The 121,896-nt window shown below is 48.5% G+C and overlaps 2 protein-coding genes across 4 annotated transcripts; both read left to right on the top strand.

Annotated features, from left to right (window-relative positions):
* Positions 1 to 9,239: 9,239 nt before the first annotated feature.
* Positions 9,240 to 82,837, top strand: ASB18 (ankyrin repeat and SOCS box containing 18). 3 transcript variants are annotated; one of them, XM_044945333.1, is made up of 6 exons: positions 9,240 to 9,750; positions 32,106 to 32,228; positions 35,841 to 36,108; positions 56,606 to 57,110; positions 80,507 to 80,620; positions 82,509 to 82,837. In XM_044945333.1, the coding sequence occupies exons 1-6, from the start codon at positions 9,546 to 9,548 to the stop codon at positions 82,692 to 82,694; spliced, it is 1,401 nt and encodes a 466-aa protein (XP_044801268.1). In that variant the 5' UTR covers positions 9,240 to 9,545; the 3' UTR covers positions 82,695 to 82,837. The 3 variants fall into 3 exon arrangements, with proteins under 3 accessions (XP_044801268.1, XP_044801267.1, XP_044801266.1); XM_044945331.1 differs by having other exon boundaries at positions 9,623 to 9,750; positions 31,401 to 32,228; XM_044945332.1 differs by lacking the exon at positions 32,106 to 32,228.
* Positions 82,838 to 101,306: 18,469 nt separating this feature from the next.
* On the top strand, positions 101,307 to 104,564 carry GBX2 (gastrulation brain homeobox 2). Its single transcript, XM_025287376.2, has 2 exons — positions 101,307 to 102,361; positions 103,408 to 104,564. The coding sequence occupies exons 1-2, from the start codon at positions 101,836 to 101,838 to the stop codon at positions 103,929 to 103,931; spliced, it is 1,050 nt and encodes a 349-aa protein (XP_025143161.1). The 5' UTR covers positions 101,307 to 101,835; the 3' UTR covers positions 103,932 to 104,564.
* The last annotated feature ends 17,332 nt before the right edge of the window (positions 104,565 to 121,896 follow it).

Raw genomic sequence — 121,896 nt, 5'->3', positions numbered from 1 at the left:
ATCGGAATATGTTAGGCATATTTCTAAATATCTTTTCAAAAATTCTCTTGAAGGCTACTTTAAAGACAATTAAATCTTTTATTTTTAAAGATGCTTAAAGAGAATTTTAATTTGGAGAAAAGATATTCTTCAGCTCAGGAAACTTATCATAGCCAATTTTTTTTTGTTATGGTCTACCATAATATTGAGTTGGCCAAAAGATTCATTCTGGTTTTTAAAAAAATTGTATGCAAATATCAAACGAACTTTTTGGTAAACCCAATAAACCAGAACAGATGGGGGGCTTAAAAAACAAACTTATTTCTCACAGTTCTGGAGGCTGGGAAGTCCAGGATCAAGATGCTGACAAATTAGGTGTCATTCTGAAGCCTCTGCTCTTGTTCATAGGTGGCCACCACCTCACCATATGCTTACATGGCCTTCCCTCTGTGTGCCCAGGGAGAGGGGTCCTTAGCGGTTCTTCTATAAGGACACCAGTTTTATCAGATCAGCCCTGCCCCACACTCAGCACCTCATGGAATCTAAGCCACCTGTTTAAAAGCCCTGTCCCCACCAGAGTCACATAGGAGATTAGGGCTTCAACATATGGGTTTGGCTGGGGACACAATTCAGTCCACAGCATAACTTACTTTGCATTATTTCCTTGTTTACATGTTATATTCTTTCTGCCCCTATTTCTCCTAAGATATAATGAAATTCCTGAATTTGTCTTCAATGTTACTTCTCTTTATATGCTCTTTTTGTCCCCTTTATAGTCTGAGCATGAGAAATTTTCTCTGTCTGGTCTTTTAAATCACTGATCTGATTTTCTGCAATCTCCAATCACTGTGTCCATTTCATTTTAAGACTTAAAGTAATGGTTTTCATCTCAGAGCAATCTTCCCTCATCTCCTTTTCCGTATACACAATGTTCATCTAGATTCTCAGTGGCACCATGAATCAGAGATTTTCTCAAATTTTCTCTATGCAGCAACTGTTTCATAAAGAGACATTTGCTCTGATGATTCAAAATAACCTATCCTTTTGCTCTTCTGAATCAGAGTTCGTGTTGGTTTATCCTTGGGTAGGGAAGGAGAGAGGGAAGAATGAGATTAGTGGCTTTCTAAAAACAGTGGTTCAGGTGGAGGAATAATTATGTATTATTTCATAGAAAATTACCCCCAAAACCTAACCACATAAAGCAACAAGCACTTATGATTTTTCAGTTTCTGTGGATCAGGCATGACTCATTGGAGGAGGCTCAGCTCAAAGCTTTTCATGAGGTTGTTGTCATGTCAAGATCCAACTAGGCTGATGACTCCCATGCCAGGCCCCCTCAATGACAATTGGCAGCCTCAGAATATCCACTTTCAAGTTCACTCACCTGGGACCCTCCACGATGCTGCCTCAACACATGGAAGCCGGCTTCCTCCAGCACCAGCAGTTTGAGAGGGAGAGAAAGAGCATCCAGAACAGAAGCTGCAGTCCCTCTGTGACCTAACCTCCAAAGCGAAGCCATCCCTTCTGCTGTGCCATGTCAATTAGGACCAGGTCACCGAGTCCACACTCGAGGGGAGGGGATGATGCAGCATGCGGAGATCTGAGATGGGTCAGCAGGGCCATCTCCCAAGTTGCCCACTACAGTTGGGTAGATCATGGACTGTGTGTGTCCCTGAGGTCAAAGATTTTCAGACCCAGACTAGAAAACTGAGTATGTGCTAAGTCGCTTCAGTCATGTCCAGCCCTTTGCAACCCCTTGGACTGCAGCCCGCCAGGCTCCTCTGTCCATGGGATTCTCCAGGCAAGAATACTGGAGTGGGCAACCATGCCCTCCTCCAGGGGATCGTCCTGATCCAAGGCTTGAACTTCCATCTCCCGCATTGCCGGCAGAGCCTTTACCACCGGAGCCGCCAGGGAAGCCGCTTTTAGCATATAACCCTCTGGAATGGCTGGCGCGATGCTCCCTTCTGAAACATGCATGACTGAAACTGGAAGGTCTTCAGGAGCAGAATGCAACTGAGATGCTGATGTTCTTGGGGCACCCGGAGGGGCTCAGGGCCCTTCCCCAACCTGCGGAAGAGGCAAGACCCACCCCAGGGCTCCTCTCCCACTCACGCCTGTGGTGAGCTGGCCCAGCCTTCCTCAGTCTTGCCTGTCCTGTTTCTCACAGAGATTCCTCAACACTTTTGTCATAGCGAGGCAGTTCGCCCTTAACTTCAACCGGATACACATCTTCTGCCCTTTTCTCCCCTTTCTTTGTTTCCAAGACTATCTTAGATGGGAGGGCTTCACACCTGAAAGCAGATTACAAACTTTGCCTCTGCATCCTTGAATTGGTCAAGGTCAGACCAGGGTACACAGACTGCTTTGCTCCATCAGGTTGATTTGCTATTTCTTTCTTTTTGGCTGCGTCAGTTCTTAAGTTGCAGAACTCAGGATCTTCGCTGCATCATGCAGGATCTTTCACTGTGGTGCACGGACTCTCTAGATGTGGCTCACGGGCTCCAGGGCACGTGGGTTCAGCAGTTGTGGCATGTGGGGTCTCGGTTCCTGACCAGGAATTGAACCTGCCACCTTTGCATTGCAAGGCGGATTTTCAACCCCTGGACCACCAGGGAAGTCCCTATCAGATTGATTTTACCTTTTAACCCTCAGAAGTCAAGCTTTCCACCTTACAATATTGTGGCTCAATAGGTGATGCCCTGTCTCCCCAACCGACGTCAGTGACACCCACAATTAGTTGGATCACTCTTGGAAAGCCATGACCCTGGTGGTCTTGGCTCAGCAAGGTTTCTCTTGATCAGGAGAACACCCTCTATCCACTCGAGATTATTTCAAAGCACTTGCCGTTCTTTATTTATCCAGTTCCTACCTACGTCACAGCCACTCCTGGGCCTTTGCTTGCTAAGTCCTTTTAATGTTCCTGGTCCGTGCCTCAGTCCTTGGTCCTCTTTACTTCCCTCCCATCCCTTCCCCATCTTTTTTCACAAGACCACATCTCAAAAGAAAGAGCAAAATAGAAAAGAAGGAAAAGGAAGAAACTCAGAGAGGGCAGATTTGGGCGTAGTGTGGGTCTGAATGCAAAGAACGGCCACACAGTTCTGAAAAGCATGGTGAACTCTGAGTAAATTCTATGGATTGTATCAAAGTCAAAACATAAAGAGCACATCCCAAAGATGCATTTGCATCTTAGCTCTGCCGCTTAGCTGTGTGACCCCCAGGAAGTTGCTTCACCGCTCCGTGATGATGAGAGCTCCTGCCTCGCAGGATGGTTGAGAGAAGAGGTGTTCATATATGTCGCATCTTTAGAAGACTGCCTGGCGTACAACAGGACTGTATAAGAAGTACACAGTATATAGTATATTATATACATACGCTACAGTTTTAGTACATTCTATACCATATACCACAGTATATAGTATATTACATACTGCAGTATATAGTGGGTATATTATATACCACATACCACAGTATATAGCATATTCTATACCACATACCACAGTATATAGCATATTCTATACCACATACTACAGTACTTAGTGGGCTTCCCTGAGAGCTCAGTTGGTAAAGAATCTGCCTGCAATGCAGGATACCTGGTTTAATTCCTGGGTCGGGAAGATCCACTGGAGAAGGGACAGGCTACCCACTCCTGTATTCTTGGGCTTCCCTTGTGACTCAGCTGGTAAAGAATCTGCCTGCAATGTGGGAGACCTGGGTTCGATTCTATTAACTAGTTGTGTCAATAGAAATAGAAATTAATATTTCTTGAAAGTTAGGTAGAACTCATCAGAGGAACTATCTGGAGCTGGGTTCGGGGGAGAGGCTCAGATGGTAAAGAATCTGCCTGCATTGCAGGAGACCTGGGTTCAATCCCTGGGTCGGGAAGATTTCCTGGCGAAGGGAAAGGCTACCCACTCCAGTACTCTGGCCTGGCGAATTCCATGGACCAAACAGACACGGACTATACAAGAGTCGGACATGACTGAGTGACCTTCACTTCACAGTATATAGTATACTATATTCTCAGCATATCAAGAAATGCCTGGCATATATGAGAGGTCAAAAAGTGTTTATTGATGGGGGGAATAAATTAGGAATTTGGAATAAACAAATATACTATACATAAAATAGATAAACAACACTCCAGGGAATCTTCCTAACCCAGGGATCCAACCCAGGTCTCCCGCATTGTAGACAGATGCTTTACCATCTGAGCCACCAGGGAAGTCCAGATAAACAACAAGGACCTACTCTATAGCATAGGGAACTATATTCAACATCTTGTAATAACTTAGAATGGAAAAGAATCTGAAAAAGAGTAGGTATAGATATTTTGTTGCTATTGTTCAACACTAAGTTGTGTCCAGTTGCTTGCAACCCCATGGACTGCAGCACACCAGGCTCCTCTGTCCTTCATTATCTCCCAGAGTTTGCTCAAACTCACGTTCATTGAATCAGTGATGCTATCTAACCATCTCATCTTCTGCCGCTGTCCCCTTCTCCTTCTGCCCTCAATTTTTCCCAGCATCAGGGTCTTTTCCAATGAGTTGGCCCTTTGCATCAGGCGGTCAAAGTATTGGAGTTTCAGCTTCAGCATCAGTCCTTCCAAAGAATACTGAGGGTTGATTTCCTTTACGATTGACTGGTTTGATCTCCTTGCAGTCCAAGGAACTCTCAAGAGTCTCCTCCAGCACCACAGTTTGAAAGCATCAGTTCTTTAGCACTCAGCCTTCTTTACGGTCCAGGTCAGCCCCAGGCTGGTGAGTCCACTGGGTTAGACAGTGAGAAGGAGTTCTCCAGGACCTAAGAGTTTAACAAGGGCCTTTCAAGCTCAAAGGAGCACTCAGTCTCAGAAGTGGACCCATTTCGCAGCGGAATTATGCCACGGTCACCTTGAGTTAACCTGGATATGCCTGGCGCTTGTTCCTGACCTGAGGTCACAATGGAGTTTGCATATATGTGACTGACCATTTTTCCAAACCATGACCCTCCACTGGCAACCAACTTATTGATTCTCCTCCTAAGCGGGGCTGAGGCTAAATTAGACCCACACTGTTTCCATTTATTCATCAGGCATTGTTGTCTTGCTGCACAATGTCTTGCTATTCAAGACCAGGAGTATTGATAGAGAAAAACTCCAAGGCTGGTGGTCTCCAAGGCATGCTATTCATCTCTCTGCACAGTTATACCGAGCTCATCAGATGCAAAATGCGTGATGCAAAAAATTTTAGATAGCGTTTATGTTCTTCTATGAGGATCTGTGTTATTAGTCTTCATTTAACCAGACTTGTACACATAACTTGATGTAAGTCGCATACAATATATCACTGAAACCCATGAATCATGGTTGTTCAGTTCCTCAGTCGTGTTCGACTCTTTGCAACCCCATGGACTGCAGCACACCAGGCTTTCCTGTCCTTCATCATCTCCTGGACTTTGCTCAAACTCATGTCCATTGAGATGGTGATGCCATCCAACCATCTCATCCTCTGTCATCCCCTTCTCCTCCAGCCTTCAATCTTTCCCAGCAGCAGGGTCTTTTCTTGATACTGGGAAAGATCATGAATCATGGTACCCTCTGATGATTATTTAAACCTCCAAATGGAACAATGAAGCGACCTTTATCTGATCCAGAGAAAGCCAGGATCTCTCTACCATTGATTGCTTAAATATATTCTGTACCTTTCAAGGACAGTTGGTGAAGGAAAAAGTCAAATACAAGATTTCCAAGAAGTTCAAGGAGAAATATTGTTACCTGGTCCCTTCCTCCTCAAATGATGGCTCGACTTGTAGGGGACTGAGGCATGGTGGGCAGTTGGGGATCCCATGAACAAATCAAAAAAAGGAAAGACAAAGAAACAGAAATCAAAAGATTTCACAATGAAATAAGGAAATTCATGTTGCCTTAAATATAATTTGTGTTAGTTACATTTCAATTCCTAATTTATACATAGCAGGGTTGATAAAGAATTACATTATAACAAAATTAGCCAGAATAATTAGCATAGTATATGTGCTACTGATTAAACACCCAGCAGATAGCTTGATAATTAAGATCAGTGAGTGCCATATTTTGAGGCTTTGTCATCTTATTATCTGCCTAACAAGTGCTTCATCTTTACCTCCCTTCTGATTTGAAGTTTGATAGCAATCTCTAATAATCTTCATTTTATTTCTTTAAGTCAACTTACCCAAATTCCGATCATTTTCCTGTGATCACTACACTTCGTCTCTTTGTGTTGACACAAATGAGCTGGTGTTAAATTTTTTGCAAATGTAAGGCATCTGATGCTACAAGGCATTTGTGTTTGGAAACTCAGAGTTAAAATCTCTTTCAAAACCCATCATTCTTTGGTTGGAGAAAGAACCAGAGGCCAACCACAGACTCTGCAAGTTAGTCAGATGTCTGCATACAGATTCCCAGAGTTCATTTCTCCTTTCTAGGCGGAGCCCCATTGCCAGAGATTCCAGCAATGTCAGGGTCCATTAGCAGCCCCTCAAGTGGTCCTGGCTGGCTTCTCTGATGACCCTAACCCGTGATGCCACTGTTCCTCTACTCGAGGAGGCTGGGGTCAGCTGTTTTCCTTTTAACATTCAGGGAGATTTTCTCATAGAAAGCCAGAGTTCAATTACAGAAGAATGGAAGGCTTAGAGAGTTGACTCAAATTCTTTGTCATGTGTCTGCTGCATCTCTTTAAACCAAAACCAGGATGTGTTCATGATTTTAAAGGCAGAGTGAACACACTACCTACATCAACCAGGAATACTTTCAGCTGCAAGTCACAGAAGACACATGAAGAGTCCTTAAGGAATAAAGACAAGAAGTCTGGCAATTGGCAGCCTGAAGCTGGGACAAAGGTTCAGAAATGTCATCAAGGGACCATCTGTCCCGCCCCCTCTTTCTGTTCCACCCACCTGAGTATGTTGAGACTTCATCTCATGTCTGTTTCCTCATGGCTGTAAAATGGCTGCCACAGCTCCACACATCATGTCCATGTTCAAGGAGAGAAGAAAGAGAAATGAAAGAAGTGCCAGCCACTACCTCCCCTTTCAATCAAGAAGGCAAAAAACTTCCCAGATGCACCAGAGCAGATCATGCCTGCTCTCACTGGCCACAACTGTGTTACAAGGGAGGCTAAGAAGTCTGGTAACTAGCAAAGGAGACTAGGGCAGATATTGCTGACCAAGATCAACATAATTCATCACCAGGGGCCAGGCACATTGTCACAACAAAGAAAACCCAGGCTCTGTTAAGTAGGAGGAAGGAGAACAAATATTAGATAGGAAGTCCAGGGCTGGACTTTCAGCTGCAAGTCACAGAAAACACATGAAGAGTCCTTAAGGAATAAAGACAAGAAGTCTGGCAATTGTCTACATCAAATGCAGATGTAGACGTGTCAGGGAAAAGCATTAGCATATGGAAGAGAAGCTGCAAAGTCATGCAGAGAAGCTGAGAGGAGAAGAGTGTTTTATTCAAGGTTCTCCAGAGAAACAGAACCAAGAGGATGGGGGTGTGTGTGTGTGTGTGTGTGTGTATAGTCTTAAAATAAAGACACATATGATTTATTTTTTAAGAAATCAATGCACATAACTGTAGCAACCAGTGAGTCCAAACCCTGAAGTGTAGGTCAGCAGGCTGGAGACCCAGGAGGAGCTGCAGGTCTAGTCCAAACTGTATCTGCTAGCAGAATACCTTCTTGCTTGGGGGCATCAGTGTTTATTCTTTGAAGGTCTGTGACTGATTGGATGAAGCCCACTCAGATTACGAAGGGTCATATGCTTTACTCAAAGTCCGCCAACTTAAGCATTAATCTCGTCAAAAAACCTCACAGGAACATCCAGAATATGTTTGACCAAGTATCTGGGGTAGCATGGCCCAGCCAGGTTCACACATAAGATTAACCATCACATGGGGAGACAGTGAGGAAAGGAAGAGGTGGCAAGACTGAGACACAAGTTGAAGGGGACTCTATAAAAGCCATATGAATACATACATATATATTGGGTTGGCCAAAAATTTGTTCAGATTTTTCTGCAAAATTTTATGTATGGGCTTCCCAGGTGGCGCAGTGGTAAAAAAACCCGCCTGCCAATGCAGGAGACACAGGAGATGCGGGTTCAATCCCTGGGTCAGGAAGAGCCCCTGGAGGAGGAAATGGCAACCCACTCCAGTATTCTTGCCTGGAGAATCCCATGGACAGAGGAGCCCAGCGGGCTGCAGCCCATGGGGTCAGCACAGAGTTGGACACGACTGATCACAACACCAACATGTGTATAACTGAATCACTCTGTGTGCACCAGAATCTACCACCACATTATAAACCAACTATGCTTCAATTGAAAAACTATGCTTAATTGTTTAAATTTTAAATATAGAAAAAAAAAAAAAAAAAAAACTAGGTGAGGGCAGTGAAGAAACAGCACAGAAGGGCACAAACTTGCAACCTCTGGATAAGTAAGTCCTGGAGATCCAGCGCACAGGAAGGTGACGATAGACAACAGTGCTGTTGAAGACAACGTCAAACTAAGAGACTCAAAAACTGAAGTATCCATACCACAAGAAAAGAAAAAAACTTGCAATTCTGTAACATGATAGAGGTGTCAGCTAACACTGCGATGACAATCATGTCACAATAGGTAAATGCATCAAATCAACGTGACCTACACCTTGAACTTGCACAGTGTTATATATTTCAATTTTTAATGTATCCAAAAACTAACTTTTAAGCTAAATGGCCCAGCCTGGGCCCCTCAAATTGTCAGAGCACCCAGGTGCCACTGGACCCACTGCGTTTTGTGCCCAGGTTGATGGAGGAGATACAGGACCACTAGAGACAGAGGTTATGGGGGGGAAAGCCGCCTACCCCCAAGGAATGCACAGAAACCAGCATCAGGGCCTTGCACGTCCATCGGGCATGGAATTGGATGCTTTACGCCGAGGTTCGCATCCTTAAGAAATACAGAGGCTGCCGCTCACACTTAGGATGCTTGTCTGTGTTCACTTACGTGATGATCTTGTCTTCTCGGGACCAGCCAGTCCATCTCTGAATTTAGAAACCAAAGATGTTCCTGCACTCTCCTCGGTTTCAAGTCAGGTCCAACTTGTAGTCAACCAGACTCTCTATTTAGATGAAGCGAAGAGGTACAGTGGTGTATTAATAGAACGTTACAAAATGTTCCTTTCAACAGCACAGAGATTTGCAAGCCCAATCTTGGGGAAAAGGATCTTAGACATTCAGGACAGAGTCTCACTTTGACAAAAGAAGACGTTGGTCAGCAGTGCCAAGGACAGCCTGACTTTTTACAACCCCGTGCTCTTTGCTTCTCCCACTCACAGACGCGTTTACTGGCCCCCTCTCTAGGATCCTAACGGAGGCCTTGGAGATTAATTCCCATCTCCGTGAGGAAGGGAGCGGGGAGGGCTGCTGGCAGGGGGCCCGTCCCCGGGGCTGTAACTGACCACGTTTCTTCTATTTATAGGCTTGCCGCAGCCCTGTCCACACAGCTGCTGACTCTGGACTCAGCTGAGAAGAGCGATTTGGTTTTAACACACAGGCGACAGCACAATGTCCGTCTCTGATCGCCTTCCCGATTACCCGGTCAACTCAGATTTTGTAAAGAAATTAAAGTCAGCCCTGGAAGGCAAGGATGAGGCGAGACTGAAGGACTTGATCTGCGCTGACGTTCGGCACGTGGACGCCGTGATAGAACTGGCCAACGACGACTGGATGAAGGACCCCTCTGCCCAGCTGCCCCCCGGGGTGCTCGTAGGTAACCGCCACGAACCTGCTGGGTTCCCCACTGTGCACACGCGAGGGGTGGGCTCTTGAGTGTGGAGGGCAGATGGTTGAAACAGGAGAATGATACATGCCCAGCTCTGCGATTATTATTTATAAGCATACATACGTGCTGCCTATATTGTGTATATGTATATGTACATAGCATATACCTGTGTGTATATACAGTATGTATCATAGTATATATCTGTATGTCTTAGTATGTATACACATATTTACTACATATATACACAGTATTCATATACATATACTACATTGGCCAAAAAGTTCCTTCAAGTTTCTCCATAGCATCTTAGGGAATACATAATATACATAGGTGCCATGTATATAAATATATATAGTATACATATAGATAGATATACATATAGTGTGTAGTATATGTACACACTATAAGTATACATATGTATATAATATGTATATTGATATATGCTATGTATACTTATGCATGTGTGTGTTAGCCACTCAGTAGAGTCCAACTCTTTTCAACCCCAAGGACTGCAGCCCACCAGGCTCCTCTGTCCTTGGAATTCTCTAGGCAAGAATACTGGAGCCAGTTGCCATTCCCTTCTCTAGCAGATCTTCCCAACCCAGTGTTCAAACCCAGGTCTCTCACATTGCAGACAAATTCATTAACATCTGAGCCACCAGGGAAGTCCTTATACATATGCACACACACACAGTATATATCTGTGTGTTACACAGGCAGTAATTAAAGCAATACCAAAAATTTAAAAAGAGAAAAATTAAACAGTGGCATCCGCATCCCAGCACAGCGTCTCCTTTCATTTCTCCACTCTTTCTCCGAGCTGGCCTGTTTGCATGTGTGAGTTTCCTCGACTTACAATCATGGGGGAGATATAATTTTGTGCTCTGCTCTATTGAGTTAATATACCTAAAGTGTTTTCCATGTTGCTACCTGGTCTTCTTAATTTCAATCACCTATTGAGGTGATTAACCACGAAATACTTACACCAAATTCCTACAAGAAGGGACTGTGCGTTTACATTTTTACCATCAATAATGCTGCAATTACTGTCTTTATTAGCATTCATATGCTTTTTTTCTTATTCAGGGTTGTGTCCTTAGGATAAATCCTTAGGAGCAGTATTCCTGGGACAAGAATAAATTTTCCACATTGTTCTCTGAAAGGATTTCTATTCCATCAGTGAGTGTGTGTGTCACGTCCCACCCTGAACATTACGGGTGATTAATACTCACATTTAAATCTCCAATTTAGTCAGCGTGCCCTGGCCCTTCTCTAATGCCTGCTCACCCGCCCTCTCTTTACTGCTCAGGACCAAGTCTTATGCACAGGATTGGGTTTTCCTTGCAGACCTGTTCCCATGTGACTTGTCTAGTCAGGTCCTTGGGCAATATCTCCTTATGTCTTTATATCTTTTTTTGACATCTTGTAGGTCTGCTTCACATAACATAGATACAACACCATTGTCACACTTGCTGAAAATATTTTCCCTGACCTGAGATTAACTTTTAATTGTACCAGGCTGCTTCCCAGTTCGTCAAATGTGCCCTCCGCAAGCCTGTCTTGACTCCTAAGGGATATGCATGGCTCCCCTCCCCATGCAAGGCAGATTCGTTCCCAACATACATGTGTGAGTACACACACATGTGTACTATCGCACATATGTATACCATCGCACACACATGTACCTTCACACACACACACAAACATGTGCTCAGTCATGTAGGCAGGTCACCAAAAAGGAACACACTGGGCCCTTGGAGTTGGCGAGTAGAGATGTAATGTGATGAAGGGCAAGATGAGAGCCCCTGGTACTTCCAGGCAAGATCAGAACCAGGCATTTCCGGGCAAGACTGGAGCTTGGCACTTCCGAGGGAGTGGTTATCCCTCTGCTCCTCCCTCCCCTAGCCCTCCTCACCCCTCCACCACCTCCGTGTTCCTTGTGCTGCCTTTCACTGGGGGTGTAAGCAACCTGCAGAAGGCTTTAGGGAGAAACCAGCTCCTGCTTCTTCTTTTCCTTGGTGTTTCTGATACCTGGGCCCCAGTCAGAGTAAGGGCCCAGCAACCATGCGCCCAGAGAGCACGCTGCATCTGTTCGGACCTAGCTCTGCCTGGATGGGCCGGGTCCTCACTGAGAACACACACTGTACAGGTATCAACCCAGGAGCCTGCACAGGGGCATGGAGGGGACTCTGAACTCCTCCCCTGCGCCTCCCCCAGGAGTGCTGAGCTCTAGGTTCTGTATATGCCCTCCTGAGCCAGCCTGCCCACTGCCCAATGACCGCTCCTGGGGTGACTTGGTGAATCGCGTCCTCCTGGCCCCGTGCTCTCTGGGTGCAGCTAAGGCTGGGCACTGCGAGGAGTGGGGAGGGCAGAGTATTTGCTCCAGGGACCCGTTCCTGCCAGACGGCCCCTGTGATCTGGCTTCAACGTTGGGCTGAAGGCTCAGCTGTAGGGTGTCAGCTCTTACCTCCCTGCTTGCCTCTTGAGACACAGGGAGTGGGGCTCTCCCAGTGCCTCCGGAGACCCCATCGCTTCCCTGAGCCCTGCGTGCCTACTAGATACCCTGGATCCCCGGCACCTGCTTTCTGCCGGGATTCTGGCTGGAGCGAGTACCCGCTCCTCTTTCACAAACCTATCCCAGTGGGTTAGGGCTTTGTATATTTGAAGTCCCTGAGTTAAAATATCATTTCTTATTCTTTAACAACAGCTCTGTGTGTGTGTGTGTGAGTCACTCAGTCGTGTCCAACTATTGGCGGCCCCATGGACCCCACCAGGCTCCTCTGTCCATAGAATTCTCCAGGCAAGAACACTGCAGTGGGTAGCCATTCCCTTCTCCAGGGGATCTTCCCAACTCAAGGATCGAACCCAGGTCTCCTACCTGACAGGCAGATTCTTTTTGCCATCTGCGTTACCAGGGAAGCCCAACAGCAACCTTGATTTGTTCTTTCTTTATTCACTTTATTCTGGGGTGCGCTGGGTCTTCATTGCTGACTGCTGGGTTTCTCCAGTCTCGGCACACAGGCTTCTCACCGCGGTGGCTCCTGTGGTTGTACAGGGCGGGCTCGAGGGCTCTGGCTTCAGGAGTTGCTCTAGGACGGCTCTGGAGCGCAGGCTCAGCAGCTGTGGTGGACGGGCTTCTTTGCCCCTTGGCCTCTTGTCATTCCCTTGGAATCTCCCCTGACCAGGGATCAAACCTGTGTCCCCTGTATTGGCAGGCAGATTTGTAACCACTAGACCATCAGGGAAGTCCAGTCTGTTCCTTTGATTCATTTATTAAATAGCATAACTGTTTTCACAATAGGACACACGGTCAGTGCCACACGTTAATATAAATTACAGGTAACATCGTACTATTTTAAATAGCTAAATCTCTCAGTATTAATAACATGTTTTTATTAATCCAAGATAAAAATCTAGCCTCTCCAACAAAAAGTAAAATATCATTTATTTTCACATTGCTGATTTCCTGCGCCATCTTTATTGTCCCCACCTTTTTACTGCACACTTGAAACCAGTGAACTTTGTGTGGAGGGGGTCCTGTTCCGTCCCACGATGGGCCTTTAGGTTCTAAATCGCATCCATACATACCTGTCCCCACCCGACGGCACAATTCAAAAGGGCAGGGACAGGTCAGTGCTGCTGCCAGGCTGTCAGGACCTGGGCTTGCTCCGGGCTGTTTTCGGTTCAGGATGCTGGTAACTGAATGATTAAGCGTGTGGCCTCAGGGCACATCTTGTTACCCGTGATTTTATTGCAGGGGAAGCAGGCTGGGTTTGAACCGGGGGTGGAGATGCACGAGGCGGCTGCTGCTCCAGCTGACGTGTGAGAGTGGGGTTTGAAGGGAACGTGACAGGTCAGGAAACAAGATCTGGTTAGGAGGTGATGGAAGGCGGGTGCCCAGGGAAGAGATGGCAGGGTCTAAATCCAGGCAGTGGGCTAGATGAGTGACTGACAGAGATAAGTGACACGCTGAGAAACACTGGGAAGTTAGGGGGGAGCAGAGGACAGGGACACCAAGCCAGACAGAAATCAGAGGGATCTGGGATTGCGACGAGGTTTGAGCTTTTGCTGTGAGCCTAGGAGAACGAGGGGAGACTAGAAACGAGAATAGCACGCAGGGCGGCCCCAGGAGTGCAGAGCCCAGCCGCTGTCATCACAGATAGCCTGTCAGGCGCCTCAAGGAGCCCTGGAGTGAAACGCTCCAGCGGGAAACTTGCGTTCGGCCACCGATGAGCTGTGTGGCCCCAGAGAAGTCACATTCCCTCTCTGAGTCAATGCCTTTACTTGTAACTAGTGCGTGAGGTTTGATTAGCGCTTCCCCAGCAGAGGCCCCTGAGCCAAACTCCATGGAGGAGCGCACCTGGGATGCGGTCCCTGGAGACCCACGCTGATGCTGGAGGGCAGGGTAAAGGCTTGCGTGGCTTCACCGCCGGCAGGGGGTGGGGGTGGGAGTCGGCAGGTGTGGGGGAGGGATTGGAGGTTTGCAGACACTCTTTGGGAAGTATAGTTTGGATCACTGTTGAGGCCCCATCCAGTCCCATGCTTCTCTCAAGCCATGATCCCCAAATATCACTGTCTCCGTCTAAAATTGAATGAGGTTGCCTGTTTCCTGAGTGTGGGAGTAAACAGGCTCTTTCCCGGGGGAGGGGTGATTGTGAGTCCTCAGGCAACACACCTCAGAGGAACAAGAGCCGTCTGCATTAAGACGTACCCGTGGGGGCTTTAGAATGTGTAGGTGAGTGGTCGGAACTTGGGGCGACACCTTGAAATGCCACACGCATTGGGAATGGATACAGGAAAGAATTTCAGTTCTCCCAAGGAGGAAGGTGAAAATGAAGGGATGATGAGCGAGAAGACGGGCAAGGACCCAGCAAGGGGCGGGCTCTGAAGACGCCCCCAGACCAGGAGACACAGGGCCAAAGATCAGGCTGAAAGGCGTTTCAGGGAAAGCAGAGGCTCAATCATCCATCCCAAGGACAGCCCTGGTTGAAAGAACTCCGAGTACTGTTTACAGGACGATAATTTGCAGCAGTAAGATAAGTAGCCGTTCTTTCTGCTTGTCAACATAAATATCCAGGGACCATGTTTTGCTCAGTGAGATCCCCATGCTCGTGTGTGAGCTTATTACTCTTGCAAAATAGAGCAGAAAAAAATAATTATTATTTATTTCTGCAGATCCATGTCAGCATCCCAGTAAAAGCATAGGGAAAAGAGGAACCAGCTGGGAAAATGGTGGGAATGACGTGTTCTGGACAACCCTTCAGGTGTACCTGGGGCCCCTTACAGAGGGCAGAGGGCAAAGGAACTTCAGAATTCAGCCTCGGCAGATAACAGGGCCAAGTGCCGAACGTACCTGCCCTGCCTGGCCATGGGGCAGAAGAGGGGTCCTCAGTCAGGTTTTCCCTTAAAGATGCAACTCACCTGTGCCCAGCAACCCACCTGCTGTCCTGCAAAGATGTACCTGGGATGCCCCGTAGGGTGCTGGGAAGTGCATGGAGGTCTCTAGTGGACATTCAACCCCAGTCAGACCCAGACTGGTCTGCTATGAGGAACCAAGGAGGCTGTCCTGGAGCTGGGCTGTGTGTGTGTGTGTGTGTGTGTGTGTGTGTGTGTGATGAGGGGAACAAGCCTGAGCTCCAGTTCATCCACAATCTGCTCCCTCATCTTTCCCACCTACCCCGTCCCAACAAAAACATCCCCACCAGGACAAAACCCAGGCTCACCTAGACCTCCCCTTCTTCTAGATCCTGTAGAAGTCCACTTCTCCAGAAAGCCCACCCCGCCCACCCAACACACAGACCCACCTCCCCCCGCCACGAGAGCACAAAGCCCTCAGTCTCCATCTGTTACTGAAACACAAAACCTTGCTGAGCTAATCTTTATACCCACTGAATGTTTCATTCTCAAATATGACCTCCTTAAGATCAAGACCTTTGCCTGGTATCCAGAGCCTGGCAGAAGGCCTTAGCCCTGTGTGCGTGCTCAGTCATTCAGGCGTGTCCAACTCTTTGAGACCCCGTGGACTGTAGCCCGCCAGGCTCCTCTGTCCATGAGATTCTCCAGGCAAGAATACTGGAGTGGGTTGCCATTTCCTTCTCCAGGTAATCTTCCTGACCCAAGGATCGAACTTGCATCTCCTACAGCTTCTGCATTGGCAGGCAGATTCTTTACCACTAAGCTATCTGGGAAACCTATGAAAGTGAAAGTGAAATCGCTCAGTCGTGTCTGACTCTTTGTGACCCCATGGACTGTAGCCCACCAGGCTCCTCCATTCATGGGATTCTCCAGGCAAGAATACTGGAGTGGGTTGCCATTTCCTTCTCCAGGGGATCTTCCTGACCCAGGGATCAAACCCAGGTCTCCCGCATTGCAGGCAGACGCTTTAACCTCTGAGCCACCAGGGAAACCTATAGAAAGGCTCCAACTCTGGGTGGCCCGCCTGCATGGGCAGGCCAAATTCCTTTGCTAACATTTACCCAGGTGGATAGTCTGTGTTTTCACAGACATGCTTGGAGTGAGTCTTTCAGCAAAGAAATACTTGATTCTACTTTCTGCTAAAGTCAAGTCTGTGCTGTTCAGTATTGGCAACAGTGGAATTATTCGACCTCACCTCTTTGGAACACCTATCAGCTCACTGACTTGAGAGAGCACAGCAAGGGAGAAAGGATGGCGGGGGAGGGGCGGAGAGACCCTGCTTGCCCCCCAAAGGCATCAACTGTACAATTTGGTAACTGGCGTAATCAAACTACTTAAGAAACAACTGATTACTAATTGCTATTATTAAGGATGTCAGCATTCCATGATTTTGCTGCTGATGTATTATATACAAGTCAAGATGCTACTTGAATTCTTGATTGAAATAGAAAAACTAGAGGCATTATGTTGTGTTTGGGGTAATGGTATTTAAGCATCTGGAGGCAAGTTAAAGAAATACTAATTGGGTTTTTATTAAGAGAGCTCATGCCGCCGCACATATAGGTGCAGAATGAGTGCGGGTGAGCGTGGGATGGACAAGGGCCCAGTGGAGTCTGCCGTGGAATTCGACTGCTCACTCCATCAGCACGATGTTTAGCATGCCGTGCGGTCAGGGCTACACCCACCTCCTTCTGCATGGAGGGGAAGGTCCCCCACAGAAAGCTCAACAGTTGATTGTCAGTTAAATAAGCACAACTCCGACCTTGGAGGACTCACATTTGAACGAATGGCAAGTGCATGGGCATTGACAGTGTAATAGACACGACAAGAGACTAGCAACGACATGACCTGGCTTCAAGCCTGGCGCTCCCACTATCTGTGTGGTCCTTAACCTGTATGGTCTCTTCTATCTGAATCCTAATTTCCTCATTTGAAACTATTGGACTGTTGAGAATTCCCATGCAGTCCAGTGGTTAGGACTCAGCGATTTCACTGCTGAGGCCCAGGATTCAATTTCTGGTCAAGGAATTAATCCCACAAACCACACAGTACAGCCAAAAAGAAAAAGAAAAAAAAAATGGGATTAGCGGGGTCATCTCTCAGGGTGCTTCCAAATGGGACGAACTGGAGCTCCAAGACCAACATGTAGTGTTTTTGGAGATGGATGAAAACCCTGTTGCCTTCATGGGTGTGTAGAACGGGCCCCACTTTCATTGGAACCGTCGGCTCCAGGTCAGATGGGCAGGGAAAGTGTCTCCTGGTGAGAGGTGGGTTTATCAGCTTGACTCACCAAAGAGCAGCAGCCTTGCCCAGAGATGGCCTTGTTCTGATCGTTAGGAGAACAAGTCTGCAGACCAGAGCCTGTCTGTGCTATAACGAGCCCCAAGTGGAGACAATGACAGAGGAATCATGTGCAGTGAGGACTGTAGTTGGTCTGTGTTTTCCAAGGACTCCCACTTCCCCAGCAGAGAAAAATGAGGCTCAGAGAGGTTGAGTTCCACATCTCAGGTTCCACAGCTGCAGGAAGGGGAAACCCAGAGCTCTTCCCGCTACCCTGTCATGTCTATAATTGTCCTATGGCTGCATTTACAGACCGGGACACCAGGGTTCTCATGTATTCCCTTACTGGGCAACAGTCAGTTAGGAGCAGCACACAAACCAGGTATGTTCCCTGACTTACAGTCGAGGGCTCTTGACACAGACCCACCCCAAGACATGTAGCCGGAAGATCCATGGAACACGTCCCCATGGAGGCCGTGACAGTTCTGAGAATTTACATCACATACAAGCATGCAGACACGACATCAAGAACACGGAGTCCATCACTTCAAATAACTCAGAGTATAAGAAACACTTTTCAAATAGTATTAAGAAATACTCTAAAAATAATAAGAATATTAAGAAAAAAAAACCTGGGTGAATGAGCGGGGTGTCTCAGCTGCAGAACAAAAACAAAAATGGGCAGCAGGAGATCAGTGATGGCGGCGAAGGATGGGGAGACACGGGCTCTGCTGTCTTGGCTGAAGCCCTGATCAGAGTGTGTGGGGGCAGGGAGACCCTGCTCGAAGCAAAATGAAATTAAACCTTTCTAAGTACTTATAAATCAGCACCTAATGACACTATCCCACCACCAGCCGGAGCATTGCTCTTATTACTTTGATTCACAAGCCAGGAAAAGATCCGGAATTATGCACAAATTATTGTCCCATCTTCTTAATTAACGCTGATTGCAAAATTCTTGCTAAAGTCCTTGCTAACAGACTCAATTATGCGCTGCCTGAATTGATTCACCCAGATCAAGTGGAATTTATTAGAAATACACTTTCCTACAATAACATCAGATTATCTTTGAATATAGTTAAATTATTTAGGAATAAAATAGTTCCAGCAGCAGCCCTTGCTTTAGCTTCAGAAAAATATCTCCCACCACCTAGAATGAAGATATTCCTTTGCTTTCTGCCACACACACACCCTAAGCTCTTTTTTTCCCCAGAAGCAGGTTGAATCGCTGTGATGAGATGAGATGTATGCCTTCGAGCTAATGGTCCAGCTTCAAAGCATATGGGCAGGAAGAAAAATCCTGCAGGGTCACGTCTCAGCTTCCCCCAGTATGAACCGTCACTGCCTGTGGAACACGGCGAAATTGCAATTAGACTAAATCAAGATATTTTCAGAATCAAAATTGGGAAACAGACTAATAAAGACATAATGTATGCTGATGATGCACTTCTATCACCATCGTTCCGCAGCACACTGGAGGGGTTTGAAAGAACAAAAAGAAAGGAAGCTACGAGGGAAGGTGCTTTTCTGCCTTTCCAGGAGGGCAATGGTTCCTGCAGTGGTACACCCTGTTCAAGAGAAACATTCCAGAGAAACCAATTGGAAATAGCAAATGCATTACCTGAAGCCTGGTACCAAATACTAAGCCCAGCAGCTGGGCATTGAACAGGGTCTGGGCTTGTCCTAGAGGCCATATCTGGGCACAGAGTAGGTGCGTAATAAATATTAACAGACAAAACAACATATGGAAGACAGTAAAAATCTGTTGGACTGTCCCTTGAAAGATGAATGTGGGTTTTGATGGGCTGTGATGGAAAGGAAGGGATGGAGACAGAGGGAACGGAGTGAGCAGATGTGGAGCGCACAGCCCACCTCACGCAGGGAAATGGGGCCCGGCTGGAAACAAGGAGCGTAAGTCAGAGGAGAAGGAGGAATATCCGGGCGAGCAAGTTGGGATTGTATTGTGTGAGGCCACAAATTCTAGACATAGGCGTTTACATGTATTCGGAAACACAGTGAGGAGCCATTCAGCAATGGAATGAGATCATCTAATCTGGAAAAAGTTAACTCTTGCATAGGTAGGAAGGATAGAGGTGGAGAGACTGGTGCCCTGAGACCAGCTGCAGACACCCACTTCCCTCCTCCTTTACCAACAGAGTCCCTGTGGCAACACAAGGTGTCCGGCTGGAGAAAGAACACCACCACTCCTCCCTTGAAGCCAGGGGTGGCCTCGTTCTCATCAATAAGGGGCCAAACGGAAGATTCAAGATGACAGAAGAAAGAGTCAGTGAATTTGAAAACAGATTAAAAGAAAGTATCCAGTCTGAAGATCAGAAAGGAAAATAATTGAAAATAAAATTAACAGGGGTTGTGGGACAACACAGATCTGACACATTCGAGCAGAATCCAAGAAAGAGACGAGAAAGAGAATGGAGCAGAAAAAGGATTTATAGAAATAATTGCCAAACATTTCCCAAGTTGGATGAAAGATATAAATTTACAGATTCAAGAAGGTTAGCAAGGGCTCCCCTGGTGGCCGTAAAGACCCTGCTTGCCAATGCAAGAGACACAAGTTCCATCTCTGACCTGGGAGGATCCCACACACTGTGGAGCAACTAACTCCATGGGCCACAGCTGTTGAGCCTGTGCTCTAGAGCCAGGGAACCACAACCACAGAGTCCATGTGTTGTAGCTACTGAAGCCCTCGTGCCCTAGAGACCGTGCTCCACAACAAGGGGAGCCACCGCAATGAGAAGCCCTCAGCTCAGTTCAGTTCAGTCGATCAGTCGTGTGTGACTCTTTGCAACCCCGTGGACTGCACCAAGCCAGGCCTCCCTGTCCATCACCACGTCCTGGAGTTCACTCAAACTCATGTCCATCGAGTCGGTGATGCCATCCAGCCATCTCATCCTCTGTCGTCCCCTTCTCCTCCTGCCCTCAATCTTTCCCAGCATCAGGGTCTTTTCAAATGAGTCAGTTCTTCGCATCAGGTGGCCAAAGTATTAGAGTTTCAGCTTCAACGTCAGTCCTTCCAATGAACACCCAGGGCTGATCTCCTTTAGGATGGACTGGTTGGAGCTCCTTGCAGTCCAAGGGACTCTCAAGAGTCTTCTCCAACACCACAGTTCAAAAGCATCAATTCTTCAGCACTCAGCTTTCTTTACAGTCCAACTCTCACATCCATACATGACCACTGGAAAAACCATAGCTTTGACTAGATGGACCTTTGTTGGCAAAGTAATGTCTCTGCTTTTTAATATGCTGTCTAGATTGGTCATAGCTTTTCTTCCAAGGAGCAAGCGTCTTTGAGTTTCATGGCTGAAGTTACCATCTTCATTGATTCAGGAGAAGCCCTCACACTGCAACAAAGAGTAGCCCCCAGTTACCAAAACTAGAGAGAAGCCCATACAGCAGTGAAGACCCAGCACAGCCAAAAATGAATAAATAATTTTTTAAATAAAGAAGTTTAGCAAACCCAAAGCAGGATAGACATAAAAGAAAGAGACAGGTGTGTGCCTGGTACCCAGATGCTCCACTGACTGTTGTTGAGTCAAATTTGCCATGAGAATTAAGAGCACATTTCACTGAGGTGAAGGGTCGAAAAGGTATGCAGAGAAAGAGATGCAATAACTTTCCTATTTGAGGTGCCTGTGACTCTCCTGCCTATAAGCCTGCGATTGTTCCTTACTGAGTACAGCAAAGGCATGCAAACTGTCACCTGAGGGCCAGCTACCTGTTTTTATAAATAAAGTTTTATTAGAACACGGCCCTGCCCGTTTATTTACATATTGCCCATGCTGGCTCTCATGCTACAATGGCAGAGCTGAGTAGTTGCCACAGAGACTATAAGAGGCACAAAACCTAAAATATTTATTATCTTACACTTTACAAAAAAGGTCCAGCAACCCCTGTCCAACATGAACAGTCCCAATTTCATAGCCTGTGTCCAAGGACTTAAAATACATGCTGTGAACTAACCCACCCCACCATCTCTCCCAGCATCTCTTCACCCACCCTGTACTCCAGTAACTAGTCAATAAAGGTGCTACTCACAGCCCACTGCAGGTAGGGGGTGCTCCATAAAGGGCTTGCTGTGAAAATTGTCAGTAAACATTTAGAAACGTCTACAGCAACTTGACAATTAACATAACACCCACATGTGTGATTACTGGACTTGGAATTCTGCCTTTTCTCCATTTGGGTGTTTTTTTTTTTTTTTTGGTAATAAATTTTAATTGTATTCTGAAAAAGAATCACTCTATGACAAATTGGGACCAAAAAAAAAAATCCTTGGACTTCCCTGGTGGTCCAGTGGTTAAAATTCCAAGCTCCCAATGTCCAGGGTGGGAGTTTGAGCATCTCTGGTCAGGGAAGATCCTGTATGCCACATGGCCAAAAAATTTAAAAATCATTAAAAATTTTTACATCCCTAGTCCTTCAGCTGAGGTGGTTGAGAAACTCTGGTCTGCACCAGCCTCAGTGACACCGCCCAACCCCTCTCACCCCTCCTGGCCTTGGGACAGGCCGTCTCTGCTCTCCGTCTTCACCTGCTCTGACCACACGCCCACCCGTCCTTCCAGGTGGCCCAGTTCACAGTCAGGTGCTGTGGCCTTGCAGGGTGTTTGCTGGGCATCCACACCTGTGACAGGGAGGGGAGAGGGCAGGATGGGCAGAGGGGAGGTTGACCTGCGACCCAGGCCCCCCCCCACATCTCAGCCAGACCCCAGGGGAGCGTTAGAGCTGACCCATGTCATGGTTGCCCCACATGAAGTCACCATGGCAACACCAGTCTCCCAGCTCCCTCGGTCTCTAGATCTGCCCCCACTGGGGGCCGTCCCTTCTAGAAGGAGGTGGCTCTCTCCCCAGAAGGAGCTCTCAGCAGAGAAACAAGTTCTCCCTAACAGCAGCATCTGGGCAGCACACCTCTGTGTCCACCAAGGTCTAAGCCCTCAACTCTGATCCCCAGATCTGCTGCCAGTGGCTCGCTTTCTCCCAGGTCTCCGCTCTGCCTGCCTAGTCTCCTAAGCGCCCACCCTCCAGACTGCACCTTGGGCCCCAGCAACACAGCGCTGAGGCCAAGGATGCTTGCCTCTTGCTCAGCCCAAGATAACAGGACCAGGTCCCCCAGCACAGGCCAAGAGAGGGAAACAGACACCCTCGGGGATCATAAGTCATCTTCTCCTTCAATTCCCTCTGTGCTTTGCTCTGATGCCACCTTCAGAAAAAGCCTGTCCCACCCCTACTTCCTGTCATTCTCATAACTTCCCTGATCCGTTCTCATCTTCACACCTGGACCCCTATCCATCAGTGATCTCACTCCACTTGCCAGCTAACGGCTGTCTAGTCTTTCTCTCTCTTGCTAAGTGTAACCCTCCTTAAAGGCAAGGATTTCTACTCTGAATCTCTGAAGGCCTCTGGTACCTGAAAAATGCCCCATACATGTACACTCAATATAGAATATTTCCAAATGGTGTAGAAATTCACCCTTCCACCTGCAAACTCTGAAATATCAGTTTCACTAAACTCTTCCAAAACTTGATTTTTAAAAAAACCATTCAGGAGACTTTCCTGGTGGGCCAGTGATTAAGAATCTGCCTTCCAGTGCAGGGGACTCAGGTTCGATCCCTAGTTGGGGAACTAAGATCTCACACCACAGGCAACTGAGCCCACGCACCCCAACTACTGGGCCAGCATGCTCTGCAGCAAGCTCTCCAAAGCAAGAGAAGCCTGACTCCACAGCTAAAGAAGCCCCTTTGGGCCACAACTAGAGAAGGCCCATGTGCCGCAACAAAGACCCAGCACAGCCAAAAATTTCAAAAAATTGAAAAACCTTTCACAACTGGATAGATGAAACTTACATTTCACATTGGTAAAATTGGATGTTGTGTACATGTTTAGCGGTCATTTCTATTCCTTATCATGCCTTTTATTTTTCTGTTGGAAATTCAAAGTTCTTTCTCTTTTTTTTTTTTTTTTTTTTTTTTTTTTTGCAAACAGAAAAATAAGGTCAATGAACATTCAATCCATCAGACATCACTGGGCTGGCTTTGCTCTGTGCAGAGTTGCAAAACAACCAAGAGACCACCGGGCGCACCCCCCCCCCTCCTCAACTGCAGGATCAGTAAGCTTCTCATTTCCAGGAGGGAGGTAAAGGATGATGAGGTATAACCATCAGACCAAGCCAACTTCAGGAGAGAAGCATTTTGCTCCCTGTGTGAGATTCATAAAAAACAATCAGTCTGAACAGGCAATTTGTCTCAAGAGGCAGGAGCTGCAATTTTATCATGTAATTAAATCCCCATGACAGTTGTAAAGAAACGCCATCACCTTTATCAGGGAGAGCTTCAATGGGCTGCTCTCCTGCACGGTTCCCCAGAGTCTGTAAATGTCCTTCCAGGGCTGTTTACCCGTGGTTGTGCCCGCCAAGGACCAGGCTACTCCATCCCCCCTCGGCCACCGTGGATGGCAGTGCTCAAGGGCACCTTCGCTTCTGAGCATCCAGAAGAGCCCTCCTGGACTCTGGATGAGAGCAGCTCTTGACCTTTGGATGAGACAGCATTCGTGATGAGAAGTGACAGTGTGTCTTGGCAGGATCTGCCCTGAGCTGGGTTGTGCTCTTCGGACATAAGTTAGCAAGTTGTCCCCACCCCCCACCCCCTGCCCCTGTTGTATTCTTCCACATGATGGGAATGAGGTTTCTTAATAATGTGAAATCAGTACAGACAATTTAAGTCATTATTAATAGATACACTTGATCTGAGGGAGTATGATGCTTTAATGTTTTGTTAAATGAGGTGTGCTGTGCTAACATTGTTATTTGGAGAGAAGGTTAGGCTACGTCCATGTTTTGGATTCTGATGTCTGTGTGACTGGCTTCAGTGGATGTGGATATGTCCCGGGCTCTTAAAAGCAGAGTCTTACAGGACTTCTCTGGCGGTCCAGTGGTGAAGGCTTCACGTTAAGATGCAGGGGGTGAGGGTTCAATCCCCAGGCTGAGAACTAAGATCCCACATACCTCATACCAAAAAACAAAAAAATAAAACATAAAACAGAAGCAATATTGTAACAAATTCAATAAATACTTTTTAAAAAATGGTCCACAAAAAAAGCAGAGCCTTACATACCTGCCCAGCTTATTATTTTTAAGAAATGTTTTTCATTTTTTTGTGACTTGCTTCTTTCCCTTACATATTTTTTAACTGATGTATAGTTGGTTTGCAATGGTGTGTTAGTTTCACATGTACAGCAAAGAGATTCAGTTATACACCCACATATACATTCTTTTTCAGATTCTTTTCCCTTTTAGGTTATTACAAAATATTGAGTAGATAGACTTCCCTGTGCTGTACAGTAGGTTCTTATTTATCTATTTTATAGATAGCAGTGTGTATGTTAATCCCAAATTCCTAATTTATTCTACATGGTAACCCTTGGTAACCCTAAGGGGAAATTGCTGTCATTTTAAAAAGCTTTAGGGACGGGGGATGAAGGAGGAGTGGCCTTTAGAAATTAAAAAAAGGAGAGTGAGGATCAAAAGATGTGTGAAAGTAAATCCATAGTAAGACTTGGGGTACTGTGCCCGGCAGTATGTGTGCTCAGCCACTCACTCATGTCTGCCTCGCTTTGACCTCATAAATTGTAGCCCACCAGGCTCCTCTGTCCATGGGACTCTCCAGGAAAGAACACTGGAGTGCTTGCCATTTCCTCCTCCAGGGGACCTTCCTGACCCAGGGATCGAACCTTCCTCTCCCTCAGTGGCAGGCAAATTCTTTACCTCTGTGCCACCTGGGAAGCCCAAGCCAGGTGGTACAAACGTTGGATTTAGTCCCTGGACTTTACAGAAACGATTCATGTAGGAAGCAGGAAACCGACCAGGATAACGGGATGATACATTGGCATATGTGAGAAAGTGCTCAGACTTTCATGATGTCCCCAAAGGGGAATGACTTCTTGCCCCATTGTGTCCATTTACTCGGACACTTGACCCCAGAAGGAAGCCAGACCTTGGCCTAATGGTCTAGGAAAAAATCCACACAGTAGTCCTTTTCCAAGAGCACGTGCCTTGTGGCCCAAACATATGGAGTGTCGAGGCCCCAAATAAGCAGGCTGACCCTGTAACAAACCCACTAGCTTCACATTTCAGGCTCAGCTGGGTTTTCCACAGAATGTCATCAGAGCTCATCCTCTGATGCTTCTGATGAAAAGAAAATCAATCATTTATCAATTCAATGGCAGGATGCAAAGATCCTGATATCACATGAAAATAATAATTACCATTTGAACACTAGCTTTTGTTTATCTCATTATCATTACAAGGTGGATTTTTTTTCATCTCATTTGATTGAGAAGCAAAAATCCCCTCTTGTTAGCTACCAAGCTACAGGCCTTGGTAGGGAGAACAGTTTTTGTGTCTCTCATGGACAAAACATTACACTTGTAAGTCCCTAACATATTCTTTACAAAGCCATATTCACATCCGGTGAACTACCTGGCCAGCTCCTAGAAAGATTTAGTCTGTTCGGGTTGTGGGCTTCCCGTTCGAGCAATGGCTGCATGTTAGAGGCATCTGAAAAGTTTCTTACTTCCCTGATGCTCAAGCTGTACTCTCCAACCAGTTACATCAGAATCTCTCAGGCTGGGATCCAGGCATCAGTGTTTCTAAAGCTCCAGTGATTCTGGAATTCAGCAATGCTTTACATGTACCATTATTTCTCCAGTTCGAGTTTTTTAGCAAAATTTTCCTAAAGAATGACCCATATGTTTTCCATGTTCTCTGAAAGATTTTCAACCTTATCTATGCCTACTATATCTATACCCACATCTCACTGCATTTTGAAGAGATAGCCATGTCACAAAATAAAATTCTCTGAGTCCACCCTGACCTCTTCCTAGTGACCCCAGAGCTCCAAGTGCCCCCACTTATTTTCTAAATGCTCCCAATCCAACCTTCTCGTGAGCCATTTAAGGACCTTGCCCAAGACTGATGTCAGTTCAGGCTTTGAGGAATCAAGTTCTCTTCCTCTTTGAAAACTAAAATTCTCATCTCCTGGTGCTTCTTCTGTTTTAGTCGGTTCCTCAAAGATTTTGACAGCTGCTAAGCAACTTTGTACGTAAATTCACTCTTGAAAGAAACTGAGTTTTCATATCAACTGAAGCAGGCAGAGAAGATTAGTGGTGAGTCACATCTTGAAGGCTATATGTTGCCTTTAAAGGAAGCCGAGAAGGGTGAGGATGATGAAAATGAGATACAAACAGTCCTCTGCCTATAATTTAATAGAATTACTTCTTTTTTTGATATTGAGTTGTATGAATTCCTTATATATTTTGGGTGTCTTGCCGGACATATCTTTTGCAAATATCTTCTTTCATCCAGCAGGTTGCCTTTCTGATTTGTTGATGGTTTGATGTGCAAACATTTTCTAGTTTGAATAGGTCCCATTTGTGTGTTTTTGCTTTTGTTGCCCTTGCCATAGGAGACATATCCAAAGACATATTGGTTAGACTGATGTCAAAGAAGTTACTGCCTATATTTTCTTCTAGACATTTTATGGCTTAAGCTCTTACATTTAAGAGTTAATTCATTTTGAGCTTATTTTTATACATGGTATAAGAGAGTGGTCCAGTTTCATCCTTCTCCAGGTAGCCATTCAGTTTTCCCAAAGCCATTTACTGGAGAGACGTTTTCACATCACACACGCTTGTGTCCCTCGTTGTAGATTCACTGACCACACGTGAGTGGGTTTGCTTCTGGGCTCTCTATCCTTTCCATTGATCTACATGCCTGCCACTGTGCCGGTACCATACTCTTTTAATTACTGTAGCTTTGTCGCTAAAGCTGTAGCAATTAAAGTCTGAGAGTATAATAGCTCCAGCTTTATTCTTCCTCCTCGAGATTGCTTTGACTGGGAATTCCCACATGTCCAGTGGTTAGGATTTGGTGCTGGCACTGGGGCCAGGGTTCAATCCTGCGTTGGGGAAGGAAGACCCTGTGAACCTCTAGGCACAGGCAAGAAAATAAAATTTAGAAAAATTAAAAGATTACTTTGGTTCTTTGAGGTCTTTTGTGGTTCTATACACATTTTAAGATTATTTATTCTAGTTATGTGGAAAATGCCATTGATATTTTGATAGGGATTGCATTGAGTCTGTATATTGCTTTGGGTAGTATGAACATTTTAACAATATTGATTCTTCCAATCCGTGAGCACCAAAAATCTTTCTATTTTTTTTGTGTCACCTTCAATTTCTTTCCTCAATGCCTTTCCATTTTCTGAGTACCGATCTTTTACCTCCTTAGGTAAGCTTATCCCTGGGTATTTCATTCTTTTTGACACAGTTGTAAATGGGATTGTTTTCTTCATTTCTCCTTCTGATAGTTCATTATTAGTGAATAGAGATGCAACAAGATTTCTGTATATTAATTTTGCATCCTGCAACTTTACTGAATTCATTTACTGGTTCTAGTACTTTTTGGTAAAATATTTGGAGTTTCCTATATATAATCTTATGTCATCTGCCAATAGTACCAGTTTGACTTCTTTCTTTCAATTTAAATGCCTTTTATTTCTTTTTCTTGCCTAAGTGGTGCAGCCAGGACTCTATGTGTTCCTTGAGGATAAATGTGTTATGCCTTTTTGTCTCTGAATCCCCCAAACCCAGCAACACATCCTAGAACATAATATTACACAAATGATTACTGAATGAATAGGTGAATGAATGGGTGGACTTTGGGCCATTGGTGGGAGCTTTTTTTGTTTGTTTACTTTGACTTTTTTGATGTCATAGTTACACATACAGCTCTTTTTCTTTAAACAACAACAACCCTGCTATGCTCCTGATAATCTCCATGTCCTACTTGTGAAACCAATTCCGTCTACCATGAGCTATTTTTAAAAAGCTCTCACAAAGAACAAAGTCTGTTTCTGGACTACTACTCCCTACCCACCGAAATCAAGCTTGGGTATTTAGGGCACTGTTGACAAATATAACACTTGGAAAGCTAAATTTAGCATAGAACACAGGGTAGAATGGCTCTTATCACTGGACTCACCTCCAGGCTTCCACCCCTTTTAAAAATAACCCATGACAACATGCATCAGGTACAAAAGAATGCTCCAGTTTAAAGCACAGGCTCCAGCTGGATCCTGGATTATAGTTGCACATGAAAAGTCTTTCAGAAATATATTTATTTACAAACTATCAGTCTGAGAATATAACAGGGCAAAATGGCTATGTTTAAAGAAATGAGATATTCGAAGAATTAATATCACTATTGAAATGAATAGAGCAATGACGTAATCGGGAAATGAAAAGGGAAGACTCAAAGATTTTATTTAGTGAACATTCTAGAAGGGAAATGGTTTTCAGTGATGCTGTGTACCATTCTCTGTATACTCTTGTCTCTTGTGTCCAAAGAAGCCTGTATGTTCCTTGCAAACATGATCTGTATCCTTTACCATTGCATTTTCCACAGTACGAGCAGTGTTCTCAGTCACCCCCATTCCCTACGCTGTCTGCCATCCACATGAGCTCTTCAGCCTTCAAGACACAGTCAACTCAACCTATATGCCTGCACAAAGCCAACACAGACGAGCAGCCAAACAGCCACACCTCTCCTATCCAGCACCCTGCAGTCCCCTTCTGCAGAGGAGATGTGGGTTTTACCGTTGGAAGAAGCTCTAGGCCTTGGGTCAGCCTGTGGAATACATTTATGCCTGGAAGTCAGGTCTATGATGAGGGTAAAACACATCTTTATTAAGTCATGCTGTTGTTTAGTTGCTAAGTCATGTCCAACTCTTTGTGACCCCAGGGACTGTAGACTGCCAGACCTCTCTGTCCATGTCATACTAAGATATTCTGGCCTGGCCCAGGCAAGAATATTGTAGTAGGTTGCCATTTCTTTCTCCAGTGGATCTTCCCTACCCAGGAATCAAACCTATGTCTCCTGCATTGTAGGTGGATTCTTTACCACAGAGCCATCAGGGAAGTCCCCTTATTAAATCACGAAAGTGTTAGTTGCTGAGTCATGTCCGACTCTTTGTGACCCTATGGACTGTAGCCCGCCAGGCTCCTCTGTCCATGGGATTCTCCAGGCAAGAATACTGTGGTGGGTTGCCATGCTCTCCTCCAGGGGATCTTCCTGACCCAAGGATCAAACCCGGGTCTTGCACATCGCGGGCAGATTCTTTACTATCTGAGCCACCGTAAGAGCATCCAGTTTCCCCTCCACCCTTTACTGCAAGTTCCACTAAGAAAGACCAAGGGTATTCTGCTGGGTCCCCCTTTTCATGGAAAATCTTGATGAAAGGAGCATCCCAGGGAATATAGGACCAAAATAAAGGCCCAACACAGAGATCCTGCTCAGGCTTCAGAAGGGCTTAAAGAGAGTAGGGAAGGTCAGTGGGCTGCTCTGGGGAGTGGAGGAGACTGAGAGAGAGGCACGTGAGGAAAGAGGGTGCTTAGGAAGCCCAGATGTGACTAAGGAACTGCTGCCTCTTGAGCCCTGCCCCTGATGTCAGAGCTTTCTTCCTGCTGTCTCTCTACTGGTTGCTTGTCTGCAGCACCACATAGCGACAGGTCCCTAGGCTACCACTGGTACCAAGAGGATGGCGGCTACTGATATCTCCACTCCCTCCCCCGAGTGTCTGTGCCCAACTCTCCTGGGCACCAGCTCCACGACTTCCCCTCCCAGGACCAGGCAGCGCCCTCCGACCTGCCTTCCTCCCTGCAGCCTCTGGGCACGTGCTTCGTTACAGCTCAGCTTCAGGGAGCCCCACCGCACTGGCCCTTCCCAACTTTCCAGCAGGGGAAAACCAAGAACTAGAAAAATATATGAGAACTGGGTTTTATCTATGCTACAAGAAAAAATAACCTCATTACTCTTTTTTTTAATTTTTTATTGAAGTATAGTTTATTTACAATGATTCAGAGTTACAGCAAAGAGATTCTGTTTTATTATATATATACGTGTATGTGTGTGTGTGTGTGTGTGTATATATATATATATATATTCCTTTTCGGATTCTTTTCCATTATAGGTTAATACAAGATATTGAATATAGTTTCCCATGCTTACAGATATATGTCTTATATATAGTAGTGTGTATCTGTTAATCCCCAATTCCTACATGCATACATGCCAAGTCACTTAAGTTGTGTCTGACTCTTTGCGACCCCATGAACTGTAGCCCGCCAGTCCCCTCTGTCCTTGGAATTCTCCAGGCAAGAATACTGCACTGGGTTGCCATGCCCTGCTCCAGGGGATCTTCCCGACCCCGGGATCAAACCCATGTCTTCTGTGACTCCTGCATTGCAGGTGTATTCTTTACTGCTGAGCCATTAATCCCAAATTCCTAGTTTATTCCTAATTTATCCCTGTCCCTACTTTCACCTTTGGTAACCATAAGCTTGTTTTTTTTACGTCTGTGAGTCTACTTCTTTTTTTATAAATAAGTCAATTTGTATCATTTTTTTGGATTCCACATATGGTTGATATCATATTTCGCTTTCTCTGTTTGACCACTTCACTTAGTATAATAATCTCTAGTTCTACCCATGTTGCCACAAATGGCATTCATTCCTTTTTATGGCTAATATTCTTATTATATACATATGTGTGTGTGTGTATGTGTACACACATCATCTTCTTTATCCATTCATCTGTTAATGAACATTTGGGTTGCTTCCACGTCTTGGCTATTGTATGTAAATAGTGCTGCTATGAACGCTGCAGTGCATGTATCTTTTTTAATTAAGAGCTTTCATCTTTTCTGAATAAATGCCTAGGAGTGGAATTGCTGGGTCATATGGTAACTCCATTTTAAAAGCTTATTAATGTTTAGACAATAAAATAATCCCTGAACTAGTAGCCAGTAACTAGTAAGTTACTAATAAAGAGCTGTTACCATTCATTAAAAAAAAATTGTGGCCTCTCTCATCTTCAGCAAGGGATGCACATTTTGGGATCAGTTCTCAACAGCTGGAAGAAACCCCCAGGCCCCAGATGACGATGCCTTTGGGAATCCCTGGTCTTCCTACTATGGGGCCTTCGCCCGGGACACTTGTGCAGAGCCTGGCCATTTTTAGTGTCTGTCTGGATCTCCCTGACACAGCCTGGGGGCCAACACAGCCCTCAGAACACACATCCGCTCACCACTGGCCACAGCAGCTAAGGGAGAGGATGAAATGAAAGCAGCCATCCTACACAGCAGGAAAAAGAAGCCTGCCTATTTCAGGCCGTCTGCCCGCATGGTGTGGCGAGCTGGTTGGGAGACACACAGATGGGCCTGGCTCTAGAGTTTACATGTATACAATCGCAAGGGGGTGGCCGAGCTCTTTGGCGTCTCAGTGGTCACATGATGCTGGTCATACCGAGTGACGGTTATCACATCAGAGCCCACAGGAGTTATAAATACACCACCACCCAGCCCCAGCTGGATGACAATTGAGTAATGACAATAGAAATAGCCCACACTCCAGAAGACCATCTTTCCCCTTCCTGGAGAGCCTTTCTGAGATCATCAGCATTGCGATGGACAGACGGCCAGAGCCAGTTAGAGGGAGACTTCAGATCTTTCAGAAAATGGAAAAAGAGCCTCAAGCAAGAGATGGGTCACCAGTCCTCGAGTACCACGCTGCCTTGGTCACAGGAGACCTGGAGCATCTGAAGCCCCTGATGGACAAGTTCTTCCAGGATGCCAATGTGGTGTTTGAAATCAAGAAGGATGAGATGGTGTGGCAGGTGAAATCCCCAGCCACGTTTGGACTGTCAGGTACCTTTGCTCTTTTAAAGTCCCGTTATTTTTAAGGAGCTACTAACACATGTCTGAACATATAGCTGCAGCGTGTAGACTGCTCATGGCGGTGCTGCATTTAACAAGCTCGAGCCAAAGACACTGACAAGCCAAACTGCGTGCACGATTTTTCAGACATAGTTTTTAGGTGATCGGATATGAGCGATCACATTGGAAAAGCCAAACAGTGGGTGAGGAGTGCCCATGTGATGCTAGAAGTGGCCTCTTGTCTTTAAAAAGAGACCTGGTTTGGGTGTTGATCTGCCAGAGCCTGGATCTGGCAGCCAGGGGGTTGGGAGATAAAGCACACCTCTCCTTCGAGTATTCCTGGAGCGGGCCCCCCGGCAGGCAGCGCTGCGCATTTCCTCTCTGAATCTGTGAACTCCAGGGCTCCAGGGCAGAAGCGGGCACAGAACCAGCACTGGGCAGGGCGAGCCCTCAGGAGACACTCCTCCTGGATCCCAGGGCAGCCTGGGAAGAGGGAGGAGAGGGGAGAAACCGGAGGTCCTTAGGTCGTATATGCCTGCATTCTTGTTGCCGGGACACTGTCGCTACGTGCCGGGCAGGCAAACATGCTCCCAAGTAGAGAGAAGCCCCCTTGCCCCAATCTGGGATGCACGGACTAGCTGACCACCAGGCTGTGGTGCGGCTTCCTCGGCTGGAGCTCTGCACTGGGCACCCTTCTGCCCCTGCCTCCCAGTGCTACCCGTTTACCGAGAGGGTTCACATGTTGCAATAGTGAGGATGCAAGGCTCTGTGATCAGCGAGCCAAGGGCCAGAGCCCGGTGCTCCTGACTCGTGAGCTCTGGCAGACCAAGAATGAGGAAGGGTGGTTTCCAGAGCACTGACACAGTCTGCCTACACCTCACATGGGAAGAAGGGAATAAACCCAGACCCTGCCAAAGGGCTAAGCAGCTCAGAGCAGCCAGGGAGGCAGCAGGGGCTGTGGGGAAGCGAGCACAGGTCATCTGGGCCAAAATCCCTCCCAGCCAAAGGCACTGCAATGCCTTTCCAGGTCTCCTCTCCCTCACCTGTCCCAGACGGGGAGTGCATCTTCCTCCAAAGGGCTGTGGGACGATCCAATCAAGAATGCCAACTGCCTGAATATCTGATTAATGTATTTTTTAATCACATGCCTCACAGCCCTGGACACACTCGCAACATGCTGAAATGATGTAATTTCAAATAGATATTAATGTCAGCTCGTGGTCTGAATCAGTTTCCTTCCTCTTTACCACCTTAATCTTTCCACCCCTAAGAGTGCTGTTTTTCTGTGGCACAACTGTACGACAGGAAATCAGAGCACCCTGGCAGGGAAGGGATGTTGAGTTATTACCGAGCAAAGGGCAGCCCTGAGCGTTGGTGCTTGCCTGTGGCCTCAGCGCAAGCTGGGAAGACAGGATGGATGCTGCTGGCCTCCACGCTCTTACAGCTCAGCCACTTGACTGCTCCACGCTGGTCCAGTAGCAGAGATGACCCAGCCCAGGCTGAGAACAGGGGCCCCCATGCTTCCTGCAGCCAATTCAGCACCTCGTGAAGGGAGCCATGGGGAAGGGAAGACACAGGTTCACGGTGACCAGCCCCTGGGTGCCACACCCACGATGGAATGCTGGCCCCCTGGAGCTTGCGGTCCCAGGAAACCATTCCCACAGAGGATGATGCTAAGGGGTAGCTCAGATGGTAAACAATCTGCCTGCAATGAAGAAGGCCCAGGTTCTATCCCTGGGTGTGGAAGATCCCCTGGAGAAGGAAATGGCAACCCACTCCAGTACTCTTGCCTGGAGAATCCCGTGGACAGAGGAGCCTGGTGGGCTACAGTCCATGGGTCCCAAAGAATCAGACACGACTGAGAGTCTAACACTTTCACGCACACATTTTTCACACACCACAGGGAGAGAAGCCTGCAGGGACCTGGAGAAGGGGGCTGGCCCTAAGCTATGGCAGAGCTAAATGGCCCTCCACTGCCTCTTCCTGTGAGTCCAGGGGAAGACTTTGGCATCTTGGCTGGGTGAACAGAGCTGCTGATGGTGGGTAGAGTAGAGCTGGGAACTTAGCATGCCCTAGAAAACGGAGTACCTGCTTCCTGGCCCCTCAGTACGTAAACTTCCTATCTAGGGAAAATGAGTAGAATCAAGAAGGAGGAGCTGGGCCCTACAAGAATGTATTCTCACTTGGAGAATTCCATGGACAGAGGAGCCTGGCAGCCTATAGTCCATGGGGTCGCAGAGAGTCGGACGCAAATGTAGGTCACTGTTATCATCAAGGGCCAGATCAATGCCTCCATCAAATCAGACCCAGTGAAGACAGGGGTACATGTAGGACCACATCCCCGGGGCCTCCAGCCACCATCACCCACCACCAGGACGACAGGCCCCTCTTCTCCCAGCAGTGCACAACCTCCAGGCTGGGCCCTGGGGACCCGGGGTCAGGCTAGAACCCTGTGCTACATCGCGTTAGGTTAATTATGAGTGGTCTTTCAAAACCGCTCAGCATGGGTCCCATGAAGGAGGTGGCCTGTGAAAAGGGTCTCCTCCACAGCTCATTACAGCCACGGTATCGATTCTTCCATCATTATCAGAAGGCATCCCTGCCATGTGAAATCCTGTCCCTTGAAGTGTATTCACCAGGGACAGCTCTCCCCATTTCCAGGAGCGCTCGTGGCCGCTAACAACCTTCCACCGGCCTTTTGAAAGCCCAAAGTTTTCAGAGAAGTGAAATGTATAGCTCTTGCTCCATTCATCCTTCAAGAAAGAGCAACCTTGCACACACACAGACACACACATGCGTGCACACACAAAACCCTAAAAAGCGCAAAGAAACAAACCAGGATTGTGCTCAATGCAGACCACCACATCAAAGGGTGCTTCTGAAAACCGGCCACTTCCAAGACAACTAAACTTTCCGAGTCCTTTTCTTGAGCAGCCTTGGTGATGTGGGTCAGTTTGTTTTGTCTGTTGTTTTCTCCTCTTAATGATAAAGGGGGTAAAATCAGGGACTCAAAAAGAGAGGGCTTGGATTCCAGAAAAATCCACAGCTCACGTTCCGCCCTCCGGCTGCCCTAATTCAGAGCCTGGAAAGTGTGAATTCCACCTTAAATGCTCCTGTTTGTTCAGCTTTTAACTCCTCACATCTTACCTGAGTCCCCAGTCACCCTCATATTTGGCAAAACCCTCTTGCTTCTCAGTAACACCCCTCTCCCCGCCACCGCCCCAATCTCTCGGTCTAGGTTTCAGCCTCTCCTTTCTGTTGCTTCTCTCCCCCAGGTCTCCATCTCTGCCCTCTCCAGGTCGCTCTCTGTTCTGTTTCGCCCTCTCTTTCCCCCCTCACACGGCCTTCCCTCGCTGTCTCTCTACACTTCTCTGTCAGGGTTCTTTCACCTCTACCCCCAAGACCTCCCTCCATCCCTCGTCTGTGGTCCAGTCGGATCTCACCCGTTTCTCTGTCCCTAAGGCCAGAGCATCTTCGAGTAGCTCCCCACATGCCCACCTGGCCCCTTCTCCTAACAGATGGTTTCCCCCATTTCAGTCTTAACGGACACCGTCCCCCACGAGCGCCCCCCTCTCACCTACCCTCTCCCCACCCGCTCCCCAGGCCTCTGGACCCTGGAGTACAAGCGCGAGCTCACCACGCCCCTGTGCATCGCCGCGGCCCAGGGCCACACGGCCTGCGTGCGCCACCTGCTCGGCCGCGGCGCCGACCCCGACGCCAGCCCGGGCGGCCGCGGCGCCCTGCACGAGGCCTGCCTGGGGAGCCACACGGCCTGCGCCCGGCTGCTACTGCAGCACCGCGCCGACCCCGACCTGCTCAGCGCCGAGGGCCTGGCACCCCTGCACCTCTGCCGCACGGCCGCCTCGCTCGGGTAAGGACCCAGGGCCCCGACCCCAACCCCAACCCCGACCCCCGACCCGGCCCCCGGACGCCCTGCCCCGCAAGGCCTGGCTGTGAGCCCCAGGCCCGCCCCCTGTTGGGCCCACCCACGGGCCCCATGGCCCCGCCCCCAGACCCGGGCCCCGCCCACCGACACCGACCCCCCCCCCCCCCCCCACCGCCCCCGGACGCCCTGCCCTGCACGGCCTCCCTAAGCGCCCCCAGGCCCCGCCCCATAGGCCCCGCCCCCAGATCCGGGTCCCGCCCACCGCCGGCCCCGTCCCAGAGCCCGGAGCCCGCGGCCAGCGCCACGATCCCCGCCGTCCGTCTCAGCCCCGCGGCGGCCACCAGGCCGGCTCCGCCCGCGCCCCCCGCCCAGCCTCGGGCCCCAGCCCGGCCCGCGCCGGTTTAATTAGTGCTTGATTGCGAGCGCGGGGGGGGCGGCGCCACACGGAGGTAATGAGCCGGTGATCACCGGCCCGCAGACGCCCGCGCTGGAGAATGCTAAAAGGCCACTGGCGGGGTTGGAGCCTGAAAAATTAGGGTTTTTAATGATAATTTTATGCAGAATAATTGTCACAGTGTGACATAAATGGTTAGCTCCTCGGGCGGGGCTTCGGAGCCCCGCAAGCCGGTCGAGCTGTGCCCGTATATTCTAGGACCACCCCCACCCCGACCCCAGGCCCAGGTGCCCGGCTTCTAGAAGTTCTGCCGGTTCCGGGTCCAGCCCCGCGGCTGTCCTTGCGGAGGTCTGTCCACTTGGGGTCCAGTAGGTCCTGGGAGACGCTGCGGGGGGCCCCATGTCATCGCATGGGCCTTCTCTTCCCGGGCTCCCAGCTTGCCTTGTGTCCATCTTGACGTTTCTTTTAGTCAAAATGTTCTAGTCTCTGTTCTTGGGTTTCAGTTTTCATGGCCTTCTGTCTCTATGCTGCTGCTGCTGCTGCTGCTAAGTCCCTTCAGTCGTGTCCGACTCTGTGCGACCCCATAGACGGCAGCCCACCAGGCTCCCCTGTCCCTGGGATTCTCCAGGCAAGAATACTGGAGTGGGCTGCCATTTCTGTCTCTATAGTGAGGATTAAATAAAAGCATCATGTTAAGTGCGGGCAGGCAGGACTGCTGGGCTCTCAGGGATCAAGATGGGGGCACCACCTACCAATGTCACCTGTGTTCAAAGCAGGGACTCAGAAAGCCACGTGGACCACCAGGAGGCTTGAAAGTGACTGAAGAATGGTGACTGAAAACAATGTAATATCTAAAAGCAGCATTGCTGCTGTTGCTGCTAGGTCGCTTCAGTCGTGTCCAACTCGGTGCGACCCCATAGATGGCAGCCCACCAGGCTCCCCCATCCCTGGGATTCTCCAGGCAAGAGTACTGGAGTGGGGTGCCATTGCCTTCTCCAAAAAGCAGCATTACTGAGCTGTAATTGCATGTAGTAAGGTGCACATGCTTAAAGTATGCAATCTGATAAATTTGGACACAGGAATGCAGGTGAAACCATCCCTATAAGCAAGATTGTGAACCCAGCCATCACCAGCAAAATGTTCCCTTGTCCCACTGGAACCTCTCCCTCCCCCTTCTCCAATTTCCCACTGACCTGTTTTTTTGTCACTGTAATTTAGTCTGAATTTGCTAGAATTCTGTGTAAATGGAATGTAGTCTCTTTTGCCTGACATCTTTCATGCAAAAATATTACTTTCAGATTTTTTTCTTGAATCATTTATTTTTTATTTTTATATTGGAGTATAGTTTGATCAACAATGTTGTCTTAGTCTCAGGTGTACAGTGAAGTGATTCAGTTATACAAGTATCTTTCTGTGGTTCAGTCACCAAGTTGTGTTGGACTCTTTGGGACCCCATGAGTAGGTAGATACATATATCTATTATTTTTCAAATTCTTTTCCCATTTAGGTTAGAGCAGAGTTCCCTGTGCTGTACACTAGGTCCTTGTTGGTCTATTATAAATATAACTGTGTACATGTCAATCCCCATACTTTTGATATTTATCATACTGTTTTGTATATCCATAATTCACTCCTTTTCATTGGTGAATGGTATTCCTTGGTACAGAATAACGCAATGTGTCTATCCACTCATATGTTAAAAGACACTTGATCATTTCCGACTTGAGGCTATTGCAAGTAAAGCTGCTGTGAACATTCATGTACCAGCCTTTGTCTGAGTATATGCTTTCATTCCTCCTGGGTAAATACCTAGGCATAGTGGTGTCACATGATACGATTAGGAAATGACCAAGCTGCGTCCCAGTTGGAACTACCATTTTGCATTCCCACCAGTTACGTATGATTGTTCCCGCTGCTTCCCATCCCCACTAACACTTGGTACAGTTGCTCTTTAGCTGTTAGACATTCTGTGGGGATTTGGAACTATTCCACTGCAGTTCTGATTTGCATCTTCCTAATAACAAGTGATGTTGGGCATCTTCTCATGTACTTATTTAGCATACATTTATTTTCTTTGGTGAAGTGCTTGTTCGAATCTTGTGCCTTTTAAAAATACTGGGTTGTTTGTTTTTTTCTTAAATTTTGAGATTTCTTTATACATTCTGGGTAAAAGTCCCTTATCAGGTATGTGGTTAATAAATACTATCTTCCAGTCTCTGGGTTATAGTTTCTTTCCTTAAAAGTGTCCTTTGGAGAACAGAAGTTCTTACATTTGGTGGAATCTAACTGGTGGTTCAGATGGTGAAGAATCTGCCTGCAATGCAAGAGACCCAGGTTCGAGCCCCGGGTTGGGAAGATCCCCTGGAGAAGGGAATGGCAACCCACTCCAGTATTCTTGCCTGGAAAATTCCATGGACAGAGGAGCCTGGGGATTACAGTTACAGTCCATGGGATTGCAAAGAGTCAGATACGACTGAGCGATTAACCCTTACAACTGATCAATTTTTTTATTTTAGGAATCATGTTGGGTTATTTTCTCTAAAATAAAACAACTTTGCCCAACCATGACCACAACATTTCCTCCTATGTTTCCCTCTAAAAATTTTAATAACTTTATATGTTACATTTAAGTCTATGACCCATTTTGAGTTAATGTCTGAATATGGTGTGAGGTAGGAATTAAGGCTTTCTTTTTTTTCTCTACATGTGGTTATGCAATAGTTCCAGCACTATTTGTCAAGGAGCCTTTTCTTTCTCCATGGGTTTGCCTTTGCACTTTAGTTGAAAGTCAACTTAAGGACATATGCTGCTGCTTCTGCTGCTGCTGCTACTAAGTCGTTTCAATTGTGTCCAACTCTGTGCGACCCCATAGACAGCAGCCCACCAGGCTCCCCCATCCCTGGAATTCTCCAGGCAAGAACACTGGAGTGGGTTGCCATTTCCTTCTCCAACGCATGAAAGTGAAAAGTGAAAGTGAAGTCGCTCAGTCGTGTCCGACCCTTAGCGACCCCTTGGACTGCAGCCTACCAGGCTCCTCCGTCCATGGGATTTTCCAGGCAAGAGTACTGGAGTGGGGTGCCATTGCCTTCTCCATAAGGACGTATGTATGGGTTTATTTCTGGCTCTCTTGTCAAGTACACACAAGACAGGGCAAGGCCTGACTGATTCAATAAAGACCCAAGGAGCCACTCCTAGATTCAGAGACTTTTAACACTTACATACACAGTGAGAAGAAAAACAGCCAAAGGTTCCAATTCTGCATGGTCCTGCCCTACACACCACAAAAGACAACACCCATACGGAAGGAGATACCTATGGCAGTGTGACTTGCAGGATACCCGTTGTAGCACACCTGAATCTAGATGTCAGGTGAGCAGCTTTATAGTCCACAGCTCTACTCTGAGGGGGGCAGGCAGGAAGTCCCAAACCTCACCAGAACCCAGGAAGGGATAAGAAACAGCTCAGGACAGCCTCCCAGGGGACACAGGGAGGCGAGTGGACAAGGGTCTTATAGCAGCCCCTTAACAAGTTCTGGAGGATCGCAGGGTGCTCTACCAAGACTTAGGCCAGCAGTGGTTCAAACTTTTGTTTGTGTGGCCAGGGTGGGTACACGCAAGGCCACCAGGGCGCCCTGCAGAGCCGTTGCTCTATGCCTCTGTTCCGTTAGTCCTTGCTCTATTGGTCTTTTCTGACACCAGTACCACCTTGTACTGAATGCTGTAGCTCCGTAAGAAATCTTGAAGTCAGGTCGCATAAATTCTCCAGCATCGTTCAAAGTTGTTTTGGCTTTTCTAGCCTCTTCACATTTCCACATAAATTTTAAAATCAGTTTATCAGTTTCTACAAAAAAGAAAAAAAAAAGACTGCTGTGTTTTGACTGAGGTTGATGTGAATCTATAGATCAACCTGGGGAGACTTGACATAAAAATATTGAATCTTTCAACCCATGAACACAATAAATCTCTCCATTTATTTAGCTCCTAGTTTCTTTTAACTTCATTTGATAGTTTTTAGTGTACAATGCTTGCATACATTTTTCAGATTTATCCCTAAGTTTTTATTTCTGATGCTTTTGTAAGTGGTATTTTTATTTAAATTTCTGTGGGGGTAGCTACTATATAAATTAATAAGAATTTGTTTTTGTGGATTGATTTGCAACCTGCAACCTTGCTAAGCTTAGTATTTGTTCTAGTAGCCTATCATAAATTCCAAAAGATTTCTATGACAATCATGTCATCTTCAAATAAACAGTTTTACTTCCTTTCCAGTCTGGATGCCTTGTTCTTGCTTTATTGCACTAGATAGAACATCCAGTGCTATGTTGAATAGAAGCAGTGAGCGAAAACAACTTTCCTTTTTTCTAATCTTAGAGGACTTAAATCTTTCACCATTGGGTATGATATTGGATGTAGGTATTTTGTAGATGATTTTTTTTCAGATTGAGAGAATGCCCTTCTATCCCTGGTTTGCGGAGAGTTTTTTCTATGAATGGATGTTGGATTTTCTCAGATGCTTTCTCTGCATATATTGAGTTGTTCCCGAGGCTTCCCAGGTGGCACTAGCGGTAAAGACCCTCCCTGCCAATGCAGGAGATGTAAGAGATCCCCCGGAGAAGGCAGTGGCAACCCACTCCAGTATTCTTGCTGGGAAATCCCATGGACAGAGGAAATCCCATGGACATAGGAGTTGATCCTGTGTGTGTATTTTTAGTCTGTTAATATAATTATTTACACTGGTTGACTTTCAGATGTTAAACCAACCTTGCATTCTTCAGACCACAATTTATAAATTTCTGGGTTTGATTTGCTGGAATTCTTAAAACATCTGCATCTATGTTTGTGAGAGGTATTGATCTGCAGTTTTTTCTTGTAATGTTTTTGTCTGGTTTTGATATCTGAGTTAATGCTGGCCTCAAAAATGAGCTGAGAAATGCTCATGTAAAATTATTTTTATTTCTTCCTTAAGTGTTTGGTAGAAATCATCAGTGAAGCTGTTTTGGCCTGGAGTTTTGTTTTTGAGCAGGTTTTCAGCTATGAATTCAATTTCTTTAATGGCTGTATGGCGTTCAGGTTATTTCTTTCCTGAGTGAGCTTTGATAGCTTGTATCTTTCAAGAGATTTACCTCTTTCATCTAAGTTGTTAAATTTATTGTCATAAAGTTGTTTTTTATTGTCCTTTTAATAGCTGCAGAATCTGTAGTCACCACTTTCATTCACAATAATGGAATTTGTGGTTTTTATTCTTTCTCCCCTGATCAGTCTATTTTGGGTTTTACTGATTTTCTTTTTTGTTTTACTGTTTTATTTTCCATTGATTTCTGATATGATCCTCATTTCCTCTTTCCTTTGCTTACATTGAATTTCATTTGCTCTTGTCTTTCTGATTTGTAAGATGGCAGCTAATGTCTTTGATTTGATGGGTTTTTATTTTCTAATATGACTTCCCGGTGGCTCAGTTGATAAAGAATCTGTCTGTGATGCAGGAGACCTGGGTTCAATCCCTGGGTAGGGAACATCCCCTGGAGAAGGAAATGGCAGCCCACTCGTGTTCTTGCTGGGAAATCCAATGGGCAGAGGAGTCTGATGGGCCACAGTCCACGGTATTTCAGTGTTACACATGTATCCACTATGCACTACTTTAGCTGAATCCTACATGCTTTACGGAGAAGGCAATGGCAACCCACTCCAGTACTCTTGCCTGGAAAATCCCATGAACAGAGGAGCCTGGTAGGCTGCAGTCCATGGGGTCGCTAGGAGTCGGACACGACTGAGCGACTTCACTCTCACTTTTCACTTTCATGCATTGGAGAAGGAAATGACAACCCACTCCAGTGTTCTTGCCTGGAGAATCCCAGGGACAGGGGAGCCTGGTGGACTGCCATCTATGGGGTCGCACAGAGTCGGACACGACTGAGGTGACTTAGCAGCACATGCTTTAATAGGTTAACATTTCATTCTCAATCAGTTTAAAATATTTTCTGAGTTGTCTTTTCATTTGTTTCTTTTAAGTTTTTTCTTTGAAAGATAGGCTATATAAAAGTGACTTAGTTTCCAAATATGCAGGTATTTTTTGAGTATCTTTCCATTATTTATTTCTAATGTAATTCCATTATAGTTAGAGAATTTACTTTGTATCACTTTGTTCCTTTTAAATTTACTGAGTCTATTTTTATGATCCAAAATATATTCTATCTTGGTAAAAATTTCTGTGCTTACCAGAAAAGAATACATGTTCTACAGTTGTTGGGTGGAGTGTTCTATAAATGTCAATTAAGTCAAGTTGTCTATATCCTCCCATATCCTTCCTGATTTTCTGCCTACTTGTTTTACATGTTCTTGAAAGAGGGGTGTTGAAATCTTTGACTGTAATCATGGATTTGTCTATTTCTCTTTGGAGTTGTATAATATTTCAAAGCTCTATTATTGGTTATCAGTACATAGCTGTTTAGCATCATCATGGCCTCTTGAAGAACTGGCATCATCATTTAAAGATATTCTTTATGGGTAATATTCTTTGCTCTAAAGTCTACTTTGTCTGATATTAAAATATCTAGTCTGACATTAATACATATTTCTTTTGACTGGTGTTAGCATAGTATTGGAGAAGGCAATGGCACCCCACTCCAGTACTCTTGCCTGGAAAATCCCACGGACGGAGGAGCCTGGAAGGCTGCAGTCCATGGGGTCGCTGAGGGTCAGACACGACTGAGCAACTTCACTTTCACTTTTCACTTTCATGCACTGGAGAAGGAAATGGCAACCCACTCCAGTGTTCTTGCCTGGAGAATCCCGGGGATGGGGGAGCCTGGTGGGCTGCCATCTATGGGGTCACACAGAGTTGGACACGACTGAAGTGACTTAGCAGCAGTAGCAGCAGCAGCATAGTATACTCTTTTCCATCTGCAATAGTAATCTATTGCTGTGTAACAAATTAGGACAAACTTAGAGACTTACTACAGCACACATTTATTGTTTCACAGTTTCTATGAGTAGAGTTTGGGCATGGCTTCAGTGAGCCCTCAACTGCAGAATCTCTCACAAGACTGCAATCAGGGTGTCAACAAGGGTTAGGGTCTCACTTGAAGGGTCAGCTAGGGAAGAATCTGCTACTGGATTCATACAGTTATAGGCAGAATTCAGTTCTCTGGGACTAAAGGACTGAGGGTCTCAGTTCCTGGTTGACTGTTGATTAAAGGCGGCGCTCAGTTTGTATCTTTATTTTTCAAGTGGATCTCTTGCAGTCAGGGTATACCTGAGTCTTTTATAATCCAATCTGGTAGTCTTTGCCTTTTAATTGAGTGTTTAGATCATTTATGTTTAATAAGATTTTAATATGCTTATGTTCAAATCAAACAGCTTGTTATTTTTTTCTATTCACTTCATCCATTCTTTGTTCCCTTTTCCTCTTTTTCTACCTTCTTCTGAATCAAGTATTTTTCATGATCCCACTTTATCTCCTTTTTTGATTTGTTACATATAACTTTTTGTTCCATTATTTTAGCAGTTGCTTTAGGGTTCATAGTCTACATCTTTGTTTTATCACAGTCTGCCCTCAAGTAATGTTATACTATTTTATGTATAATATAAAAAAACCGTATGACTATTCTTCGATTTCTCTCCTCCTGACCTTTCCGCTATTGGTATCATATATTTTACTTCTGTATATAAGTCCCAGAATACATTGTTAATATTTTTGTTCAAACAGTCAATTATCTTTTATTGAAATAATGAGAAAAAAGCTTGTATGTTTACCCATGTAGTTCCCATTTTCAGCTCCCTTCATTCCTCTGTATTGATTGGAAATTCCATCTGGGACCATCCTCCTCCTTCTTAGAGAACTTTCTTTAATATTGCTTACAGTGAAGGTCTGCTAGAGATAAATCCTTTCAGTGTGTGTATGTTTGGGAAAGTCTTTGTTTCACTGAGTGTTTGCAAGGCACTTTTGTTGGGTAGGGAATTCTGGGTTGACAGGCTCTGTTTTCCTTTCAGTGTTTTAGACACAGGACTCCACTTTCTTCTAACTTGCATTTGTAATGGGAAGTCTTCTATCCATCTGTTCTTTGTTCTTTTGGATATATAGTATCCTTTTTTCTGGCTTTAATATTTTCTCCTTATTACTGGATTTAAGCAACTTGATCATGATGTATTTTAATGTTGTTTTCTTCATCATTCTTGTCCTTGAGAGTCATCAATTTCTTGAATCTGTAGGCTTATACTTTTCATCAAATTGGAAAAATTGTTGGCAATTATCTCTTCACATTTTTTCTATATGATCCCTCCTCTGCCTCATGGAGTCCAGTATGTATGTTATACCACTTCAAGTTGTCCCACAGTTCATTAATACTCTGTTCACTTTTCTCTTATGTAATTGATTTATCATTTGTTCTGAAATCCCTGATCTGCCATTAATCCCATGTAGTGTATTTTTCATCTCAGACACTATAATTTTCAACTATAGAAGCCCAACCTTAGGTCTTTTTAAATATCTTTCTTGTCTTTACTTAACATGTTTAGTCTTAATTTCTCAAATATACAGAATATAAATAAAATAGCTATTTTAATGTTTCCATCTATCAATCCTATCATCTGGGTATGAATAACATTTTCTTTATTTTAACTCTGTTCCTTTTGTAAATTTCAGATTCACCTAGGCATAATTTGTGAGAGATAAGATATACAGATATAAAATTCAAAAGTAGAAATGCTTATGAATACATTTCTCAATGATTTTTTAAAAGCTATAAGTAGATAGCCATTCTGCAGGGATACTAAATGAAGATTAACCTCTGCCTCATTTTAACTTACAATTTCTATCCTTGAGACATTTGGTAGGTGATTTGCTGGTGTACAAAGTTGCCATCTGATGACAGAATTATAGAAACCCCATCTACTTTCAAAAAGTACAGCTCCAAGTTTCATTATTGGATGAACCATTCCTACAAGCATTCAACAGCCAATTGTTGAACTCTAAGAGGTGCTGGACTTGTGTTGCATTATAGTCTATTTCCTCAAGATGCTTTCAATTTCAAGGGAGAGGAAGGAAATTTACATCAGTGTGCTAGACACTGGGCTGAGGGTATGCAGAATACACTATGTTCATGGAAGTTGAGGGTGTGGGCTGGCAGATTTCAAGTGGAAATTTTCTAGGCGACAAAGAGGCATCAATTTTATTAAAGGACATAAACCAACCAAATCAAAGCAAAAGAAAATGGGCAAACTATTAGGCAGCTTTACATTGATTTTATTCAGTTTTGATATTTTTATACCTTACAATTTTATGTGTTAGAAGTACATATATTGCTACATTTGAGGTCTAGGTTGAACTCTAGCGGTGCAAGCCTGGGCAAGTTATTTCATTTATCTGTGTCTTGGTGTTCTCATCTGTAAAACAGAGATAATATTTGAGCCTCCTACATAGGGTGACTAGAGGAATTAAATGAGCTAGTGTATGGAGAGCATTTAGAAGAGCACCTGGCATGTAGTTAAGAATTATGTAGGTACTGACTACAATTGTTGAGGTCTCTTGTATAATCACTGTGCTATCTCATGGGAAGTGAAACAATATTTCACTAATTTTAATTAATATGGGGTTTCGTGGTTTCTTTGTCTCCATATTTGTTGGTCATCTATGATTTATTTCCAGTAATATTCCTAGTCAAGAGCATACTCCCAATTTTAACATGTTCCTATGGAAAATATAAGCCATTTGATGGTATTCCATGTCTAGGAACACACCATGCTTCCCACCCCCCTCAAAAGTCATGTCTGTATTCAGTTTTGTTCAAAATTAAGTTCTACAAATGTAGCATGGTATCCTGGATTGGATCCTGGAGCAGAACATGAACATTAATGGGGAAAGTGGTGAAATCCAGATAATGTCCACAGTTCCGTTAATAGTATTGGATTGAGGTTAATTTCTTAATTTTGACAAAGGCACCATTGTAATATATGATGTGAACTTTACAGGAAACTGGGTAAAGGACATTTGCAAATTCTCTGTACTATCTTTTCAATTCTTCTGTAAATCTATAGTAGTTTTTAATTGCTTCATACCTTGGACTCAAATCTTCCACCTTATAGTCTTAGGAAAAAATGTGGCTTTTTACTAAGAAATAAGAATGTATCACCTACTCAGAACACAAGGTATTGCGAACCCTAACAGCAGCCCTTAAGACAAGCCAACAGGCTTACATTTGGTTGTCATAAGGAGCTGAGGCATGTGCAGAGCTACTCAGCTTACACACTGTGTGATAGAAACTAATTTCCTAACTTCAGTCGGTTTTTCAGAAATCATTCAAATCCAGTACATTGCTTAATAAAGACTTTTAAAATGTCTTTGTATTAAGATGGGGCTTTGTGAAACCTCTTTTCTTTTGTCTTCCTCTTCCTCCTCTTTCTTCTTTTTCTTCTCATTTTCTCTTCTGTCTCCATGTGTCTCTCTACATGAGTCTTTCTCCCTGGTGATTTCATTTGACAGTCTTGACTTATTTAAATCCAAGTTAGTGAGGAAAAGTTTAAGATAAGTGATGAACACAGCATAAGTTCAGGCAGAACCATGCAACAGCTGACTCAGAATCCCTTCAGTATCAATGATTTGATGGAAGATGGTGGCGGGTCCCACTGAACACCTCTACAATAACATAGCCAACTCCCTTGAAGGATGAAAGTTAACACATGTCAGAGAGGGACTGAGGTTTAGACTGCGGCTTTTCAGCTCTGAAGAGTCCCCCTAAAGTCAGACTCCGAGGAGGTCTGGCTTCAGGTAGTATAAACATTATCACTTTGACAGGAAAGAGCTACTTTTTCCAGAATCTTTTTATACATAGTAGATTTTAGGTCATCCTTAATTTTTTTACCTTTCAGTAGAGAGGGGGTCGTTGACCTACATACAGAGCCATTTCATTTTCTTACTCTTGATGACAATGGTCTCCACACCTAGGGACCCAGTTCTGTTCCAACCCCTTTTAGTCAGCATTTCTCCGTGGGTGCAGGACTTTAAAACCTTTGAGTCTCTGAGTTCCTGGGATTAAAAAAAAAATTATCTGTGCTTCCTTCCAACCCGCAAGCTTCAGAATTCAGAATTCAACACACAAAAAGGGATATCAGAGCTTTAATCTAGGAACCTTTTGAAGAGATTTTCCCAAAAAGAAAAGTTCCAGTAAAGTTACTCTCTTCACGTTAGTAGCCTGCATGCCAGTCTCGCCCTATTTATTACCAGATTCCTCTCCTTGACCCTTTTTAAAATTCTGAGATAATTAAAATGAGAGAAGAATTAGCAGAGTCCCGATTCTTTTTCTCATCTAAAGCTGTCTCGATTTATACAAAAGTGAGGAGAATTTGCTTCCTTCATGAGCATGTTAGTCAAAAAGCATGCACATTTACTTCTTTGTCCCAGCTGTGTCAATTCAACTAAATAAAAGTTAATTTTAAGCCAGAATTGGACTTGTGGAAGCAGCTAATTATCTTAGGAGGAAAAGATTATTGAAGAAAATCATTGGGCAATTTTTCTCTAACTCAAACCTGGCAGGATGAAATCTGGGCAAAGAAAAATGAAATATGCCTTTCCCTGAGGCAAGAAAGGTACCTTCCGGGCAGGATTTGAGTAGGAACAATTATTCTGAGTCCTCACCCCAATCCCAAAGCTTCTGCCTAATAACAGGAGGTTTAGCTGCATGAGCACGAGCTCATGGGCACTGATGCCCAATCCAGAAAACAGTCCACTTTCTACAACCCGGATGAGTGACTGAGTCATTATTCATGTGGAGAGGAGAAAACAGGATTTGGTTCAACATGACTTTGAGGCATCTCGAGGAATACTAAAGACCAAGGTGTCAGTTAGGGACTGCCCCCAATGGATAATTTGTACAAGAACTTCACATTCTGAACACTTGCAAGTGTCTGACTTGCTATAATCCTCCTCACAGGCTTGCAAGGCATGGTTATTCCCAGTTTACAGGTTAGAAAGCTGAGGCTCACCAAGAGCCTGTTTTATCAGTAAAATGGAAAAACATGGGCTCTTGGTAAAATACTACCAAGTGGCAACCATCAGAGCCAGGTTCAAAAGCCAATGTCGGCTCTTCCCTGGTGATCTAGTGGCTAAGACTCCCCATTCACAATGCAGGGGGCCCAGCTTCGATCCCTGGTCAGGGAACTAGACCCCACACGCCACAACTAAGGGTCCACATGCAGCAATTAAATATCCCACGTGCTGCAACTAAGACCCAGCAGTCAGAAAATAAAAAATAAAATAAGTCAGCAAAAAATAAATCTTTTTTTTTAATTGAGTTAAAAAAAAAAGAAAGTCAATGTCATAAGAGAGATGGATGTTGAAAGGTAACTTCTCCCTTGTTAACCTAATCTTTTTCAAAAACCTCTAATTGTCAGAAAGTAGCCCTGCTCATCTCTAATCATGACCTTTCAAACATGTTCTGTCATAGGTTTATCCTCTTTCCTTGCCACTTCTAGAATCTCAGGCAGATTCCTCACCTTTATGGTTGCTTGCCAAGTTCTGTTTGAATCCATACAACTCACTGTTAGGTATTAAAACAGGTAATCCAGGCCAAATCCAATCTTTACCCTCTGAGAAAAATCCTTGATCGGACACCTCAAGAAAGATATACAGATGACCAATAAACACAAGAAAGGTCCTCAACATCATTAGTCATCAGGGAAAAGCAATTAAAGCCGTGAGGAAATATTCTTTATGTCACACTCTTTAGGATGGCTAAAGGCAAGAAGTCAGACACCACCGAATGCTGACAGGAATGTGGAGCAACTGGAACTCTCACACGTTTTTGGGAGTGTATAATGATGTAATCACCTTGGAAAACTGCTTAACCATTTCTTTTAAAGTTAAATATATACCTACCAGCAATTCTGCTTCTAAATATTTATCCAAAAGAAATAAGGACATATGCCCACATGAAGACTTACATTAAAATGTTCATAGCAGCTTTATTCATAATAGCCAAAAACTGAAAATGCCCATCAGTATCAAAAAGAGAATGAATTTTAAAACTGTGGTATAGCTATACAATTACATGTGACTCAGAAATAAAATAGAATGAGTTACTTGTGAACACAACAACATGGATGGATGTCAAAGACAGGTTACACTAAGGAAGCCAGACACAAAAAAGTAGAAAATTATAGAAAAGACAGAACATGGAGGGGGGTGGGGAATCAGAATCATGGTTGCTCGTGGTGACTGACCGGTAGCAAACACAAAGGAACTTTTTGGAGAGATGAAAATATGCTACCTCTTGGACATCCCCCATGGTCCAGGGGTTAAGATTCAGCCTTCCAGTGCAGGGGATGCAGGTTCAGTCCCTGGTCAGAGAACTAAGATCCCACCTGCTGTATGGTATGGCCAAAAAAAATTTTTTTTAAATATGCTATGTCTTTATGTCAATATGCATATGTCATAGCATATGTCAATAGGCTATGTTGATTACACACATCCCTTGCCAAAATTTGTACAGCTGTACTCTTCAGACCTGTACATTTCTCTGTATGCAAATTTTACTTCACCTAAAAAATATATAAAAACATGTATATAAAACTTTTCTCTCATACAAGAGACACAGATGTAAAGAACAGACTTTTGGACGCTGGGAGAAGGCGAGGGTGGGATGATTTGAGAGAATAGCATTGAAACATGTATATTATCATATGTGAAACAGATTGCCAGTCCAGGTTCGATACATGAGACAGGGCGCTCAGGGCTGGTGCACTGGGATGACCCAGAGGGATGGGATGGGGAGGGAGGTGGGAGGGGAGTTCAGGATGGGGAGCACATGTACACCCATGGCTGACTCATGTCAATGTATGGCAAAAACCACCACAATATTATAAAGTAATCAGCCTCCAATTAAAATAAATCAGAAAAAAAAAACAACTTTTATCTCATACAAATCAAAGTTCCCTCACCTCACCCCCATCTTTTTGGTGACTGTTTAGTCATTCTCTTCTCCAGAGGTAGCTGGGGTTCACATCACTACCTAAAAAGAGAGTTGTTGTTCAGTCGCTAAGTTGTGCCTATTCTTTGTGATCCCATGAACTGCAGCATTCCAGCCTTCCCTGTCCTTCACTATCTCCCGGAGTTTGTTCAAACTCATGTCCACTGAGTCAGTGATGCCATTCAATCATCTCATCCTCTGCTGCCCCCTTCTCCTTTGGCCTTCAATCTCTCCCAACATTGGGGTCTTTTCCAATGAGTTGGCTCACTGGAGAATACTCTTGAGAGTCCCTTGGGCTTCAAGGAGATCAAACCAGTCAATCCTAAAGGAAACCAACCCTGAATATTCATTGGAAGGACTGATGAAGCTGAAGCTCCAATACTGTGGCCACCTGACGTGAAAAAGAGAGTAGAGTCTTTTTTTTCACTTCTCTCCTCCTTCTCCTCCCCTCACTCTGATGCCTCTGGGTTTCCCCCTTCATCCAATGCTGGGGCCAGGGCAGGAGAGGAAGGTTGCCCATTTCTTGTTGAGGAGGGGATACTAATGAATCTTTCAGAAAGTCAGATACTCCTTCAATGGAAAGCAGGGCAAACAGTGGAACTGAATTATCAAAGTTAGTTCCTTCAGTCATTCCTCAGTCCACCCAAATGCAGAATTTCACTTGCAGTTTGCGGTGGGTGGGGGTGGCGTGGCGGGGGGGAGACATGGGGAATTTGCCTAAAATATCATTAGCAGCCACAACCATCGAACACTTCAGAAGCAAATTAAATGGCAGCCATTGCTCCAAGGGAAACCATAAGAATAGACATGGCTGGGCAGTTTCCCTCTCCATCTCCCTGCTACCCTTCAGGATTTGTCCATTCGTATCAGCTATTACAATTGTGAACATCTATGCTTGATAGTCTCACAGCTGAGCATCCTGGGAGAAAGGGAGGGAGAAGAAAATACAGAGCAGAAAGGGGCAGGCGGCAGGTCCCCAGAGGAGAGGAGAGGCAGAAGGTCCAGACAAACCAAGTGGGAGCTGCTCCTCCATCAAAGTCAGGGCAGCGGCTTCCCCATCCTTCACCTGGAACCAGCCAGGGAGTCAATGCACAGAGGCAGTCTCCTTGCAATGGCTTCATTAGAAAGCAAGGCTGTGTTGTCCTCCCAAGTCTCTCCCCCACGTCCCCTGTGCACCAACCACCCCCACCACACCGCCCTGCAGACCTGCCTTGCTCAGCATCCAGCCACACTGCCTGGCCCCATGGACGGACCCAGACTTGGCCCCAGCCACCCTGCCCCAGGGACGTGTCTCCAGCCCATCTGCCTCCATGTCAACTCCAAGGAGTAACAGTAGCTTAATGATGATTCGACAAGACTGGTTCATGACACCCATTACTCTCAGCAAACACACTGGCCATGAGGGGTTCGGGCAGCAAGCACAGGAGGACAGTGAAGGGCAGCTGGAGGGTCCAAGGATTTCCAGCAAGTAAAGCTGTTGCTCCGGAGATAGATGCTGAACCCACCTGACAGAGGGCTTGAAAGGAAGGTGTTTTCCCTCCCAAAACATGTAACTGGCTTTTGTGAATTTCACTCAGTTTTTGATTGTTCTTTGTCCTTGCTGTTGCATTGCTCTTTGGGTACCATCATCCTTTGACGACTGCCGAGTCATTCTCTTCTCCAGCAGTAGCTGGGTTCACATCTCAGTCAGGAGGTTCTGACTTGACTATAGGGTCACCATCCTCTCCCAGGTCTCTACCCTTGAGATCATTGCTTCAAGCCTCAAAAACTGCATCCTCACGGAAAACCAGAGAGAATAAAATCTCTGGTGCAGACTTGCCCAGAGGACTGGGCGAGAAGCAGGCTCCTGTTCCTTGCCTGCTAGCATGAGGTCCCCCAGCCAGACGATGTCCCCAGCCTTCTGCACCTTCACTGTCCCATCTGAAGGCATGTCCTGAGCCCCATGGAGTGCTCAGAGAGGAGACCCTGCCCCCTGCGTTGACCTGGGGTACAGAGCATGGAGGATGCTCTCGACTTACTGAATGGACCAATGAATGAAAGGTTTAGAGAGAACTTCTGGGAAATGCCTAGTGCCTTGCCTGGTTCACAGAAGGTGCTTAGCAAACAGTACCTATGGGAGGAGCAGCAGGGCGGGATGACAGAGGACTAAGCCAGACACAGCAGACCAGCCTCTGCTCTGCCACCCCCTGGCTGGATGGCCCTATCTGAGTCACTGGTCTTCTTCTGAGCCTCAGTTTCCCCACCTACAAATTCTACCTACAGTGCAGACTTGTCGCAAAGCCTAAAAATAACATTCTTCTAAAAATAAATTAAAAGACCACGTGCTGGGGAATGCACTGACGTCCCAGCTCAGAACCAGAGGCTATGAAATACTACTTTTGAGGGTTTTGTGCCACTGGAGGGGTGGGGAGGAGGGAAGCTGGAGAAGGAAAGCCTGAACAGGCTCTGCCTCATGGGGTGCAGGGCAGTTTGGCAGGTGGTGTGAGCAGGTAAGGAAGAGGTGAGCACTGAGGAAGCTGGGCTGAGGCGCTCAGCACCATTTGCATCTGCCAGGTGAGCAGGAAAGCTGTGCTTTGGAAAGATGCTGGAGGTAGCTGGGAGCTGTGTGCCAGACAAGTGCTGGGAGTCCTACTTCTCTCTTTACAAATAAGTCAAAATGACATTAATTCAACCGCCCTTGATGGGTTCATCTCTATTAACTCCTGCCTTTTGGCTCAAGCCACTTTTTCTGTGTCCTGTCAACCTTGGGCCCCGTAACAGCTTGTCACCATGATCATTATCAAAGAGGGAGAGGAGGGATGGCAGGGGGTAGGGGAAGTGTTTGCCCAGGTTGCTTCGTATCAGAGGCTGTTCAGACAACACAGTGTCTCCTTCATCTCATAAGATAGAGACAAGTGGTTTTGACATGGTCAGATGAGAACATACCTTTGGTTCCTGACAGTGACGGTCCTACACTGTCTGCCACCAGGGAAGCCCATACCAGGCCTTCCGTATTGTGTCTCCCAGGACGGCAAGACATCTGCTCGAGAAAACCTCGCTTGGCAGGAAAGAGCTCAGCCAAAGCAGAGCTTCCCACACAGTCCTGCAGAGGCGTGGGGGACGCTTTCCTGCTGGGCCATTTCTTCCTTGACTGGAGACACTGACAAACACAAGGTCAGTCTTGCAGGTCCCCAAGACTGTTACACTGCTCTGCTTGTCACTAAGGACCCACCACCCACCCCCCACCTTCTCCTCTCCTCTCACCTTCTCAGAGGTGCTGCCCTACAGCCTTCCCAAGACCTCTGCTTACACCTGGACAGATCAATGGAAAATCTGAGCGCATTCTGGAAACCTGGAACGCTGAGCTGACATTCTTAGAATCCATGAGCTGCTGCTGTGGCTGGCGGGGGATGGTTCTGTTATTAATAACCTCTGCTGTTGTTCCACTGTCAAACTGCAACTCTGAGTCACTTTGGAAAGTGAATTTGAAAATACCGGCAGGCAGAAAGGAAATAAAAGCACTCTTCACCCCACCATCCAGAGGTGAACACGTTGGCTTGTATGTTTCCAGGCTTTCTTCCCATGCATATACATATTTACTCTTTTTTTTTTTAATAGGAGCGTTCGATGCTGGTCTTTACACATGACCACTGCAGACAGCTTTCGATGTCATTAAACAGGCTCCCACGCCTTCATTTTTAATGACTGCCCAGTGTGTGCCAGCCAAGAGGTGCCCCAGTCAATCCGTTGTGTTGTTTTTTTCTCGTGCCTGTGGTCTGCAACTTACATCATGACCTGCTCTAAGGAAGTGCCAAGGTTTAGCCAATTAGAAGCTCTTCATTAAAAATGAAAAGGGTATCCTCGGTCCTCCAGAGGCTGGGCCAGTGTCCTCATTCTTCTGAAAGGTATCTTTGTTGCAAAGAGCAACCTGGCCATCAGCCTGTTAGGCTGCGGACATGGAAAAGAGACCCACTTGTATTTCCCGGTGGACTTCTTCAGAGAGGCTGGGCTGCTTTAAAAAAAAAAAAAAAGAGCAGGAGAAAATGTTTGGTAATTGTTTGTGAGCACACACAGGCTCAGTGGCAAAATGAGACAGAACCTTTGATTTCTAACCTCCTGCTGCACTGTTCAAAATTCCTCCCAGAGAGGCACGGAGGAAGCAAACTGAAGCACTCTGATTGTCAAATTTGCATCCTCTCTTAGCTGCTTATTGTCCCAAAGGACGTTTCACATCAAATCGTACTTGTTTGTAAAGATCTTTCACCCAAGACAGACCACTTCTCAAGATACTGCTGACATGGAGGATAGAGAAATATGGAGAGAGGGTTTAAAATATTGCGGGTCCCTGGATAGAAATGTAAACAGATTTAACGCCAGCGGCTTCCAGCCTGGAAACCCTCAAAGGATCTGGTGCAGAGTCCCAGTCAGGTAAATAACAGGAAAAACAGCGGCCACGCAAAGGAAAGCTGAAAGACATTGATTAAGGAAATGCATTTGTTCAACATGCTTTTAGAGAATACCAGTAGTGGGCCGGCCCTGCCCTAGGTGCCGAGGGCCAGGGGCCAATGGGCCAAGTCTCAACAGAGCAGAGATGAGGAGGGCACCAACAGGAGGGTGAGCTACAGGGACCAGGGTCTTACCCTCTGCAGCCAGCATGCGGGCCCATCAGACTCCAAAGGTGGAGCAAACGCCAGGGCAGAAACGTCCCAGGAGGCAACCCAGGAGTAGGGGCTGAAGTGATGCTGGTGGCCTGCCAGTGCCCACGAACGCCAAGGGCCAGCAGAATGGAGGAGGGCTCAGGAGGGCCTGTGAGACTGGCCTGCTCTCAGGCGGGGCCAGACTGGATTAGTTCCCCACCAGTGTCCAGGGCCCCGGTCCAGTGGGCCTGCCAGCAGCTGCCACCTGGGCTTAGGTTGAGATTCTCAAAGTCCTCCCAGGTGTATAAGAAGCTCTAAGAACACGGCCCTCCTGGGACAGCAGTCTTGGCACCGATGTGAGGGACCTGGCGGCAGCAGGAGACACCCACCTCTGGGGGAGTCTGGCTTCCCCTGGGAGCCAGACAGCACAGTGGGACTTAGCTACTGCCAAAATCCACAGTCCATTCAGGGAGAGTTCAGTTGAAACAATGATGGTCCTACAGTTAGGCACGGTTGCATGTTTTGCCCATGCTTCCAGTCCTGTCTGAGGACACCCCAGTGCCAATCCGCTGCTGTGTCCTGAGGGACTGATAGATGTCCTCCCTGGGAATTGGGCAAGCCTTGCCTCACACCATCACCACAAGCAGAGGAACATGTCGGCTGATAAACAGCCCAACAGTTTAAGGGGACTTCCTTACAACCGTGACTCCCAGGTCCCCATCTGCCACCTGTGACTAAGCTCCCAGGTTATTCATGTTTCCAGCATTTGAACCATATTACCTTTTCCATGGTGACTCAGATGGTAAAAGAATCTGCCTGCAATACAGGAGACCTGGGTTGGATCCCTGGGTGGGGAAGATCCCCTGGAGCAGTGAATAACAACCCACTCCAGTATTGTTGCCTGGAGAATCCCATGGACAGAGGAGGCTGGCAGGCTATAGTCCATGGGGTCGCAAAGACTGGAACACAACTGAAGCGACTTAACGCACACGCATACGGTGCTGCTTTGGAAGGTGTGTGCTGTGCTTAGCCGGGCAGTCATGTCCGACTCTTTGAGACCCCATAGACTGTAGCTCTCCAGCCTCCTCTGTCCATGAGAATTCTCCAGGCAAAAATACTGAAGTAGGTTACCATGCCCTTCTCCAGGGTATCTTCCTGACACAGATCAAACTCACCTCTCTCAGTAGTCACAAATTACAAAGTTTTAACGCACGTGGAGGAAAAAGTTCCTAGCTGTTTCCACCATTTAGTAACTGGTGAGCCTTGTAGCCTTCCCCCCAACCCCGGCTTTGCCGTCACCGCATTTCTTTTGAGGCCCAGTGTGAACTCCTGTATAACCTGGGCGCATGGAGATCTGGATTCCTGCCCTTGCCATTTGAGGACCAACTCCCCAGGGGAGAAGGGCAATGGGTCCAAACGCCCAGAACCAGCAGGCAGGGCGTGTGGGGCTGGGGCAACAGGGTGCGCATGCCGGCTTGCAGCCCAATCCCGGTGACCGACCTTGACCTCCCGCAGGTGCGCGCAGGCGCTGCTGGAGCACGGCGCCTCGGTGCAACTCGAGGGCGGCACCAGCCGGGACACGCCCCTGCACGTGGCGGCGCAGCGCGGCCTGGACGAGCACGCGCGCCTCTACCTGAACCGCGGGGCGCGCGTGGACGCGAGGAACGGCCGCGGCGAGACGGCCCTGAGCGCGGCGTGTGGTGCAGCCCGGCGGCCCGATGAGCACGCGCGCTGCCTTCGCCTGTGCACGCTGCTGCTGAGGCACGGCGCGGCGGCGGACTCACGCGACGAGGACGAGCGCAGCCCGCTGCACAAGGCCTGCGGCCACGCGCGCCCCGGCTTGGCGCGCCTGCTGCTGCTGCACGGCGCCGACGCGCGCGCGCTCGACTATGGGGGTGCGTCGCCGCTGGCCCGCGTGCTGCAGACGGCGGCCTGCGCGCCTGAGGGCGAGCCGCAGCTCACGGTGCAGGAGCTGCTCAACCACGGCTCCCCCACCGTGTGGCCCGACGCCTTCCCCAAGGTAAGAAGGGGCCCGGGACAGGCCGCGACGACTCGCAGCACAGGGACCCGGCTTGCAGCCCGGTGCCATGCCACGCTTGTCAGACTTTCAGGGGCCAGGGAACCCCCTGGAGACAGGTGAGGATGCAGATTCTGAATCCACAGGAGACAGGTGGCAGAGTCTGGGTTTCTAGCAAGCTCTCAGTGAAGTCTTGGGACCACACGTTGAGGAGCGAGGGCTGGGAAGCCTTTTCTAGAGTTCCTAGGAGATTAAAAGGTTGGGGTGTTGACAAGCATACTCGAGTGTGACCTTGCAAAGGTGTCACCTGGAGGTCCCAGGGACTTAGTTCTATGATGCTGCGATGGCTCAAAATATTTTGGCCAAGATATCTTTGGGTGTAATTGGTGAACAATGGAAATCAGCCTCTTCTCACATCTGGTATCTGACTTGAAATTAAATACCCTATGTGGTCATCCACCTGATTAATAGGATTACCTCGCCACACTCCTGTGAAATACTTCAGACTCCTAACATTCCCCAGCTGGGTGTCTGTCAGGTGAAGTGTCCTGTCCAGGGTCAAGGTTGTGCGGGGACCTCGACTCTACTTTGCAGACTTGACTCTGAGCAGCTTCGTTTTTCCACGTGTCAGATCTACACTGAAATGAGACAGATGAAGAATAAAGATTTCTTATCAGATGGACTTCCCTGATAGTCCTGTCATTAAAACTCCATGCCTCCACTGTAGGGGGCAGGGGTTTGATCTCTGGTGGGAGAACTAAGATCCTGCGTGCTGGCAGGCACAGCAAAAATAAAAAATAAAATCTAAAATAAATTTTGAAGGAAAAAAAAAAAGCTTTATCATCAGAAAATAATCAGATACAAAATGTTTCCAAAAGAAAAGTTCTCAAAATACTGGTTAAGAGGTTGTCCTCCCTAAAGACTTCATTGAAGGGAAGCCATTCCATTAGATGTAAAATTGGGTGTGCTTACTTTAATATTTATCCCAGACTTGCCAGTCATATGCGAGAGACATATTTTGGCCCGATTGGTCTTAAACAAATAGCTTAAAAGCTGTTATCCAAAAAGGACAATATTCTAGATGATCTGAAATAGATTCACACAGTTCTCAGATGCCAACTTTGCTTTGTGGGTGCATACAGAATACATTTCTTGTCTCTTAAACGATAGGTGAGACATGGAAAATCCACCCAGACAAGTCCCTGGGCGTTTCCTTATTTGACAAACAGTATGACAATTTCTTATGCCAACTCTTGCACTGTCTTCAAGTGATTTTCTTGAGGCACTCTACTAATGCAGAGATTTCAATTTCCTGGGCTCTTGAAAGGGAAGAAATGCCAGCCTTTTTATAGTCTGTAACACTTATATTACAGACTTTTGCAATATATTCATAATTTACATTTCAACATTTCCCAATAGTAGCAGGCTTAGCCCATCAACTGATAAAATGGAAACAAATGGAAACCTCCCACCCCTCCAGTTCACACCATGAACCAAGATGCATCCTTCAGCCCTTTTGTTGTGAAACTGCATAAAGAATGAATAAGAGGGCTTCCTGGTAGCTCAGTGGTAAAGAATCCGCATGCCAGTACAGGAGGAATGGGTTCGATCCCTGATCCAGGAAGATCCCACATGCCGAGGAGCAACTCAGCCTGTGTGCTGCAACTAACTGCACCTGTGCTCTGGAGCCCAGGAGCCGCAACTGCGGAGCCCACGTGCTGCAACTGCTGAAGCCCGTGTGCCCTAGTCCCTGTGCTCCGCAACAAGGGAGGCCCCTGTGATGAGAATCCCACGCCCTGCAACTGGAGAGTAACTCCCGCTGACCACAACTAGTGAAAAGCCCACGCTGCATGAAGACCCAGCACAGTCAAAAATAAATTATTTTTTTAAAAAAAAGAATGAATAAGAAACAAAACAAGAAAGACTTTCCTTGATGAGCCACAGTGAAAACTGCCTGGGGCAAACTGGTCTCCATCCAGGTGCCCTTGTCTGAGGTGCAGCCGCCCAGGCAACATTCTGGGGACAGGACTGGCAGCCCGTGAACTCTGTCTCCAGGGCTGGAGGAATCGCCCCGACTTGATCCAGAGATGCAGGGCAAGACCCTCCGGGCCTCCAGGGGCCCTGGCCTGGGATCCCCTTGGGGAATCCTTTGTCAGCCACTCAGGAATGGAGCTGGGTCAGTGGGGTGCAGGCTGGATGAGGTTTGCATCTGGGACCAGCTAGCTGCAGTGCAGACCCAGGGGCCAGGAGCGGTGCTTGGCTCCTGGAAATGATGATGCATCTCCCAGCAAGTCCACACCACTGTGGAAGGCATTGGAGTTTCTTTGAGAAATCTTAATCTCCAGACGGCTTTCACAGAATAGCAGTATGGCCTGCCCTGAACAGAGCACCTTGCAGGCACCTGCGGACCTTCCCTCAGAGTTTGTTGAATGAGAGAAGAGTATTCCCGCAACTTCACTGCCCTGGGGGCTGCATGGACTCTATGGAAATGGGCATCCCACCTCTTTATTCTGAAGATCCCCGCACCTCCAGAGGGTATCCCCGCACGAGTGCTAAGGGGGTCCACAGCCCTGGCCCCTGGCACCAGCGCTAGGAACAGGTTGTGGACAAGAGGGCATTCATCACTGCCCTGGGCATCCTCCAGCCAATGTGAGACTCTGGCCTCGCCGCGCCCCCCACCCCCACACACACACATACACCCCCCTTCAACCAAAGCGAACACTCTGGAAATCGGGCAGGAGCATCTTCCTCCACCCAGGCCCCCTGCGCGTGCTCCACCGGGGAAGGGGTCTAATCACCCCGCGGGACATCAAAGGGCAGCCCCGACTCGCTCAGCAGCCCCGTGGAGCGCGCAGCAAACACGCTGAAACGAGCCACAAAGACGCCCGGCAGGCAGGACTCAGCGCCATGGCGAGGCGTACACAGAAGCACCGGGGAATGTCACAGAGCAGGCCGGCCGTGGGCAGCCGCCGCGCTGTAAATAGATGTAAAGAGACACCCACGGAGCTCAGAATTACTGAGGCAAAAGGTTTCACAGCGAGCTCATGACATAAATCACAGTTCCCCCCCACGCCCAGACAAAGGCGCCAGCACCGCGGCGGGCGGACTCAGAGCAGCCGTCGGAGCCGCGCGCAGTGCGCGGCCGCCGACATCAAAGCGGTGTCACGGCTGGGGACGCTGGCGTGTTGACAATGCCAGGCCTTTCTGCCCGGCTGACCGCTAGTTAACACCAGAGTCAGGTCGGGGCACAAGGGCAGGTGCAGGCGCGGTGTTAGGCTGCAGCCAGGTTTGAATCCTCGTAGTTGTTGGGACGGAAGGGTCCGCGCCTGGAGGAGAGCCGCCGGCAGGAGGGCAGGAGCACATGAGGGTGGTTATGGACTGGTTGCGACTAGCTGACTTTGCAGGTTGGATGCTTGGTCTAGAATAAGGACTTTGCTCACCTTCTGCTGGCCTTCTGCCCCTCACTTGCTGCTAAGTCACTTAAGTCGTGTCCGACTCTGTGCGACCCCATAGGCGGCAGCCCACCAGGCTTTCCCGTCCCGGGATTCTCCAGGCAAGAACACTGGAGTGGGTTTCCATTTCCTTCTCCAGTGCATGAAAGTGAAAAGTGAAAGGGAAGTCGCTCAGTCGTGTCTGACCCTCAGCGACCCCATGGACTGCAGCCCTCCAGGCTCCTCCGTCCATGGGATTCTCCAGGCAAAAGTACTGGAGTGGACTTGGGCAGTCATAAATAATTTCCGCTTAGAGGGCTTCCCAGGCTTCCCTGGTAGCTCAACGGTAAAGAATGCGCCTGCAATGCAGGAGACCCAGGTTCGATTCCTGGGTTGGGAAGATGCCCTGGAGAAGGGATAGGCTACCCACTCCAATACTCATGGGCTTCCCTGGAGGCTCAGATGGTAAATAATCCACCTGCAATGCAGGAGACCTGTGTTCCATCCATGGGTTGGGAAGATCCCCTGGAGGGGAGAATGACAACCCACTCTGGTATTCCTGCCTGGAGAATCCCAAGGACAGAGGAGCCTGGCAGGCTATAGTCCGTGGGGTCACAAAGAGTTGGACATGACTGAGCGACTAAGCACAGCACATAAGGCTTCCCAGGTGGCTCAGCAGTAAAGAATCTGCCTCCCTGCAGGAGACTGGGTTCGGAACATCCCCCGGAGGAGGAAATGGCAATGCACTTCAATATCCTTGCCTGGAAAATCCCATGGACAGAAGAGCCTGGCGGGCTACAGTCTATAGGGTTGCAAAGAATCAGACACGACTAAAGTGACTGAGCACACGCACCCAGACCTGCCCCCGAGTTGGAGACATGCCTGGACAACACCAGTGATGAAAGCTTCCCCCACAGGCATTCCTTAAGCCCTTGTTCAACAAGCATTTCTAGAGCAGCTGTGCTCCAGGCTGGAGTTAGTGTTTAATTGACATATAGAGCTGCCAGTCACCTGGGTGAGATGGCCTTAACTCAGACAACCACATACACCACTATGAAGTTGCTGTGGTGTGAAGGCCCTGCAAACCTTGAAAGTGCCAAACCCGGTGGGGGTGGGGAGGACCAAACCCCACTGGGCGGGGGTCCAAGACTCCTTCGAGCTCTTATAGTGCAATCCCAGATCTGAAGGCTGAAGACACAGCTATGTGGAGAGGGGAGGGGAAACCATTCCAGGCAGAAGGAACCACAGGTGCAAAGGTCCTGGGGCAGGAGGAACACACCAACATATGTGGGGCGGGGAGGGGAGGGTAACGCAGTAACTGGAGAGGAAACAGCAAAAGGGAGCAGCTGAGCTGGGGCACTAGGCAGAGCCCTCCTTAAGGGTTGCAGCCTTTGTCTTAAGAACAGTGGGAGTCTATTACATCATCTTAAGCCATCAAGAAAGTGAAAGTGTTTGTCACTCGGTCGTGTCTGACTCTTGGCAATCCCATGGACTAGCCAGCCAGGCTCCTCTGTTGGTGGAATTTTCTAGGCAAGAATACCGGAGTGGGTTGCCATTCCCTTCTCCAGGGAATCTTCCCAACCCAGGGATCAAACCGAGTCTCCTGCATTGCAGGCAGATTCTTTACCATCTGAGCCACCAGGGAAGTGACATAATCCAATGGGAACCGGAGGTGGGGGTGGGGGGGGTGACTTCTCTGCTCAAGGGTAGAGAACATGCTGGCCTAGAGGGCTGCTGGAAACCACATAGTGTCATGCACACCAGGTGAGGGATGTAGGCAGCTGGAACAAGGGGAAATGGAGGTGGAGGGCGAGAATGACTAGGGTTCTAGAAGCATCTGCAAATCTCACGTCTTGCCTCTCCTTCTGGTCACTGACCACGCTGCCAATATGGACCTGAAGTTTTTGTATTTTCTTTTTTACCTAATTATGGAATTCGGCAAGGGGACTTCACACTCCAGTGTCCCAGGGTTTTCCATGAGGGGAGCCTGGGGGGAGCAGTAGTCAAAACCCAGGGCTCCTCTCCCTGCCTGCACACAGTGGTGTGTACACACGCTGCCCCCCACCGTGTTAGGAGGGGTGAGCTCTCAGCAACAGCGCGCCTCTGTTTCCCTTGCTCTTGTTTTATTTCTCCATCTACACAGAAAGCAATGTGCCCGTGTGATTTTTCCCCCCCTTAATTTTCTTTCTGCCGCCTCATTAGCTGGAGAGAGCGTGCGCGGACCCTAATGACATCAGCGTTGTCAGAGTGATGCGGCCGCCGCATCTTGGCAGGCAGCAAGGAAGCAGCGGAGATTTTTAAACCGTGTTGGCGTAGAAATAATGAAGGCGGCCAGCTGCCTGGCAAACATGAGGGGACGCGGGGGTGGGGGTGGGGGCTGGTCAGGGGGTGGGGAGGGCCTGGAGCCCCAGAGAGGTGGAACAGAGGAGAGACAGGAAATGAATTCCCAGAGACAGGCAATAAGACTTTGTCACAGTCCGTGACCCCGGGAGGAGGGGTCTGGAGGAGGGTAGCTCTTCAGAGAATGGGGGTGGGGAGGTGGGGAGGTCCAGGTTGCATGCAGTCACTGGGAGCCATTGACTCTTTTGCTGAGAAGTGAGAGGGCTGATGGGAGGGTAGCTGGAGGGTCCAGGTTGGCCTGAGGAAGGTCTGAAGATGCAGGAACTGCCTCGAATACCTCAAAAGACAAACAGGCTACATGTGCAGAGGTCCAGTGTGATCTACTCTCTTTACCGGGGCATTTCCTCCCAATGTGGAAAAGGGGCCAGTGGGGTTCAGGGGCTGTTGTGCTCCAGGGAAATGCATGTTACTGGTGGTTCATGTAAGCCAGAAATACCAGCTCATCAAGAGCCCACCATGAGGTGCAAGGCTGGGAGACTGCACGCCTGCCTGGCTCTCCCATTGCAGCCCAGCCTCCTGTGCTCATTCTGTCTCTCTCCTTCTCTAAAGCCCATTTAAGCCCGGCCTTGTGACCATCGTACTGCTACTGCTAAGTCACTTCAGTCGTGTCCGACTCTGTGCGACCCCATAGACGGCAGCCCACCAGGCTCCGCCGTCCCTGGGATTCTCCAGGCAAGAACACTGGAGTGGGTTGCCATTTCCTTCTCCAATGCATGAAAGTGAAAAGTGAAAAGTGAAACTGAAGTCGCTCAGTCGTGTCCAACCCTCAGCGACCCCATGGACTGCAGCCCTCCAGGCTCCTCCATCCATGGGATTTTCCAGGCAAGAGTACTGGAGTGGGGTGCCATTGCCTTCTCCTGTGACCATCATGGATTAGGGAAAAAACAAATTTGGGGTAGGAAAGGGACTAGAGACGATAATGGTAATATGATTACCAGGTTCAAAGAGCATCTGCTCCTGTCTTCATGTTAAAGTATCTCTGAAGACATACACGAGAGGAGGGAAGGATGGAAGGAAGGGGGAGAGGGGGAGAAAGCAAATCTGTGCACCAATAGGAAGACCTCATGTCTGAGTCAGGAAGGGCCAACGCACCTCTGCTGCATGGCCCTAAGTTCTCAGGCAATCAAGTACACATTAAGGCAAACGTTTAAGTCCGCCAAGTAGCAGTGGATGCCGGTGGTGGTGCAGTGCATTGTGGGAGATGCAGTAAAAAGTGCAGAGGTGGAAACTGAGGAACCCAGGTTGCATAGCAACCTGCTGACTCTGCTGGGGGGAGGGTGGGAGGAAGAGGCCTCCTGATGGAGCACAGGTGACCAGGAGAGTGTGCAGACTAGGACCTGGGCTGGGCATCTCCCTTACCAGCCTTCCTCCACTTTGCCCCTCCACCGTCTCAAAGGCTAACATAGGAAGGGACCATGGACTTCCCCTGCATGTCCACAGACTTCGTGTCTGGATCTAACCTTAACCAGAGATGAATATAGAGAAAAATAAATGGATTCATGGGGGAGCAGGAAAAAAGAATGAGATAGCTTCCTGAGAATAGAGAGGAAATCTGTTCCTCTCATCAAAAGATCCAGAAGAAAATCTGAGAAATTGTATGCCTGTGTGCCATCCTGTATGGCATGCAAAATGATATAGCCTTTAAATCCATAAAACCAAACAAGATGAGAAGTCAACAGAATGACATGAAAAGGAAGATAGAGGAGATAAATTTATACCAAGAAAGCAACAACACAATGGTAGATTAGATTACATTCAGTTCAGTTCAATCACTTAGTCATGTCCGACTCTTTGTGACCCCATGGACTGCAGCACACTAGGCTTCCCTGTCCAACACCAACTCCCGGAGGTTGCTCAAACTCATGTCCATCAAGTCGGTGATGCCATCCAACCATCTCATCCTCTGTCATCCCCTTCTCCTCCTGCCTTTAATCTTTCCCAGCATCAGGTCTTTTCAAATGAGTCAGTTCTTTGCATCAGGTGGCCAAAGTATTGGAGTTTCAGCTTCAGCATCACTCCTTCCAATGAATATTCAGGACTGATTTTCTTTGGGATTGACTGGTTTAATCTCCTTGCAGTCCAAGGGACTCTCAAGAGTCTTCTCCAACACCACAGTTAAAAGGCATCATTTCTTCAGTGCTCAGCTTTCTTAGATGACATTAAAGGAAGTAGAAGGCAGAACTGATTCATAAAGAGAATCAAACCAAGGATGTGAGTGAGGGTGCTGTGCTATTTATCTGTGTGCCCCCAGATCCAGTCCCTGCTGTCTCTCTGTTCTATTCTGCATCCTGACAGGGTGTGGGCATTGTGGCTGGCCCCTTCAAGCTAACACATAGCCCTAAGCCATAGCTGGTTTCTGGCTGGGTGCAGCCAGGGGAGACACCGTAAGAAATTGGAGGTGGAGGGAGAAATAAAGCCAAGGTGTTTCTCGTCCCCTTCCTCCATCCTGAGTAGCTTCTACAGCAACACGTTCCTCTCCATGACTCCAGTATCCCCAGACAGCTCCTTCTCAAAGTCACAGCCTCTGCCAGGCAGCCCCTGCCTGACTTGGTTCCAGCCCCCCTTGAATCTCTCATAACAAGAAGCACAGGCTTCACGATTGGTTATTTCTGAGTGTCAGTGACATCATCAAAGAACCATATGCCTTCCAAGCTCAGTAAGTCAACCTTGCCCTCAAAATGGTCCTTTTCTTGGTCTCTAAATGGCTTCCAACAACTGTTCCAACCAGCTTCCTGTTCAGATTCAGCCGCTTTTCTCTAGAAACCCTGAGGAAGTCCTTCTCTGTGTTTTATTGACTCCAGTTGGCTTAAACTTGCCCTTTCCCAAACCATTAAATGGTAACGAGAATAGAATGATCATGATTGAATTAATCTAATTGCCTGGAGTGTTGGGAAGTCAACCACAATGTTCACTACAAAGGACTAATGTAAAAGATCTTCTTAAGTGCAAAAAAAAAAAAGTCAAGAAACTAAAAGACAAAGTGATAGTCATAAAGGGCAGAGAGCCAACTCACAGATAAGTGATGTTATTGAAGAACCTACAACAAATGGATCAGAAATAATCATCAAAGACATAATAGAAGAAAACCTACCTGCACTGAAAAGTCTTAAAGTGTAGGACTTGAATGGATGTTCTCTGCAAATCAGTGATGGGAGACACATACCTGTATACAGTCTAGCAAAAGCATTCTAAAAAGGCACAGAAAGACCTAGCAAGGCATCCAAGTAGAAAACAGGATCCTAAAGGAGTAAAAATCAGACTGCACTCTGAGGTCTCTGCAGTATTATCATAGGACAACTAAATATCTACAGATTTTTTTTTTGGACCATGCCAGGTGGCTTGCTGGATCCAAGTTCTCCAACCAGGGACTGAACCCAGGTCAGGGCAGTGAAAGCACCAGAACCTAACTACTGCACCACCAGAGAACTCCCCATCTACAGATTTTTTTATTTTTTAATTGAAGGATAATTGCTTTACAATGTTGTTGTTGGTTTCTGTCATACAACAACTCAAATCAGTTCAGTTCAGTTCAGTCACTCAGTAGTGTCCGACTCTTTGTGACCCCATGAATCTCAGCACACCAGGCCTCCCTGTCCATCACCAACTCCCAGAGTTCACTCAGACTCACGTCCATTGAGTCGGTGATGCCATCCAGCCATCTCGTCCTCTGTCATCCTCTTCTCCTCCTGCCCACAATCTGTCCCAGCATCAGAGTCTTTTCCAATGAGTCAACTCTTTGCATGAGGTGACCAAAGTACTGGAGTTTCAGCTTTAGCATCAGTCCTTCCAATGAACACCCAGGACTGATCTCCTTTAGAATGGACTGGTTGGATCTCCTTGCAGTCCAAGGGACTCTCAGGAGTTTTCTCCAAAACCACAGTTCAAAAGCATCAATTCTTCAGTGCTCAGCTTTCTTCATAGTCCAAATCTCACATCCATACATGACCACTGGAAAAAACCATAGCCTTGACTAGATGAACCTTTGTTGGCAAAGTAATGTTTCTGCTTTTGAATATGCTATCTAGGTTGGTCATAACTTTCCTTCCAAGGAGTAAGTGTCTTTTAATTTCATGGCTGCAATCACCATCTGCAGTGATTTTGGAGCCCCAAAAAATAAAGGCTGACACTGTTTCCACTGTTTCCCCATCGATTTCCCATGAAGTGATGGGACCAGATGCCATGATCTTAGTTTTCTGAACGTTGAGCTTTAAGCCAACTTTTTCACTCTCCTCTTTCACTTTCATCAAGAGGCTCTTTAGTTCCTCTTCACTTTCTGCCATAAGGGTGGTGTCATCTGAATATCTGAGGTTATTGATATTTCTCCTGGCAATCTTGATTCCAGCTTGTGCTTCTTCCAGCCCAGGGTTTCTCATGATGTACTCTGCATATAAGTTAAATAAGCAGGGTGACAATGTACAGCCTTGACATACTCTTTTTCCTATTTGGAACCAGTTTGTTGTTCCATGTGGAGTTCTAACTGTTGCTTCCTGACCTGCATATAGTTTTCTCAAGAGGCAGGTCAGGTGGTCTGGTATTCCCATCTCTTTAAGAATTTTCCACAGTTTGTTGTGATCCACACAGTCAAAGGCTTTGGCATAGTTAATAAAGCAGCAGTAGATGTTTTTCTGGAACTCTCTTGCTTTTTCCATGATCCAACAGATGTTGGTAATTTGATCTCTGGTTCCTCTGCCTTTTCTAAAGCCAGCTTGAACATCTGGAAGTTCACGGTTCACGTATTGCTAAAGCCTGGCTTGGAGAATTTTGAGCATTACTTTACTAGTGTGTGAGATGAGTGCAATTGTGCAGTAGTTTGAGCATTCTTTGGTATTGCCTTTCTTTGGGATTGGAATGAAAACTGACCTTTTCCAGTCCCATGGCCACTGCTGAGTTTCCAAATTTGCTGGCATACTGAGTGCAGCACTTTCACAGCATCATCTTTCAGGATTTGAAATAGCTCAACTGGAATTCCATCACCTCCACTAGCTTTGTTCATAGTGATGATTTCTAAGGCCCACTTGACTTCATATTCCAGGATGTCTGGCTCTAGGTGAGTAATCATACCATCGTGATTATCTTGGTCGTGAAGATCTTTTTTGTATAGTTCTTCTGTGTATTCTTGCCACCTCTTCTCAATATCTTCTGCTTCTATTAGGTCCATACCATTTCTGTCCTTTATTGAGCCCATCTTTGCATGAAATGTTGCCTTGGTATCTTTAATTTTCTTGAAGAGATCTTTAGTCTTTCCCATTTATTGTTTTCCTCTATTTCTTTCCATTGATCACTGAGGAAGGCTTTCTTATCTCTCCTCGCTATTCTTTGAAACTCTGCATTCAGATGCTTATCTTTCCTTTTCTCCTTTGCTTTTCACTTCTCTTCTTTTCACAGCTATTTGTAAGGCCTCCCCAGAAAGCCATTTTGCTTTTTTGCATTTCTTTTCCATGGGGATGGTCTTGATCCCTATCTCCTGTACCATGTCACGAAGCTCCATCCATAGTTCATCAGGGACTCTATCTATCAGATCTAGTCCCTTAAATCTATTTCTCACTTCCACTGTATAATCATAAGGGATTTGATTTAGGTCTTACCTGAATGGTCTACTGGTTTTCCCTACTTTCTTCAATTTAAGTCTGAATTTGACAATAAGGAGTTCATGATCTGAGCCACAGTCAGCTCCCAGTCTTGTTTTTGCTGACTGTATAGAGCTTCTCCATCTTTGGCTGCAAAGAATATAATCAATCTGATTTCAGTGTTGACCATCTGGTGATGTCCATGTGTAGCGTCTTCTCTTGTGTTGTTGGAAGAGGGTGTTTGCTATGACCAGTGCATTCTCTTGGCAAAACTCTATTAGCCTTTGCCCTGCTTCATTCCGTATTCCAAGGCCAAATTTGCCTGTTACCCCAGGTGTTTCTTGACTTCCTACTTTGGCATTCCAGTCCCCTATAATGAAAAGGACATCTTTTGGGGTGTTAGTTCTAAAAGGTCTTGTTGGTCTTCATAGAACCATTCAGCTTCAGCTTCTTCAGCATTACTGGTTGGGGTATAGACTTGAATTACTGTGATATTGAATGGTTTGCCTTGGAAACGAACAGAGATCATTCTGTCATTTTTGAGATTGCATCCAAGTACTGCATTTTGGGCGCTGTTGTTGAGACCATGATGGCTACTGCACTTCTAAGAATAGTCTGACAGAATGTGGTCCACTGGAGAAGGGAATGGCAAACCACTTCAGTATTCTTGCCTTGAGAACCCTATGAACAGTATGAAAAGGCAAAATGATAGGATATCGAAAGAGGAACTCCCCGGGTCAGTAGGTGCCCAATATGCTACAGGAGATCAGTGGAGAAATAACTCCAGAAAGAATGAAGGGATGGAGCCAAAGCAAAAACAACACCCAGTTGTGGATGTGACTGGTGATAGAAGCAAGGTCCGCTGCTGTAAAGAGCAATATTGCATAGGAACCTGGAATGTTAGGTCCGTGAATCAAGGTAAATTGGAAGTGGTCAAACAGAAGATGGCAAGAGTGAACATCAACATTCTAGGAATAAGTGAACTAAAATGGACTGGAATGGGTGAATTTAACTCAGATGACCAAATCAGTAATAGCTATATATAGATATATGTGTATATATCCCCTTCCTCTGCAGCCTCCCTCCCACTGCACCCCGAATCCCACCCCTCTAGTTCATCACAGAGCACCAGGCTGCCATCTACAGATTTTTAAAGAAAAGACTTAGATGTTAGAATTCTATATTCAGCCAAGATAGCTCTCATTTTACTGGCAAAAGAAAGACACTTTTAGATATCAAGGGTTCATAAGACATGCCTTCTGAGTACTTTTTTTTTTTGAAAGAAAAAACATATTTCTATTTATCCATTATTTATTCAGCAGATATTTATTGAGCACCAGCCATTTGCCAAAGTCATACTAGGCGCTTAGGATACCTAATGCGTGACCAGATTGGGGGGAAAGTATTGCTGCCCTCATGGAGCTTACATTCTAATGGGGGAGATGAGCATTAAACAATGAGCATAATAAATGGGCCAATAAAGTGATAAGGACTGGAAGAGCGGAACCAAGGCAGGAGGCAGCATGTTTTAAAGAGGGTATTAGGATGGATGGTTTTGAGTAGACTTGAGAGAGATGAGGGAATTAGCTAAGCAGGTGTCTGGGGAAAGAATAGCCCAGTAGATAAGATGAAGTCCACGAGTCCAAGGCTGGAGTGAGCCTGACCCACGTGGGGGACAACAAGGAACCAGTGAGGCTGAAGGTGGAGAGAACCCGTGGGACAGCATCAGGAGGTGAGAGAACTGGAGGAGGGGCAGACTGTGGGGTCCCCTAGGCCACTGCAGTGACATTGGCTATTGGAGTGGTTTGAGCAGAGGAGTGGTGTGGCCTGACTAACATTCTCTGAGGCTCTTTGTGGTCTCTATGTTGAGAATCTACTTTAGGAGGAGCAGAATAGAAGTGGAGAGATGGCTTAGGAGGTTGTGGCCACAGTCCACCCGAGGGATCACGCTGGCATGGATGAGGGCAGTGGTCTGAACACAGGGAATGCCTGGTGGCCTAGTGGCTAGGATTCCAGGCTCTCGTGGTCACGGTCCAGGTTCAGTCCCTAGTGAGGCAACTGAGATCCCACAAGTTGTGTGGTGCAGCCAAAAAGGAAAAGAAATTATGGATTCTGGCTATCTCGTGAAGGTACAGCCAGCAGAATTTCTTGACAGATTGAATGTAGGATGCGGGATATGTGAGAAGAGGAGTCAAAGATGACTCCAAGGCTTTTAGCCTGAGATGTTGGAAGGATGGGTGTGCCATCGAGAGGTAAGGGGAAGCTTAGGGGGAAAGGACGTCTGGGGCTGGGGGGAGACTCGGGTGTTCTGTTTTGGATGCCTTAAGTGTAAGATAGAGCCAGCCACGAGGAGATAATCAAGTAAGCAATTGGATATTCAAACCTGAGGGTTGGGAGGGAGGTTTAACCAACCTGGAGATAGACTTTAGAGAGTTCGTGGCATTTGGATGGTGTCTAAAGCCAGGAAATTGAATGAGATCACCAGGGAGGGAGAGCAGAGACGAGGAATGAGGATTGACTCCATGGCCATCCCAGCATGAGAAGACGCGCAGGTGAGAAAGCAGCAGAGGAAAGTGAGTAGAAGCAGCAGCGTGGGTGCTGAAGGAATGAGCGTGTGGCTTCTGGGAGCCAAGAGAAGAACACATCCAAATGGAAGATGCAGTTAGCTGTGTGATGCAGCCCGAGGGGAGGCAGAGCCCTGACCACCAGGTACAGCCAGCTCAGGGGTGCTCTTGGCAAGGGCTGATTGGGTGGGGTAGGGGAGGCTGAAGGCCAAATGGAATGAGGCTACTCCAGCTGCCCAAGAGATGATGGGGAAAGACCGTCTCAGGAATGGGAAACTCAGTCTGCAGAGTCTCTCAACTCAACCTCTTAAATATCTCTCAAAGTCTTTCTTCTTTTTCCATCCTGGCTGCCACCAGCTGAGTTTGGGCCACCATCATCTCAGTGGTAAAGAAGGCACCTGTCAATGCAGAAGACGTAAGAGGCCCTGTTTCGATCCCTGGGTTGGGAAGATCCCCTGGAAGAGGAAATGGCTACCCACTCCAGTACTCTTGCCTGGAGAATTCTGTGGACAGAGGAGCCTGGTGGGCTACAGTCCAGGGGGTCACAAAGAGTCAGACACGACTGAGCGACTGAACATGCACAAATCTCTCCCCTAGATTGCAAAAATATCCTCGTAGCTCAACTCTCTGCCTCCAATATGGCCCCATGGAACTCTTCTCAACACTGTAGCCATGGTGACATTTCTAAAATTAAAACCTGACCCTGTCACTTCTCCACTCATCACCCTTCAAGGGCTTTCCGGTGCCCTGAAGATAAAGTCCAGCTTCTTGTCGTGGCCAACAGCATGCTTCCGGCTCTGACCTGCTGTCCTCTCCAGTCTCAATTCTCACTACCCACCCCACCCCCCGTGTCAAACCTCACATCGCAGTCAATATTTTTTATATATGTATAATTTTATTTATTCACTTATATTTAGCTGCGTTGGGTCTTTGCTGCTTTGTGAGAATTTCTCTAGTTGCAGCTCGGGGGCTACTGTTCATTGTGATGCGTGGACTTCACACTGCAGTGGCTTCTTTTGTTGGGGGGCACAAGCTCTAGGGAGCCTGAGCTTCAGCAGTTTTGGCGCATGGGCTTAGTCGCTCCACAGCACATGGGATCTCCCTAGACCAGGGATGGAACCCGTGTCTCCTGCATTGGCAGGCAAACCTTCATCTACTGCACCCCAAGGAAGTCCCACAGCCAGTACTTTCTGTTCCTTCTCACCTCCCATGTTTGATAATTCTTTTCTATACCCTGAACATCCTACTCCTCAGAACTCTCCACATCTTTTGGAACTGCTGTTCCATGTCTTACCTTGAATGTCACTTCCTGCAGAAATCTTTCCTTGACCAACTCACCACACCATTGCAAATCTAGGTCTGACTCAGGGGTCATTTCTAGCACCTGGTGATTCCGCCACCAGAGTACTATGGCACCTACATATTTATTATTACTACTAACATCATGAGAAACGCTGGGCTGGAGGAAGCACAAGCTGGAATCAAGATTGCCAGGAGAAATATCAATAACCTCAGATATGCAGATGACACCACTCTTATGGCAGAAAGTGAAGAAGAACTAAAGAGCTTCTTGATGAAAGTGAAAGAGGAGAGTGAAAAAGTTGGCTTAAAGCTCAACATTCAGAAAACTAAGATCATGGCATCCGGTCCCATCACTTCAATGCAAATAGATGGGGAAACAGTGCAAACAGTGGCTGACTTTATTTTTCTGGGCTCCAAAATCACTGCAGATGGTGATTGCAGTCATGAAATTAAAAGACGCTTACTCCTTGGAAGGAAAGTTATGACCAACCTATATGATAGCATATTAAAAAGCAGAGACATTACTTTGCCAGCAAAGGTCTGTTTAGTCAAGGCTATGGTTTTTCCAGTGGTCATGTATGGATGTGAGAGTTAGACTATAAAGAAAGCTGAGGGCTGAAGAATTGATGCTTTTGAACTGTGGTGTTGGAGAAGACTCTTGAGAGTCCCTTGGACAGCAAAGAGATCCAACCAGTCCATCCTAAAGGAGATCAGTCCTGGGTGTTCATTGGAAGGACTGATGCTGAAGCTGAAACTCCAATTCTTTGGCCACCTGAAGTGAACCCTGATGCTGGAAAGATTGAAGGCAGGAGGAGAGGGGACGACAGAGGATGAGATGGCTGGATGGCATCACCAACTTGATGGACATGAGTTTGAGCAAGCTCAGGGAGTTGGTGATGGACAGGGAAGCCTGGCACGTTGCAGTCCATAGGGTCGCAAAGAGTCGGACATTACTGAGCGACTGAACTGAACTGAAGGTAAAACATATTGCCAAGTTAACTGAGTGGTCAATCCAAGGAGCTGGGAAGAGAAAAGGAGAAAATGATTAATAAGATGAAAGCAAAAGTTAATGGATTGGAATATTTTAAAAGAGAATTGATCAAAGAAATCCAATAGCTGATTTCTTGACAAATAATTAAAATAGAATTCCAGCAAGACATTAAATATGCAAAACACAGTGCAGAGACAATCACAGTGACTTCAAATGAGAAAGGGTGCTTATTCCTAGATACAGTGCACATAACTGTCCCCATCCAAATTTGTTCTCCACCTGCATGGACCCATCTGCAAGTCTCCTGGCTCTCTGCTCCCTGGGCTTCATCAGGGCAGTGTCCCAGGTGTGTTCACCAGGTACCCTCTCAGCTTGAGGTTGGTGTGAGTGTCCCTAGCCAGAGATCTCTGCTCCTGGTAAGTCAACCCACTCCATTCTCTCACCCTGCAGGCCCAGGAGTGGGAATCAGCTCCACTGCCAGCTCTGTATCAAATCACTGCTCCTCGTGGTTATTCTGCACACACACCTGGCTAAACAAGCCCTGTATCAATAACCCTCCTGGAATCATCTTACCTTAAATGTGCCCTCTGTTACCACCCTGACCAGTACACTTGCAATGCTGAATTTCTTTTTTTTCCAGGAAAATATAGATGAACAAAATTAAGCCAAGAATAAATCAAAATAAAATATGCCAGTAACTGTGAAAAAATTGAAAATATTATCACCTGCAGCTAAAGGTTCAAATGCAAAGTCCATCATGCTTTCTTATTTCCTATAATTATCTACTTTTCAAAATCTCCCAAAGTATTAAAAATACAGACATCATCTCAGACAGTTTTACTAAGTTAACGCTGAGTGACATTAAAACTTGACGGTAATGTTAGTAGCTCAAAAAGCTAAAACTGTAAAGCAATCTTATTTATTAAAAGATGAAAAATATCTTAACAAATTGAATCTACCATTCTGTTTAGAAGACTAGCCAAATAGAGACTGTTTTATGAAAGGCAAAATAGGTCAGTATTGGATAATCTTTTTGTAGCAATTTGGCTGCTGCTGCTGCTGCTAAGTCGCTTCAGTCGTGTCCGACTCTGTGCGACCCCATAGACGGCAGCCCACCAGGCTCCCCCGTCCCTGGGATTCTCCAGGCAAGAACACTGGAGTGGGTTGCCATTTCCTTCTCCAATGCATGAAAGTGAAGAGTGAAAGTGAAGTCACTCAGTCGTGTCCAACTCTCAGTGATCCCATGGACTGCAGCCTACCAGGCTCCTCCATCCATGGAATTTTCCAGGCAAGAGTACTGGAGGGGTGACATCACCTTCTCTGAGCAATTTGGCTAGAAAACATTAAAAACTTAAATCATAAATCTAGTAATACAAAGATATTTCCTTAACTTAGAACAATGTATTTATCCCCTTCATGGATCACAGCCTTGTCATGGCAAAGGGGCTTACATAACTCGAGGAAGCTATGAGCCATACCATGCAGGGATACCCAAGACAGACAGGTCATGGAGACAGGTAGTGGAGAGTTCTGACAAAATGTGGTCCACAAGAGGAGGGAACCCACTCCAATATTCTTGCCTGGAGAGCCCCATGAACAATATGAAAAGGCAAAAAGATATGACACCGGAAGATGAGCCCCCAGATGGGAAGGTGTCCGGTATGCTACTGGGGAAGAGCTGAGGGCAGTTACTAATAGCTCCAGAAAGAATGAAGACACTGGGCCAAAGCAGAAACGACACTCAGTTGTGCATGGGTCTGGTGGTGAAAATAAAGTCCAATGCTGTAAAGAACAATATTGCATAGGAACGTGGAATGTTAGGTCCACAAATCAAGGTCAGTTAGACATGGTCAAGCAGGAGATGGCAAGATTGAACATTGACATCTTAGGAATCAGTAAACTAAAATGGACGGGAATGAGCAGACTTAATTCAGATGACCATTATATCTATTACAGTGGGCCAGAATTCCTTAGAAGAAATGGAACTATAAGGAACTATGTTCCTTATAGTCAGTAAAAGAGTTCAAAATCCAGTACTTGGGTACTGGACAGAAACTGTAAGGACCTAAAAGAAGCAGAGGAGATTAAGAAGAGATGGCAAGAATACACAGAAGAATTATACAAAATGGTCTTAATGACCCAAATTACCACAGTGGTGCAGCCACTCACCTAGAGCCAGACATCCTGCAGTATGAAGGCAGTTGGGCTTCAGGAAGCATTATTATGAACAAAGCTAGTGGAGGTGATGGAATTCCAGCTGAGCTATTTAAAATCCTTAAAGATGATGCTGTTAAAGTGCTGCACTCAATATGTCAGCAAATTTGGAAAACTCAGCAGAGGCCCCAGGACTGGAAAAGGTCAGCTTTCATTCCAAACCCAAAGAAGTCAAAGAATATTCCAACTACTATAGAACTGTGCTCATTTCACATGCTAGAAAGGTTATGCTCAAAATCCTTCAAGCTAGGCTTCAGCAGTATGTGAACTGAGAACTTCCTGATACTCAATCTGGGTTTAGAAAAGGCAGAGGAACCAAAGATCAAATTGCCAACATTCGTTGGATCATGGAGAAAGCGAGGGAGTTCCGGAAAAATATCTGCTTGTGCTTCATTGACTACACTAAAGCCCATCACTTCATGGCAAATAGAAAGGGAAAAGTGGAAGCAGTGACAGACTTTATTTTCTTGGGCTCCAAAAATCACTGTGGATGGTGACTGCAGCCATGAAATTAAAAGATGCTTGCTCCTTGGAAGGAAGGCTATGACAAACCTAGACAGCATATTAATAAGCAGAGACACCGGTTTGCTGACAAAGGTTCATATAATCAAAGCTATGTTTTTTCCAGTCATCATGTATGGATGTGAGAGTGAACCATAAAGAAGGCTGAGCACCAAATAATTGATGCTTCTGAATTGTGGCATTTGAGAGTCCCCTGGACTGCAAGACGATCAAACCAGTCAATCCTAAAGAAAATCAACCCTGAATATTCACTGGAAGGACTGATGCTGAAGCTCCAATCCTTTGGCCACCTGATGGGAAGAACTGACTCATTGGAAAAAACTCTGACACTGGGAAAGACTGAAGACAAAATGAGAAGGAGGCAGCAGAGGACGAGATAGTTAGATAGCATCACCGATTCAGTGGACATGAATTTGAGCAAACTCTGGGAGATAGTGAAGGACAGGGAAGCCTGACATGCTGCAATCCATGGGGTTGCAAAGAGTCAGACACAACTTAGCAACTGAACAACAACAAATTTATGTGAATTCACAAAATTTATTTTTTTGTGAATAAATTTTGTCAATAAATTCACAAATTTATGTGAAACTACTATCCAAGATTATGGTGAAAGTTTAGAGGCAGTCCTATTAAATTTAGATGATACCTGTTATCAATTACTGTTATTTAACATTCAATTTTAAAGCTCTAGTCAATATAATAAGACAAGGAAAATAAATATTAATATTGAGAAGGATAAAACATTATTTGCAAAAATTATTTTCTATCTTAAAAATAACGTTAATAAATAAAGTATACTTATAAATCAGTGAGGCTTCCCTTGTGGCTCAGCTGGTAAAGAATCTGCCTGCAATGTGGGAGACCTGGGTTCAGTCCCTGGGCTGGGAAGATCTCCTGGAGAAGGAAAAGGCTACCCACTCCAGTATTCTGCCCTATAGAATTTCAAGGACTCTTTAGTCCATGGGGTTGCAAAGAGTTGGACATGACTGAGCGACTCTCACAATGATAAAAAAGAACACAGTATAGAAAAAATGATCAAAAGACATAATCTAGCAATTCATTAAAAAAAGACAAATGTCAACCAAAAGCAAATATTTCAACTTGTGCCTATCAAATTTAAATAATTAATGAGATGATCTGTGTAGGAAGAAAGAGGTCCTCTCATACTCAGTTCTTCAAAAGGGGTAACGACTTATACACTTACAGTTTGACAGTATGTTTTAAGACCTTTAAAGTATACACTCTCATTGGAAACCAGAATTGAAAGGGACACGTGTACCCCAGTGTTCATCACAGCACAATAGCTGGGGCATGGAAGCAACCTAGATGTCCATTGGCAGAGGAATGGATAAGGAAGTAGTGGTACATATACGCAATGAAATATTACTCAGCTATTAAAAAGAACACATCTGAGTCAGTTCTAATGAGGTGGATAAAACTGGAACCTATTATACAGCATGAAGTAAGTCAGAAAGAAAAACGCCAATACAGTATATTAACATATATATATATATATGTATAAATTTAGAAAGATGGTAATGATGACCCTATATGCGAAGGAGCAAAAGAGACACAGATATAAAGAATAGATTTTTGGACTCTGTGGGAGAAGGCAAGGGTGGGATGATTTGAGAGAATAATATTACCAGATGTGAAACAGATCACCAGTCCAGGTTCGATGCATGAGACAGGGCTCTCAGGGCTGGTGCACTGGGATGACCCAGGGGGATGGGATGCGGAGGGAGGTGGGAGCGGGGTTCAGGATGGGGTTACATGTACACCCATGGCTGATTCATGTCAATGTATGGCAAAAACCACCACAATATTGTAAAGTAATTAGCCTCCAATTAAATAAATAAAAACTATGGAGAAAAATAATAAACATTAAAAAGGGGGGAAAAGTATACACACTCATTGATTTGCAGTTCTCTTTCCAGCAATTCAGTATAAGCAATCTAAATAAGAAAGGTTGGACACAGAGAAATTATATTCAGAGGTATTCATTGTTGATAAGATAAAATATTACAACTTATAATAGTTAGCTCATTGAATTCATTATGATACATTCATACAAAATTATATGGCCACTAAAAATAATGTTTAAATGCTCATTTGTAATTTTTGAATTGTTCACAATCTATTTTGATGAAAAGTCAAGTTTCAAAATAGTATGCAAATCACTAGCTCATTTTTGTCTTTTATACTAATTCCTTTCTAAATACATAAAACCTTAGTATATACAAAATGTTGATAGGGGTTATCTCTGAAAAAGAGAAATCTGAAATTTTTAAATCTTGCTTGGGCTTCTCTGTGGCTCAGGTGGTAAAGAATCTGCCTACAATGAGGGAGGCCTATGTTCGATCCCTGGGTCAGGAAGATCCCCTGGAGGAGGGCACGGCAATGCACTCCAGTATTCTTGCCTGGAGAATCCCATGGACAGAGGAGCCTGGCGGGTCCATGGGGTCCTAAAGAGCTGGACGTGACTGAGCGACTGACACTTTCACTTTCTGTATCTTAAAGGGGTATTACATCTGAAAAAAGATAGGTAGTGGTTTAGTCAATAAGTGTCTGACTTTTGCCACCCCTGGACTGTACCCGTCCAGGCTCCTGTCAGTGGGATTTCCCAGGCAAGAATACTGGAGTGGGTTTCCATTTCCTCCTCCAGGGGATCTTCCCAACCCAGGGATTGAACCTGGTTCTACTGTACTGGAGGCAGATTCTTCACCGACTGAGCCAGCAGGGAAGCCCAAAAGAAGCCAGGCAGGTTGTAAAGGGAGCAACTGCCTTAAGTGTGTTCAGGAGCCCGTGAGCAGGATGCTGGCCAGGCTTGTAATTGGTTCTGACTGTTGTCCACTGAGGCTATTTGGTGCTTGACCTCAGAAAAAAATGGCATAACCTCAGTTTTCTCAACTGAGACAGAAACAGAACAGTTTCACAGCACTTGGTAAATCCTAAACCTCAGAAACAGAGAATAATGAAGTTGCTCGGTTGTCGTTTATTTGCTAAGCTGCGTCTTGACTCTTTTGCAGCTCCATGGACTATAGCCCACCAGGCTCCTCTGTCCATGGGATTTCCCCAAAATCAAATCTGAATTCCATCACGCTTCTAAATCCAACTACTAATTTACAGAAAGCAGAGAAAAAGCGGCATCCCACAGGGATACAATCAGCAAAATCCCAACAGTGAGAAACTCCACAGGATGAATAACCCAGTTTCTTCAACAAATAAATCACACAAAACAAAAGAGAGATCTGAAAATACATCATATCAACCAGTGTAATCAATTCAGTGTAAATCTGAATTCTTATTCAAGCAAACAAATGATTGTTTTGATATAATGGCATTTAAGAGAAATTTGCGAATTTAAACATAGAGTATATATCAGATGATACTAAGAAACCGGCTTCCCACGAGATGCTAGTGGTAAGGGATCCATCTGTCAATGCAGAATAGATGGATACCGGTTGGATCCCTAGGTCGGGAAAATCCCCTGAAGGAGGGCACCGCAACCCATCCAGTATTCTTGCCTGGAGAATCCCATGGACAGAGGGGCCTGGTGGGCTGTAGTCTATAGAATCGACAGAGTCAGACATGACTGAAGTGACTTAGCATGCACGCAGTAAGGAACTATTGTTAATTTCTCAGCTGTTACCATGATTCTGCATTTGTGTTTCTTCTAAACGTCCTTTAAGAGACAACACGAATATTTATAGATGACATGACAGGCTACATTGAATTTGCTTTAAAATAACATGAGGGAGAGGGGACTGGAAATGTGGCAAGGGCAGGATGGGCCATGAGCTGATGGTGGGTACACGAGGGTTTACCCTGCTGTTCAGTCTACTTTTGTGTACTTTCAAACTTCTCCATGATGACAACAAAAGATTTCTACTTTTAAAAAGCAAACACTTTCCATCTTTATGATGAAGCCAATGGACCTGAATTGCAGAATTTGCAAATTAGAAAACAAGCACCCTTGGCCAGTAGGGACTACAAAAATAAACCAGAAAGGCCAAGGGGAGAAAAAAATTCAACAGCAAAGCAACTCTTCTCCCCCAGCTTCATGACACATTAGAAAACTGAAACCAGAAATTGGGAATGCCATCCTTATGCAGACTCCTTCCCCACCTCACCCCCCACCTCCCCCAGCCGTTCTGATTCCTTTTTTCTGAACAGCTCTCCAGACCAGAGAGCCTGCATCAGCATATTCCCCCTGGGAACTCCTTGGCCCAGACTGCTCTGGGCTTCTCCATGCACTCTGCCTAGGGCCTGACCATGACCCTATTGTATTGTTACTGGGATTGTCACACAGCCAGGAAGTGGCTGAAGCGGCATGCAGGCACCCCCTCCCACCTCCCCAGCCTTTCCCACCTGGACCCAAAATGTGTCTCCCACTGTTTCCGACCAGGTGCTGAAGAGCTGCGCAGCGGTCCCCACGGTCATTGAGGTTCTTTTCAACTCCTACTCTCAGCTCTGCGTCTCCGAGTCCTGGAAGGAGGTGATCCCCGAAGAAGTGTTTCAGGTGAGGGGGCGGCCCCTTCTTCCTCCTTAATACAGACTGTCGTCTTAATTCTGTTCTCCTAGGTGGGGTTTTGCACTCACATCCAGGAAAAGATGAAACATCTAGGGAAGGAAAGAGAAGGGCAAACCGGGGGCATGTCTGCTTCTGTTTTTCTCCTGGAGGCTCAGTATTGACTCAGCCCATGGTTGGGGTGCTGTGGGCTGCAAGGACCACCCTGGCTTAGGAAGGTCAGGGCTCCATAACCAGTGTCCAAGGGAGGGTGGGCCATGGAGATCCAGGCTCCTGTGTGTCCGCTTCACCTTCTGACATCTCAGGGTACGACCGAGGCAGCTGCGGGCACTGCATTCATACACGACAAAGTCCACAGGTGACTGTTGATTAAGAAAGAAATTTTTTTTTCTGTAGAAGCATCTAGAAAATGGCCCCTCATGTTTTATTGACTTGAGTCCTGTGCAGATTATACACAGGCATGCTAATTTGCTTCAGCAGTGTCTGACTCGGTGCGTCCCTACAGACTGTAGCCCTCCAGGCTCCTCTGTCCATGGGATTCTCCAGACAAGAATACTGGAGTGGGTGGCCATGCCCTCCTCCAGGGGATCTTTCTGATCCAGGGGTTGAACTTGTATCTCTTAGGTCTCCTGCATTGGCAAGTGGCTTCTGTAGCAGATTCTTTGAAAGAAGAGAGTGAAAAAGTTGGCTTAAAGCTCAACATTCAGAAAACTAAGATCATGGCATCTGGTCCCATCACTTCATGGGTAATAGATGGGGAAACAGTGTCAGACTTTATTTTGGGGGGCTCCAAAATCACTGCAGATGGTGATTTCAGCCATGAAATTAAAAGACGCTTGCTCCTTGGAAGGAAAGTTATGAGCAACCTAGATAGCATATTCAAAAGCAGAGACATTACTTTGCCAACAAAGGTCCATCTAGTCAAGGCTATGGTTTTTCCAGTGGTCATGTATGGATGTGAGAGTTGGACTGTGAAGAAAGCTGAGCACTGAAGAATTGATGCTTTTGAACTGTGGTGTTGGAGAAGACTCTTGAGAGTCCCTTGGACAGCAAGGAGATCCAACCAGTCCATCCTAAAGGAGATCAGTCCTGGGTGTTCTTTGGAAGGAATGATGCTAAAGCTGAAACTCCAGTACTTTGGCCACCTCATTCGAAGAGTTTACTCATTGGAAAAGACTCTGATGCTGGGAGGAATTGGGGGAAGGAGGAGAAGGGAACGGCAGAGGATGAGATGGCTGGATGGCATCACCGACTCGATGGACATGAGTCTGAGTGAACTCCAGGAGTTGGTGATGGACAGGGAGGCCTGGTGTGCTCTGATTCATGGGGTCTCGAAGAGTCGGACACGACTGAGCGACTGAACTGGACTGAACTGAACTTACCACTAGTGCCACCTGGGAAGCCCCCTGTGCAGATTAGGAATTCAAGGAGATGACCCGTATTGTCTGAGATCACCCAAAACAGACTTCCCTCTGACTGGGCAGGAGCCACCCTACAGAAAAGTGCCCAGACCCACTTTGGGTAGGATCTGGTGGCTCAGATAGTAAAGAATCTGCCTGCAATGCAGGAGACCCAGGTTCAATCCCTGGGTCAGGAAGATCCCCTGGAGGAGAGCATGGCAGCCCACTCCAGTATTCTTGCCTGGAGAATCCCATGGACAGAGGAGCCTGGTGCGCTGCAGTCCTTGGGGTCACAAAGAGTCGGACATGACTGAGAGACTAACACACACACACACACACACACACACACACACACACTCTATCTCTCTATCAGTAGCCATGAGAGGATTCCCCGTGTCATCAGGGCTCTTCTCTCTGGGAAAAAGAAGGAAGTGTGCCAGTTCCACGTGCCCAGACTGATACTTCCCACCTTCTTTCAGATGCACCAGGCTTTCTACCGGTCCCTCTTCGGCTTGGCCCACACGCCCCGCTGTCTGCAGCATCTCTGCCGCTGTGCCATCCGGAAATCGTTTGGCAGAAAGTGCTTTTCCCTCGTACCTCTGTTGCCCTTGCCGGAGTCCCTGCAAAACTACTTGCTTCTGGAGCCAGAGGGGGTTCTGCACTGAAACCCAGCAGCGTGGCCCAGGGCGCTGTGCTCTTCTGACGGGCCTTGGATGGGACCTGCTACCCACCCAGTGCACAGACCTCACCCCGCTTCAGGTTCCACCTGGGCATGGAGTTGTAATAAAAGCCCTTTCTGCCTCTCTCAGGGTTGCTTGTGAGAATTGAAACTGAATGTCACAGCACATGTGTCACAAAGTACCTTTCCACAGCTCAGTTCAGTTCAGTAGCTCAGTCTTGTCCGACTCTTTGTGACCCTGTGGACTGCAGCACGCCAGGCCTCCCTGTCCATCACCAACTCCCGGAGTTTACTCAAACTCATGTCCATCGAGTCGGTGATGCCATCCAACCATCTCATCCTCTGTTATCCCCTTCTCCTCCTGCCCTCAATCTTTCCCAACATCAGGGTCTTTTCAAATGAGTCAGCTCTTTGTATCAGGTGGCCAACTTCAGCTTCAACATCAGTCCTTCCAATGAATACCCAGGACTGATCTCCTTTAGGATGGACTGGTTGGATCTCCTTGCAATCCAATGGACTCTTAAGAGTCTTCTCCAACACCACAGTTCAAAAGCATCAGTTCTTCCGCAATCAGCTTTCTTTATAGTCCAACTCTCACATCCATACATGACCACATGGACTACCTTTCCACAGAGGTTGAACTAAAAGGTGTATGTATTTTTCCCAGAGTTGGTCTCCCTGCCCATGATGGTTCAGCCACAGTCCTGCTGGCCCTGTCCCCAAACTTCAGACCCTCTGACTTAGGGTAGGAAAACATTACACCCCTCCTAGAGCTCAGCCCCCCGGGAAGGCTCTGCCCCTCCAAACATGACAGACGTCCATATGCAGAGAGGAGGACACGTGGTTCCGTAACGAGAGCCCCTGCCCAGGAGCCCACTGGTGCTTCTGAGCGCGTCACCGCCCAGAGCCCCTCGGAGGATGCTGGAGGGGTGGTGAGCAGATACTTTGACCCTGTGCGCGTCTTCTATCCGATGGCCCCAGCAGACCCAGCTGATCCGGCTGTGGGGGACAGTCCAGGATGCCAGATACAGACGCAGGCTCGTGGAGGCTGCCCTCAGCCCAGCCTGAGCATCTGTAACAAGAGGAAGCTCTAACGCCTAGGACTGGATTAACCATGTTTTTATATTTTTTATATTCTGGTGCTTTGACACCTGGGGCCTTTCGGACCGGGACTGCCCACCGCCCCTCCCCCAGCTAGCCAGTTCTTAAAGACAATAAACAATGTGCCCCCAAGCATCCTTTTGAAATACAACTCAACCACCCCAGGGCTCACACCCCTACCACCTCCCTGGATCTCCTGTCCCTACCTCCCCCCGCCCACCGCCCCAACCAGGGCCACCCAGACACCTGGGGGCAACCCCCTCTGCCTCTGAGCCCACTGCAGTTATTGAGATTAGCCAGTCCTGTGCCCATGTATCCATTCCCATGGAAACTGCAATCAAGGCTCCTGCCCACATCTCCTCCCCCGGCCCCCACCTCCTGACCAACCCTGGTGCTCCCCCATGTGGTGTGGCCCTTCTTTTGGGAACTGTGAGTAATAAACTATCTCTTCACTGGTCTGAATATCTCTCTTCTCATCTGTTGGCCTTGCATGCATGTGTACTAAAGCCACTTCAGTCGTGTCCAACTCTTTGCAACCCTATGGGCTATATAGCTGGCCAGGCTCCTCTGTCCATGGGATTTTTCCAGGCAAGAATACTGGAGTGGGTTGCTATTTCCTCCTCCAGGAAATCTTTCTGATGCAGGGATCAAACCTGTGTCTCCTTCGTTGCAGGCAGATTCTTTACTGCTGAGCCACAGGGGAAGCCCTCTGTTGGCCTTGCTGCTGCTGCTGCTGCTGCCAAGCCGCTTCAGTCGTGTCCAACTCTGTGCGACCCCATAGACGGCAGCCCACCAGGCTCCTCTGTCCATGGGATTTTCCAGGCAAGAGTACTGGAGTGGGGTGTCATTGCCTTCTCCTTCTGTTGGCCTTACTAGACCTCAAAAGTTAAACCCCATATTTTACAACAAGGACTCTGTGAGCATCCTCTGAGGATAAGCAGTGGCTCCATTTTTTTTCCAGTTTGAGCCAGCGCACAGTGCAGCTGGGATGAACCTCGGACTGGCAGGGACACCACCCCACCGTGGCAGTCTGGAAGAGCGCTTCACACACCAGCAGATGACTGCTGTCTAAGGTGGGATGTTGTCTGCGCCATGAGTGAAGCCCACTGCGGTACTGAAGAGGGGACCTGGCAGGGCCACCCAGTAATGGTGGATGTCACAAAAGGAGGAGCCAGGCTGGGTCTTGAGGGATGGTCAGGTTTCAACACGGCGGGTCAGGCCACTGGAGGCATAAGACAGCTGACCCACCCACACCCTGCCCTTTAAGACGGACAGCTCACCTGACCTACATAAGCACAGCTCAAGACCTCACACACACACACACACCTCGGGCAGATGGCTCTCCCCAAGCCTCTTCCACATAGACATTCAGGAGCTACCACTGGGTCAAAAGGAAAAGTTGAACAAAGGCTGGGGTGCAAGAAGGTGCATACTATGGAGGGACAGTGATTGGTCCTGAGGGGAGGGTCCCCATGCTTTCACAGCTGGAGGGAGGCAGGGCTGGAGGAGCTGGGAGGCAAATCAGAAGGACCTCGAGGATTCTGAACTTCACTGTACAGGCTGTGAGGAGCCATGAAGCCCGTGAGAAGATGTGGTCCCAGTGAGACACCGTGTGTGTGTGTGCTAAGTGGCTTCAGTCCTGTCTGACTCTTTGTGACCCCATGGACTATCGCCTGCCAGGCTCCTCTGTCCATGGGATTCTCTAGGTGAGAATACTGGCAAGGACTGCCATTCCCTCCTCCAGGGGGTCTTCCCAACCCAGGGATCGAACCCAAGTCCCCTGCATCTCCTGCATTGCAGGCGGATTTTTCACCCGCTCAGCCACGGGGAAGCCCCAGGGAGACTCTGGGAAGTTACTTTGTCCTGGAAAGGGATGCAATACACTGGAGGAGTCCAGTCACACCCCAGACGTAGGGCTTCAGATCCAGGCTGCTCCACCAAGCAAGAGGAACCGTTCTTTAACCAAAATCGGCTGCAGTTTGCTCAGCTGGGAAGTGAATGCATGCACACCTCTCGAACTGGGGTAGGACTCAGCGAGATGACGCATGACAGCAGCAGACTTCTCCGCTCCAAAGGGATCTTGTTAAAACGTGGACTCTGACACTGGCATCCAGAGTGGGGCCTGGATTCTGCGGGTCTGGGAACTTTAACATTGCTAACGAGCTTGGGTGACGCCCCTACCCGTGGTTGGTACACTCAATAGGAGTGCACAGTGCAAAGCCTCAGAGCCAGAAGTGGTCAGGAGAAGGAGCAGCATAAACGGCTCCTTCTGTTATTATGATTGTCTTATTGTTAGAAGGAAATAGCCTAATGCTGGGATAAAGACTGTACAAATGGAAAGGCAAAGCGACGTTATTTATGAGAACAAACGAGGAAGGCAAACAGTAAGAAATACAGCCCCAGCAGCCACTCAGGAGCCCTGTCCTCGCGGGATTTTGCAAATGAGAATCTGAGTGAACCTGCCGGTCTGACACAGCCTATTCTTCAAGCTCCCCTCTCCATTTCATCCTCCTCAGAGAACACTTTGGTTGCACTTCTGAAATGCACTAAATTGTAAATATGATTTGGAGTCCTGCCACAAAGTAGAACTCTTTTAAAACCGCACCATATAGCTTTCAGAACCTTAGTTCCCTGACCAGAGATTGAACCCACATCCTCGGCAATGAAACCATGGAGTCCCAGGCCACTGGACTGCCAGGGAATTCCCCACATTGACTTCACATTTCTAAAACTCTGACAAATAATGACCAATTATTACATTTCAAAGACACAATTCCCCCAAATTACTGCTTAAAAACAACATGATTCTCACAGTGAACCCCAGACATCTCCCTATAACTGCCTGAAATTCCTCCACTGCCAAAGAATTCATCTTCATTATTTCATCCCCAAGAATTTTATTGGACAGCAAGGAGATCAAACCAGTCCATCCTAAAGGAAATCAACCCTGAATATTCATCGGAAGGACTGATGCTGAAGCTGAAGCTCCAATACTTTGACCACATGATGCCAAGAACTGACCCACTGGAAAAGACCCTGATGCTGGGAAAGATTGAAGGCGGGAGGAGAAGGGGGTGACAGAGGATGAGATGGTTGGATGGCATCACTGACTCAACAGACCTGAGTTTGAGCAAACTCCTAGAGATAGTGAAGGACAGAGAAGCCTGGTGTGCTGCAGCCCATGGGGTTGCAAAGAGTCAGACTAGACTGAGCGACTGAACAACAACGAAGCAAAAAATAAAATAACTGAAAAATCTGTGATAGTGATGACTGTTTCTAGTCCCGCCCTGTGCTCCACGTGGGAGGAAGTTCTGAAATGAAGGGGACTTGCATAATTCCACATAGATAAGAGAAGGAAAAGAGGGGAGGAGAAGGACAAGACTAAGAAAAGGAAGAGAAGAAGGAGGGAGAGAGAAAAGATATTGGGGGAGAGAAGTATGTTAGCTGAGAAAACATCTACAACTACCTTCTGCTTTAAAGCTAGAATTATCTTGGCTATCTTCTTTTCCAGGGGAAAAAACATAGCCTGGTATTTCTTTTATTAAAGAGTAAAAATGTTTTCCATTCTTAAACAGTTCACATAAAACATCATTGCTTTTACCTCTGAGTATATTCCATAAACTCAGTTCCATAAGACCTAAACTTTCTTTAATTTTAAATGTAGTGTTTAATGACGCATTCACATGGTTCAAAATTCAGAAGGTAATAAAAGAGCAGATGCTCTTACTACTAAAAAGGAAAAAGATAGCAGAGGAATATTTTCCCTCCAACTTTATTATCTCTAGCTATACAACTGCCAGGGCTTCCCTGGTGGCTCAGAGGGTAAAGCATCTGCCTGCAATGCAGGAGACCCGGGTTCAATCCCTGGGTCAGGAAGATCCCCTGGAGAAGGAAATGGCACCCCACTCCAGTATCCTTGCCTGGAGAATCCCATGGACAGAGGAGCCTGGTGGGCTACAGTCCATGGGGTCGCAAAGAGTCGGACACGACTGAGCGACTTCACTTTCATACAACTGCCATTTGACCACAGAGTCACCCTGGTTCTAATGACTCCAGATGTGCTAAAAAGGATCCCTGATTTATGGCTGAGTGTATGGGACAAAAATGGTGTTGGTTTGGGGGTTATCTTAATCATCAGATGGGATGGAATTCGTTGACAGTTTTTCAGACTTGAATTCCTGCTAGCAATTTTCTTGATTAAGCAAAAAATAAAATAACAGTGAAAAAATTTGTAGCAGGGGTGAAAACACAAAATGCACACCTGAGGTTCTCTGCCAACAATGGTCCTGAGAAGATTCGCCCCTCTCCAGCACGACCATCCCCTGGACAGCATGAGAGTCACAGACACAGCCCACAGGCAGGCAGGGCACAGACATGGCACCACGTGATGTGCCGTGCTTGAAATTCTGAACACAGCCCTGGGCCTCTCTTTCTAGTGTACTCAAAATCCATTTAATTTTAAGTTACATAATAATCATCAATTTCACATGTGTTGAAGAAAATCTAAACGACTCTTTAAGAAGCATTTGCAAATCCCAGTAACTGTATATAAGCACCACGGTTTCCATCTTCGAAATAAACCTTATGTTTTCATGTTGATGGGGCAGGCTGTTGAACTTTGGCAAAGGACACTTAACCCTCTACAAAAACAGCATAAAATACAGGCTTGGAGAATGAGCCGGTCTGCTCGTGACCGGTCCTGACGCAGACGTCTGAGAGAACTTAATCACGGCAATCGTGGATGTTATTAGCTTGCCAAGTGCTTTTCATCTCTTAAGGGCTGCCCAAGGACCAAGTGATAAACCCGGAATATTGCATCTTTTATTCCATTATTTCAAGAATAAATTATTCCTTAGTCAAATTTTCTATGTGCACTTTGGATATTCAAAAGTCCCAAAGTTTCAACTAGGATCAATACTGCATCTTATTTTTGGCTTTCGGTAGGCATTTAAAACCCCGGGGCTTGTCTTGAAATTGTCAGCATCTTTCTATTTTAAAACAAAAATTAGTCTCATTAAATTGCTAAAATAAGCCTGAGGTCAGTTTCTAGGGTCAGGCGGAAGGATTCCAGCCTTGAAACTTATTTTCGTGAAGTCCTGCAGGTGGCGCCATAAGCAAACGGTCTTCCCCTGCCCACCCACAGGCTCTCCCCAGAATTAAAGAGAAGAAAACAAGATTTTGACTCATAGGATAAAGGAGAGGAGGGTGTAGGAAAATTATAGAATCGTGACATATCATATAGAATTATGCTGCTATAATTTTTAAAAATCCGTAATTAAAATATTGATTATGGCATTGCCTACTTCCTTTGTATTAAATATGCGCATTTTATAGGCAATGTGTTTCTAAATAAATATAATTTTAAGTTGACTTTTTTATGATGCCATAACGACGGCCCAATCCTCATTTGAGTGTTCAACGTGTACTTTAACAAAATTACACATTCGCCACTGCGCTGTAACTAGCTGGGTTTTCAGCCTTCATCTCATCTTCCAGAATGGTATTTCTTCAGTCCTAACACTCTGCTTAATCACTCCAATAAAAAGAGTAGATTTCTTTGTAATGCAATTTGTAAGCAATAAACATGATTGAGAATGCAGTATTTGCTGTCGACTATGTTTAATGCAGGGTTTTAATTCGGTGTGTAATTATTCATTCGGCAGGCACTTTTCCCATTCACATATCTTTTCCCGGATCTGGAAAAAGTTGGTAAATTGGGAAAACATCGGGGCAACAGGACTTCCTCCCACTTTGGGCAAGCAGGAGTTTGATACAGATGTTACAGGAAAAGACATTTTTCTTTTATCTGCTAAAAACAGGAGGTCACATTAACTCCTCATACAGACACATAAAAATGTGATTATGGGTTCTAAACAGAACGCAGTGGGCTCCTAGTTAACACAATGAGATTTCTAGGAAGTGATGCATAAATTCTTCAAAAATGACATTTCTCACGTTTCATTCCAATTAAATTACTGAGGCAGCTAACAGTGATGAGCACAGAGTACGGGGGTAAAATGAAGGTTTTCTTCTTGTAACTGTATCTCTGTGGAAGTATATTTTTATGAGAAGCAGTTAATATTAAGCTATTATTTTTCAGCTGCGCTGGAAGGGATATCTCGACTCTTTCTTGTCGAGCTCTCCCTGGAAGAGGCTGCTCCTTTGTTTCTTGGGTTTGTTAATAAGAAGAGAGGATTGCTTCGCTGGCTTCGCCCCCGCCCCCGGGTCTCTGGAGCGAAAGGGTCTAGCCCGAAAGAGGTCCCGTGTGTCCGTCCCCAGGGTCCCAGAGTCGGGCCCGATACTGCCCACAGGCCTGCGGCCGCATGACTCCAGTATGCCCGGAGCTCCACTTAGAACCCGCGGCGCGGGGCCAGCGGTGAAGAGTGCCCGGAACCCCGCGTCCACCCGCGATCCGCGAACACGCGGGGCCGGTCCCCCCTGCGCCCAGTGGTCCACGTCTCCGGATGATCAGTGCCCTGCGGCCGGCCGCGCGGGGGGTTCTTAGCCTAGCGGGGGGTGGGCAGGGGTGTCTGGGCGGGGGGGAACCTGCCTGGGCAGCTCGCAGTGCCCCCCACCACCCAGCCCTGCCAGGAGAGCCTGGGGGCGTGGGGCCCCCGCCCCGGGATATCTGGGTTCAGGGCTGCTGCCCCGCAAGGGAGACCGGAGCAGCGCGAGGCCGCCCGGAGGGAGGTGGGAGGGGGCGTCGGAAGACAAAAGGCTGTGAAGCTTTAAATTCAAAAAAAGATGTTTTCGAAAGCCTCGTCCTGGGGTTTGAAAGGCGCTCCGAGGACAGCGGCAGAGCGATCCCAATCAGAAATGCGATTTGAAGTCCTAATGAACTTGATTGCGTGAACATTTATAATCCCCCATGGCCCTAAATGAAATCAGATATAATCAGAAGATACAGGGAAGGGAGTGTTTACAGCCGACGCCGGGCGGCTGCGGGACGGGGAGACGCGGCCCCGGTATTGATGTCGAAAATGATGGATAACGCGGGAATGGCAAATATACTATTTGTCTAATGGCTCGGCAATTAAATTCCCCTGTAAATGACCCATGCCTCATTTCATCCTAATCTATGGAATTTTGATTGAATTCGTCAGCTCTAATTGAAAAATACTGCACTTTAATGTCTGCATTGCAGTTTCAGGACGAGAGTGGTTTTAATGAGACAGTGCCCCCCTGACCCGGGAATATTTGAGACTTTTATTCGGAATTTAAAGCCAGAAGATTGCTCAACTGAGCGCTGCGATACCCGCCGCGGTATCCACGTCCATCTATCTCCAGACGCGATTTAATAACCGCACTTGGGGATAAATGCGGCCCCCGACCCTCGCACTCACTTGGCCACCAAGGGCGCCCCATCCCGAGACAAGAGCGGAGGGGCTTTTAAGGTGGTGCCGTGGCGCGCCAGCGGAGGGGGGCTTCCAGGGAGGGGCCTGTCCCCTTCCTGGCCCCCGTGCCCAGTCGCTCTCCACCCCGCCACCCCCAAGCCCCGGGCCCTGTCACTGACCACGGCCTGCGAGACTTACCCGGCCAAACCCAGGCGTCCCTCCCGGAGGAGGTGGCCCAGCTGGCTGCGACCCGCGCGCACCAGGAAATGGGGGCGGCTTCCGACGCGCTTTATATGCAAATGACGACGCGAAGCCATCCCTAAGAAATTAGCTACTTGCCGAAGCATATTTACTAGATTGAAATGAATTAAAGAGAAACACTTTAAGTCGTGCAAACGAGATAATTGGGCCACATTAAAACTGGAGATGTTTGCTCCTTTCTCCACCCTCCCCCCCCAAAAAAAATCTAGTTGGTGGGGGGCGGTAAAAATCGCCCCCCTACACACACACACCTGAAACGAGGCGATCAGGCTCCTGCTGCTCAGAGAACGGAAGTCTGAAAGTGCAAGGGCCTGGTCCCCGTGCGGACCTGACGCGGCACCACTGACGCCCGAGCCTGGGCAGCCTGGCTCCCTGGCTCCAAGGGGCCAATCCCGGCCTCTGCCCGCAGGGAGCGCGCTAGAGCCAGGTTCCTGCGGCGAGAGCAGACGCAGAGCGCCGGTCAGCCCTCAGGCCTCGGCGGGCGGCTCCGTCCCGCCCCCCAGTTTCGTCCACCTCAGTGTCCCTACCGGTGGGATCAGGATGGGGGCTCTAGGGAGAGGCGTTTGGGTGGAAGTAAGAGGCCAAAATACTCGGCTCGCCTCTGTGTTAGTGGCTCAGTCGTGACTCTATTGCGGCCCCATGGACGGTAGCCTCCTCTGTCCATGGGATTCTGCAGGCGAGAGAACTGGAGTGGGTAGCCAGGCTTTCTTCCAGGGGATCTTCCCAACCCAGGGATCGAACCTGAGTCTCCCTCCCCCAAAGAAGAATGTGTTTGAGCTTTGTTCGTTTAACTCACACAGTTTACAGATCTTTTATTTAAAATGAAATAATCTGAAACGACGAGAACTCGTCTCCCTGGGAAGGCGGTGCCCAGCGCGCCCTCCTAACGCTGAACTTGGTGATGAGCGCGCCCTGCAGAGGGACCCTCCGAGGGCCCCTGCGTCTCCGCCTCGGCAAAGAGGAGGACGGCCTGCCGAACCCCTCAGGGGCGGCGCTTCGGAACCTCTCTCCACCCCGGGCAGGCGTCCTTAAATACATCCTGCGTCCTGACCCATTGGTGGCCTGTGCTTTGTTTTTAAATGCTTAAGAGTCTTGAGATCAGAGATGGCCCCAAGTTGAGACTGTCACTCTGAGCGCACAGGCTTGCGCCCCTGGCCGCCCCGCGTGCACCCAACTACCTGCATCACTCCGGAGGCTGGCGGGCCGTGCTTGCAATTTAGAGACACCGTCCCACCCCCACCCCCACCATCCTCTGCGGGCCAGGTGCCCTGCCACCATGTGCTACGTGATCTAGCTGGGTCCCTACGACTACCCGTGACAAAAGCAATCTATTAATTATCTGCGCTTTAGGGACTCAGTCAGACCGCTGGTGAGACAGCGCAGGCGTTCCCGCCCATTACGCAGATGGAAAAACAGAGGCCGGGGTGGGCTCAGAGGTGCACCCAGACACTTTAGGCCCAGATGTCAGAGGGTCTCTTATCCTTTCCGCTTCTAGTCCCTGCTCAGAGTGAGCCAAAGAACCAGGAGAACTTTACATGGACTTTAAAGAGAGCCCACGTGGGTTTTCTATAATCACGTCCAAAATCTGATGGTATTTCTTAATGCCTTGTGTAATCATGGAGGTCTAATTTTTACCCCCCTCATTTGTGACAAAGCCTTCTCTTTTAGCCTAGACGTCTGAAATGGAAAGAAATTGAGACTTTTTCTTGTGCAACTGTAGACATGAAAAATAACAGACTTCTCAGACCTTCTAATCCTGCTAAAGGGGAGCCAGCTTCAATTCCCTTGGAATCTCAGAGCCCAAACAAGCCCTAAAGCAGATGTCATAATCCGCATGGACCGTAGGCGGCGCTCTAGATCCCGGAGACGTATTTGCGGACTAATAACGTATGAAATTTTGAAGCCTTAAGTAAAACTGGTTCCCGCCTTTTCCTGGTGAATTTATTAAATATATGGTACTTCTTTGACTTCTGTTTGCAGATATGAAATAACCTTGTTAGGTTATTAAAATTAAATTGTCAATGCAAAATTTGCTTCCACAATAAATTACTCACTTCTTTACATGTTAAAGCATAAATTTCCAAACAACTTACAATATGCTGAACGCATTGAATTTCAAGGGCTTGGGGGTTAGAAAGAACGTTAAGAAGTCTCCCATCTCCTAAGTTTTCTGGGGTTTTCTTGTTTCATTTTGGTTGCAGTTTAAGTGGGTGGGAGAGAAACTTGAGGACAGGGAAAATTATAACAACCAAGAGATAAGGTAGCCCCAAGTGTCCAGGAGGAGAGTTGAGGGGCAGATGGCTGGAAGGGGGCCCATCCGCCCAGCCTTCATCTCTGCCAGGCTATGGGGTCTGTGACTGTCCTCCATGGCTGCTCCCCTGTGGCCTGATAGGAACAGGCAAGGGACACCGACGGAAGCGCCCAGAAGCAACCTTCGAGTCCCCTGCAAGGGACAATAGCTTCAGCATGGGCCTGCTCAGTAACTGGGTGTGAAGGAGCTACAAGAATAAATTACCCCTGAGGGGGTGGTGTGTGCAGGATAAATACAACATAGTGAGGTATGAACAGCCTGTCTTTAACACTCTGTTCATCGTTCAAAAACAAAACACTCTTTCAACAAACCCACATATGCAAGGAGCAACACACCCCATGAAAAATACTTTCATTTCCTGCAAAACGCAGAAATGTCCCCTAGGGAAGTAAGGGGGACAGCCTTCTGAAGTTTCCTGGGTTTTTCCCACCGGGTCTCAAAGAAGCACTCTCCTCTTCCCCTCCTTTTCCTGTCTGGTGTTCTCCTGAAATGAAAACACAGGCTGGCGTGGGCATGGGCACGCGGGTGGGGGGAGTGGGTCTGCTCTCTACCCTGCCTCTTGGTTCCTTCTCGCTATAAAGTTTGGCGACTGCAGACTGCACCCCGAAGGAAAATATAATTGCTGATAGCAAACTTATGCAAATTGAGCACTCTGTCTTTCAGATGATCAATGGAGGAAACTCAAAGAGATGCTTCTGTTTCAGAGGCCGGGAGATCAGCATTTGCAGTTCTCTCTTTGATCCCCACCAAGAAGGGGTTGCATATTGGGGGGATGTGAGGTGGCAGGTTGTAGAGGTTTGCTTAGAGACCTGCAAACAAGGATTGCCTCCTTCCAGTCCCACTCCAGCCTTCTCAGGCAGTGGCTCGGGGCGATGAGGACAGTGTGTGCGTGTGTGTGTGTGTGTGTGTGTGTGCACATGCGATAAGGACAGTGTATATGTGTGTGTGTCGGTGCATGTGTTTGAACCAGGAAATAGTGTAGGCTTGTGTGTGTGTGTGTGTGTGCACCATGAGGACAGTGTGTGTGTGTGTGCGTGCGTATGTGTACGTGTGTGATGAGGACAGTGTGTGTGTGTGTGTGTTTGAACCAGGAAACAGTGCAGGCGTGTCCCAGCCTGACAAACGCAGATGACCAGGAAACTGGCCCACCCTCTTGGGGCCCATGACTTACACCCACCCTCAGGTCGATGAGCAAAGGAGCCCAGGAAAGTGAGGGTTCAAGAGTCTGAGGGGTGGGGGTGGGTGGGGTGGGGGTGGAGTTGAGTCCTGTGGCCCACCTCCATGGACTGCCATCCTCATAGGTGCTGGTTCTTGGTGGCTTCCAAGTCCCTCCCTCCCTCGCGAGTCCAGGATCCACACTGGGCTTCTCCTCCAGCGATGCAGGGGCTAAGCCCTCTTGCTTCCTGGCCCTGTGAGTCAGGTGCCCTACTGCCAGTGAGGTGTTCCTGCTTACCTTTTCAGAGGGCTGCCGCATCTACTGCATTATCTGCATTTAACGGTTGATTATAATCAAACAGCTCTCCACGCCCCCATCAGCCCACACCCTCTCCTGTCCTCCCATGGGAAACCTCGGTCATACAAGACAGACCTTGAAGAGTCAGAGCTGCCCTTGGGGAAAACCTCAGCGGAGCTGGGTGGGTCAGTTACAGACGTACCTACCCTTGAGGTTCCAAGATGAGCTTATTGATAAGCAGACTTTTTACAATGACCTCTCCCCCCACCCCGGAAATCCAAGGGAGGGATTCACTGGGAGGGGCAGAGGCCGTGCTGAGTCTCCCTCCCCATTAAGCCAACATCCCTCCCCTCTGTTAACAGCCAGTGCCCTGCCCTGTCCTGTGACAGCCTTTCTGGGTCACAGTTCCTTAATCGAAGGGGGAGGCAAGCGGAGGAAACGCATCCCTGCTTTGCAAATATCCCTGCAGAAAAGGAGAGACGAGTTCTGCCTGGGAGCATCCCCGGTTTTCCTTCGGTCCCTGTAGAAGCTGAAGTTGGAGCAGCGCCCTTGATGTGGTTGGCGGTTGATCCAAACACTCCCTTGCTCCCTGCAATGCGGTTTCCAAAGGGTTAAGTGGATGAACTCTAGATAAACCTCGTCCCCTTTAAAAGGCAACACCCCTGCAGGGAGTCAGGGCCCTCGAGGGGTGGCAGCTGAGGCCCCAGTTTGGGAGGCCCGGGAGGCCCCAGAGACTCCAGTCCGGAGTCCCTGGACTGGGTCTCCCTGGACACACTGTCTCCCCTGGAGCGCTGGAAGTGGAGGGTACGCCGGCCATCGGTTGCTTCCCTCTTGAGCATCAACTGGACGCTGGCTGCGGCCGGCCCAGGCCTGTCACTGTGTGTCCGCCGCTGCCAGGACAAGGCGGGAGGGCGGAGATGGGACGGGAGGCGGACAGCAGCTGACCCTGGCATTCCGGGAGGGGTGCCCGTCCGGCGGCTCCCAACCCAGGCTGGCGCACCTTCTCACCCCTCGGTGCCCTCTGCCCGCCTCCCTGGGCCACTGGCTCTGCGACCGATGGATTAGCATCTCTGTGAAGTCCCCGCAAACAATGCCCCCCCTGTGCGGGGAGATGAAAAGTCCGGCGCTGGGTGGCGGGGCGCGTTTGAAGTCCCCGAAAGGTGGGGCCTCGCGGATCCGAGGGGGCGGCTGCGTGGACATGAAGGCAGGTGAGAAGTGCCGCGCGGCCTGCTCCTGCCTTCGCGGCGATCCCAGGCCTGGGGTTCAGGACGGCCTCGGCGGGAGCCAGCCCCCGGGGAACCCAAGCGCGCTCTACTCCCCCCGCCCCCTACCGCCCCCCAACCCCGGTGCAACCAGGCCGGCTCCCCAGGCTCTGTCCAGCCACTACCGCCCTCGGGCCGGCTCCCGAGCCGGCCTCCGCCCGATGCTTCGTCCTCAGAGCATGGAACCCCAGGCCGGCCGGGCTCAGTGCCCGCCGAGGAGCCCCTTTGCGCCGGCCTGGGTGCTTCCACGGAGATGCGCCGGCGCGGGGCTTCCAGGGACAGCGTGGCAGGCAATCCATTACCCCCTCGGTGGTCATGAGATTCCCACGCCAACCTTCAGGGCTCTTCCGAAAAGGAACCCGGACTCCTGCCTGCGCCCTTGGACGCCGAGACCCTGGCTCAGGAACCTAGGCCAACGTGGGGTGCGAGAAACCTGGATCTCCAGGCATTCGCAGCCTGCGCCCAGATGCGCCGTTGGCGCGTCCTTGCCCGCAGCCCCGGAGCTCCCGGGGGGCGCAGGAGCCCCCCACCCACCCAACCCTGGTCCCCAGATCCCACCCGGGCTCGGCTCGAGGGCCACGCGGCTGTGGCTCCCTGAGTTACTCTGCGCTGGGGTGGGAAGGGCGGCGCAGGTGTGAGGGTCAGGTTTCCCCGCCTGCAGGGCCATGGGGAACAATTTCCAACTCTTCCAAGGATATGCAAAAAAAAAAAAAAAGTCTTCACGTTTCTGGTTGGTGGTTTTGTTTCTGCAATTTTGAAGGTGGGGGACACAAAGCAAAACTTTCTACCTAAGAATGCACACTCGGTCCTGTAAAGTGTTTCTTCTTCAGGGCGCTTGGGAAGAAAAAAAAAATCCGTCCTGCTTTCTGCAGGGCCAAGGAGCAGAATAATGAAACCAAAGACTTTTATTTTATAAACCACTTGATCTTTGCTTGGGAAACTCTATTAATTGAATGGGTTTGCCTTTTTTGCCAGTCCCCTTTATCATTATTTATGGGCTTTAAATTGTTTAAAGTTCCCTTGACGTTCAATTTACAAGTTTGGGGACTTTTTTTGTTCTGCCTTTTGTCCTGGAGAAAGACATCGTGTTGGAAGTGCTTTGAAAAGCCAAACATGAGAGGTTGGCAATGAAAGGGAAGCAGGCGAGATCCCTTTTAATTCCGTCCTGTTGGTGAATGGCTCTTTTACATAATTGCAGGAGCTATTTCAAAGCCAGCCAAGGGCTGACTTCACTTAGAACCACATGGAGTCTATTTTGGGCTTTCAGATTAAAAAAAAAAAAAAAAAAAGGCTGAATAAAATAGTTAAAAAAGATGAGGCTTCAATGCTTTCTGCTACTTGCAAATTGGTGTGTCTGATGGGGAATTTTACACAAGCACCCCTTTGTAAGTTCGTCTTGGGCTTGGGAGGGACTGTTCTGGGTTAGCTGGGTGTGAATCCCAATTGCCCTTCCATAAATAAAACCCATCCCAAGCTATTTCCCAACTATTGCCAGGAGCAAGGGCTGCGGCAATGACCAAACGATCAGGCCACTCAAAGTCCCTATAAATAAAAACAACGTGGTTGCCCGAGAAACCGGCCTGTAGGCTGGGACTGGGCGCCGGGCGGGAGCGCCCTACCCGCCAGGCCCGCGGGCTTCTCGGCTCCCTCGGAGACCCGGGGCTCCCACTGCCTTCTCTCCACGACCACCCGCGACCTCGACCCTGGCGGCAGCGTGGCAGCGCGGCGGTTCGCGGTGCTTCCTCCTCCGGGCTGGACTCGGCAGGCCACCGCGAGTCAGCGGCATGAATATTCATTCACTTGTGCACTGACCATGTTATACTCAGGCTCCATCCATACACCTGCGTGCAAAAGCTGACTGGACCAGCCCCGAAGCGTGGCGACAGCTTAATTACCGTCACATTTACTGACGTCTGATGTTTTAAGTGGCCTAATACGGTCTTGACACCAGCCTGGCACAGGCCGAGGAAAGTGTCCAGGGGCTGGGCCAACTTCATCCCGGCGGGCGGGAGGTTCCCCGGGAAAAGAAGTTCGCCGAAGTTCACTGGAGTTGGAGGACCCGGATCGCCCTACGGCTGCATCTTTGGGTCTTCCTCATAGGAGAAGTGGGGCGGGGGCGGAGGAGGGACTCTTACAGGAAAGTTGCAAAGATGTGTGCCGGACGGTTTTCCCGCGCAGCCTGGGCCGCTGAATTACCGAGGGCGCTGCAGTTTGAGGCAGTCGCCAGCAAGGCAGATCGGAATCCGAAGGATGGCTAAGCCATGTACCTGTCTCTCGTTGCTCATAAATCTCTCCACGGAACGGAGGAAAAACTCTAAAGGCTTTTATTATCCACTGTCGCCGTGCTCTGAACGCTTTGTAGGTTGCTGAGGTGCCCCGAATGAATCTTGTTAATCACGGCGAAACACAGGGATCCTTTTATGACGCCAACAGTCGTTTTCTAAGCAGTTAAGCATTAGATGAGAAAATATGGCTGCATTGCATTCCAGAAAAAGCACACGAGTAAATAAAAATTCATATCGATGAGACTTCTCTGAACTCACTAATAAAAGGAGATTAGTATTATAACCCCTATAGTCAATACTTTCCACGGCAATTTATGGAGGCAAATAATACACCATCAAATTGTTTCAAGTGGAGTTATAATTCAACAGACCTAAATCTTCTTGCTGAACTTTAAAGGCAGAATGATCACCAAAATAATCAAAGGCACCTCTGTCTCTCAGAGGGCAATCAAAAGACGGAAGTCCATAGAAGAACGTTTTTATGCCAAAAGAGGAAAGTGGATGGCAAATTTGTTAAAATGAGCAACAGCTTATACAGACATGCCAGTGTCAAGCAGCGAAGGGACCCGGCTGTATCAACGTAAAACAAGCAAGCAGTCCGCGCGTTTTTTCCCCTTAGTATTCAGAAAACAAGGTAACCGTTCCCAAGACGGTGTGTCTGTTAAGTATCTCATAATGAGAGGCAGTATTTATTATGCTCATAAAGAAAGCAGCCTTTTGCCCTGGGCTTCGATTTTTTCTTTTTTTCTTTTCTTCTGGTTCTTTTGCAGGAGTGAAGAAAGGACGTGCTTACAGAGCCTACACACGCCTCCTTCCCCGTGCCTCCATCCCAACGGGAATTCATTTTCCCTCGCTCCGCCTAAGCCACCTCGGGGTCTGGGCGTGAAGGGAGTGAGGCAGTACAGGCAGCGTCCTAATGAATTCCTTTCAAGTCGCCTGCTGCCGGAGCCATCTATTACTGCGGCCTGGAGTGGGGAAACGCGCCGGAGACGTCTTTGTCCGGGTGGTGGTGGGGCGGGGGGCGGGGGCGAGGAGAAGCGCGGCAGGCAAAGGGGCCAGCGAGTTTTCTCAGCACTCCGGGACGCTGAGGAGGCACCCTCCCCTCGCTCCTTCAGGGTCCCTTGGGTGGGCAGCGGGTCCCCGACCAGACTCCCGGCTGAGATGGTGGCCCGGAATTAAGACGTCCCCCCGAGGGGCCTTCAGGTTAAAGCCGAGAAAGAAGAGCGAAAAAGAGAGCGTCAAAGAATCGGGTCGATAAATTCATAAAGATCGATTTATCTTTATCTCCCAATTAAATGTGCTTGTAAGTGATACATAACACACGTCCAACACGGGCCAACTCCCCAACCACTAGCTCCTTGGCGTGAGCTGATTTTTAATGACCGGCGTAACAATGCCCTTCTCTCCTCTCCTCCCGGGGTCCGGGGCCTGTCGGCCGTTTCGGGCAAACGTTTAGACCCGGGAAGTAAGAGCTGAGGCCCTGGAGGCGAGTGGAAGCCCCGCGCGCGCTGGTGCGCTTTGCACCTTTTACCCTTGCCACGAAACGATTACATTTTAAAACGGAACACAAGAGCTGAAAGTTTGTGTTTTTACCATGCTGAAGGGGATAAGAACTTTCCTGGCACCCACTCCCTCTCCGCCAATTCCCTTACTCCCAAATTCTGGGTTTTGATTTTTTTTTTTTTTTTTTTTTTACCATTGTCGAGACAGGGAAATCATCCTGAGGGAACGGGCTCCATCCTGCAGTAGGCAGAGGGGAACCACGCGCCCTCGAGTCCTCGCGCTGGAAACCGGGCGGTGGCGCCGGGGTGAGCGCTCCCTCCGTTCTCAACGTGCTTAATTAGCGCCTATTTACAAAACGCAGCTTTTATTTGAGCAAACATCATAAAGCTTTCATCAGGATAATCTCACGTTATACAATCCGGCTGCGCAGCAACTCCCCCCTTCCTCCCCGAGGATGGAGCAGATAAAGGACTCGCTTTATTATCATAATTATCGTGGCTGTTATTTTGGTGCGCGCCGGCAAAGTGTGTAAATAGGTGCGATGATTAAGAATGTCATGAAAAATGAGAAGGGATCGCTCGCGGGCGGGCCCGGCTCGGGATGGGGGAACCGGCCACCTCCCCGCGCCGCTGGGGATGCCGGGGCGCTGTGAGAAACCTGGAGGGTTCCCCGCAGCGGGCAAAGGGTTGCCAGCTCCCGGGCAGGCGCCCTAGGGGGCGGACCTGAAAGGGCAAGGGCCTCGCCCCCAACTCCGGGAACCTCGCCCGAACCCCGGGCGCAGCAGCAGCAGCAGCACCCAGCAGGTTTCCTTCCCTTGCATGTATAAAAGAAAGAAAATAACCTGTGGTTTAGCCCGGAATGCTACCCTCGGAGGACCCCCCCCGGATGATGCCGCCTAGACCCGAGTTTCGAGCTTCAGAGGTGCCAATCGCCCCTTTCAAGTTTGCGCGGAGCCGGCCGGGCGCACACGCTCCGGTTCGCGGGCCCGCGCGCTGCGCTGGCTGCGCCCACAGCCAGCTCGCGGCCAGTCCCAGTGGAAGGGGCGGAGTCCCGTCTTCGCCCCGCCCACTCCTGGTGGCAGCCAATCGGCGGCGGCTCCAGGCCCCACGTGAGCGGAGCCTGGCCGGGCAGCAGGCAAAATGTGAATGAGAAAGAAGAGCGCGATTTAAAGGTGCTGGCGGCGCCCGCGGAGGACAAGTGCGCCGGCTTCGCGCGCGTTCCCCTAGCGGCTAGCCGGAGGCGACCGACAGCCGGCCAGACAGACGGACGCGCCGACGGCTGCGGGCCCGGGCCGAGGGCCGCAGGAGCTACGCGCCAGGGCTCCGGACGCGGGGCCCACGGCGGGCAGCAGCTCCGGAGAAAGCCCTCGCGGGGAGGGCCCGGGCGCCCGCTCCACTCCAGGGCGCACGGCCTCACCCCCGCTCACCGCCCGCACTCGCGCCTGCCAGCGGCATGCAGAGGGCCCAGGACTGACGGGGGAGGTGGGCACCTGCTCTCCGGGTCCTGCTTGGCCCCTGCTCGTGACTCCAAGCTGCGCTCCGGGCGCCCGGGGGGCTTCCCGGCGGCGGCGCGGCGCGGGGACGTTTCGCCTCTCGCGGGCCTCTCCCGAGCGCGTCTATGAGCGCAGCGTTCCCGCCGTCGCTGATGATGATGCAGCGCCCGCTGGGGAGTAGCACCGCCTTCAGCATAGACTCGCTGATCGGCAGCCCGCCGCAGCCCAGCCCTGGCCATTTCGTCTACACCGGCTACCCCATGTTCATGCCCTACCGGCCGGTGGTGCTGCCGCCGCCGCCGCCGCCGCCGCCCGCGCTCCCCCAGGCCGCGCTGCAGCCGGCGCTGCCGCCCGCGCATCCGCACCACCAGATCCCCAGCCTGCCCACCGGCTTCTGCTCCAGCTTGGCCCAGGGCATGGCGCTCACCTCCACGCTCATGGCCACGCTGCCAGGCGGCTTCTCGGCGTCCCCCCAGCACCAGGAGGCGGCCGCCGCCCGGAAGTTCGCGCCGCAGCAGCTGCCCGGCGGCGGCAGCAACTTCGACAAGCCGGAGGCGCTGCAAGCCGACGCGGAGGACGGCAAAGGCTTCTTGGCCAAGGAGGGCTCACTGCTGGCCTTCTCCGCGGCCGAGGCTGTGCAGGCGTCGCTCGGTGAGTCGGCGGCGCGCGCGACCCGGGCGCGGGGGCGCGCCAGCTCCGGGTTCCCTCGGGGGACCGAGGGTATGGGGCTATGCCCCCGTGGGACCCCCGCCCCCGCCTCCCCCGGCCAGAGGAGCGGGAAGATGCGGCCAAGCTGCGCCAGAGGGGCCTCCGCGGGGACGGGGGGTGGTCTTTTAGAGCCACGCAATGAGTGGGGAGGTTGGGGGGGGGCGAGTAAGGGGGGCGTGCATTTAGCGCCCCGTGGCCAGCTTCTGCGCGGAGCCGCAAATCTCTCCGCCGGCGAGTTTGGCGGAGTCTTGCACGCCGCCCAGACCCCGGCGCTGTGACCTGGGGTCCCGGGTGGGTTTCAGCCTCGAGGGCAAGAGGGTTGGGCTGCGCATCTCTGCAGTGCGTGTGCCTGAGGGCGCCCAGACCTATTAACCCCCTTTTCCGGGCTTGTCGCTTGCCTGGGGGAACGGCGTGAGTGTGCTGGGGTGTCTGGTGGGAACTTCTCCTGAGGCTACGAAACTTCTCTTTGACCCCAAACCCGACACTGGCTGGGGTCTGCACCTCCCTGCGCCCCCCGGCTCTGGGTGCGATGAAATTGAAGTTCACAGAATTTTCAGGCTGGGTGAGGAGTGGGTGGAGAGGGGAGAGGCAGGATAAATGGTGAACTCCCCCTTAGCCCTCATCCAGCCCCCTCCCCGGGGACAAAGAGGACGCTCTCTCGGGCCTCTTGCCGCCTGCTAACTTCTGCATTAAGCTGCAGGAGACTGGGAGGGTGCGGAGGAGGCCCGGCGGCCCCTTGAGTGATGGTTCTGGGCAAAGGGCCGTCGCCTGTACTGTCGCCTCCTCTCCCCTGAGCTTTCTCACGCCTCCCCTCCCCTCTCTACCCCTCAAAGGCCAGGAAATCACAATGTGTTAATGTCATAGAAAGACAATCCGCTAAGGGGGGAGTTGCGGGAGGGGGGGGGGGGGAATGCCCGAGTGACGGTGGGAACGGGGAAGGAAGGCCAGTGTGCGAAATGTAATAAAACGCCGTTTGGTTTTGCTTTCAGTTGGGGCTGTCAGAGGGCAAGGGAAAGACGAGTCAAAGGTGGAAGACGACCCGAAGGGCAAGGAGGAGAGCTTCTCGCTAGAGAGCGATCTGGACTACAGCTCGGATGACAATCTGACTGGCCAGGCGGCTCACAAGGAGGAAGACCCCGGCCACGCGCTGGAGGAAACCCCGCCGAGTGGCGGCGCCGCGGGCAGCACCACGTCCACGGGCAAGAACCGGCGGCGGCGGACTGCCTTCACCAGCGAGCAGCTCCTGGAGCTGGAGAAGGAGTTCCACTGCAAAAAGTACCTCTCGCTGACCGAGCGCTCGCAGATCGCGCATGCCCTCAAACTCAGCGAGGTGCAGGTGAAAATCTGGTTCCAGAACCGCCGGGCCAAGTGGAAACGGGTGAAGGCGGGCAATGCCAATTCCAAGACAGGGGAGCCCTCCAGGAACCCCAAGATCGTCGTCCCCATACCCGTCCACGTCAGCAGGTTCGCTATCAGAAGTCAGCATCAGCAGCTGGAGCAGGCCCGGCCCTGAGGGCCCAGGGCGAGCCTCGGCCTGGACCACCGTGGAGAAGCCGCAGCTTTGGGGAGGGAACCCATGGTGGGCTCCACCATGACTGAAGCAAAACTCAGAGTCACCCCCCAACTTTGGACATCCCAAGCAAATTGAGAGTATATCCATTAACGAGCTTGAAAGACTGCTTTTGAAGGAGCTACAGCTACACCTGGAAGACACACTAAATATTTATTATACTATCCTACTTTGTACATAGATATCTATATAGATTGGATCTCAGCTGCCGTATTTTGAAAGTTATAGGACCAAACTGCCCAGTAATCTCCTCCACCTACATTCCCCGAAGAAAACAAAGCCTCCGCTGCAACTTGCCACGCACAGCAGCCACCTTTCCACACTTTTCCAAAGGTAAACATCATGTGCAAGAACAAACACGGTCACCATTTATTTTTGTTTCTATTCTGGCTTTTTTAGTTGACTGAGAAGCAGACGTTTTGGGGGTGCAGCCTGGAAATTCGCTTTGCTTTGGTTTTTGCCTGGCTTTCTTTCCTGGGGTTGCATATCCTATGAGCCCTGTCTGAAGCACGTCTCCGTTGTGTTTAATTTATTTCAATGTAGTTTATTTTTCCTATAAGTTATGACATTAAAACAATCTCAGTCTTGTGAATAAAAAAAAAAAGGAGCAAGAAAGAGAGAAAAAAGACCAATTCTTGGGTCTCATAAGTATGTCCAGATTTGACTGTTTATAGAGGGACCCTCCTGCCCGCAGTGGCCGAGCAGCTGGTCTGAGACCAGCACCGCATAAACACCCCCTGTCCGGGGCCTCCTCAAGCTGGAAGGACCAGAGCCATCCAGCAGCTCACCAGGTTTTAAATAGAGCAATAGCTCCAACTGGGTTACCAATTCGAGAAAACCTAATTTCCACCTTAGACATCTAACCTCTTCCCTTCTGTTCAGCCTAACCAGTATCTGGGAAGCTGGCAAACTTTGGCCAGAGGAGGAGAGGGGCGCCGGAGGAGGGTCAGTGAGTGCGGATATGGGTGGCTTTGCATAAAGTCTTCATTCCCTAAATCGACGACCGCCGGGGGAGGGGACGCGTTTCCCTCCAAGCATCCCCCGACCTGAAAAGAAGCGGAGCGCCCAGAGTTCGGGTTCGGGGCGCGATCTTCCGGACGGGGGCAGAAACCCAGCTAGCGGAGCCGGCTTCCGGGCAGCGCCGGGCTGGGAGGCGGAGGCGGGCTGCGGGCGCCCGCGGGCCGGCGCCTCCCTCTCCGGGCGGGGTCGGAGGGGGCGGGACCCGACCACCGCCCCACCCCGAGGAACGCCGGCCAGTTGTGGGAAGGGGGGACCGGCCCGCGGTGGGGGGTGAGCCCCGGGCACCTCCCCGCCTCGGGGGTGGGATGCGGCCCGCCGGGCGCGGGAGGAGCGGGAGGGAACCCTGGGCCCACTCCAGCACCGCGGACCGCGCCCCCAAGCCCGGCCCGTTCCGCGCGCGGCCCCTTTTCCGACCCGAAGCGTCCGTCCGGACGCGAGCGGTCGGGCCCCTCCGGAGAAGGCCGCGGATAGGCCAGAGGTGACCCAGGGGTTCGGAGCGGGCGAGCGCGGTCACCGAGCCCTCGCGGCCACCGAACCAACCGCCAGGGGAGAGAAGAGAAGCCGTGGCTTCGCCAGCCTCAGCCTCCCGAGTGGAGGCCGGAGAGCGGGTTTGAGAAGCCGCCGGGCGCCGAGCTCACCGCCGTTCTCAGCCCAAGAAGCGAAACCTATAGCCCTGGATCAATACGAATATTGACTTAATTTTTACGGCCTTCAACCCGTCACCTTTCCGCGGCGGAGGGGCACTGGGGACCCCAGTGTCAGCCCGAAGTTCAGGCGCAGGGCGAGACCCCGATTCCCTCCGCGTCCCCAAGATTTCAGGGACAGAAATTGGCCCCGGCATGGTTTCTGAGCGCGGTGATGTGGAGTGGCCGTTCTCCGAGGGCCTCAGTCCGCTCTTCGAGGCTCACAGAGCCGTGGGGGCGCCTGGCTGCCCCTAGCCAGCGCCCTGCGCCTGTGGTGGAGGGGTGCGCCTCGGCTGCTCCCCGCCCCACATGGGGTCCGCTAGGCCCGGCCGCTCCCGCCGAAGCGCCGGCTGCCCGGGTGTCCTGTTGGCGTCATGTCCTCGGAGAGGCCCTCCAGGCCCCAGGCCGCTGCCGCTGCAATGGAGGCCTCTGGAGACGTGGAGGCCTCTGGGGACACGCCATCCCCACCCCGCGCACCCGGGCCGGTCCGTTCCCGGCCGCATATGTGCCCCTGGAACAACTGTGGCCAATGGCCTAGATTCCCGGCCCTGAGGGCAGGGATATCTCCCCCTGGCACTCTGGGGAAGAAACCCTGGGTGTTGAGAGCAGGGCACTCCCCTCCATACACCTTTCCACCATAACAGGTGTGACACCCCTGTCTACCTTTCCCAAAAGCTCATGGTGGGGATGGGAGACAAGAAGGGAGGGAGCCACTGGGGTTGGCTTCACACACCTGAGGGGGAAGTGACGTTCTCTAGGAATTGGGGGGCACCTTCAGGGAGCCCTACATACAAAGAGGGCCCGGGGGTACCCCAGCTTTGCAGACGTGGCACCACTGCCAGGTTGCCCCCTGCCCTCTCTGGGCTGGGTGCCCCCTCCTCTCCGACCCCAGGACTCTGGGTGCCCCCTGCGAGCCCAGCCAGAGGAGGCCCAGACCCCCGAGACAGGCCGAGGGGAGGAAGATAAACAAGCAGGGCTTGATGGCCGCTGTCATCATGGCCGTCATCATGGCTTTCATTTGGCTGCCTAATGAGTCACATCACAGGCAGAGAGAAAAATTGTCAATCGCCCAGGCCCTAATGAATTTTTTTGCAAATTGTAATCAAGCCAGGCCGTCTCAGCTGGCTGATTAATGAGACCCACGAGGCTCGGCCAGCACCTCCGCTTTTTATTCCATCCCGTCCTCCCTGCACTAAATTAACAGCAACTTGTCTGAGCTTCAAATTAACTCCCAATGATTAATTCTGATGGGGGGGCCTGAAGAATAGCTTGTTCTAATAGGCTCTGGCCTGAGATGCTGTTGGAAATTAATACACTTCCCCTTTGGCTGCCGGCTTTAATCCAAGGTTGGGTTTTGACATCACTATATTTGTTGTTACAATAAATTCCACTTACATCTGCAGATCAAATAATTACGCTTGGGAGCGCCGCGGACCTGCGACCCCCCCCCTCCCTGCGCTAGGGCTCCTGGGGGCTGTCTGCACCCTGGGTCCACCAGCCGGGGCAGGGGTCTGAAGTGAGGGTGGGGGGTGCTGCAGTAAGAGACACCAAATGGGATGAACCCCAGCCCTAGTCCCTCAGAGAAGTGGGTACCCCTGGCCTTTGGAGAACCGAGGGTACTTTGAAAACCTGAAGTCAAATCTCTACTTTCCGGGGGCAGGGCCCTCTTAGATTGGTCTCGGGCCTCAAATAACCTCCTCCCCCATGCTCCCCGCAGGGCCTGGGGAGTCAGCGCCTTGGGCCACCAGTGCCTGGATTTTCCCAACCCCAGCCCTTGCTGGAACTTTGGAGACTCAGCACAGGCTTCGGTGCCCAGTTTTCCCCTCCAGTCCTCAGGCCCAGGGTGGTTCTTTGGCAGGGCCTTTTCAGCGAAAGGGGGTGAGCTGGGGTGGGGTGGGGAGGCCTCCCAGGCCTCTGGAGGGCATGTTTGCCTGGCTGGACTGTCCAGAGGTCCTGACTGTCCATGTGCTGGCCTGGCCACACTAGGCGTGTAGCTGCTGCAAGTGCCTGCATTCCAAGATGCCCTTCCTCTTGGGGTCGTCAGCGCCTGCTCCTTCTTGCATCTGTTTGTTCGAGCTTAATTGACTTAATCGTTGCAACTGTGTCTGGCAAGCCTGGCGCGGGCTTCTGCGGCTGCTTCTTCTGTCCCCAGGCCTGTCCCACGCGGAGACACTCTCCGTCCCCCCTTGGCAGAAGACTTTGGTGAGTAAGAAGCCATCAGGGACACTCTGGCAGCCTTGGGATCTGGTCGCCACCTGATTCTTGCCTCAGGGCCTTCTCAGCTCTGTGTGGAAGTCCTGAGCGGGGCGGGGGGGTCTTGAGTGGTTGGAGCCCCGTGCATTCCGTGGCCTTGGTGGCAGTGTCAATCTTGGGTGACCCACACAGCCTAGTGGCCTGCTGACACCCCTGCTAGCACAGCTGTGGCCTCCCTGGAGAGGATGCTCTTGTGTACACACCTCTATTTCTGTCCTGGGAGACCCCAGGCCTCTGCCCAGGCACTCATGACTGGAGCAGGAGGTCTGCTTGGACCCTCTGATGTGCCAACCCTTCCCAGACAGGCAGGGCACAGCAGGGACTTGTTCTGCCAAAGCTGAATGCCAGGCTCTGGGGTCTTGCGGGGAGCCAAGGTCTGGGGTCTACCAGGAAGGAGGTGCCTGGGCAAAGGGAGGTGGCATTAATCTTCATTTTGGGCCCTTATGTTGTAAACAGGAGAAATATGATCTTGGTAACCAAACGTGAATGCAAATCACACCGTCAGAGTAATAAAGCGCTTGAAACTCCGACACACAAAAGCAACACCATATGTATGAAGACAACCTGCATAAATTATAAATCACATCATAAAAATTGATTGCCTATTTCAACAGTTCAGAAGTGAAAGACCTGAGCAGACTTCTGCCCTCTCTGGGTTTGGGGCAAGGTCAGGGAGCACAGGTCGCTCAATCAGCTTCCGACTAGGGTACCTGGGCCCAGGGTCTGCTGCCAGCCCTGTGGACGGGTCTGCTCCCATGGAGGCGGGGGTGCGCACAGCTCCCATGGACGGCTCTGCGCTGCCAGGAGGGGACAGCCCTGAAACTCTGGAAGCCCTCGGGGGCTCGGTGCCCACGGGGATCAAGGCCCAGTCTGGCTGCTCCACCAGACCAAGGAATGCCGCCCTTCCAGCTGGCGCATGGTGCTGCCCGCTCAGCCAGCCAACTCAGATGCAGAGGTCCCTGCCGAGGGCTGCCCTCCCCACGGAGTTAGCAGCGTGATGGGCAGGATGTGCATGCAGGTGGCTGTGAGCGTGGAAGAGTGTTAATATGTGTGCGGGTGTGTGGTTTTCCTTTCACGTCTAACTCGGCCTGGCCGGGTCTCTTGGTTATCCTGGATCTCAGGTATCCAAGAGCCGGACACCCCTGGTGGAGCCAGTCCCAGGCGCCTGGCACACAGCATCTTCCACCTGGAGAAGCTGGGCCTGCGCCCCGGAGCTCGGAGGCCCCCGGAGCTGGTCTGGGTTCCCCACTTCCCCACTTCCAGCACTCTCCCTCCAACCTCCACAGTGCAGTGCCCCCCTTTCTGGTCTCCGCCAGTCACCCTTCCCCCACCCCAACTCCGCCTCTGGGGTCTCCCCGCCCCGGGGTCTGGAGTCTGGGCTGCTCCCCTCCCCACCCCGAGGTCCATCCCCCTCGCCCTTACAGCCAGGAGCTCCCCCCCAGTACAAATTCGGGGCCTGGCCTACCCGCCATCTACCGCCTGGGGCAGCCCCGCCCCAGAGCCGGCCGCCCCCTGAGCCAGGCAGAGGAAAAGGGAGGGGGGCGGGTGCGGCGCCGGGGCGCTGGGGAGACGCTGCTCTGCGGGACCGAGGAGGACCTGGGCCTCGAGGGAGAGGGGAAGGAGGCCGGGATAGACCCGAGGAGGCAGGGAGGCGGTCAGGGGGTCGAGGATGCCGCCCCCCCTCCCACGAGCGACCTTGGCAGGGACGCGCTCCCGGGTCCCGAGCTCGAAATTGGGGGGTTGCCCCCCGCCCAAAGCGCGGCAGCGGCTGGATAGCAGCCTAGGGTCCCTGGCCAAAGGCTGAGGCAGAGTCCGGCCCGAGAGGCAGATGTCACGCTGGGCGACCCCCGCCCCCCCCCCCCCCCCATCTACTTCCCGCCACTGGATCCGCGCCTTTGTCAGGCTGTCCCGCTCTGGTGTGGCCGCGCGCCCTCTTAAAGGGCCCGGCCCCCCGGCTCGGGCTCCGCGGCCGCCCGAATGACAAAGGCCGAAATGGGATTACACCGACCTGATCCCTTGAAGCCCGCCCCTCGCCACCCCGGCCCGCGCTCCGGCTGCCTCACCCCCGCACGTTCCCCTCTCCCCCTCCCCAGCCCGACTTCCGCCCTCGCGCACCTGGCTCAGCGGGGACCCTGAAGCCCCCTGAGCGCCTTGGGGGTTTGGAAGTGGCCGCCTGACCCCAGGGAGGGAGCGCGGCCTGGCTCTGAATGACAAAGCTCGGCCCAGCCACCCCGCGGAAGGAAACCCAGAGCGGCTGCCCCCGGCCCAGCTTGGAGGGGCCTCCCTGCGGCCCAGTGCGGGTGGGGGTGTGCAGCCAGGCTGTCAGAAACCAGGGCCTGGTGGTCTGGATGGAAGTTTCCCCTGAGCATCTCTCCCACGGGGCCAGCAGGGTAGCTGGGGCCTAGGGTGCACGTGGGCACCAGAAGGACAGACCCCTGCACCTGGGGCTGAACCTGCCCACTCATCACACGACCCTGGGGGACCACAGGGGACCCTCCCAGTCTGCAGACCTAACAGCCAGACTGGGGGAGTGGCCCCATCAGGGAGGCACTTGAAATGGGGCCTGGATCACTCAAAAACCTGATCTCTGTCTCCAAAAGCTTTGGGCCCTGAGGCCAAGGCCAGCGGCTCACACATCCAGCCCTCTGGGTCAGGGGTCAGAGGCCAAGGAGCAAGGACTGGCCTTTTGAGGAAAGCTGGTGATGGGCAAGTGTTGGGGAGACAGAGCTTCCAGCACTCTTGTTGGTGGACAAGCGGTGATTGAGGGGGCGGAGCTGGAGATGCCTGACCCCCTTTTTGAGTTTCCCTTTTTCTTCAAGTAAAGAGTCCATCATCTGACAAGGATGAAGTTGGGTAGGTCTTCCAGAGAAGGGGTGCAGAGCATCACAGAGAACACTGGAGGGGACTCGGATCTTAATGGTAACATCCTTAGCTACCTTAGGCTTCCCTGATAGCTCAGTAGGTTAAGAATCTGCCTGCAAAGCAGGAGACACAGGTTCAACTCCTGGGTCGGGAAGATGCCCTGGAGAAGGGATAGGCTACCCACTCCAGAATTCTTGGGCTTCCCTGGTGGCTCAGCTGGTAAAGAATCCACCTGCAATGAGGGAGACCTGGGTTCAATCCCTGGGTTGGGAAGATCTCCTGGAGAAGGGAAAGGCTACCCACTCCAGTATTCTGGCCTGGAGAATCCCATGGACTGTACCCCACCCCCTCCCCTCTAACCTCCCACCCCCTACTGCCCCCATCCCCCACTCTCCCCACACCCCCCACGCCCTCCTCTACCCCCACATCTGAACCGTTGTGTCTTCACCTGATGGCCTGGCCCAAGGCTCCAGACTTCAGGACGTCTTGGTGTCTGGGGAGGTTAATGATAAAGCACAGATGCTGTGCGTGGTAACAGCAGGGCCACCGCAGCAGCACGCCGGGGCCTCAGTGCACAGTTTTGAACTCCTGGGTTCCCACCCTTGGAGGTTTAACTCTCCGACCTCGGTTTCCCCATCAGCATCAGTGGGGCTGAACCAAGGGCCTGATGTGGGCTCAGGGCTCTGGGCAGTGCATGGCACACGGTTGGCCACAATGAGCCTCTGTTTCCATTTTTATTGGGACAGAAGCAGGCTCCCCAGCTGAAGGCCAGGCAGAACCAGCCAGAATGTGCGTGGACACGTCTGCTTCTGCAGCTGCCCTCTGCTGGGTGACCTCAAGCACCTCAGTGAGCCCCCTTCCACCTGCCCAACCCAGGTTAGTCCCACCACGGCCAAGGCCATTCACTGTTCAATCCTGTCCTTTGTGGAGATGGCCTGGAATCAGCAGCTCTGTCTTCACTCACTTGACAAAACAGGTTAAGGTCCTGCACAGGCGCCTTCTGCCCTCAGGGAGCCCAAAGTCCATGGAGGGAGAGAGCTGCCTGGGCTGGGGACCACCCGGGGCAGGAGGTGCCTCTTCAACCACGAAGACCGTCTCAACTCAGACTTCCTCCATGAAACCAAATGGCTTCAGTGATCCGCACATGCTAGCTGATGGGGTCTGCTGTGATGGCAGCTAGGTGACAACTTAGACCCGAAGTCGGGGGTCCCTGAGGTGGGCCTGGGGGGAGGCAGGAGTCCAGCTCTAGTTGTTCTGCACAAAGCCCGACATTGGAGGTCTCAGCAGCTGTGTCGATCACGAATAATGTGACGTCTTGTTTCAGAAGGGGCTTCATCATGCCTCATATTTGCACAATTCCTCCTCGGCAGAGACGCTCATCTCCCTCCAGAGGGGCCTGGTGGGATGATGAAGAAAGCTGCCAGGAGCCCCAGCCCTGTAAAAGCTAAGATAAGCTTTTAAACGCATTGTTGTTGCCCTCTTTAATCAGAGAATCTCCAAGTTGGGTGAAATCCAGCCACACTTAACGTTTGATTTTCTAGTAACTTGGGGGCACTCGGCCACCCACATGCAGAAATATCACAGACCTTCATGTGATCATTCAGAATATTTGTGTTACCAAAACTGTCACTTCATGTACACATATATAATGATTACTTTGGGGCTTTAGACAACGGATCATTGAAAAATGTTTATCAGTAGTTTTGAAGTGGATTTTCATTTTCCATGACCATGGCTGGAATTTTTTCCCCCAATAATTTTCATACTTCAGGATTTTGAAAGCTATAAATTGGGAGACAAGAATGATAATTGCCCATCTTTAAATGAGAAATTGTTAATTTGGGATTTACAAAGGACTTTCCATCATGAATAATAGTGAAGACAAATTTGTCTTCCTGCCTCATTTTGCAAAGTCACATTTGTAAAGTCAGGAGGTTTCCATTCCTCCTTCTAATTACGCTTTCCCTCCAGAAGGCAGTTCTGCGGTCCAGTGGTGGCCCACCCTCGGATCACCATGAGTAAACCAGAGTGATACCCTGAGTTCCCAAGAGCATCTCTGAATGCTGTCCTCTCCTTACCCCAGCACCACCCACAGGCCAGAGCATCTCTACCCGGGGGGGCTGGCACCGCTACAGGATAGTTCTTTGTGGTATGGACTGTCCCACGAATGTCAGAGATGCGACCCAGTTAAATGACAGCCAAAGGTGCCCCCAGGAGACTGGAGCTGTCCCTAGGTAGGAACACTTCTCCTAGGCAGGGGACCCGACAGGCACCTGGATGAAACACCCACCCTTAGACACTCAGTGCCAAAGGCAAAGACAGCTTGTTCCAGTGCGGGGAGACCAGTGTGCCCTGAAGCTCATGGCAAGACCCTCGTCCCCAGCTGGTGTGGGCAAGAAAGGCACACAGGGCAGAGGAACCTGGGCGGAGGCTGCCCCAGGAGCAGACATTGACCAGGGCCTGCAGTGGAGCTGCTTCCAGCCCCCAGCGCGGCTTGCATCACCAGCTGCCTACAGCTCAGTGCCCCGAGGGCTCAGCTGGTTCCTCTGCTGCTCGGGTGCCCTGGGCTCCAGGGTCTGCTTCTGCAGCTGTGAGAGTGATGCTGGTCTCTTGCACGCAGCAGTCACAGCCGACCGCGGTGGGGACAGCCACACGGAATCTCAGCGCTCCAGGCACCCAGGCTGAGTGCTGACAATGAAGGTGGGCAGTTCCACTCCTGGGAGTTTTCTCTTCCCAAGTCACCTTCCTTCTGCAGAGGTCGCCTGGCGCTTCCGTGGTTCCGCGTCCCATCCCTTAGGCTCTGTGTATCTTGGGGCCACAAGACCTTCATGGGGGTCCACTCTGGCAGCCCAGAGCTCTTGAGGGGTCTCTGCCAACCTTACTCCCCTCTTGGGCTTTTCCAGTGCTTCCTCAAAATGAATGAATGAATGATAACAGTAATCATTAATAATAATCATTCTTTTCCCCTGATACTACCCAGTCACCAAAGAAATGGAGGGGTTTGCAGACGAAATTGGAGATATTTAGCGAAGTCCTTGGTGAGACCAGAGACCACGATTTTCATGTCATTCAGTCCTTGAAGCCCACCATCTGCCAACACCTCAGTGCTGCCATGGCTTCAGTGATCCTTGCAGTAATGTTCATATCGACACTGTCTCTCTTGGCTGGACCGTCTTGGTCTTGAAATAATGATTTAGTGAGATGAGCTCACGTTCCCTCCAGCCCCCGGGTCAGACAGGGAGCTGACCATCCAGCCCAGATGGGGAGAGTTCCAGCTCCTCCCTCCTCTCCTCTCGCCCTCTCCCTATAACTCTGCTGAGAGAAGTCAGAGGGGACTGGAGTCCATGGGAGGCCAGCGTGTGGCTGGCAAGAGGACAGGGATGCTAAAGATGTCCGTGCTTTCCAAATTAACTGCTGACGTCAAGGCACTCCCAATCAGAATCCCAGAAGGATGATCTGAAAACTTACCAAATGACTCTAGAGTACCTCTGGAAGACAGATAAACAGATGGATGTGGCTGGGGAGTTACTTTTGGTCATTTTTTTTATTTATTGAAATATAGAAATAAACTGCAACTTTGTCAGAACGTATTGCCTGAATGTGTATTAATGTATTAGCTGAGTTTTTTAAGGTAAAGCTGCTATAGCATTTAGTGTATGTATAGAAAGCGAGAAGAAATGAAGACGCAGCAGATTAGTTAGATAGAATTTAGAATCAGGTTAGCTAAGAAAAACGATGGTATCACATTTGGATTTTAGCACATCCTACCCTTTAAAATTTGGAAGCAAATTTGGAAAACTCGGCAGTGGCCACAGGACTGGAAAAGGTCAGTTTTCATTCCAATCCCAAAGAAAGGTAATGCCAAAGAATGCTCAAACTATCGCACAATTACACTCATCTCACACGCTAGTAAAGTAATGCTCAAAATTCTGCAAGCCAGGCTTCAGCAATACGTGAACCGTGAACTTCCAGATGTTCAAGCTGATTTTAGAAAAGGCAGAGGAGCCACAGATCAAATTGCCAACATCTGCTGGATCATCAAAAAACCAAGAGAGTTCCAGAAAAACATCTATTTCTGCTTTATTGACTATGCCAAAGCCTTCGACTGTGTGGATCACAATAAACTGTGGAAAATTCTGAAAGAGATGGGAATACCAGACCACCTGACCTGCCACTTGAGAAACCTATATGCAGGTCAGGAAGCAACAGTTAGAACTGGACATGGAACAACAGACTGGTTCCAAATAGGAAAAGGAGTATGTCAAGGCTGTATATTGTCACCCTGCTTATTTAACTTCTATGTAGAGTACATCATGAAAAACGCTGGGCTGGAAGAAGCACAAGCTGGAATCAAGATTGCCGGGAGAAATATCAATAACCTCAATATGCAAATGATACCACCCTTATGGCAGAAAGTGAAGACAAACTAAAGAGCCTCTTGATGAAAGTGAAAGAGGAGAGTGAAAAAGTTGGCTTAAAGCTCAACATTCAAAAAACTAAGATCATGGCATCTGGTCCCATCACTTCATGACAAATAGATGGGGAAACAGTGGAAACAGTGGCTGACTTCATTTTTCTGGGCTCCAAAATCACTGCAGATGGTGATTGCAGCCATGAAATTAAAAGACGCTTACTCCTTGGAAGGAAAGTTATGACCAACATAGATAGCATATTAAAAAGCAGAGACATTACTTTGCCAACAAAGGTCGGTCTAGTCAAGGGTATGGTTTTTCCAGTGGTCATGTATGGATGTGAGATTTGGACTGTGAAGAAAGCTGAGCGCCGAAGAATTGATGCTTTTGAGCTGTGGTGTTGGAGAAGACTCTTGAGAGTCCCTTGGACTGCAAGGAGATCCGACCAGTCCATTCTAAAGGAGATCAGTCCTAGGTGTTCATTGGAGAGACTGATGCTAAAGCTGAAACTCCAGTACTTTGGCCACCTCATGTTAAGAGTTGACTCACTGGAGAAGACTCTGATGCTGGGAGGGATTGGGGGCAGGAGGAGAAGGGGACGACAGAGGATGAGATGGCTGGATGGCATCACCGACTCCATGGACATGAGTCTGAGTGAACTCCGGTAGTTGGTGATGGACAGGGAGGCCTGGCGTGCTGCGGTCCATGAGGTTGCAAGGAGTTGGACATGACTGAGTGACTGAACTGAGCTGAACTGATACACGTATACATATACACATTTATATACATATGTGTGTATGTATATGTATATATGTATATATATACAAGTGTGTGTATATATATATATATATATACACTGCATCTTTATGCATTCGTTTGTCAGTGGGCATTTAGGTCGCTTCTGTGTCTTGGCTATTGTAAATAATGCTGCAATGAACATTGTGATACATGTGTCTTTTCAAATTAGAGTTTTCATCTTCTCCGGATGTATGCCCAGGAGTGGGATTGCCGGATCATATGGCAGCTCTACTCTTAGCTTTTTAAAGAGCATCCATACTGTTAAGCCATTCGGACCAGAGCGAGGTGATACTTCACTGTAGTTTTGATTTGCGTTTCTCTCATAATTAGCAATGTTGAGCATCTTTTCATGTGCCTGTTGGCACACGTGCGTCCTCTTTGGAGAAATGTCTATGGAGGTCCTCTGTAGCCAGGGAATTTTTTAAAAGAAGCATAGTAATGAGGAGGGCACATTGAAAAAAGCACACATCTAATGTCCGTGAGGGATGGGCCCTCTTCTGAGCCCTTACATTTATCAGTTAATTGAATCTTTACAACAGCCCTCTGAGTTATGTATTGCATTTAACCATAGAAAACTGCTGGTGCTTGCTAGAAGTTTTTTATCTGCAAAGTGGCAATTTTGTATTATTGTCATCCACATTTCGCAGATTAAAAAAACCAGGGCACAGAGAGGTTAAGTACTGTGCTTAGGTCACACAGCTAGCAACTAGTAGAACCAGGATTTACACCCAGACAAGCTGGCTCCAGGGCTAGTGCTCATAAGATGATATGATGTAGCTGACAGATTACTCAGACTCTAGAATATATGAAAATGTGATCTATGATAAAGAAAGCTCCACAAGTTTGTGGAAAAGGAAGAATATCTGCATCGTGGTATTTGGAAAAACTGGCCAATTAGAGGAAGAGACATCTTCACCTCCAACCTTTACCGCAGATCAATTACAGATGGATTAAAGAGTTCAGTGCATAAAAGGAAACCTCCAAACCTAGAAAAGAGGATTAGGTGAATAATTATCTGCTGAGTGGGGAGGATACCAGGAAAGAATAGCAAAGCCATCTACATACAAACGCTGGAGCTCTTGTTCATTAAAAAGATCATAAAACAATTAAAAGTATAAGGAACAACTGGGGAAAACACTTGTCAGAAACATGACAAGATGGATTAACACGTTTCCACGTGGAGAACTAGAGTATCAGGGAAAGGAAACTGGGAAAGAGCATAGGAGGACAATTCATGGAAAGGAAAAAGCAAACTGATTCCACAAATGTTTGTAGACCACGTACTCCGTACGAGAGCCTCTTTTGGTCTTGAGGAGGAACTTGACCTCTATGGGGTGAGACTGACATGAAACCCACCAATAAATGAATGTGACCTAATGCCAGGTGTTGTGAAAACAGGTACATGACAGGAAGCAGTATAAGGCAGAGTAAGGAGATGGGGAGTGGGAGGTGCTGTTTTAGATGGAGGGTCAGGGACAAGCTTGCTGATAAGGTGACAATTGGGTACCTCCGAGAAAGAAGTGAAGGAACAAGAAACGCACGGGCCTGGGGGCAGAGCATCCCAGGCAGAGGGACAGCAATGGGACTGGTGCTTCTGGAGCAAACTGGCAAGGAGGAGGGCCATGGGAGCATGGGGCCTCAGGGCTAGCCAGACCCTCGACCGTGGAAAGCTTTAGAGGCTCCGTTAAAGACTTGGATTTTATTTCAACTGATACAGGAAGACACTGGAGGGGTCAGAGTAACGGAGTGCGTACTTTTTCTTTAATTGCAAATAGATATATAAAACTGTCCAAAGAGATAAGAGTTAAAAGCCAAAGTGAAGTAGAAAGGTAATTCTTCAAATCAGCAAAGTTTATAATGTAAAAATAACATAAGAATTTATATTATTCCTCTAGCGCCACCTGGGAAGCCCCTAAGGATTTAGAATATAAAGCAATTTGTAAAACCAGACACTGATATGGTGTAGGGAGGTGGATACTCATTCGTGGCTTGTGGAAGTACATCCATTCAATAAACAGCAGTTGAAGAGCCACCATGATTCCAAAATGAAAAGACAACCTACAAAACGGGAGAAAACGTTTGCAAATGAAGTAACCAACAAAAGAATTAATTTCCAAAAATACAAACAGCTCATGTAGCTCAATATATAAAAACCCAATCAGTTTAATAAAAAACGGGCAGAAGATCTAAAGAGACACTCTCCAAAGAAGACATACAGATGGCCAACAGGCATATGAAAACATACTTAACATCACTAATTGTTAGAGAAATGCAAATCAAAACTACAATGAGGTATTACCTCACTCCAGTCAGAATGGCCATCATCAAAAAGTCTCAGTTCAGTTCAGTCTCTCAGTCGTGTCCAACTCCTTGCAACCCCATGGACCACAGCACGCCAGGCTTCCCTATCACCAACTCCCGGAGCTTGCTCAAACTCATGTACATCAAGTCGGTGAGGCCATCCACTATCTCATCCTCTGTCATCCCCTTCTCCTCCTGCCTTCAGTCTTTCCCAGCATCAGGGTCTTTTCCAAGGACTCAGTTCTTCTCATCAGGTGGCCAAAGTATTGGAGTTTCAGCTTCAGCATCAGTCCTTCCAATGAATATTCAGGACTGATTTTTTTTAGGATGAACTGGTTGGATCTCCTTGCAGTCCAAGGGACTCTCAAGAGTCTTCTCCAACACCACAGTTCAAAAGCATCAATTTTTGGGCACTCCAGCCTTCTTTATGGTCCAACTCTCACATCCATACATGACTACTGGAAAAACCATAGCCTTGATGAGAGGAACCTTTGTTGGCAAAGTAATGTGTTTGCTTTTTAACATGCCATCTAGGTTTGTCATAGTTTTTCTTCCAAGGAGCAAGCCTCTTTTAATTTCATGGCTGCAGTCACCATCTGCAGAGAATTTGGAGCGCAAAAAAAAAAAAAAAATAGTCTGTAACTGTTTCCATTGTTTCCCCATCTATATGTCATGAACTGATGTGACCGGATGCCATGGTCTTAGTTTTCCGAATGTTGAGTTGTAAGCCAACTTTTTAACTCTCCTCTTTCACTTTCATCAAAAAGTTCTTTAGTTCTTTGGTTTTTACCATAAGGGTGGTGTCATCTGCATATCCGAGGTTATTGATATTTCTCCTAGCAATCTTGATTCCAGCTTGTGCTTCATCCACACTTCCATTTCGCATGATGTACTCTGTGTATAAGTTAAATAAGCAGGATGGCAATATACAGCCTTGATGTACTCCTTTCCCAATTTGGAACCAGTCTTGTTCCCAGTCCATTTCTAACTTTTGCCTCTTGACTTGCATGCACATTTCCCAAGAGGCAGGTCAGGTGGTCTGGTATTCCCATCTCTTTAAGAATTTTCCACAGTTTGTTGTGATCCACACAGTCAAAGGCCTTGGCATAGTCAATAAAGCAGCAGTAGATGTTTTTCTGGAACTCTCTTGCTTTTTCGATGATCCAATGGATGTTGGCAATTTGATCTCTGGTTCCTCTGCCTTTTCTAAATCCAGCTTGAACATCTGGAATTTCACAGTTCACATACTGTTGAAGCCTGCTATGGCGAATTTTGAGCATTACTTTACTAGTGTGTGAGATGAGTGCAATTGTGTGGTAGTTTGAGCATTGTTTGGCATTGCCTTTCTTTGGGATTGGAATGAAAACTGACATTTTCCAGTCCCGTGGCCACTGCTGAGTTTTCCAAATTTACTGGCATATTGAGTGTAGCATTTTCACAGCATCATCTTTCAGGATTTGAAATAGCTCAGCTGGAATTCCATCACCTCCACTAGCTTTGTTTGTAGTGATACTTCCTAAGGTCCACTTGACTTTGCATTCCAGGATGTCTGGCTTTAGCTAGGTGGGTGATCACACCATCATGGTTATCTGGGTCATGAAGACCTTTTTTGCATAGTTCTTCTGTGTATTCTTGCCACCTCTTCTTAATGACTTCTGCTTGTTAGGTCCATACCATTTCTGTCCTTTTTTGTGCCCGTCTTTGCGTGAAATGTTCCCTTGGTATCTTTAATTTTCTTGAAGAGATCTCTGGTCTTTCCCATTCTATTGTTTTCCTCTATTTCTTTGCACTGATCACCAAGGAAGGCTTTCTTATCTCTCCTTGCTATTCTTTGGAACTCTGCATTCAAATGGGTATATCTTTCATTTTCTCCTTTGCCTTTTGCTTCTCTTCTTTTCTCAGTTATTTGTAAGGCCTCCTCAGACAACCATTTTGGCTTTTTGCATTTCTTTTTCTTGGGGGTGGTCTTGATCCCTGCCTCCTGTACAATGTCATGAACCTCAGTCCATTCAGGCACTCTGTCTATCAGATCTAATCCCTTCTACCGTATAATTGTAAGGGATTTGATTTAGGTCTTACCTGAATGGTCTTGTGGTTTTCCCTACTTTCTTCAGTTTAAGTCTGAATTTGGCAATAAAGAGTTCATGATCTGAGCCACAGTCAGCTCCTGGTCTTGTTTTTGTGGACTGTATAGAGCTTTTCCATCTTCAGCTGCAAAGAACATAATCAATCTGATTTCTGGTGATGTCCATGTGTAGGGTCGTCTCTTGTGTTCCTGGAAGAAGTGGTTTGCTATGACCAGTGCATTCTCTTGGCAAAACTCTATTAGCCTTTGCCCTGCTTCATTCTGTACTCCAAGGCCAAATTTGCCTGTTACTCCACGTATCTCTTGACTTCCTACTTTTGCATTCTACTCCCCTATAATGAAAAGGACATCTTTTTGGGGTGTTGGTTCTAGAAGGTCCTGTAGGTCTTCACAGAACTGTTCAACTTCAGGTTCTTCAGCATTACTGCTTCGGGCATAGACTTGGATTACTGTGATATTGAACGGTTTGCCTTGGAAACAAACAGAGATCATTCTGTTGTTTTTGAGATTGCATCCAAGTACTGCATTTCAGACTCTTTTGTTTACTATGTGGGCTACTCCATTTCTTCTAAGAAATTCTTGCCCACAGTAGTAGATATAATGGCCATCTGAGTTAAATTTGCCTATCTCAGTCCATTTTAGTTCACTGATTCCTAAAATGTTGATATTCGCTCTTGCCATCTGTTTGACCACTTCCAATTTGCCTTGATTCATGGACCTAACATTCAGGTTCCTAAGCAATACTGTTCTTTACAGCATCAGACTTTACTTCCATCACCAGTCACATCCACAACTGGGCATTGTTTTTGCTTTGGGTCCGTCTCTTCATTCTATCTGGAGTTATTTCTCCACTGATCTCCAGTAGCATTTTGGGCACCTACTGACCTGGGGAGTTCATCTTTCAGTGTCCTATCATTTTGCCTTTTCATACTGTTCATGGGGTTCTCAAGGCAAGAATACTGAAGTGGTTTGCTATTTCCTCCTCCAGTGGACCACGTTTTGTCAGAACTCTCCACCATGACCCGTCCGTCTTGGGTGGCTCCACAGGGCATGGCTTAGTTTCACTGAGTTAGAAAAGGCTGTGGTCCATGTGATCAGCTTGGTTAGTTTTCTGTGATGGTTTTTTTTATTCTGTCTTCCTTCTGAGGGATAATGATAAGAGGCTTATGGAAACTTCCTGATGGGAGAGACTGACTGTGAGGAAAACTGGGTCTTGTTCTGATGGGCGGGGCCATGCTCAGTAAATCTTTAATCCAATTTTCTGTCGATGGGAGGGGCCGTGTTTCCTCCCTGTTGTTTGATCTGAGACCAAACTATGGTGGAGGTAATGAAGATAATGGCGACTCCGTCAAAAGGTCCCGTGCACCCACTGCCATAGTCAGTCAGTGCCCCTGACCCTGCAGCAGGCAACCGCCGACCCCGCCTCCTCTAGAGACTCCTGGACACTCACGGCAAGTCTGGGTCAGTATCTTGTGGGGTCTCTGCTCCTTTCT

This window comes from Bubalus bubalis, chromosome 6, assembly GCF_019923935.1.
Source record: "Bubalus bubalis isolate 160015118507 breed Murrah chromosome 6, NDDB_SH_1, whole genome shotgun sequence".
NCBI lineage: Eukaryota > Metazoa > Chordata > Mammalia > Artiodactyla > Bovidae > Bubalus > Bubalus bubalis.
Note: the sequence above shows the minus strand (reverse complement) of the source record. Positions and strands in the feature narration are given on the sequence as shown.

Bases quoted from the DNA above. Each gene is read 5' to 3' on its own strand.
- GBX2 (XM_025287376.2), top strand. From the start codon at position 101,836: ATGAGCGCAGCGTTCCCGCCGTCGCTGATGATGATGCAGCGCCCGCTG. The intron at 102,362-103,407 runs GTGAGTCGGCGG...TTTTGCTTTCAG, and splicing joins GGCTGTGCAGGCGTCGCTCG to TTGGGGCTGTCAGAGGGCAA.
- ASB18 (XM_044945333.1), top strand. From the start codon at position 9,546: ATGTCCGTCTCTGATCGCCTTCCCGATTACCCGGTCAACTCAGATTTT. The intron at 36,109-56,605 runs GTAAGGACCCAG...GACCTCCCGCAG, and splicing joins CGCACGGCCGCCTCGCTCGG to GTGCGCGCAGGCGCTGCTGG. The intron at 80,621-82,508 runs GTGAGGGGGCGG...ACCTTCTTTCAG, and splicing joins TCCCCGAAGAAGTGTTTCAG to ATGCACCAGGCTTTCTACCG.